The sequence below is a fragment of the Amblyomma maculatum genome, chromosome 9 (assembly GCF_055883805.1).
Source record: "Amblyomma maculatum isolate TAMU_Amacu chromosome 9, ASM5588380v1, whole genome shotgun sequence".
NCBI classification, from domain to species: Eukaryota; Metazoa; Arthropoda; class Arachnida; order Ixodida; family Ixodidae; genus Amblyomma; species Amblyomma maculatum.
This window is the reverse complement of record NC_139352.1, coordinates 47,446,737-47,554,245: the sequence shown is the minus strand read 5'-3', so window position 1 is coordinate 47,554,245 and position 107,509 is coordinate 47,446,737. Positions and strand designations below refer to the sequence as shown.

Genomic DNA, 107,509 nt, shown 5'->3' with positions numbered 1-107,509 from the left:
AAAAAATCCCGTGAAATAAGAGCAACGTTAAGTTAAAATGGAACGACGAAAACAGCGCTAACGGATGGGGCGGTAAAGAGAGGACAAACGCATGCTCTCCAACGTGAACAGATCAGCCCGGCTCAGTCATCGCCATACCCTTCTGAAAAACAAAAAAGGTCTACGGGGCAACAACACAGTCTCATCAAATCACATAGGCTTTCATACGGCGTACATCATTATCATAAAAATATCTTCCATAATTTGTGTTAATGTACAAGAAACCGGGTAAGTGGAGAAATATGGGAGAGGCCTTCGCCCTGCAGTGGGTATAGTCAGGCTGATGATGATGATGACAACAAACTTGAATTGTGTGAAACTGCGTGAGAAAATGTGAGGTTATTGCCTCATATAATTTTTGCAGTAGGGTAATCATGCAATGAAAAAGTGCTTTTGAGTAACCAGCGTGCATAATACAACAGGCCATTTCGCTACGCATTTCTCTATCTCTGTTTAGCTCTTCGCTCAGTGGCTGGACAGGTTTTTTCGATAATTATAACAATTCGATCTGCTCGTAATAGTATAAGCAAGCTTGTATCAGGTGTATCACCGTTAATGGAACGTAGCACAAGAAACTATGAGATCTTGCGCAATTATATGCGACTTGTATATGATTTCTTACGTGAATTGAGTGAAACTGCGTGATAAAATGTGAGGTTATTGCCTCATATAATTTTTGCAGTAGGGTAATCATGCAATGAAAAAGTGCTTTTGAGTAACCAGCGTGCATAATACAACAGGCCATTTCGCTACGCATTTCTCTATCTCTGTTTAGCTCTTCGCTCAGTGGCTGGACAGGTTTTTTCGATAATTATAACAATTCGATCTGCTCGTAATAGTATAAGCAAGCTTGTATCAGGTGTATCACCGTTAATGGAACGTAGCACAAGAAACTATGAGATCTTGCGCAATTATGTGCGACTTGTATATGATTTCTTACGTGAATTGAGTGAAACTGCGTGAGAAAATGTGAGGTTATTGCCTCATATAATTTTTGCGGTAGGGTAATCATGCAATGAAAAAGTGATTTTGAGTAACCAGCGTGCATAATACAACAGGCCATTTCGCTACGCATTTCTCTATCTCTGTTTAGCTCTTCGCTCAGTGGCTGGACAGGTTTTTTCGATAATTATAACAATTCGATCTGCTCGTAATAGTATAAGCAAGCTTGTATCAGGTGTATCACCGTTAATGGAACGTAGCACAAGAAACTATGAGATCTTGCGCAATTATATGCGACTTGTATATGTTTCTTACGTGAATTGAGTGAAACTGCGTGAGAAAATGTGAGGTTATTGCCTCATATAATTTTTGCAGTAGGGTAATCATGCAATGAAAAAGTGCTTTTGAGTAACCAGCGTGCACAATACAACAGGCCATTTCGCTACGCATTTCTCTATCTCTGTTTAGCTCTTCGCTCAGTGGCTGGACAGGTTTTTTCGATAATTATAACAATTCGATCTGCTCGTAATAGTATATGCAAGCTTGTATCAGGTGTATCACCGTTAATGGAACGTAGCACATCTCTTTCAGCTACTATATTCTTTTTTTTCTTTTCAGTATTCTCGGTTTCCACTGACAACGAGCCAGTCCGCGTGTACTCCCAGCCTAACATTAGTGCTGCTCTGTGCCATTTAGGAACCCCTTCAAGCGACAAGGCCCGGTTTCCTGGGCGAGCTCTGTTTCGCAGTGTTTCTGTTATTACCTGAGAAATTTTATCAGTATTTCACAGCAGCAAACAATCATTTAATTTCTCGAAGTGTACCGTGAAGGGCAGGAGCATGAACTCTTGGTGTCACTTAGCGCAGGACTCCGACCGTTAGTAAAACTCAGCGACCAGAACAGGGCTCAGGCGTGAGGACACGCTTCTCGAACTTGAACGCAATGACGCGAGGTACTACGGTGTGGGGCACTCGCGCAAGAGCGCATAAGTGCTCCGGTTCCGCTGGGTTACTTCCAGGTTCCCACTTCACGACAAGCGCCAATTATAGCTTACAAAACTGAACTACGTCTACTACTAATTTTACAGACACAAAGCAATGGTCATGGTCTATATGCTTGTAAATAAGGGATAAATTGTTAACGTACTTTTTTTAAGGCGTAAGCCTATCTTGGCTCGTGTGTGGTGTAGACATACGCGTTGAACAAACGTATCGGCAGCGTTTAATGCCAGAACTGTCTGCACGAACTGATACTTAAGAAAAAAATAAATCATCTATCGACTGGTAACCAAACCACAATCCTCCCATCCCCAGCCAGCGCGCAAACCACTACTTCTCGCCGGGCTTGGGGGAAACAAATCTTAATTCTCCTTGTCAAGCGTAAGTTAATAATGATATTGACGATAGTAGCGATAATGATTATGATGACAGTGGCGATGACAATGATGATGTCGGTAGTGATGGTAATAATATTGATAATAGCGACGACAATGATGGTGTACTTAGTTGATACTGATGATAGTATTGATGACAATGACGATGTAGTTAGTGAAAACAGCCCTGTAAAGCAGCCTTAAGCGCAGTCCTGTAATAGTATTCCGGTTGCTTTCATGTAAATTACAAGCAACAGTTTCTTCCCCGGCCAACAAGGCACATTGGTTAGTATTGTTACACCTCGCACGCACGCCGATGTTGGAAGCTGCAGTTCTGGGAAGCATTCCGCTCTCCGCACATGTATTATCGCTACACTTATACTATATATGCAATGGTTAGCTCGTATGCAATAGTATTAATTTCTGGAGCCCATGGAAGTCGAAGAGGAGAACAGAAATTTTTTTACAGAGGAAACAAAATTTCTGTGTGGATTTCATTAGCGAACTTGTAAGAACATAAAATTCTTTATCAAGAGCAGAATTTTCAAGAGATACTACCGAAAAAAGTGCCACAAATATACAGGCTATTGTGCAAAATCGCTGCATAAAAGAAACAACTAAACTGTCGAAAAGTGCTACACTACTTAAGAAAATTGGGATGTTACGACATAACTAAAAATTCTTTGTCTCACTTCCGGCCTGGTTCAGGTGTCTTCTTCTTTCCTTTTTTCTTTTTATTGACGGTGTAAAAGCATAAAAAGCGAACATGGGGAAGAACATTTGCTCAATCCCATGTACTAATCTCAAACTCTTATTCCAGTTATCATTTGAGAAATGTGGATGAATTTTGCTAACAAATAAGAAGCCTCTGTAATATAAACCCCTTCTTCACGGTGCGTACAACTTGCCTGCAAAATAAGGAAAGCGGGGACGAGTAAGACATGTATTCAGACAAAACCCTAAATTTGACTTCCGCGTTGCGACTTGCAAAGAACAAACTGAGTACAGAAAAAAAGAAAACTGCCTAGTCACAAACTAACATTCTTGTCCAAGTCTGTATGCTTTAACTAGAAACAACAAGAAGTAAAGCAAGTGCATATATAACAACGCGTGTTACCATGTCGGCCATTGTTGCAAACCAGTAGACCATCTTTTGAGTGGCGGCGAAGCTGTAATGTGATACCCCCTATACGCATGATAAGCGCTTTGCTCGTCCACTCGTCGCCTCCATTTCAGCCAAGATGGCGTGTATCTACGCCGGCGCTTTACTGACCGCGACTCGGTCTTGTTTTTTGTTTTCTCTGCTACAGCAATCAGTGAAATGATCAAATCCACTCCGCACAATCTTAATTTCCGCATCGTCGAGCGCACCGGGGGAAATTAAATGGCCTTGCTCTTCCGCTTCACTGAAGCAACAACACTGTAAAGCACTCTACGAAATCTCTATATGCTTTCCTGGCCTCCTATTTTTGTGTGTGTGCGAATTTGCGACGAAAAAAAAAAAAAAACATGGATCAAAACTACAAAAGAACGGTCTCCGCGTCCACTGACCAATTCAGATGCGATTAAATTCGGACAGTGTCCCCATCTCTGCACCAAAACACAGAAGCGCGCATCCTCTCCATATTCCTCTCCTATCTCAATGGGACGATGTTTACTACCGTGAAGTGGTCCATTCGACCACGCCCTGTTGTACACGCTGTTCGCCGCTGCTAAATGTAAGCCTCGCCTTGTTCTTGGCAGAGTTTAAAGAGAGCGACATGCCGTAGAAGTGCCGATACGTGCGGTAGAACAGCGTGATGGGGAGCGAGTGAAAAAAAAAAAAAAAAATGGGTTGAGAGGAAGGGGGGGGGGGGGGGTTCGTCGACCTATATATAGCCCTGTGTGTTCTGCCGCGTACAATAGACGCACGCAACGAGAGGCTACTCCGAAGCGCTCGACCACCATCGCTAGCTCCACCACGCCTGTCCAGTCACGATGCCCTAAAAGCGCCGCTTTGAACTCCGCTCGTTGAAGGGGCCCTCTCGTTCAGACACAGCAGGAGCGGACCGGGCCCAAAATCCCGTTCTTTCGTTCGTTAACGACGGGCCCAAGCGTATGCGCCTTGGGGCGGTACGACTTTAACGAGCTAATAAAGCAGGCCAAGTTGACAAGCAGCGAATCCGCGCGGTTGTGTGCTGAGAGGGAAGAGGAACTTGTATGCACCGTATTCGACTATATCCCGATTTTGAGATATCCACGCAAATGGACGGCGTTTTAACGTTATTCTTTATATATTTCCTTTCTTCTAAATCTCGGCTCTAGGGTACTTAGAGCGCTGAAAATTAATCTTTATTTTTTTAATTCTCAAGCGGGAACTGACAAGGAGCAAGAGGCAAAAAAAAAAAAAAAAATACTGTTTATTGCGGTTGGACACAAAAAAGTTAAGTGATTTTGACGTTACATGAGCGGCTCGCAGAGCAACGGAAGACGAAAGTCATTCGGTAGTTGTTCAAAAACCTAAATTTACACCGTAGAAAGCCTCCTACATTAATCCTTCAGTGGACATGCACTTTAGAAGGGAAACCACACAAAGGACAAAACACAAGGAAGAAGTGAACAGGACGGACGCGGGCTTGCAACTGTTTCTTGCATCACAGCCTAAATCCTCCATTCAGAACACTGCGCATGCAGACTATAGGCATTGCTATGCTCTATCGAATTTAAGAACTTCAATTATTTCTTATACAGAAGAATCGAAGCCTCGCCGACACACTTTTCTGGCCCATAACTGCAGATAGATTGATACGGGCCACAAAAGGGTGTCAGCGAGGCTTCGATCCTTTTATATAAGAAAGAGCTGAAGTTTTTAAATTCGATGAAGTAACATTGCTTTGCGCGCATACGCAGTATTCTCGGTAAAAAAATTTAAGCTGTAATTCAATAAAGAGTTACAAGTTCGCGTCCGTCTTATCCACTTTTTACCTGTGTTTCGTTCTTTGTGCGGTTTTCGTTCTAAGTTCATGAATTACCAACCAGCCCTCCATCGTACACTTCTCGGTTTCAGAGGCCAGGATAATTTCAACAATATAAGTGGGGGTGACCACTTTTAGGGCTCCGGTTGAAATTAAAATTGACCCGCATGTAGCACTCATACACTAGGCAGACAAACTATTTTTAGGCATCACGATACACAGCGGCAACGACATAGGCTAAAAGCTAAAAAAAAACGTCAGGGGGCCAAAGTGCTAACGCAGAGAATCTTCGCTAATTAAATCATTATTCAGTTTATTTAATCATTTTACCAGTAATTTTGTTACCGATAGCACGAAACGCAGCAGTGCGTAAAAGTTATATTCGTTTATACTCACAGATAACGTCGTTAACGTTCGCCAACGCCGCCAAAATAAGCAACAAATTGCGCGCGCGATGAACCTCAATAAATGCGAATTATTTTTATTGCTTTCGCGCTCAGCGCCGCTCTGTAAGGCTTTTTGTTTTTACTTCAATCAACAGAGTGTCGTCAGGCAACTTGTCTTCGCTTGCGCAACTCACCTGCCAACTTGAAACTGCTTATATACGGTCCCGCTTCTGTGCAGTTTGCACGCCTCCCCCCCCCCCTTTTCCTCTCGCTCGCTTATCAGCGTTGCATGCGTCGTGGGCCGAGCAAACAACGGCAGGCTCTCCATTTGATCACAGTGGCCCCGCGCGCATCGATTCCAGTCCAGCCGTGTTTGCACGCTTCGGGATGGATGAACGCAAGAACAAAAGGCGACACGCATTGGGACGATGAAGTCGCATTACGCAGATACTGTGTACAAGTATTCGCGCCGTGTGACTGTGTACAGAAGTGGGGGGTGAGCAGACGCGAGAACGGGCTGTATCCAAGGGCAGGTACGAAATAGTGCGGGCTGTCGCCATCGCATAATTTTTGCCGACGATGTGCCGACGATGTGCCGACGAACATTGTGACGTGGCCTGGAACATTGTTCTAAATAGAGACGTTGACCCAGCCGAGATAGACCAACACGAAAAAAACAACAAAAACAACTAAGCATACTTGAGAACTGATATCCAGTATATATTGTTCAGACTTATCTAAATTATCGTGCTGCCGGCAAGTATTTTTCCAGTCCGCCTCTCACGTTTTCTCACACAATTTTACTCAATTCACATAAGAAATCACATACAAATCGCATATAATTGCATAAGGTCTCATAATTACTTGTACATTATCATAAATTATGTACAATATTTTATCACAATGATGTGCGCCGTATGAGAGTCTATGCGATTAGATGAGATTTTATGAGGTTATTGCCCCTTAGAACTTTGGTTTTTCAGTAGGGTTGGATGCGACTTTAAATTTTCATATACGGCTAAGAAAGTTTTCGGACGTCATGAAAGTGATCAAACGAAGGCGATTTGGTTTTAAAAAAAAAAACAATAATGCCACGTGACAACGGGCTCCATGCTCTGAAATATGCCGCGATTACAGCGCTCTCATCCGCGCCTCGGCAAAGCGCAGCTGACGACACAGCTTCGCTTTTATGCTGCTTGTGAGATAAGCGTCTGCAGCTGATAACAGCGTGCTTTTCAGGAGCGTCAGTTTCAGCCGCTGGCACCTTTCTCGCAACAAGGTTACAAGCAGCCAGCAGTAAAGCAAACCTTTGTCGTGGATAGTGCAGAATGCGTGGATCTAGGAGCCCTTTACCAACTCCCTGATCAGAGTGCGGTAATCGCGGAGCACTCGAGTGCACGGTGTATTTTGTCACGTGGATGTTTTTTTAGCTTCGCCGCGTTTTATTTGTACTCAATAAAAAACGCCACAATAAGCCTAGCTCCTCCATCGCCGCCCTTATTGCTGCGTTCGACAAATTTCTTATCAACACCTGGAAGTCATACTCGAAGATATAATTATGTATTGGTGAGGAAAATTTCAATAGGCGGAATAAAAAGAAAACTAGCCGGTAGTTTAGATAAATCCTAATATACATTTTATTTAATTCCAAAGGAACGCTTAAGTTTTTTATATATATTGGAAATTGTATCTGGGACATTGTGTATGCCATGCTTTTACTATGACCACGTTAAAATAAACCAAAGTTTGAAAGACAAAAGAAGGATGGTAGCTATAGAGGTTTTTTATTATTATTATTTCTGCGCATTTCTCCTAATCTATGCCAACAATTCATTCAGCATCATTGCTCTATAGTTGTGCCAGAAGTCTGTGAACAAGATTATCTTTGAAGATTTTTAGCTATTATATCTTTGTGGTGATTGCTGGGCTATGATATAAAGCTTTGTTTCACCGCCTCGTGGTGTAGTTTTCGTGGAGAAGATTGTAACTGGCGAGATTTAACGCTGAGCTCTAGTCTACTAAGTTTCTCGCAGTACGTGTACAACTTCCGAACGGTAAACCCTGTATATATCTTCTCAGCGCCTTCACAGCATGGTGGTCAGAAAGGGATAAACTGTTTCGCTTTGGTCATTGCTGCGAATGCACTTGCTAACATATCTAGCCAATGCCCTATCGAAACGAGAGCTGCTTTCTTCTTTCAGCTCTGTAAAAATGTCATGCACTGACGTACGGGAAACAAGCAGGTAACCCAGCACAGGGCAGATGCATACATAATCACCATAGGGATCGGTCGATTTGAGCCCAAATGGTTCCCTAACTCATCATATCTACTCTGATCGCTTCTCTACGCAATACGAGCGACAAACGTTCGATCAGGTCTGCCTCAGAATTCGTCCATCGGCTGTGTATCCTCGGTGTTTACAGAATGGGCGGGTAGTGTTTAAACATGCCGTTCTGTGGGTCCTAAAGCAATGGTCCGGTTGCACGGAAATAGGTCCACACGGCGAAGGTCTTCGCCTAAATAGAGCGTGAACAACAAAAGAAGAAACAAAGGGAACAGACAGGTTCCTCGCATAAGCTGGTGGCACATAGGAAGCGGAGGACTGCACAGGCTTATATACAGTATGGTTGCGTACGGGTTAGCGTTTTAAGGCTGCTTTCCGCGCAAGCACCATGGCAAAGTTATGTGGGAGTTTTACGTGCAGCACATAAAGCCTTCTCTTTTGTTCGACGGTTGTTTGTTTTTGCGTACTTACGCTTCCGCGAATTCTCACGTGGAGGAGCAGTTTTACGACGCTTCAGGTCGCATTCGCAAATGTATAACAAAGCAGCAACTGCACAAGAAATCAGTCAAAAAGGCAAAACAACGGGAGTAGCGACGACAACCGAGAAGAAAGATGCGGTGCTCAGGAAAACTGGAGCGAGCCACAACGTTCGTGGTGCAGAGCTTCCTTCGCACGTTTCTCTCGCCTAATCTCCTCTGTGAAGTCGAAAATACGAGTTTCGGGCAACCGGAACAGCCAGAAAGAAAGAAAAATGCGCGAACAAAACGGAGGAACGCGTTGACAGAAATTCTTTTTACGGACAAGCCTGGCGGGTTACCGCGTGCCATTCAAAGAATAAGAAATAAAACAACAGAGATGTGGAGCGAGGGAGGGAAAAAGAGAGAGGAACGAGGAAATGCGCTCAACATACGCTCTGAAACTAACACCAGCGAGGTGCTACAGTGCGCGCTTTAAAACCGCTGCTTGTCACTCGTCGAGCTGAAGGAATGTGACGAGGTATTTTTTTTTTTTTTGAAATGTATTCTAATCAAGCCAACAAAATGGAGAACGAAGGAGTTGAAATGAATATTGCAAGCATTTACACAGTGGCGTTGAGTATGTATCAAAATTTAAATACACGGAAATTACTGCATTACTTTAGCCCTCTAATCAACACTAGCAGAAAAAGATACATTGGAATTCATTTCCTTTCCTTGGTTTTAATAACTGACGGTTTCATTTGTACGTGGTTGTCACGAATGCTATTCCTGGGCGCTGACGCTGGGTTCTTAGCTTAGAGTTGATGTTTAGGCACATATCTCAAGCGTCAAATGAAACGTGAACTGACATAGTTGCACGCGATCACGGGAGCATAAAGAGATTAGGAGTTGGAGAGACATTACATGCAGGCGAGCTATATTAATTAAATTGCCCATAAAAAGATATTTTCTTAAACCACAAAACGCGCAATAGGTATCTCATCAGTCATCTCTGCAACGCGAAAATTTTTAATCTAGCTTCATTAGCACCGATCAAATTGGTGATCGAAAATGAAGCTTTTCCTCTCCCCCCTCAACTCAGTGCACGTCGGTGCGCAATAAAAAAAAAAGGGGGGGGGGGGGGGGGTGGAGGCGGACAGCCTCGCCCGTCCCACTCACGTCACTTTGGGACATAAACGACCTGTGGCTGCACGTGATGGTCGGCTTCCGACCACACTTGTGCACGCAGGACGTAATGCTCCGACTAAAACATGATATCACTGTCTCGCGATCGAGAGACGCCAAAGTGATCCGGGGCCTAGAACTCACCAAGGCCTTCGACATTGTCAGGCACGAGGCTATCCTCGAAGGGCTCGAAATGCTAGTAGGGGAGCGAACGTGCAACTACGTAAACGACTTCTTATCGGGCATTAAAGCCTGATGATATTTCAAATTTTAGAATCTCTCACGATAAAGTTAGGAAGCAAAGGCACGCTGCAGGGCTCAGTGCTATCGCATTTCCTATTCAACGTGGCGATGAGAGGCTTCCCGGGTAAACTTAACCAAGGGGCTAAATTTTAGCATGTATGCGGGCGATATTAACCTCTGGATTAACCATGGGAGCGATGCGGGTGCGGAGGAACGCCTGCAGGCAGCGACTGACGTCATTGTCGATTACGCGGCTGAAAGGGGACTTTCGTGCTCCCCACAAAAATCAGAGTTAATTGTTAGTATATAACCCAAAGTACCTCCGCTGCAAGAATAGCGGGGAGTTTCATATTGAGGTAGAGGGTAAACCGGTGCCAAAAGTAGATCAGATCAGGATTTTGGGAATGGTAATCCAATCTTACGGCCATAACAGAGGTCCTGAAGAAATTAGAAAATTACGCGATGCAAACCCTCGAGCTCTTGAGGAGGGTCGTCGCTAAAGGAAGAGGCCTCAAGGAGAGAAATTTACTAAACCTAATCCAGGCGTACGTAATAAACAGAATCAGTTACGCCTCGCCCTAGCTGGACATCAAGGCCGGAGAAAAAAAGAAATTAGACTGCCTGATCCGAAGATGCGTTAAGAAGGCGCTAGGACTGTCCATTGGTACCTCGAGCGAACGACTGCTCGAGTTCGAGGGGCATAACACGTGGACAGAATTGGCGGAGGCAGTGCGAATCTCCCAGTTAGAGAGACTAAGTGCGACCGAGACGGGCAGGGGGATCCTTGCAAAAGTAGCCCTCAACCCAGACAGAGGAGTTCAAAAAAAAAAAAAAGTCACAATTAGTAGGGAAAGCAGGAACGCCTTGTTAGTCGAGGCATAAATCTTTCCCTAATTTTTGTAGTTTGCGTTGCCTTTGTACTGATATAGCTTCATTTCGCGCTGATTGTCCATGTACATTGCCGCTCACACGTAATTTTCTAATAGGCCTCCCAAGGCTCACTGTACCAGGATTCCCAAGCCATTTAGAAAGATAGGGAAGCGTCCTGAACATCCGCTTCAACGGCTGCTCGTCTTTATCGTTCGGGCCTCCCGGTTTATTTAACCTTATAGCGTGCGCGTGTCATTTCACTTCAAGAAAAATGGAGCGATGTTTACTATGCAGCATGCCCTAAATTTTAGAAAACACGTGCGATAGGGTTATTTATCGCGATGTTTATATGTATGTCGACAAGCGATCGAATGGCAACAAGCTGCTAGCTTGTAATGAACCAAAGTCTCCACATGGTACGCGAACTAGACGATAATATGTCGTTCACAGTAATTTACCGCATTTTGGACGAGATGGTGACTTCACGGTTGCCAGAAGTAGCTAGCATGGTTTCTTCAGCGTTTTTAAGCGCGACTTTTTAGTGCTTCCTCAAACAGGCCTCTTGCTCACCCATGTAGCATGGTCAGCAAGCAAGTGTAAGAATAACGAGGGGCTCATCATGGGGTACATGGGAGTCAATAACCACTGACACCAAGGAGAGCATGGAAAACTTTTTTTCTTTGTTTGGTGGAGATCAGTGTGAAATATCAGTGCTTTGTGTGGGACTCATAGCACATCAGATACTAAGACTATCATGCGCTAAACACGGAGTTAGAAAAGTACTCTTTTTAATCATCTGTTCAAGACATTTTCTGCATTTAATAAAGTTAAATATACAGGAGAAGTCAACCAGGAAATTCGCATCTAAAACAATAATTGGATGAAAAGGGGCGTGTTCGCGATAAAATAATGTGGACAGTTTTTCCTCAGTGCTTCGAATATTCTACATACGCTTTGAAATGCTAATGTAATGACGGAAAGAGTTCATTAGAATTCGGATAACCATATAGACCAACACCGATCTGTGACGTAAGCACGATGCGGTGGCGCTTCTACCGCCAGCGTGGTCCAACTGGGGGTGCAAAATAGGCTTAGCGCCCATAGAAATACATGGAAGCGAAATATTCCAAAGCAGTTTTCTAATTTCACGGGCCATCTGTGATGTCGTTATTTGGTACAGAGCAACCATGAACGCCCTGGAATAGATCGTGCAAGTGTGAAATCTCATTACCGAGGCGAAGTATTTTTAAAACACCGAGAAACAGATCGGGGTGCGAGTTGAGAGGGCGACCCATAGAAATACATGTAAACACAGCTTACCGCAACATTTTGCTCGGTTCAGCAGCGTTGAACCCTTCTCACTTTTGGTGAACGTCTTGTACGGCGCCCCGACGTCATGTTGCATGACACACTACATTCTCTTGCAAGTAATGCAAGTCTGACGACTTGCGGGATCGCTCACAGCACTATAAACTGACCGCGAACAGTTGCAGACGACCATGCACCACCCGCTGTCGCTAGCAAACGCTCCGGAGCTGGAGGCGGCCGCGGTGGGTATCGCCAGCTACGCTGTCGTCTGCCTGCTGCAATGCGCGAATCTCGTATGGCGTTTGACAACTGCTTTTTAAATGTAATTCTGTCTAGCACGTATCACTGGAGCAGCAGTATTATCAAGCTTATTTACCATATGCGGCAGCATATCAGACTGTAAGCAAAGCTGCGCGATTCGCTACACCCAGCTTGCCTTTTGGCGGTGTCTGGATTCATAACACAGGTTATTCGGGGAGTTTTAAAAGTAGACTGCCTCCGTAATGACGCACCATAATTTATCACACACTTCTTCAAAGCGCTGGTCGACGTTTAACGACCGGCCACTACTTCTAATGCTCTGCGAAATAAGAAAAATGTTCCGGTAAGTTGCGTTTACATTTCTACGGGTCGCCCTCCCAACTCGCACCCCAACATGTTTCGCGGCTTTTTAAAAAAACTTCGCCTCGGTAATGAGATTTCATATTTTGACGATCTGTTCTAGGATGCTCATAGTTGCTTTGTACCGAATAACGACATCATAGGTGCCCCGTGAAATGAGAAAACTGCTTTGGAATATTTTGATACCATGTATTCCTATGGACGCTAACCCTATTTTTCACCCCCAGTCGGCTGCGGCACCGCGAGCCTTTGTTTGTAAACACGGTGTTGGTTTATACAACCAATGGTGTACGAAACCAACAGCTCCGAATTTCGCGCCAGGGGCTTTATCTACCATCTAAACTACGACAACGCCTGTTCATTCTTCCCCTTTCTCAGTTATCTTATGTTGAATGTAAGCTGTCCTTGAGAGTGTACACCAGCGCCACTCCCGTCCGTAGCGGTGAACACGAAACGTCCTGTGTTCCCGCGAGTGCCACGTGGAACGTGACATGACGGGAAGGGCGAGGCTGTGTGAGAACTCTCTTAGCTACCTTCGACATCAAGAATGCCAGATTCGAGGTCGTCCCCGTTAGGGCTAATCAGCAAACAAGTGTAACGAAAATGAGGGGTTCGCTATGAGATACAAACAAGGGAGCCAACATCCAGCGACGCCGTAAAAAGCATAGGGAATTTTTTTGAGGTTGTCAAAGTGAATAATAATGTAATCATGAGATAAATTATTAGATTGTTTAAAAAACAGTCACATGTCTCCAGTGCAGTCCGAATTTTTCATTCAATTACCTTCATTACTATATTATTTCTTTTACATCGATCAACACCGAAAACGATTCCTATAAAATTTCCTTGGTGTAAATGGCTGTTGTCTCCCTTTAGTATTTTATAACCTATTTTATGCCGCAAAAAGGAGGCCATCCAAGTATGCTTATGTGCTATGAAAGTAAAGACCTGGCATATATTAAGATAGGATTAAGGTGGATTAAGCTGTGCAGCACTGTTGAATAAGGTAGATTGAGTGTACATAAGATTTCCTTGATATAAGTGGCTGTTGGCTCCCTGTCAGTATTTTACTACCTCCTTTATTCCGCAAAAAGGAGGCCACCTAACGCTGCTGATGTGCTATGAAGGTAAAGACCTGACATGTGTTAAATTTGATTAAGGTGGATCATTTGTAGCCATGTGTATATACTATAACCACTACATAGGACCACTGCGACTGCATGACTACCCCAGTGAAGTGCATTTATTTTTTTCGAGAAGCTTTTTATGGCCGCCGCTGTTACCTACGGTTCCGTTAAAAACGGGGGACGTAAAGCTTGAAAAAAAAAAATTCTTCTCGCTGGACTGGGACGGCCCCGCAGTAATTATCGCCGCTTCAGTTAAAAACAAATCTACTCTGTCTTCTAAGACAAACATACGCCGACGTAATATCGTATCTGTAAACCTTCGTTGAGCCGTTGTAGGTCAGCCAGCCATCATTGCTCACCGATTTTTCATGTCACACCGTATCGCCATCTGGCGGGAGAACAAGCGTGAAAACGCGTGCATGCATTGTATGCGTAATGATGACGAAGTAAGGCACGGCCACTGCTTTCGGGCCGGAGCCTCGTGTGTGCACGGACGAATTCGTGATGGGCGCCAGATGCATGCATACAAAAAAATGTTGACGAAATAATTGTACTGATCCGCTTGCTTATGGATAATTTCTATGTAATATCGTTCAGCTTCAGCTGCACGCAACTTCGAGTCCCTTTATCGATCACCATGTATGCATAAAGTATAACCACGAATTCTATGAAAAGAACATTAGCTACGAAGCGCCATGCATATCCCGTACGATAAGAAGCATGGGTAAGTTTTATTTACTCTTACAGATGGTTATCTGCTTCTTGCATAATCGCAGAAAGGTCTCTGACGTATTTACGAGAAGGGGAAAGCTCCAACCACCAGCTGTGCCAGACGCGTGCTGGATAATAATTTACTGCAAAAACTAACCCTATATTACGGCAGAGCATCGTAAAATTTGTTCTATTCCTGCATAGGCCAGTGGTGTTACAGGTGTCAATGTTTACAACGATTTAATGTATGCGCCTGACTATTTTTGTACACATTTCTACCTGTCTTAGTCCCTCAAAAGCTATCCCATTGCGGTAATTTCAAATATGCAGCAATCTCATTTGTTAAAACGTCAGGGTGTTTATGCATATATATTACGTTTATGTAAGACACAGAAACCTAGTCAGCCCATAATGAAAGGTTCTGACTTTTATTGCACATTTTCGTTGCTTAGGGCCGCGCATGGTCGAGTGTAAAAAATAAGAGTAAACAAGAAGTCTTGATGTTTCTTTTTTTATTCGGGATGACACAGACAGCAGAAAGAATAACATATCGCGCTGAAAGTTATGTACAAGCTATGAACAATTCATTACGGCACATGTCACTGAAATTGGAAGCTTAACAGGAGGAATCGTTCAAGTTAGTTACAGGAAGATAATTTGCCCAAGCATGCTTTATAATACAAATGATAAAGTCCAGTGGTAGACGACGGTAGTCTTGTGAATGTCTGAGCTCTGGTTCAGCTCGCTGGAAAGGAGAGATGTCGGAAAAGCATCCTAGATGGGACTTCATTGCTGCGACCTTCGATGGATGTGTGAGGCGTTCCGCCTTCTTGTTTAATACAGATCATAAACTACCCGTAAGGAATCATTTGTAATATATAATATAGCTGCGATAGATTTAATTCTGTGCTTTGCCTAATTATTTCCCAACTAAACTTGCAAGGCATTCAAGATTGAGAGCAGTGGACAGTGCCTGGCTTAGTCTTTCATGTAATCTCATCTATGTTATCAGGAATTGACAGTGTAAAGTTTTGCATTAACTTGTGAAACCCAGAGGCCGGCTGCGAAGCTGTTTATGTGATGTGATAACAACTTTATTCTTCCACCAGATAAGGAGCCCCCCCCCCCCCCCCCCCTTCCTAGTCCCTGCCCCCGGCACGCAGGCCTAAGGGTCGGGAGCCAGGACCTCCGCGATCAGAAGCAGGCAAAGAGGTCTTGGTTCTTCGCGGCTTCTTCCGCCGGGCGGATGGCTTTCGACGTTGTAGGCTGGTCACGTGGGCCCACAAAGTGTTTATGAAGGTTTGGTTAGGTTGCAAATCTGCTAACATTCTGGCGGGCAGCACACTGGCCAGTAACTCTGGTCCTCAGCTAAAAGGGGGTCAGCTGGATGATATTTTCGCCGCGTTCTGCCGTTTAAACGACACACAATTCACAAATATAAAGACGATAAAGTAACCCCTTCTTGTTAGCGAGGATTCAGTAGGAAAAGTTTTAACATCTCTGGCGTTGGTAGTGACGTTACGGCGACGGTGGCTTTAGCAGCACTAGAGCATTGTCGTAGTAAGAAACTTAATTACCAGAAACAAAAGTAAAAAAGCGCTTATCAATGTCAAAGAGAGATCGTGTCCTCTACACACCTGGGACATTCGTGTCACAATTGTTTTTTGCAGACCGCTACCCCATTAAAACAATGTATACCTTCCTAACTATCTGAATTAGTTCGTTCATACAGTCGCACTCAAGACCATTCCCAGAACAGTCTGTATTAAGCAGACACCAACACTGCTAGCCACAATACAGATATTCGACACCTGAATGATGGCGAACGTATGAAACGATTGTGAGCCGGCGGAAAGCACTACCATATAGGTTTCGGGGAACTGATAAAAGATCGATTGCACAGGGAATGATTTATGTTGTTTAAGAAACTGTATGCCACCAATGTGCTATTGTCCATATATTCTAAGGACTTGCTGTGACGTTCTGCCCATAGCCGAAGCTCTCAAATTTTTCCGTTGTGTACACATCTACACTACAGTCCAAAGTGGACTTAATTTGCCCCAGCAACAAGATTTTACCTCCTCAACACGAATCTTAGCTCGCGGGCTAGCCCGTAACAAGGGAATAATTACTCACTGACATCCACCCAAGCGCAGCCATGCGGTTACAATGAAAATTCGTCCTGGTCCGGGGATCCAACCCGAGACCACCGCCTCTCCGAGGCAGTCGCTCTACCGACTGAGCTAGCCAGGACGGTCAGCAGAACAGATGGTAGGGCTAGAGCGAATTGATCAATAACTCGAAGTGGGAACGGTGCTGATCGAATATTTTTAGAGGAATCCCCCAAGGTGGAGTAATAAGGGAGTTATGAGAAATTACTCTCTTATTACGAATCTACTCCATCTTGGGGATTCCCCTAAATATTCGCTCAACTAGCCCGTAACACGTTATGTACGCAGCAGCGACCAAAGTTTCCCTACGCACATAATATTCGTGCGGCACCGTTCTGGCGCGAGGCTCCGTCTTTTTGCTTTGATCGATTTTTCTCTGGAACTTTAAAGCCACCGCACCAAGCACAACCTGGCGCCGCAATCGACTGACACGGTCAATGCAAGCGCTGTGCCACTTGCAGCCCTTTCTGAAAAATTGAACCTGCTTGACAAAAAGCTGTTTCTTATAGACGCCTCTGACAGTCGGACATGCGCTTAGATTAAGGATGAAATTTTAAAAACAAACTTAGCTGTCATGTTTTTTGTTTTTTTCAGTCGTATGTTCAGATCAGCCCTAACGGTTACAGGCCGGGTTTGCGTCAAAGCGGAAGCACGTATGATAACGCTACATCAGCACGCATGTTATTCATGGTCCTGGCCATTGAGCGGTCACAGTATCGATCCCGCCAGCGTTCATTCGTTAACTTAACTATGGGCCCTGTACATGTACTGGAAGTAATGCTAATGTCAACGGAAAGCAGATGCTTAATTAAGAAAGTGGAAGTCCATTACTTTGCTTGTTTTATGAGTCCTGACGTACATCAGAATATTAAAATTTTGAACCCAACATTGCAAAGCGGTGACCATTCCCAGTTTTATGGGGTGTTCAGCCCTGCCACTAAAACCTGCAACTTTCCAAATTTAACATACGAAGGCGCCTGTATACGCTTCCTATCACTATCACGCGCAAATAAAAAAGTGAATCGTTTAAATTTTCATTGTACAATGGATGATTCATTCTGCGAAAATTTTGTTATTTCGTACTGACGAGCAGTTTGACAGCAGTATGCAGTGCAATACCTAAAGAATAGGAGCTGGATGGAGAATGCATGTATTCAACTGTTTGTGTATCTTATTCTCCCACGTTTTTAAGTGCACCAACTGAATAACTGAAGTCTGCACACATTTGTGACCCTTCTGCTGTTGTCTGATAATTTTGCTCGGGAAACGACCTGAATTGTAGCGCCCGCTACAGGTCACGTTAATATAGTTTATATTTTTACCTTATAGTTCATGCATCCCATGCATGTTACCTTCACTGAAAAAAAAAAAAAAAAAGCTTGGTTCGGGACCCCTCTTATCAAGTGCCTTCAAACGCCTGTCATACATGACCGTATTCGCAAGTTCCTCACTCAGATGAGATGCGGCATGAAGCTGTAGCTTTTCGAAAGTTGAATTCTTCGTCGGCCACGGCACGTGTGCTAGTGCATCACCATGGTAACAAGATGACAGCCAAGTCGCCTACAACTTATGTTGATCACTTACGTGTCACAAATTTTGTAAGCCCGGGAACCACCCTCTGTCACCCTGTCTTATCGTAAGAGCCGCCAACATCCCACCTGTAAAGTGTATGTTCCGAGAACAAAGCACTCCAGTAACTACTGGCTCTTACCCTGTTAATGTCCCTACTCCCCGACGGCCGTAAATGAGTTTTGGTGATCCAAGCAAAGTTAAGTCTGTCTCCGAGAAGAAATAATGCGGCACGTGCTTCTAGGTATGGACGCAGTGCACACACCGCGCTTAAAAAGCAAATGCTTGTCAGCAGAGGTCGCATAGGATTTGGGGAAACAACAAGAGCTCCTCAAAGCTGCCGGCAGCTGTGGTACTCGTTGAAAGATGTCATAAAATTGACAGGTACGATGAAAAGATCTGTAAAACCTTGAAGTCCTTGACTACTCACAGAGCGAAATGAGGCCTACGCTACGTCAATGTGAATCTGTGGAAGCTAAGCCCGAGTACATTCACATACTTCTTAATCTTAATGTCTCGCCACAAAAAGTCACCCAAGCAAGGAAAGACCAAGATTAATAGTCGTCTTGAAAACAGGGAATAATTAACTGACAAAACGCTCTCCCGCAAAAAGCAACCGCTGGAAGTTGAGCTGCAGGGCGCCGCGTCGCCTCATATTAACTGTACACTGATGGCCAGCCACACAGTCGACGTGAACTTCCGAACGTCCAGAGAGTTAGGATCTACGTCACATCACTCCAGGCAGCAGTGCACTTGATTTGTCGCACTATCGAATGCTTGCCCCCAAACGTCACAGACCATGTTCAAGGTGTATCTGGAAGATATTTTTGATCCGCTTGGAACCATCACTTCCTAAAGAGTCACATTCGTTTTCTCGAACTCTAGAAAACTTGTTCCCAAAGTCAGTGATTGCTTTCAAGTAGCTTCTGGAAGCAAGTTTAGATCCATCTGGAACCACGGCTTCCACATAGTGGCACACTCGTCTTCTCCGAGCGCTCTCTCAAATACTTGTTCAACACCAAAGGTAGCAGATCTTCGAGAAACTTCTGGAAGATTTGTTCCCAAAGGTCGCAGGCCTTCGAGAAACTTCTGGAAGATTTCATTCCGCCCCGACCAGCGGCGAGGTTCGACGAACTGCGTCCAGTCCAGCAGGACAGGTAGCTGTCGTGGTAGCTGTCGCGCTGCTACCTGGCGATGGCCGAGGCCATGATGTTGATTCCCCGAAAGTTCTTCTCCCTGGACGTGGAAGCACCATTGGCGAGTGTGCCGTTCTGCTTCTGCAGAGGCACACCTCGATGGCTCACCGAAGCCGCATTCTCGCTCACGGCATCGTGCAGCACTTCCATGAACTCGGTCGCCCTCGAGGCGGTGCCTTGACGCATCTTGGCCCATCCGGCCAGTGCGGGCCGTTGGATGCCGTCGATTGAAAGGGTCTGGTGGCAGAGAGCGCTGGTCAGTCGCCGTATGACGTTGCGCCGCTCGGCGAGGGTCGGTAAGTTCAGGCGTGCCACGAACCTCACCAGGTACTCGGTCGTGAACCGGGTTGCCTGCGACAAAGACAAGGACGAGGTCAGTCGTGTTTGCGAATGTACCTTCGCGCCGGGTACACAGTCACACTCGAGTAATGGGTGTACGGTTTTAAGCACATTTAGCCCCGTCCACCGAGTGACCTTGCCTTGAGTATACGGACGCAATTGTAACGTTTCCCGAATGTCGCTCGGTAGGTTAGCAGCTTCAATCGGCGGTGCCCAGACTCCGCTGTCTCAGCTCTTTCTTTAGTTAAACGCGGGAATATTACCGCTCATGGCAGTGAAACCTTAACTAGGGTTCCATGTGGCGGGCAAACAGCCTATTCTCCAATGACAGCAGCCATTTTTTCATTGTAGAATCAAACGTTCCAGTACAAATACCGTACCTTGCAATCTCACACTTAAGCAAGGGAACCAAGTTTTGCAAGTTCCAACCTCTGGTCACCACAGTCTTGTTAGAGGCTGATTACCGGCCATTAATGTTTCAGTCCTTTGTCTTCGGCCAATACATGAAAGCGGTGATAGCAAGGGAAGAATGGGAGATGGGTAGTGGGGAAGCGCGTGTACTGTACGGTTAGTGGGCAAATGCAGTTTTAACATTCGTTGCCTTTGGATACAGCAGAGGTTTCGTGGGCGCAATAGATATGCTACTGTACAGATATCGAAGTATTTTTCGTGCTGCAATGTATACAACATGACTGTATTTGTTGCTGTTAGAAACGACATCGTGCGAGATTTTCTGTACTTTTGGCATACCGTTTTGAAAACAGACTAAATTAACAAGAATGCTAGAAACTTACATTTGCGACTCCCTAAACCATGTTTGACCTCAAATACCGGGTTAAGTGGAGAAATATGGGAGAGGCCTTCTCCCTGCAGTGGGTATAGTGAGGCTGATGATGATGATGATGATGATGATGATGATGATGATGATGATGATGATGATGATGATGATGATGATGATGATGATGATGATGATGATGATGGCTTAACTTCACGGCGCACTTTTTATGGCAAATAAATATGGTTGCTTATACGATAGACTTGAATGACTAGTACTCGTAGTTCAGTAAAAGCGTAGTTCACGTTGGTACGTGAAACTTTACCTACCTTGTTCAATTTTAGCAGAACGGCGACGGGATTTGTGGGTCGAACGACGACCGCTGTCAGATCTTGTTTGCTGAGTACTGGTTCCTTAAGCTCATCCAGCCAGAACCAGAGGAGGCCAGCTAGTATGGCTGGGTCTTCTTCGACATTAAGTTTGTCCCACGCAGCGCCCCTCGAGTTGAGCTCGCGCTGATACTTCCGCAGGCGGGCCAGGAACGCGGGTCCCAAAAGCATGTGTTCCATAAGCAGTGCCGAGGCTACGTCGGAAGGAGAGAGGGCCACGGACGAGCAGGCAGCTTCTTCCTGGGATTTAATGCAATGAGGCAAAAAATTGAAGTAAATTCTAAATGCTCTCAGAAGAAAGCGTAATTAGATATTCAGGTAGATAACACATACAAGACCATTGCTATCACGACCAACACGTTACTTTACAGATAGAACGAGTAGACACATTACTAGAAAAACCAACAAAGGGAAAAATTAAAAAAGACCTCGGCATGACACAAACTCATACAGAGGAAAATAATGACGACAGAGAGCGTTGACTATTACTCCTTCCTTCGGTGGATAAACTAGGTGTAAAAACTATAGTACTACAAAAACGTGAAGTCACAACACTACGTCAATTCAAGGGAGTGTATTTGGCAGTCTTGGTGCCCTGTACAAAGTATGCATGCCTGATAACTTGAGAATTGTGCCATACAGTTGTCAGCATACATATCTGCAAATAGCATGAAAAGCTGAATTATGCAGAAAGTTATAAAACTGTTTAAAGGCATAAGAAAAAATTATTTCTGGTGTGAAAACCTCACGAATGAGAGTCGCTGTCAAGGTTCTCAAAATACAATGCTTACTTAATATTTATTGTCACATTTATTTTAATAACCTCGTTTAGCAACTGCGCATGAAGTCGCCATGTGGTACGTCAGTAACACAAGAGGACGTCCACAGGTATAGCAAGTGAACTCCTGTAAGTATCTGAAGAAAAGAAAAGTGACGTGGTTGGGTATATAAATTATGCAACATAAGTAAGGTCCACGAACCTAAATGCGTAGAAGAGTCGCATAAATCTCATAGACTCCAGTCAGCGGCCACACCAACAAGGTAATAGGAGTGCAAGAGCACACAAAATAGGTCCGACTACTTTGTACAATTCCACTACGAATGCCGCAATACTCATTTCTCGTTTGTGACGACGTCGGTTAGTCCGTAAACCTCCCACATCTTGACTGGGCTGCTTTCCACATAGGGGAAGCGGTGAATGGAAAAGGAATGAGAGCGAGCGCCGAAGAAAACGTAATGATCTTGACTACAGTTCCTTTACGCTTGCTTACAGTTGTCCTGTTGCCTGATCTCTTGGGGTTCTCCGGCAACCTTACTACATATCCACCCGCTAGCAACTCTACTGTGCAAGAGTAATTTCCGGCAACATACCTCATTAAATGTCAATTCGCTACTCCACATGTCGCCAAATTTAACTTTGAAATGCCTTAACAGAGCTTACAGTTCATTCTTAAAAAAGAAACTTATTCTGGTGGTCATGAGAGTAAATAAACCCGCCCAGAATATGTGAAGCAGTGTTCCAATTGCACAAGTGATCCACTAAAAACCTTCTAAATTTAATGAAAACATTATTCCGCATACAGTTTCTTTTTAGCTGGAACACTGTCTTATTTATACAAAAAAAATCGAAAAAGTTCCGCTAACTAACAGGAACTTACGTGAAACCACAATAAGAGCTATGCGGTTTTTCAATTAAATTATTGTTTCATATAAAACATTTAAAATTTAACGAGAGAATTGTTCCCACATAAAAGTTTATTTTTAGCTGGAACACTGCCCTATGTATATAAAAACCTGCTCAAAAAAGTTCCGCTTACTAACGTGTGACCAGAATAACAGCGTACCTGATGCCGAGTGCGCAGCTCCTTCTGAGAGGACAACTCCTTGTAGCAGGCGTTCTCGGTCAGGGTCTCTTCTTCCTGACTGCTGCCACCGGCTTCGCTCGCCTCGAACTCTTCTTCCTCGTAGCTGCTGAACTCAGGGCTGTTCGGCGTAGACGCAAAGAGGCCGGCGAGTCCGGCGATGAGCAGGGAGTCCAATACGGCGTCCGTATCCGACGGTTCCTCGTCCTCGGGTGACGGGGAGAGCATGTCCTCGACGCTGGTCGTTATCGAGGAGCTGGTGGCCGCCGAGTCGCCGCGTTCGCTCTGGGTCGTCGGACGCCAGCGTTCGTGGCTAACGGAGGAGCAGAGGAAGTAATTCCAGAAGGGGTACAAGTCCGTCAGCTCGAAACTGGGGTACCGTAACGAGCTTCCCGTGCTGGAGGTGGAGCCAGCCGTGGTGCTGGAATGACGACATGGCCGCATCAAGTTAGAAGTTTCCGGGCGTCAAGGACATGGAAGAAACTACCACAGGAAGATAACCAGCATAAAACATATCAAAATTGACTTTTCTTCGCTTTAACTGCCCCCCCCCCCCCCCCCAAACCTAATGTTCAATTATAGCACATCATATTTATTGTGCAGTGTAGTATAATTCGTGCGAAATTGAGGTGCCGAGGGTGCAGCAGGCTATGCAAAAAAGAAAACAAAAATAACAGTACCATCAAGAGGATGGAAGAGGCTAGAGTAAGTTTTACAACTGAGATGAAATAAAGAAGATTAAATTGACAGTGGTGGGACCTGCAATAAGGAGAATAAAGAAATAATGCCCCCTAAAAACGGAATGATTGAAGTTGCGGATTGCGGTTACTTTCCATGCTTTGTAAAGGAAATTTAGCATTTGGCTCTTCATCTTATCTGTCTCTTTCAACATCCAGGCTTACTCGACACCATCATCCGAATTCACTAACACCTTATTTTGCAAGGACGGATGTCTTTAAATTTTCGTTTTTCCCCGAGCAATTGCAGATTGAAATGACTCACTGTTGCCTGTTTCCATTGATTGATGTATTGTTCATTTGTAATATTGTTGTATTTTACCACCCTGCTTGGACCTGAGCAAGGTCTGCAGTATCTAATAAATATTAAATAAAAATAAATAATAATAACGGAATAATGGCCTTATAACCAAGTCGATTCGTAACTAAAACGAGCGCAGCAGGGAGTAGTGCAGACTTGGGAGATAAAATGAGGTCTGCAATTTTCAGGGCAGATAGGCGCAATACAAGGTTAACCGCTGATTAATATAGCTACAGTCTTTGTCCTGCAGATGACAGATTGCGGCCATCATTTTTATCGTCCAACGGGGGCTTTATGTCATTACCCTAGTTTCAAAAATTACGCTCCATTTAAAACGATTAAGTCAAATTCTAATTACGTGCTATAGCCTTTAAGTTTTTCTTTCGCTTTCGGGTTGCCCATACTCATTAGTGCACAGTCTTAATCTGCCGCCTTATGTGGAAGGCCACCAGACATAGATATGACGTCATGCTAAGCCTATGAACGTGCGTGCGTGGACTATATAGTAGGGTATATCTGACTTTAGATCCAAGGGTCCCGATAGGTTTGATTCCAATCTACTAAATTTTGCCCAAAACGGCAGCTCCTACAAACGGCTTAATCACTCGAGACAAGCAGACAGACATCAGCGAAATCAGTGACTGAAGGCTTTAGTTACAGCACACAGAAAGCTGCCCATCAGGTTTTCACGTCACTACTTCCACATGACGAAAAAAGACAGTTGTGCCGATACTTGAATCACTCCTTCGTCCATAGTTCAGTGATATGACCCTAGCCTAAGTTACCACCAACCAACCATTTTTTTGTTGTTGTTAAAAGCATCAACGAATAGCCTTTTATGTGCAGTTGAAATTCCGGTTTACTAGGAGGGCAAGCAGCTGTTTCAATTGATTCAATAACCCCTTATAAAAAGCATGAGGATCTTCTGAGCTGATCGCAAGCGTTGAAACGTTGACTGTACCTGCTCCGACTGCTGATGCTGCTGCTCGATGAGCTCTTGATGCTGCTGGTACCCAACGTACCCTTGGATTGGCTCAACCTGAGCAGCCTTTCGCATAGGACATACAGGATCTGCGGGATTGAAATGCGGATATAATTTAGTAAACATGTGCGCTGCAATTTGAGACTTGTCCTGAATACTGGCGCGGTATGTACCAGGACAGACTGATGTGTACATCAAAATGAATTTGGCTTGGCGTAGATACACACCGCGACTGCACTGCACCGTACCCGAGTCTGCATGTGCGGAACATCATTAATCCCACGGTATGTATACGGCTGTATGCCCGTAATATGGGAGAAGAGTGACGATGTATCACATAAAATGGGCGCGTCAAAATATTGACGTGGTACGTCATACGAAACCCCTGTGCGGAACAATGGCATGCATGCTGTCCAGCGACCGCTGTGAGAACCAACGAGGTAAAATACAGCGCGAACTGCGGGTGGCGGAAGCGAGTGAAGCCCTGGAATAGGGGCACCAACCAGCGCTGAAGTATCCATGAAAAGAACGAGCAATCGCTAATAATGCTTTCTGAGAACCATAGAGTTATTCAATCAATCAATATGCAGCTCAGTGCCTTCAGCTTCCGCAGCGTATATGTGTCACAGTTCATAATCAATGTGGTGCTTACCTTTGGAATGTATCTGAGATGCCGAGCCTCTGTGCCATGCATAACTTTTCGTTGTTTGGTTAGATATTGTATGAGAGTGAAGTCGGTAGCCTTGGCAGGTCTGCGAAAGGATCGTAGAAAAACTTTTAATACGTTGTTGTACGCTGAGACGAACCCTCTATTCGATATATACATGAATAATAATATTATAGCCCACTTCTTTTCCGTGGGAACTATTCGGCTCATGCAATTAATTGTATCCATTACTTTAATGCTTATTCCTTCTTTTTTTATAGTGCGTCATTCCTAATACACATTTTTCTCTGGCGATTACTGATATCACTGCGGGCAACTGAGACAGGTCGACAGGCTAAGTATTCGCTGTCGCTTTTCTTAAGCAATGAGACTACAGCGTTGTGCATGGAATGAAAACTCTAAAGCACAGTTCGAGCACCAACCAACCTGTACTTGTCAGCTTTACTTGGCTTTCTGCTTGTAAACCTGCGCAAAAAAAAAAAAAAAATGAAGGGAGTGGGGGAGAACCGCATGAGTCGGTTTGCAAATTAGCATAGACATACACATAAGCATGAATGACCCGAAGCGATGTTCGTTTGGGTGCGCCTGCATAACGCTGGCAGATATAGCCGATATGGATTAATGTCTATAAAAGGAAATGGAGAGTATCAGCACGTTGTATAGCGGTCATTTATCTCGAATTAATAGAGTGGGCGTGACTCAAGCTGCACTGAAAGACCATTATGGTCTGAGGGACTTGTTCCAGAGCCACACGCATAAAAACACTATAAGACCAGAATTGAAAACGTCCTGCGCCTTTAAATAGTACACAATATTTGTGTTTGTTGCTTTCTACTGCGGCATCCAGCAAGCTAAAATCGTCATTCCTGTTCCTGCTGAATGGGCTATGCGAAGAAGCATATCATGGTACGTGTTCCTCATTGATGTCTGAGCACACAGCCGAGAACTAATGCGTGCACACCGCTTGTGTTTTCAGTGGGCACTCTATTAGCATACATTCATTAATTACACCCCCCGTACGAATAAGAAGCACATCTTTTTCTCCGCATATTTACAGAGGACGAACAGTGTAGCCCGTTTAATGCCTATTCGAGTTCTATGCAGGTGTCACAACATGTATGGAACATGAGATTATGTTGTATGTCCTCTTTATAGGAACACCGGAGATGGTTGGAACACGTTTTCGCATTTCGTAATATACGTATGTTTAGCTTTTTTCAGCTTTTTTGGAACCACTCGCTAAGTGGCTAGATATTTATTTGAATTTGGAATACTAACCCCGAGCGTGGACTGAAATGTTTGACGTCATAATGATGTCGAAAGTATTACGGACTCCTTGAATCTTAGCTGTACATGCAGGGCGATATGGTAAGACTCAGAATTTCGCAATGCCCTTGCCCTGGGATCATCCAAATTTGCTTGCAGAAATCGTCTTTGGCAGCTGCATCTATTTATCTTTATCTTTGCCTTCTGTAGCTTACCAGGGCTCCACTTTCAGCAAATGCAGTCTCTGTGTTATTGCAACGCCGAACATAATTGATGAAGACCCACAACAATTTTTATTTAGTGTTCCCTTTAATGTTCCGTTCTCCTGTATGCAACACAACTGTCTGTCAGCCTCTTCTCGGTCGTCTATTTTGTTTAATGTATAGCTAGCTCCTGCACACAACTCAAATATATGTCACCTTTACCTCAGCCGCCTGTAACTGCAAGGGCTTTGGACTACTCTCTGTACCGCTAGTATTCAGCGGAGGGGGGGGGGGGGGGGGGGAGGGGGTCTCCCACTCACACGATGGGGTAGACGACCAGCAGCGGGAGCACGAACTGGGCGAACTTCTGGACGCAGTCTATCTGGCTCTGCGTCTGCACCGATCCTCGCCGCTTGAGTCGCACGAATCGTACCGCGTCGTTTGGTCGACAGCGCAGCGCGAACACCAGGTAACTGGCCACCAGCACTCCAGTGCGGCCCAGGCCAGCGTGGCAGTGCACGGCCACCTTGCCCTGGCCCAGGGCGAAAGACATCACCTTCACCATGTCCAGCAGGGTCGGGATGCTAGGGGTTCCGTAGTCGGGACTGGACATGCGCGTAGGGGGCATACACTTTTAGTGTACTCCTTCGAGCTATTTCACTTGGGCACCTACGAAGTACTGCTCACTGTCCTGTAGCAAATGACGTGATAACACTAGGCAAAGCTACAAGGTAGTCAAGAGGAACGTGCTTGTCCGTCAGTTCCTGTCAAAGAACGTAAGCATGCTACAAGACACGCATGAATGGACTTCCGTTTTTGAGTGCCAGACTAATAAATTCCTCTGTTCTAGCCGATGGCCTGCATTCGAGAGCAAACATCCCTCGCAAAGTAGAATATTATGGTCTACCGACTTCTTGACTCGGCGGATAAGCTGTGCGGTCGCTTGAAGATGCAGTTTCATATGCTTGTTAAAAAATGGGTCAACGGATAGAACCATCGTTCCTATAGCTAACAGTGCGCAAAAATACGCGAAAAGGCCAAACTCGCTTACCAAGCGAGTCGGGTGTTAGGATGTTTGTTCGTCCAATAGGTGACGTCAACCTTTCGGATCAGCAACTGGGATAGCATCTGTGACAACTACACGACGACTCTACTCGCAGTCGGCTGGAGTTTATCCTCGATTCCAAAAGAAAGAGTGGAAGGAGGATATAAAGACGTTAAATTATATCTCAAAAAAACGTAAATCATACCATACTACCCTGTGAAGGATGTGACTTCTTCATTGGGTCATTAGGCCAACAGTAGTCCATCGCCGAAATACAGAAGCTATTGTAGTTAGAAAAAGACCATCATATATGTTTGAGGGACCTACTTTAAGTGGCACTTGGCACTTCCTTCTTGAGCTGAATATCCGACTATAATAAAACGCGACTTCATGTTGACTGGTTATTGTCATGAAAAGTACACCTGCGCAGCTAAGAAATACGTACAGGCACGCTTAACGCGAATGGTTGGGCGCCTGGCATCAACGAATACTAGCGCCGATCAGTGCTGGCTGCTAGATTCGACACCATACTTAGGTGACTACAGGCCACTCACTACCACCACAAGACCCGGACACATCGTACAGCACTGTCTCGAACCCAGCGGAAGGCACTGGGCGTTAATGTCCGTCCAGGCCACGCGCTCGGGCGTTCATGTTAAACGTGCTGAGGGTGGTATAGATGCAGACATGGCCCAAAATGAGCGCCATTGATTTTGCACGTGCCCATCATTTCCTAACAAGGCGCTCACAAACGGCAGCCATTTGTTTGTTGTTTTAATGTGGCATGATCACACAAGAGCTATTCCGTCTCTAACCGTATCAATCATTTTTTCATAATCGAAGAAGCGAACAAAAACACGAAACTAGCAACATCACACACAACTCGGCGTAGTTGCAGGACGCAGCGGACAATACAATTCAATATAATGCTAACAAAGAGTGTCAAATGTGGCACAAGTATGGAAAGGTTCGTCCTATTATACACGACCAGTGGTTTTAATAAAGAAACCCATTATAATCCTCATATGACAGTATGCAACAGAAGTAGTCATGAGAGGGTGACGTTATAGTTATAGCAAGTAAATCTTACCACGCGAGTAGTTTGTATTAAGCAGTGTCGGGGCAGCAATAATAAACTCGGGTTTACAGAGGTGCCATAACCTCTAATCGAGTACATCATTTTGCCCTTCTTTTGCGATTAGCTAAGATGGATGGCAATCAATACGTATAACTATGTCATGTCACTGCTATTTACTCACCAGCCATAATTGTAGAAGAAGACTGGGGCATTCCATTATGCGGTTGCGTGTTGGGGAAGGAGACAAAAACAAACGACACACAAATGAGCGCCAAGTAAGAATAGGTGACGTCACCTGAATTTCTTTCTACTGTAAGCTTCAATACGCACGCAAAAATTAACTTCATATAACACCGATACGTTGAATCGCAATAAATTAGATAAAATAGAGTGCATCAAAGTCAGTTACGCCTCTGATGTGACTCAAGTGATGTAAAGTTCTAGGCCTATGGCAAACCACAGCAATACCAATAACGTTTGAAAAACACAGTGCAAGACGAGTATCGGTGTTTCGGTGTCTTTCTTGAACCAGCCCTACGACTCAACACTCGCTAAACAAGAACCTGGAACTATTCCCTCTAAAAGCGGCGATGTTCCTCAGGTCTGTAAGCACCTCTATAGACAATTATGCGTTTAGTCAATTTTCTATGCAGCTATCAAAAACCCTATGTACACAATATCAGCGAAACCTTTGGGGATAAGCCTTGAGGGTATGACGAGATGGCGTTAATTCACTAGCCCCAGGTTCTCGTTAGATAAATTATTTTGCATTATTACAACCTATAATGACGCCTTGAGTCTGCCTTTCCATGTGACATCAGGGCCCTGTTAACGGATGAGCGAGTGTGTATAACGTCATTACCATTGTACTGTGTGATCATTGAGGTATTTATTAAACTGCACGAAATCATGCAGTTGTGCCATCAGGACCACCTCGAACAACTCGGATTTCTGTCACTGGATATCGATATTTTCTCCGAACATTCGATCTAACGCCGTCGCGTGAAAATGCTTCCGGGGCTACGGTACAAAGAATAGGACGCCTGTTTAAATGACAGAAATTAGTTTCCTACCTGCATTCAGGTTTGGTTTAGTTTGCCTCATTGGGTTTGGCGTCCTGAATCATGTAACAGACGAAGGCGGGCTAGTTAGTGGTTGACTATGGAATCAGTTTAGCCTATGAGGTGCGCCGTAGTGGAAGGCTCCGGATAATCACCCCCACCTGAGCATAGCCTCAGGTGGGAGTGACCTGGGGTTCCTTAGCTTGCGATTATCTCGCACAGTGAATGGTCGCCATGGATTCCATTTCAATTTAATCAAATTTTACTTCCTTGAGGCAATTGCAACATAATGTAGTCTACAATTCAAACTCTTCATAGCTGCACAATCACAATATTACGACCTAATTAAAAAGCAAGAATCCCGACCCACAAGTCCTATCTTTAACCTTTCCTGTTTTTCACTCCCCTCATTTGGTATTTGGCAAAGTTAAGACACTGCTTATTGAATGTACGCGCAAGTTACAGAGCACTCTCCACCCGTTTCGTTGCGCGCATAGTATTTCTGTGCCTTTTCACTCGAAATGCAGGCATGAATTCCTAGCATTAGTTTAAGCCCTCACTCATTAAGCCGCACGAAGTGGTTCCCTGGACGCAGCCTTCTTTAAACCATTCGCTCTTCTATGCACCGACCCGCAAAGTCAAGACGTGTTCTCCAACGAAGTATTGTGCTCTCCTGCAGAGAGGGGCCGTATATAATACCGACTCCATTAGGGTCGCATATCCTTTCGGGCTTATAACGACCGCCTCTCGACGAGAGATCTCCGCTCGCAAAGTCGTGCCCGACCGAAAGAGGGGTGCTCTGTCCGCCCGCCTTCTCCGCGCAGATGAATCGAGTGCGCGGCCAGAAGCAGCTGCCTTTGTTGTCGATCGTCGGGTCGACACTAATTCCTCGTTCGTCCCTTGCGGTATACTGCGCGCCATAGGAGCAGCTGTACGGCTGTTTTCACCCACCCCAGAAACAGTGAAACTGCTTCGACCGGCCGAATTATTTCCACGAGTTTGTGGTAGGGATTCGTGTGATTCTTCCTTCGGCTGCACCCCGTCTGTGTCCCCTTCCGTCCTCCCCACACAGTGCGGTTACGGCCTTCACTAGATCGAGGCAGTCTCCGCGCATTGCCTTTCTTCACAACCTCCACCTTATCTCGATTTAACTTACTGCCTGATTGTTTGCCCTGAGACATTCGTTGGCCTCTTCTCGTCAGCTATGGTCCTCCTAGTGCAAATATAGCGTGTCTCCATGATAGGAACTTTTTTAATTATTGTGCTCTCTTAACTACTGCGGTGGAAAATATAGTGATTTAGTAAAGCGATTTGGGACATCAAGCAAACGAAGAAATGCAAAAAATGTTTGTCCTCAGCCTCAGCGGGGAGTGCCGCTTGTTTCTTGACCCACTAATCTGCAATAGCCTATAGGGACGGCACGGACACAGGTGGAACGAAATGAACACCAGGGTAGTAATAGCTAGTTTAACTAGGTTTTAGTTGTGCACTTTAACATTTTGGTGTAGTTTGAGTTCCTGGAGCTTAATACTCATTAGCAGACACATGTCTGCCCACTAGATAAAGCGGACACATTCGCCACAAAACTCTTCATCAATATTAGAATGAATTAACTGCATATATTCTGTGTGCTTGTCTTATTTGCATTTGTTATTTGCGTCCGAGCAATAGTCAGTCCTTAGACACGTTTTGTAGTGAAATAAAAAACCGTATTAGTCACAATAACCTCATACAAAATTATCATACAAATGTCATACAATCTCATACTTCTCATACGTTGAATAATATTTGTATGAGAGGAGATTTGTACCAGTTTCGTATGAGTTTAGTATGGCAAATCTGTGTGAGGTTATTGTGGCTAATAGGGTTTTTTTCACTAGGGATATATGGCAGTTTATGTCATTCAGCCCGCTACAGGTTTCCACAGTTAAGCGTCATCTTCCTAATAACCACGAGCTCGCATAGCGACGTTTCTGACACATTCTGCGTAGAAATATCCGCCTTGACTGAAGTAATTAGCGTTCACTTTCGTAGACCTGCCGAGGTTAATTAAGCCAAACGATCACACAGCTAACTCCATTGTAAAAGAGAACATCATATTTAAAAACCATTGCTCCATAGGTTTCATTTAAAGTCGGTTAACACTCCTCGTAGAAAAAAAATTGATTGCTGCATTTTGTAGCTCTTGAAAAAAGCGATATAGCACGCTTAGCCATTCAAAATTTAAAAACGCTTCGCTGATGTTTTTTTGTGGTGACATAAAGCAGTAAATTGGTAGTACTTAGACATTTTGTTCCCATTTTTTCTTGTTTATAGAAGACAACCGATTTTCGGATTTTGCAACCTTCTATAGTGCATTTCTCTACCTTTCAGGAATTATAACACCTGGGCATTGGCGTCTCCAAACATGCAGTTTTGAGCCTTTCTAGAGTAAACTCAAGCAGAAATAAAAAAGAAGCTTTCAGGCACTTTATGTGCATTTTTCTCAAACGCTTCACTCAGCGCTCCACAATGACTTTTTTGTTAGCCTTCTTCCATTTTCGAGCGACGCGGTCATGCTTTCAAAGTTAAGTGCTTGTCATATATCGTGCATTGAACTAAACCCGTTCAATCATACCCCATACTATAACTAACTGGAACGCTCTGCGTTTAGACGGCGCTGCTGCAATCGACCCCGATAAATTTTACAAACATGTGTCTGCCATAACCACTTCTCATAGTTTCCTTGCTTTCACTGTTGTAAATTTATTGGGCCTCCCTGCTTGGTATTTCTGTGCATTTGTGCTGTACTATTTTTTATCTTGTTTCCATGAAGTTGTTTAGTTGGTATTAAATTTTGCTCCTGTCTGCTTCTCCATTCAAATATTGTTCATTTTGTTTTTGTTAACCTTATGCTTGAAAGTTGATTATAACTATTATTTCCCTTCCAATGCCATATTCAGCCTTAAGGGCTTTTAGGAGAATTTTGTAAAATAAATAAATATAAAATTAGTCTAAGGTATATGGCATTTTTATGACTAAAGAACACCATTTGCCAGTGAGATTTCTATTGCTCCTAAGAGATTTATAATAATACATTTTTTTTCTTAAGGTGATTGTGAATCGCAGTGTGATTGTGTACATAGTCTTTCATACCGTCATGCAAAGTTTGAACGCTCTGCATATAGTACGCGTATGCAGCGTTTTGAGCAAAAGGTGCTGAGTGTAAAAAGAGCAGATGTAAAAACCTAAGAAACGAAAACAGAATCCACACAGGCTCAAATGCAAAATGCAGATTGGTGCCAAATTTTCTAACTATAGCTTTTATCACAAGTATTCTACAACCAACTATCAAAAATCCCTCTCGAAGCCTGACGTCACATTAAAAACAGAATTTTTTATTTATTTTCCATGGCTCTCCTTTGGACGCCTAACACCTGCAAGAAACACTTGGCACATACCAGTGTCAAAGAAGCAACGAAGCTTGTTATTGCGTGAAAACTAACTGTTCACATTCGCGTTGGAGTTGGCTGCAGCAAACACCCTCTCCTCCTTGGTTATAATCGGGATAGTTCGGCTTCATGTGAAGGCTTACAAAGAACTATTAATGCTAAAGTAGTCGTGAGGTACGATGGCAAAGTTTATGCGTGCTCACATAGGTAAATAACTCTGCACAACGTGAGGGCGCCCAAATAAAAAACAAAAACACGAAGAGTAGCTCCAACGCAATCAGTGTTGGAAAAACAACAATGTAGCATTAATTTTATAACACCGCGCTTACTTATTCTAAAATCAGACAATGCATCTTATTTTAAACTGATAATCAGGAAAGGGCAATTGTGAAAGTAGAACCATGTACTCAATGTATTATTCCATTTATTTCCATCAACGATGGAGAAGGCGAGGCAAAAAACTGCAGCAGCAACTTGACGAGTCCTCGTCCCCTACAAAGCAGCAGCAGTACACGCCACACAACCCTACATACATTACTTAAAGCAAATAAAAAAGTAGATGTGCAGCTCGTGCAAAAATTATATTATACGTACATACAGATTCATGATAATACAGGTATGTACAGAAAATTCATTTCTTTCCACGTGTAAAAGAAAAAAGTGAATAAAAGTCTCTAAGTTGAAAATAAAATGGTTATGCATAGATAATCAAACAATCAGGACTGTAAATGCACTGCAATAAACAAATGCGAAGGAAGAAGGAGCACACAAGGGTATTACAACAAGCGGAGGCCATGTTCTTAGATAGTGCAGATATAACAAAGATCTCACAGAAGTATGTATATATGTATATTAAAACAAAAAACGAATCAGGCAGTGCTTAACTACCGGCCAAGAATCCAAACAGCAAGCGAAAAACGACGAACTACAGGAACAAAGGTTTCAGTACATTTGGATTAAGATCAAGGATATCAACATTACCAGGTGTGCCCACAAAAGCAGAGGCTTTTAAGGGCACACCGGCAGAAGAAAATAATAAAAGAAACGGAGAGGATTGTGAGCATGACGGATATAAAGGCGCAGTCTCCAAGAGCTTTTTAATGCCAAAATAGCTGCGCGGACTATACTGAGCGCGTAGTCGCGCACTGCCGCTACGTACACCTGCTCAGCACATACGGAGCTGCTCAGATCGGCTCACCGGTCAACCTAAACCCACGCCTGCTGCCGAACAAGGCACAATCGCTGTTCCCGGCAGGTTTCGTTGTGTACGAACGGATGCGACCCGGTGAAGTACCTTGCATAGAGCATTACGCGAATAACGCTTGTGCGCGGGGACTCGTGCGCATGATACGCAAGCGAGCGCGTATGCGCCTGTGTGTGTGTGTGCATATACCTCCGTTGTCCATGAAGTCCTGTGGGTCGTAGGAGAATCCGCCGCTCTCCAGCGGATTACCGCAGTGGGCGTGCTCTCCGGGCAGCTGTAGGTTGAAGACGGACCGAATGCCGTGGCTGCATTGAGACCGAGCACCACGTGGAACCATGATGTCCGTGCAGGACAGGGAACGTGGATGCGATGCAATTAAAAGAAAAGAAGATTGATATTTAGAGAAAGAGAGAGAGAGATGAAAGCAAGATGCATCTTTCAGAAACTAGATTATTTTTACAAAAAAACTTCAGCAAGATGCATCTTTCAGAAACTAGATTATTTTTACAAAAAAACTTCACAACAGTCGGCTCTGCACTCTATCTGTATAAGAGCGTTGCGAACATCAGGTTCCCGAGCTCGTACTGCAATTTTTTTTGTGTGTGTATTCGACTGCCACGCTCAAGGTCGCGGGATCGAATCCCGACTAAGACGACCCTGTGTCATTGCAGCCGAATATAGGAAAAATGCCAATGCGACGTCAGTACATGTTAATGTCACATTAAAGGGAATCATATCTATTTATTGTCCTGAGTCGAAGTCGATCCTTTTCTTCTTTTTAAGCATGCGTTCACGTTTTGAAAAAAGCGAGGTGACGACGCGTTAGACTGATATGATATTTAGCCGAAACCACCAAGATGGAGTACATTTGTAATAAGCGAGTAATTACTCATTGATATCCACCCAAGATCAGCTATATGGCTACAAAGAAAAGCTATAGATAGCTTTCTTAGAAATTTCGCAGTTAAAGAAAATTCGTCCTAGTCCGGGGACCAGGACGAAGCTTTCCTTTGTAGCCGTATGGCTGCGCTTGGATGGATGTCAGTGAGTGATTACTCCCTTATTAAGCGCTGGGTTGAATAGGCTCGCAGCGTAGAGTTCGAGATGCGCGCTGAAAAATTGATTTCGACGCAGGCGTTTTACTCGCGAAATTCGCCGATGATGGCAGCAACAGTATTACTTTTTCCACTCCTTTCCAGCTATACACAAGCTCCGTTTCCGGCGAGAGTGGTCCCTTTGTCGTTAAGATGTCTCAGTGTGTTGATGAACGCCAACTTGAAATACGACCGAAATCAGTACACGAAGTCCTCCACTGCAGCATTCCCCATAATCCAAGTGGATCTGTATGACGTCAATCCGCACGTATCATACTATCAACCTAGTTTCCCCATTATATGTGCATACGCCTCAGTGCCTTGCATTTAGAGGCGATAGCGCCGTTGGGCATGGTTCAGTAAATGCGACCACGTTGTACGGTTTAGTTAGCGTGGAATAACGTCCCGCTTGATGATGTCTAGTTGGTGAAACTTTTGAACGCTGCGCTGCCCTGCGGAGTCCTATCCGTCTCCAGACGGAGGAGAGGAGCTTTAAAAGCAGCGGCCTACTTGTGGCCCCCCTCAATGTGCACTTGGATGAATGCGCATAGGCGACAAATTAGCCGCAATTTTCTGCAAGCGCTCATATCGAGACCACCACCTAAGGGAAGAAAGCGAAACTTAGCAGTTGTTGTTGCTACTGTAGGAAGAAGAAAAAGAAAATGTACGGGCCTGCTGCTCGCTCTGTAGCTTAGCCACCTCCGCTGCCTCGTGCAGATAGAGGAGAAAATAGAGAAGAAAGAAAAAATAAAAAGAGGGAGAGAGAAAGACGCACGTTGCAGCAGCCGTCGTCGGCCACCGAAACGGTGGTGGGTGCACTAACGGCCTATAACAGGTACAGCAGCCGGTGGCAGGCGAACCCCCACCGCAAACGGCGGGGGCCTACCATTTCCAGCCCCGTAGGGCCAGGAGCAGCTACCCTCCATCCTCTTTAGCAGGTCAGAGCGTTGTGCATGACGTCCGGCATGCTATAGTAATAATAATGAAATGAAATCTTCTTGACGCGGCTTCATAGCTTTGTAACTCTATGCTCCCGCACTTTTCTTTAGCATTCATTCATCCATTCGTGCATAGCTGACATCGAAACGGAAGTAAAGAAGACGTGTGAGTGCATAGTGGGTGCTTGTAGTGGTTTATTAAATATCAATATTGATTCATCAAAAAGGAAGAGAAAGGATGTTGCCAGTCGCAGAGATTGTTAACTGATATCTTAAGCACCCGAGCTGCGGCCGGCGGAAAGCAAATCGACAGGGGGAGCAGCAATAACGGACAGGGGTAGCTTTATACATTATTTACAAAATACAAAGGGTGAACAAGTCGCGTCGCTCACACTCAAGTCTCTAAGCATTGCCCAAAAAACGACTGCGCATAAGCTGCAGGTGAAGGGTGGCTGTTCCTCGCCCTACGGGGCTGGGACGGTAGGTCAACGCCGCTTGCAACGGGGGCTAGCCAGCCACCGAATTTTTATCTGTTGTAGGCCGTCATTGCACCCGCCACCGCTTAGGTGGTGGACGGCTGTTGTTGCGGCGCGCGTCTTTCTCTCCCGCTTCTTTTTCTTTCTTCTCTAATTTCTTCTGTCCGTACGAGGCAGCGGAGGTGGCTCAGCTACGGAGCCAGTAGCAGGCCCGTGCATTTTCTTTTCCTTCTTCCTACAGCCACAACAACAAGAACAACTGCATGAGCTGCCATTGCCATTATTTACGCAGTACATCTAGTAGCAATAGGCTGCCACGCGCAAGTATAGCGTCTTCTCGCAAACTGATCGCGCCCGCGACCCACTGCACAAGCTGCCGGATTGGGGACTCCCAGCAGCAAGTATGCGCGAACAAATCAACAAGTAAATGTTGTACATTTGCATTACATACACGAGCTAATTAATAAGTGGTCATTACACTACATTTGCATTCGCAAAACACGCACACAAATCCCGAGAAAGAAAACAATACATCTGCCCTCTTTGTTGTTTTCTAGTCAGGGAACATAATCACAAGATCAGCTTAATAATAAACAACCCGCTTAAATAAAGCTTTCAATCAGATTTGTGCATTATGCGCACGACTCTCACAGAGAAATATATTTGAACCTATATATTAAATCTACCGAAATCAGCAAACACGTCTTTCACTGCCGAGGAACTGTTACCAATATGGCGAGCGAAGCCAGCAGCTCTTAGCTATATTGCCGCTGCATATGAAACGAGCTCTTCCGGGGCTGATTAAGCCGCTCCTCTGAATGCTAAGCACTAGTCTGGCCAAAGACTTACACGCTTTCGTATTCTCCGCTGACTGCGCATATGTGGAAACCGACGTTTCCCTACGCCTTCCGGCAAGTAGTGTCGCCATTGAGTGCTCAGCGGCCCGTGAAACTGTTCGCGATCGTCGTCGTTTCCTCGTTGAGCCGCTGTATGCAAACCGGTCAACCCGCTACGAGTTACGCCCCGTTCAGACAGCCCCAAGCCGGGCCCGAAGACAGCTGCAAGCAACTGGGGCGCGTTCAGAAAAACACACACGCCAACAGCACAGTTGAAAAATATTGACTCTAGAGCGCAAGTGGCAGCAGCGCTCTAGAGCTCCCTCTCCACATTTTTCTTGCCCGTGGTGTGGCGCCCAGTAAGATAACGCCTTTTGAAACCTGTCTCTACTCTGTGGAGCACTTACTGGAAGAAATCGACTTTGTCAGTATCGGATTTAAACCGTTACGATTACGATCACTACAACCTTGAGAATCCCTGTAACATCCTTAATATGCCCTTAACGCTAATTTAAAGCTATGGTAATAGTTAACAGTCACGTGACAACAAATATAAAATTTTTTATTGATAACATAGCTTTAATAAGCCCACAAGCTCCTAAAAAAGGGAAGTGCCCGTGACAAAACATGTCGCACCTGGTTACGTGAATTCGTCTCCAGTCATAATTGACTTCTCCGCATAACGTTATTTCGCTGGGTAAGAATCTTCGAAACACCAGACAGGCAGTGTGACGAGAGCAGCATATATGGTGCGAAGAGACTGCTAAATAAAAAGTCTAAAGCGGACGACGTGCAGAAAAGCGCGAAACTAGAGCACTATATAGGCTCACATTCCGCGCACTCAGTAACTGTAAAGTTTGTAAATTTGTTTATAGGAAAGGAAGGTACCGTACCTGTGCCCCGCCGGGGTGGTACAGTGGTAAGACGCCCGTCTACTAGCTGTGCGGGAGTTCCCGGGTTCGAACCCGACCGCGACGGCTGCGTTTCGATGGAGGCGAAACGAAGTGGCGTCCATGTACTGTGCGATGTCAGCGCACGTTAAAGATCCCCAGGTGGTCGAAATTACTCCGTAGCCCTCAACTACGGCTCCTCTTCTTTCTTTTCACTTTCACTCCCACCTTCCTTCCTTCCCTTACGGCGCGGTTGCGGTGTCCACAGAAAACAAGTGAGACAGTTACCGCGCCTTTCCCTTCCTGTAAACCAATTCAATTCAGAACGCTAGGCTCACATTCCGCGCAGTTAGTAATTGTAAAATTTGTAAATATGTTTATAGGAAAGGCAGGTACCGTACCTGTTACACTTGTCGGCGGACACCTGAACCACGCCTTAAGAAAGAGAGAAAGGTGGTAGGTACCGTAATGGAGGCCTACGGAATAACTTCGACTACCTGGGGTTATTTAACGTGCACTGACATCGCACAGCACACAGGCGCCTTTGCATTTCGTCTCCATCGAAACACGGCATCCGCGGAGCTATTGAACCCAGGTACTCCGGTTCAATAGCTTAACTACCAATAAATACCTTAACCACTGAGACACAACTGCAAGCGTACTCATTTCACCAGCTGGCCGTTTCGACACTGCGAGGTCGCAGCGTTGTGTTCGCTAATGGTAGATGCAGACGACAGACGTGTAATCTGTCGTCTAACGTGCGCTGTATAGGAAAATGTTAGTGCAAGTGCACACAGACCCTTCATGGAGCGTTCTTAAACGCCTTTTTTCTGCGTGCCCGAAATCGAGAGATAGAGAAAGGGAAAGAGAGAGAGATAGTAGAATGGAAAGGCAGGGAGGTTAACTATAGCGATGCCCGGTAGGCTACTCTACACGTGGGGAGCGGAACAAAGGGAGAAAAATGAAAGAAAGAGCGCCCAGGTAAGGAGTTTGTCTCATGTCCCCATTTTACTATAAACCTCAAAATCAATAAAATGTCCACAAATCATTTGAACTGAAGTTTTCTGCGAGGTACAGATAATCTAAACAAATGACACTTCCTAATTGGGTACCGTGGCCTTAGTAAGCGGCTGCTGTCAGCAATTTGACGAAGTGACTGCCGTTTCTTTCGAGGCACAGGAAATGCAAATTTGGCGTAGGTATATTTCACAGGAGAAGTGTGCGCTTATTTATTTACGTAAAAATGGAGCCTACAAAGCAGCATGAAGAGAAAGAAAAAGCATCACAGTGACTCTGAAGCATCGCCAACATTGCCCGGATGTAATGGCCGCATAGTAAACAGTGTCCTTGAAATTGTTTTAATGGCGATACCATGAACTTTATTGACATAATTGCTTAGGACAATTCGATGTGCGTTACTCAATTCGTTGGAAATACCGGTGTAGCTCGTAGGCTCTGTATGCGTCCACCTCGAGACTGTTCCTGTTAAATGGAAAAATATTCACTCCGGAGCTAAATGTTATTCTAAAAGCGAAGCGATGAAATTATGTCAGATTGTTCACAAGGCGCGCCCAGTCATGCGAAAATATTTTACAAAGTGTTGAAATTGCCGGAAACTGTAATTTAGAACACACCGATCTATGTAATCAATGCCTTACGGATTGCGAAATCATTTTCCTGATTCAGAAATGCACACCCCTGGGAACAGGTGGCCAGACAACGTGAACTGACAGCACTGTGTGACAGCGCTTCCTCACGGTGTCGCGCCCTGTTTTCAAGTTTTCACACACACACACACACACACACACACACACACACACACACACACACACACACACACACACACACACACACACACACACACACACACACACACACACACACACACACACACACACACACACACACACACACACACACACACACACACACACACACACACACACACACACACACACACACACACACACACACACACACGCACGCACGCACGCACGCACGCACGCACAAATATCGCAATCATTACTACTCGCGTCTTTCGCGGCAAGCTGGCCCTGCGCTACCAAGGAATGCTTGTTTAGTAAGTAACGATAAGCTGAGGTACCAACCTCACACAGTGTCACAATAAGAGTAAAGTAAGAGGTGTAAGACAACAAAGCAGGCTATCTAACGTTGGTACGGAACACTCTTCAGGTGAACTCAAGTATAGCCACAACCTGTCAAAGAAAATTGCTAGTATAAGTCGCCTCGACATTTAACTAACGTTTAATTGACCTTGACAGAGTTTGCTACGTCTTCTATGAGCTCCAAGTCCTGAAGTTTGCTATGAACTATCCAAATTTTCTTTATATTTATTTCCACCAGTCCCCGTCTTCATTGTCATTTTGCAGCGATGTCACAGCGGTATGAAGAGATAAATGGCCATGTAGGTCGACAGTATTAATACCGGCTCTTGCTGATAAGGAGATATTATGGTTACAAAGAGCTCTGGAATTAGTTATCACTATCAGGACTTTTTGTCTTTTTGTTTTTGTAGCTGTGAAAATAATTCTGGCAGCGTGTACATCAGTGATGCAAGTTAGCATTTTCGATATTGAGGCAAAATCGAGCACACTAACATATAATGTCATGGACATGTGAATGAGCCTGTGAAATATGAAATGTATTGAAAAGAGCACGGAGTTTTCAGCATGGCCATTTTTTTATTTTATCTTGCACTTTCTTTTTTTCGCGCTAAGTATAATCTTATGTGATTAAATCATTAGGGCAATACCTCACGTTTATTATATGGTACTGTAGGCAGATTCTTCACTGAATAATTAAGACTGTAGAGCGAAATTAAATGAACCCGCAAATAAAGCCATTTAAGAGGGGCATGCTCTTCTATGAAATTCAGCAAGAAGCGGTTTTATTTATTTATTTTATTTACATATACTGCAGCCCCATCAGGGGTATTGCAGGAGTGGGGAAATGTACAGCCTAATCAACTGTCAACAGCAAGCAAACTACAATGAGTTAGTGGTAGAGTCAGGAGTTAGCAGCAATCAAACGATCAACAGCCAAACAGCCAAAGTCATACAGCATAACAATAAACAACATAATCGGGAATTTCCAACAATGCTCAGAAAGTTTTCTGATGACAACGAGCGTACATCACCGGGCAGAGAAATCCAGCTCTCAATGACACGAGGGAAGAAGCTAAATTTTAAAGCGTCTGTGCGTGCATGAATAGGCGACAAATTCAATGAAGGGTAGTTCCTTGTAGATGAAGGCTTCGAAAACCTGTAGGTATTCATTCAGTAGTACAAAACGGGATGAATGAACAATATTGTAGAAATACTTTAAACACTCCTTGTGGCGACGAGTATTCAACAAAGAAAGATTCAGGTCAGGATTAGCAGATGATGGGAGAGAAGTTCCTATCATACCTTCGGCATATAAACCACACTGATTTCCTTTGTACCGACTCAAGCTTATTGATGTTGATTTGTTTATGAGGATTACAAATTATTGACCCATATTCTAAAAGTGGACGGATTAGAGCTTTGTAAGTAACCAGTTTAGTTTCTTGAGGGGCAACAGAAAGAGACCGTTTCAGGTAGCCCAGCCTCCGCAATGCATTGTTGCATATTGTGTTAATGTGTTTTGACCACAACAAATAAGGTGTAAAAAGAACACCTCAGACACCCGTTTCAAAGAGTAAGTTAATGTGGCTGCTCTGTTACTGAATGATATGCAGACAGATTTACGAGAATTTGTTTGCATTTGCCATGTTTCGCACCATGAGCAGAATGGCGAAAATGAAGCATTCAGTCGCTCGTGATCATCAGGTGAGTTAATTGATTCTTACACTACACAATCATCTGCATACAAGCGTATTTTCGCGTTTCTATTGCCGTTTCTAGTAAGTAGCTTGTGCTTGTGGTGAATAAATTTCATTGAAGTGTCCATTTAATACCGACAGCAGGAGTTATATGGAGAGAACCTCCGATATCGTAGCAACAGACTGCAAAGTGAGAGCGAAGGCAGTTCTTAAAAAAAAAAAAAAAAAGGAAGGAAAAAAGCTATTGGCTAGATGAACGCACAATAAAGAAAAACAACTAAATAGCTAGAAATTTCAGAACAGACGCAGTTACCAACCTTAACACCTGTTCTTGTCTACCCTCCTAGTTATTTGCATTACCCAATGGTACAAATAAAACACAACACTATACATTTACAAGATGACCATGCAGTATGTCGGTCAACAGAAAAGAATAACTAATGCTCGTTCGTCTCGCAAAGCCGCCATTATAAAATTTTAATCTTAAGCGTGAAGCGTCTGATAGAAATTAAATAAAACATTGTACGTTCTTCCAGTCGGCTACACCAGAACGATTGAGCCGTTATTGAAACACACTCTGCGATTGTTTTGAGAATCCGAAACCGCCAAAAGAAAAATCAAAACAAAATAGTCCGGAAAAGCACCTGGGTCAAAACACTGTTGTGGAGGAAAAAGCAACATCGTGCTAAGATATGCGAAGGAAGAAACAAAAACGTGCTTACATCGACCTGCTGACCTTCGCCCTAAAACCGCGGCCTCCACCAACGTATACGTCGGCTGGCCGCTACCGCCGCATTGATCGGCAAAAGCCAAGAGCGGCCAACAAGGTGAAGCGCACGCTTTTTTCATCATAAGCAGCGCACAAACACAACCTCACGCACACGCAAGAAAGGGCGGGAAAGAGGAGGGGGTGAGCTCTTCGGCTTGGGAATCGACCGGCGGTGAGTCGTTTCCGACTGCTCCGTTTCCTCCGACTCCGCTACCACGCAAGCGTCTTTTCACACAAGCCGCAATTTTTCTTTAGCAGCTCCTCCGTCTACCTGCCAATTTTCCAGCGACTAGCGAAGAGGGCTCCCTGTTTTGATACTACTTTTGCTGTTTCTGTTGTCGTGACAGTTCTCAACGGCGTTCTTACGACCCTCAATCAACGCGGCAACCGATTCGGGTTGCCGAATCGAACACGCGCGGCCAAGTCACGAACGAGTCGCATCGATTCATCGCGATTACCCTGTAGCAAGCTCTATTTTCCTTATAGTACTTAGAAGTTATGTTGCAAGCCGTGAATGTGGCATCTACTGCTGTTACGCCATTCCCTAATGGCCGTGCGTTTTACTCGAATGAAGCATACTTCTTTGTGTGGTACCTCTATAGGGCTTCAAACCTAACTGTATGCAATATTGTATATCTAGCTTGAACTCCAACTTTCTGTAACTTATGTCTCCAATGCGTCAACTTTATGGTTACAGCAACGCCCAATAAGAGTACATAAACTTGGAAAGACTTGAACACTTTGGATGCGCACGAAATAATATACAGAGAGGCTCTGTCAAGTTTTGGCCGCGGCAAGTTTCCTTCATCACTGTTGCTATTAGATAATATGATGGTTAAGTAATAGAGTGGGCTCAGAAAAGTGGAGGTCAGAAGATTTCGGATCATAGTTGTTTATTTTAATAGTGTCAGCGAGGGGTCGACTTTATGCGGAAAGAGAGACACAGTTATACTGAACTTGAGCGGAGTCAGTCGGGAGGGAATGGGGGAGGGGGGGGGGGAATCATGATTTTCAATATTGCTACTACTGACGTTACACATTGCGATGCTCCTTTAGTTGCAATCGTTTCTGCTTGCCAAAGTTTAAATTTTATTACAGTATTTAAGCTTATCACAAGATCACGGCCAACCAATTTTTGATAGCTGAGGGGTTCCGCAGACCAGTATGTATATACTTTCTGGGAAAACAATCTTTTCCAGTTTGATCTGGAATGATACATTTATATTAGGTAAATTCGCATGGCATATTTTACAAGTGCATGTACAATAGCTTGCACGTCCTTTATCCACTTTCTCATTTTCCAAAAGAAATTATATTGCCTATGAGGGAAACGGCACACAGCAGACGCAAGAGCTGTCAGTAGAAGTGCTGTTTGCCAATAACAGCCGGTCCATTCAGTCAATGTAAATATAATCATTTGTGACATCTTCAGGTGAACTGAATTTCATCCGCAAACGATGCAAATTACCTTGTACATACACTAAGACATTTTTCTGCTAGGGTCTCGGCAGATTGTGTATTCTTCAGGCGGCTGCAAAACACTCTCAAGGTACAGGTTGATCGTGTCCAAGCCATCAGACATGAGCGAGCTTCCAGATATACTATACAATGAAAAGACTGCTTGGTCGACATTGATTGGTCGCCATCTTTTTATGGCGCTGTGTTATTACTCCTCAGATGGAGCGCGCTTCCAGTGAAGCCATGCTCGACCCTAATTCATCTTCCGCAGGTCGAAAGCTCTACGTCCTAACATGCCTCGTGCAGTAAGCGACATCCGGCTTTCAACTGTTAGCAGGAAATGGGTACGGTTGCTTGAGCCAAACCGGATGGTGTCATTTCCTACCGGTGAGCCGGCTTGAGTTAAGGAATGAGAGAATGAACAAGAATGAGAGATAGAGTGAGTGCGTGATACAAAAAGCACCAGAGAGCAAGTAACAGGAAGCCAGATATTGATTGATTGATTGATTGATTGATTGATTGATTGATTGATTGATTGATTGATTGATTGATTGATTGATTGATTGATTGATTGATTGATTGATTGATTGATTGCGTGAGTGAGTGAGTGAGTGGGTGAGTAAACGAGCGAGCAATTGAGCGAGTGTGCGAGTGAGGGAGGGAGGGAGTGAATGAGTAATTACTTGAGTGAGCAAGAGAATGAATGAATGAATGAATGAATGAATGAATGAATGAATGAATGAATGAATGAATGAATGAATGAATGAATGAATGAATGAATGAATGAATGATGGGTTGGTTTATGGGGTTTAACGCCCCAAAGTGACTCAGGCTATGCCGTAATGGAGTGCTCCGGAAATTTCGACCACCTGTGGTCACAGTGCCGTGCCTAACGTGCACTGAAGCACAACACACAGGCGCCTAGCTTTCCGCCTCCGCCAAAAAGCGGCCGTCGCGGCCGGGATGCTATCTCGCATCCTCGGGCACAGCAGTCGATCGCCCTAACCACTGCGCCACCGCGGCAGGTGAATGAGTGAGTGAGTTAATGAGTGAGCATTTGAGTGCTTGATTGAGGGAGGAGTGAGTGATGAGTCATTGAATGAGTCAGTACGTGAGCAACTGAGTGAGTGAGCGAGGGCGGCAGTGACCTCCGGGCAGGCTTGTTGCTATCGCCATCCGCGACTTTAGTTCTTCGCGAGCGCGTCAGCCCAATAAAGTGTTTCGATTAAAAGCGCTTTGGTGCAACATCTTGGAATAAGGCAGCAGAGCAGGCAACAAAACAGAAAAAGCACGCACAGACACATGGACAACGCAATGTTGTCCTTGTGTCTGTGTGCGCTTTTTCTGTTTTGTTGCCTGCTCTGCTGCCTTATTCCAAGACGTTACACCAACTAGCTCGACGTTCTACTCTACTATTGTTTGTTTTGATGCATTTCCTTACTTTTGAACTTCCATTACCACTTCTTGACTATCTTTGTTCTGAGTAGAAGCACTTTATTCTTAAATCTGGCGTTATTCATTATTCCAGGCTCAAAAAAAAAGTCCGCGAAATACAAATAAAATCACTTGACTAGTGCGTTTGAACGCCATGATTGTGGTGCTCTCAGTCGTGCGTGCGTGCGTGCGTGCGTGTGTGTGTGTGTGTGTGTGTGTGTGTGCGTGTGTGCGTGTGTGTGTGTGTGTGTGTGTGTGCGTGCGTGCGTGCGTGCGTGTGTGTGTGTGCGTGTGTGTGTGTGTGTGTGTGTGTGTGTGTGTGTGTGTGTGTGTGTGTGTGTGTGTGTGTGTGTGTGTGTGTGTGTGTGTGTGTGTGTGTGTGTGTGTGTGTGTGTGTGTGTGTGTGTGTGTGTGTGTGTGTGTGTGTGTGTGTGTGTGTGTGTGTGTGTGTGTGTGTGTGTGTGTGTGTGTGTGTGTGTGTGTGTGTGTGTGTGTGTGTGTGTGTGTGTGTGTGTGTGTGTGTGTGTGTGTGTGTGTGTGTGTGTGTGTGTGTGTGTGTGTGTGTGTGTGTGTGTGTGTGTGTGTGTGTGTGTGTGTGTGTGTGTGTGTGTGTGTGTGTGTGTGTGTGTGTGTGTGTGTGTGTGTGTGTGTGTGTGTGTGTGTGCACGCACGCACGCGCGCACACACACACACACACACACACAGACACACAGAGTTGCATAAGTTTTTCTTTTCTAATAGCCTCATCTATCGTTCACGTAGCCCTGTATTGTTACACGCTTTAGCAAGCTTTAGCAAGCGAGGGCTAGACCGAAAAAACAACTCGCAGTTCCGGCCTCGCACAGCTGGTGATCGTGTCTTGTACCGCCGCCCTGGTGCCAGGTCATCTTCTATACACTCAGCCCCGGGAGAAAGAGGGCTTCATCTTGGTGACTTAAGGAGACAACAACGCGTGTGAGTCGTAGTACGCTTTCCTTCAAACGGTACATATGGGCAGTCTCACGCATCTTGATGGGGCGTGATGGCTTCAAAGATTTATTTGACGGGAGAAGTGCATTATAAGACGCGATAGGGTTCCTGGTACTTCGAGAGCAGCTTGAAAGAGAGACCAGATGATGCAGAAGGCACATGGAGCCGGTCAAGGGCTTGCGGAAGAAAGCTTTCGGTGGTGTGGGCGGTGTCGTAACGATGTTTCTGTTGCCCATGGTCGGCAGACGTGAACAATAGGGTGAGCTACCGGCACTCCTCAGCATTTACTCAGCACTTGTAGCAAGAACGTAACGAGTTTTATTGCAGTGGAGCTCTTACACGAGGGCTAGGTCGAGAAAACAACTCGCAAGTGCAGGCTCGCACAGATGGTGCTCGCGTCCTGTGTAGGCGCCACGTCATCTTCCTTAAGCCCTTAACGTTTGGCCTCTCGAACTCTTCGTGTATGACTTCATGTCAGCCACTTCTGGTGTGATGCTTCACGGGCAGAAAAATAGCAATCACAGCTCTTTAAATCGCAGTTATGACTGTTGCCATGTTGTTTCTTACCATGCAAACCAGTGCGCAACACGAATTGCCTCACGAAAGCCTTCGAGAGGACATTCTACCAGTCGTTCGCTCCAGCAGTGTAATGTCACTGCATTGGGAGCTTTTAAAAAAAACACCCCGCCAGATCTCTCGCCTTAGCACCCACCCTTGAAAAGCGATCCGGACTCGAGGCGAATTATAAAGTTATATTTAGCTCTTTCACAAACGTACAGAGCATTGTAGGCTGCGGAAGCACAAGACATCTCTCTCTTCTATCAGCCTCTGAAAACCCCGTCCGACTGGAGCTAGGGTTTGAGCGCGTATGGAAGGATATATAAACCTCACTAACTCACTCATTGAACTGCTGGATAATGTTGTAGCGTAGAATGCCCTCCGTGTTCGGTCTCGCCATTGCCAGGATGTCCTCCGTGATCCTGAAAGATGAAAGGCAACCCAAAGGTCATTCAGAAGTTGACTCCTGTATGTTGCTTTATTGTGCCCGTATGTACAACTACGCATGTCTGGGCGCATAGGTATACCTCTGGATTCAATGAGCGATGGTTTGATATGTTTTATTTTATGTACTGAAATCTTTAGGTGATCCACACAATTAGGTTTTTCATCTTTATGACACCAATCTCACGAACACAAACAAGTTCTCGTGGACTCCAGGCTCTAATTAAATTTATCCCAGCTTCAAAACATGGACAATACAGAAAATCACGATAAGCATGATCCCCGGTTTTAACCTGTCGGAAATGGCGAACCTAAATGAAATCTTTCACGTTAATTTTAAGGCGAAAGTCTTTCTAGGCTCATAAAACGAAGTCCCACGCGCGGGATTTGTGCGCAAGATCTGCTCGGGATCTCTGCATTAATGTGTCCCTTTTCAATTATCCTTACATCATTATCAGAAACATAAATACCCTGTTTCCACCAGGAAGCGAACCGCCATTCCTCGGATCCCCAGTCGAGCGCTTTAACCGACTACGCCACGCCCGGGGTCGGGAAACGCACACCAAAATTCTGTTTGGTTACCGTGAGGATGATAGAAGTGATAATGACAATTATGACAGTAGTAATGATAATGACGGTACATTTAGTTGACAAATATAATGAGAGCAAACGTGATGCACCGTGTGCAGCATTTCTGCAGTGTAGGTTCCACAGTTCTCTCGTAATTTTTAACCCCGGTTTTTAAATGCTTGTCCTTACATTTTTCCCTCCTTGGCTCGTTCCTGCGCATTTATCTGAAGATATTACCCCTCCCTCGTGGTTTCAGTCTTTCGATGTTGCAGATTACCCGCCTTCAGATGTTGATGCCAAAGCTTGTGACTGAAATGGTGCTTTCCCTTGCGTTTTATGCAACGTTTGCAGCTCATTATATTCGCAACGCACTGAGGAAAAAAAAATCGCTTAGTTTAGCCGCTTAGTTATAACGATCCACTTGCATCGCGTTATGTTGCAGTTGTGAGCTTCACGAGTTCGTGTGCTTGCTGTCTGTACAACTCAGTGGATCGAATGCGCTTTCGGCCTCGGCCTTTACTCTGTGATCACCGTGGTCCTCAGAACTTAGTCCTTATTTCAGTATTCATTTAGCGTCTGTTCTTGTCTATCCCGAACCGTCCTCGGCTGTGATCACGAGCTATGTACACAGCACGTGGCCCATCACCCATTTTTGTTTCTTACAAGGTACGATTAGCACACCGATTCCCGTGCACTTATCATTGTGTTTTGTGGTCTGTAATGAACATTCGCTCTTATTTCAGACAAGTAGTGTCTCGCCGACGTAGGACGTCTCATTATGGTCGGCACGTGTACAGACCTTAAACAAAGCATTACCAGCTGTTTGTGTCGAGTCTACAATGGCCTTTCAAAAGGACATGATTACTTAAACCATGTAGACGCCCAAACTCAATGGCCACGGACACGGGGCCCTCATCGTTCATGCATTATTTAGTCACTGAGCTTTCTGGCGCACCGGAGCGATCGATCCCTTTGTAATTGCTCGACGTCGAACGTTCCTGCGATTTGGTTCTGTACTTCACGCACTTCCTTTTGAGGAATTGATGTCTACTTTGGGTTTTTCAAGGTTATCGAGGTTTTCAAGGTTGAGTGTTTCGGTAGCACCGAGTTCATTCACGATCTACCTTGTCCGAAAGCTCACTATAAGCCTATTAGCATTGCGAAATGAATACATAATAAATTGCGGAGAACTGAATGCCCAGCTGAAGAATTCTTGTGCGAACTTTTACATTTAAGCAGGCTGAGCAGTTCAGTTTCTGCGCATGCGTAAACGCCCTCAACGAGCTCTTAGTGATGAAAGCATATTACGACATTTCGTGTCCTAAAGTGAAAAAAATGTCTATTAAAATGCGCTGTTCACTCAGTACTCTTCAGGTCCTATTCAGGATCTCAGGCATATTGGGCACGTGTTTATGCAATCGGGGCTTAATCCGGAGTGATCATTTAAGAGGATCAGCTAAAACCAAGGCATTCCACAGGCCCTTCGACCCTGAACACAGTGGTCGTGATGAATGATGAAATGATAAACTGTTATAGCCTCGCGCTTAAGCTGATTAGTTTTCATAATTAGTTTTGCAGCGTGCAAAGCTGCATTTTAGCAGAAACAAAAAAAAAAAGGGTTTTGACCTTCATAATTCAGGATCAGTCGATCGTCTGGTCGCCCACATTCCACATAATTTACTAGGACAAATCCCAGCGTCAAATTTCCATGCCTACGGTACACGCCCAGAGGCTGGCTCTGATCCTGTCGTATTGTATCCCCTCAGTAGCCCTGTTTACATGGACCCGACAGCGGGTGTCGAGTTGAGGAGTTGAATTGAGTGGACTCGACCTTACCGAGTTTACCTGAACTCGACCCGACAAGCGCAGACAAGGCTCTGGACGAGCGGCGATTAACAAGCAATTGGCACCCGATTCCAATTGTTTTTTCCACCGCACATCTCTAGCGTTTCCCATACAGTTCTCCTCACCCATTGCACCCCGACTCAACCCGACAGCATTTACATGAACCCTGTAACCGGTTTTCGACCCGACAACTCAACTCAACCCGCTCCTGTCGGACCCATGTAAATGCCGCTAGAGGGGATTGCGGAACATAATTGCCTTCCCTCGCCAGGAGCCTTTTTGAACTCACCAATGGGAGTAGAGCCCTTTGATGGCACAGTCCTCGGCCGGCCAATGGGCGCCTGCCTCGTACTTGCACTGGGAGCCGCCGCAGAACACCTGACACTGGAACTCCCCGGGTGCGCTGCGTCGAATGCGCTCCGAGATCTTCGTGTAGCTGGGAACGCAAGGACGAGGAAGGCAAAAAAAAAAGCAAAAGTTAAGAAAAGTTATTATTGGAGAGCGAAGGCCCTTTGGTTTGGTGGCACTGCCACGGGTGCTCGCTGCCATTCAGCAGCTTTTTCTTCTTCTTTTTTTTTTTGCGGTAAAAATGTGGATAAGAAAATGTACTGCGCCCTTTACAGTTTATTCGTTTACACTCAAGACTAAAAGGCATTATATGGTGGCATGGGTTTGCCAAATACACGGAAAAAAATTCAAAACTGGTAATTTAAAATAGACATTTTAATAAAGAAAAAGACAATCGCGCCTTGCGATGGAATTAGTATCATGAAACTCAGAAATATCAATAACATGCTTTCAAACCGAACTGCAAGAAAAAAACTAGTGAAAATTAACTTCACATAAATAATACGTGTAATCACGGCTGTCATGACAGCATCAAGTCAGTTAGCGGCTCCACGAAAGCAGATTAACGCATTAAAAATTAAAGCGAAAAAAAAAAGGAGCAACGCATATTGACAGAAGCACTACACTGTCGAAGACTTGCAAAAACAATGTTACAGCACTCAAGAAAGAAAATGGTGAAAGCCCCTTTACAGGACTGTTCTCACTAACTGCATCGTCACTGTCATCCCTACTATCATCATCATTACCACTAACTACAGCGTAATTATAATCCTAATATCATCAATATCGTAATCACTAACTGCATGGGTACTGTCCTCACTACTATCATCCTCTCGCTGGAAAAAGAGAATTACGATTGGTTTCTCAGGAGTCTTCTGCCCTCACTAACGCTCGATAAAAGACGTCCGCAGGCTCGTGAGAAACCAATTGCAATTCTCCTTACAGATGACATGGCAGTAGTGGAGACGCCATCCAAGCGAGCACTTGGGTTGGAAAAAGCAAACGCTGAACGAAACCTTGTCGACAAAATAGAATGGAGCGAGATGTCAACGGCAGACATCAACCACATCAAAGGAGCTTTCACCGAACATTATCAAGAGCTTTATGCGTCGCAACAGTAGATACTGTCACATTTAAATATAAGTTTCTGAAGGTGATGCCCACGCCTGGACAACGAAATAAGTAAAAGAGCGATTAAACCTGAACATAAGTGAGACTGAAATGAAGAAGGCAACCGACAGCTTAAACCCCGGTAATTTACCAGGATCAAATGGGTTCAGCGCAGGTTTTTACAAACATTTCAAGCACGAAATTGTCCCTATTTTGAACGTGATCTTTAACGAAGCTTACTAGGTAAATGCACTCCCTCCGTCATATGCGTCATCTCACACGATACTAGTTCCTAAAAATGATCAAAAAGATAAATTATCCGGATAATTTAGTTATGCGAACGTAAGCTCTGTTACGCATGGATAGATTTCTACCTGACACTTGCACCGAAGTATTGACGCACTTGGGACAGCACGCGAGGCTAAAACCAAGCGCGGGAGAAGCACTTAAACCTGTCAGGTTTCTTGAGGCGATAATATGGTGTAATAAATACGATGCGGCTGATGAGAAATGCCTGTATAAGGCGAATGGTGTCTATTTCTTGCATGCTATGTTTTTGGGCTGTAATCAAAGAAATCATTAGAGCAACCTGTTCGCGAATGTCACGAAGCTTATGTAGTGTAAGTGAACCCTGTTTATGTGAGGCCCAAAAATGTTGGGCGCTTCCACCTCATGTACTGGGATGTATAGTTGACCTGGATTTCTATGGTACTTTGGTTTTTTCGTTGTCGAATGACAAGAAACTGATTTTTGTGGAGAACATGTGAGTCCACAGCCTTGCGCATAGGTCTGGACAATCGATGTCCCTTTCTGGAGGAAACCTTCCATTTTGCCCACGTTGCCCTTCGGGGTCCATATTGTAATATCATCTGCGTACAACGCACAGTTTGTGCCCGGAATCTGATTTCGTTGGGAGTGAAGATGAATCATGACTTAGTTGAAAAGAAAGAGAAGTAACACCGCTTCTTGAAGTGTCCTTTTTGTTCCTTGCTACACTTTATGGATGTGTTGCGTTCCAGTGTATTTAATTCTTACCTCCCATTCGCGGAGGAAACTACTTATGTAAGCATATTTCCGTGAACCACAGTTTATGGTTTGGAGATTGTCCACTATTGCGGAATGTTTCACATCATCAAATGTGGCTCCAGGTCTAATGTCAGAATAGCTCTTTTGCTGTTTGCTTTTTTTTTTTTTTCTTGGTGAATCGACACTTTCTTTAACGCGTTGGAGAAGCCCGAAAATCGAACATGATGTGTGGTAGGAGCCCGTTATCGAACAACGTTATCTTTTAGGAAGATTATTAGGGGGTTATGTACCACCTTTTTCATATGCCTTTGTGCGCCTGTACTTTCTTCAAAGCACAGTTTTTTCTTAAAAAATTACTCCCATACGAGTTGTCGTTCGTGCCTTTTGCACGTTGGTTATTAGCCCTCTTTAGCTGTAGACCGACATAAATTTCCACAGACAATGCATTTCTTTATCCAAAAAAGTAATCAAAAACGAAATCGCGTTGTGGCGTCATCTGTGCCAATTAAAGGAATTGTCCAAAACTTGCAGGTGTTCTCTGTTGCCCTACTGCAAAACTCGCAAAGGGCGCCCGGGTTCGCCAATGCCAATTAAGAGCATTAAACAACAGCTGAAGAACACAGAGGGTAAAAACCGGAATAACTGAATGAAAAAGAAGGCTACTCTAGACCTGTACAAGGAAATAACAATTGGTTCACAGGAAGGGAAGGCGCAGTATCTGCCATACTTGTTTCTGTGGACCTCTGAACCGCGCTATAAGGGAAAAGAAATGGAAAAAGCAGATTAAGAACAAAACGTTCTATGACAACTCACGACGCAACGTCCTTCACTTTAGAGCTGGATCATGTTCTTAGAATGTGAAGCTACAAAAAAAAAAATAGAAGTTGAATCAAAAAGGTGAAGCCTGTGCTACGTGTGGTAGATGAGCAGCATCAATGGAACACCTTATACTGGAGTGTGGCAGTATTAATCTAGTTGTCGGTGCGAACACAGCCACTTTCGCCAAAACCCTGGGTAGGGTGGCTAGAATTGTTCCCTGGGGTTTAGAGATAGCAAAGAAAACGTAAAAAAGAAAAGGCTACCAAGAAACGTTCGAAACATTGGTGGCTAAATACCAGGGCGGAGACACAAGGGTGTCAGAATTAAAAAAGGGTGTTTAAAAATATGGCGAGTCTAAAGTTCGTCTTTAAAGTAGGATTTCATACATACATACATACATACATACATACATACATACATACATACATACATACATACATACATACATACATACATACATACATACATACATACATACATACATACATACGTACATACATACATACATACATACATACATACATACATACATACATACATACATACATACATACATACATACATACATACATACATACATACATACATACATACATACATACATACAACATACATACATACATACATACATACATACATACATACATACATACATACATACATACATACATACATACATACATACATACATACATACATACATACATACATACATACATACATACATACATACATACATACATACATACATACATACATACATACATACATACATACATACATACATACATACATACATACATACATACATACGTAGTACGTACGTACATGGTCTGGATACTGACCACGTGGAGGCGTAGTAGTTTCGTAACTGGGGTACGTAAAAAAAAAACTTCGCACAAGCAGCTACTGACGTCAACGCTGCTAAGCTAGTTAAACCCTAATAATGAGCACGTTTATTGCGCACGTTGCGGCGCATTCGTAGGCTGCTCGGTGTTATACGAAACTGGGGGGAGCAAATGACAGGCAAGACTGCTGGCCGGACGAGAACCAGAACAAAAAGAATAATAACACGCGTACAACTCGCTTGTCGTTACGGCTGGCTGCCTCTCCAGTGCTGCGGTATGCATGTTGAGGTGACCGCAGTTACGAAAACGCGGTCGTTTAATATAAGCAGGCGCTTTGTCCTCAACTCTCGAGGCAACTAAACATGCAGGCAGGCACGCAGAAACTGTCTCGACCACGCCCCCTAATTGTGGCGCGTTTTTGTTGTTCCTAGCATCGCTGTCGTGCGGAGAAGGCGAACTTGGAAGAGGGAGAAAGTAGATTGCATAGAACGGACACAGCATGCACCACCGACCACCCACTAATTAAAAACGTCTGCGGTAAAGCGAGGGAAGCTGAGATGGTAAGGGTGCGGATGAGGTGGAGCGCGCGGGGGTGTCGCATATCGCGTAATCACGATTATAAGCGGCCCTACGTTCCCAGCCGCCTCCATCTCTTTCTTGAAACCACCTCATCTGGATAAGAGAAATGGAGACCTGTGCAGCCTAAAGCGACTCTGGCCCTGGGCCTGGGCCAATATCTTGGCCTGGGCCAATAGCTTACTGTGCTCCAGAGATTAAGGCTAAATTTCACTCGACAATGAAAACGGAGCTTTTAGTGGCCTTTTATAAAAGCTATAAAATTGATACGCTGGACTCGTCACTCATGACCGCTTTTTATCACGCAAGCTTCGGTGCGTCAGCGCTCATAATGTAAGAATAAAAATTATTTTGCAAATTGTTGCACTGTGGTAAAGGCAAATTTTTGTGCGCGAATCCTGATACTGTTCTTTCTGAGATGTCCTTTTTACTATAGATGTCAAGAGCTTAAATTTAGTTAAAGGAAAAGTTTCTATTCAATTGCCTCGAAAATAAATTTGGTTGGCGGACAAGCATTAGTAAAGTCAGAAAGAGCCACATATACTTTTACTCAGAACAAAAGTTGCGTATATATATATATATATATATATATATATATATATATATATATATATATATATATATATATATAGACATGGTTTGCTAATGGGCCTGGGTTAAATCCAAACAGGATGTCAAACAACTTTCCCGATTATCTATTTTATTACCAGTCATTAATCAACAGGAGCTTTGCGCCCTTTCTATCTATTCAGTGATGTGTGTTTCTCCGAAGACAGAGAGCGAGAATTCCTTCTCCCTCTCTTAACAGTGGCGCACTGTGCGGACTTATTCTCCATTCTCAATTCTACCCTGAAGAAGGACGATCCGCTTTCCAAAACTGTTGTTAGAATAAAATAAATCGGGAAAGTTGTGTGACATCCTGTTATATATAGAATAAATCGGGAAAGTTTTGCGACATCCTGTTTTATATATATATATATATATATATATATATATATATATATATATATATATATATATATATATATATATATATATATATATATATCCACATATATATTCCCCGCGATTTTTCCCAAGTGATCGCAGTGAAGCATACAACGAAGCTGATTACTTTTGCACTTTCCTTTAGTTAGAACGCCATTGTGTTGCTTGAATATTATTTTGCGGACGCAAGCCAGCTCAATAATTATTTTCAGTGCAACGCTAGTCTCTTCGTGTCTCACCTGCGGCATTGTCACTACCACGTGACTATATTATTTATATAAATTCATTCTTAAAGACAAATGTTTTGTCGAGTTTCAGTCTCTAAGAATTGCCTACTCTCTTACTCTCTGCCGCTTAATATATATATATATATATATGCATCATAACTTGACACACGACCGATCAGTTTTGACTGGCCAGCGGTTTCCGGTCAAATATTATGGCCACAAAAATGGAGCACTAAACCAGGATGGGTTTGTTCTCGAATCTGAGCAAGACCCAGCATTGAACTGAAACCCGCAACTTGTGTCAGCCACCTGTCGACATTTGTACCATCAGAAAAATATTCCATGTCTATCGGCCTCGCACCGCGAGCTCATGACAAGCAGATTGAGTGCAATATGATGTATGTGGTGGTGCATAAGTACATATGAGCACAATGCTCTCTCGTTATGCTGCGTAATACACGATTGAAACTGAAGAAATCAATGCACATAAGAAAGCTTGTGAAGACCCATGCAGTGGCGACAAGCCATGCTACCCTGTAGTCTCCGAAAAAAGGTTGCCTCTTGATTTGGCACCAGCGATCAATTAGAGACCAATCACAAATCAACCGTCAATTAGTCACTGGTTATAAATACCTAAACTAATAAAAAGGGAAATTCGCTTATCGCCAGTCGCCCAACACCAGTCAATCGCTGATAAACAACCTACTTATCACCGATCATTCGGCACTCACCAACCGACCACCAAGACCAACCGATCCCCGCATTAACATTTTTGCATTATCAACAATAAAATAACATAGATTTTATTTTATTTTTATTTCAACCCTCAATATGCTTTACGTACCGCACGGCTATGCATAGCGTCAAAAGGCGAGTGTGACACTGGAGAGTAAGAATGCCAGACGCAATGCTTTTTCTTTTGTTTTTGTGAACTCCAGATTATAGCTGCGCCACTTTATACCTAGCACGCCAACGGTTCACACAAAGAGGCTGCATTTCTTTGCGGCCGTTTCAGGAGCTCAGAAACATGTAATTCGTGACAGCAACCCGTAGTGTATTGGAGGTTTGCTAGCAAAAGCGGCACTGACATTCGGCGTCTGTCTGAGGGCGCTATTTCTGTCTCTGGCCGCGTCCTGGAGGTGAAATTTCCAGCCGGCAGACTCTGGGAATGGGCGCCTGGAGAACAGTGCACGACTGACCGCTCCAAGAGAAGCTTCTGGGTCGAAGAGTACGTAAATAGGTTCCTTGTTCATCCTTCCTTTAGTTTTACTTTCTTTTTTCTCCGTTTCAAAGATGTGTGATGGATGTGAGTGACACCGTAGAGTGGTACGTGCAACTTGGGTTATTTACGACTGTTGTGCCTTTTTGCCTTGAGTGCGCCAAATTTTTAGTATACAGGCTATCGAGACACGGTGACCGCTGCTGGGTTTCAAAACCTGAGGCATTGTAGAAGTAGGTAGAGTTGGGCCAGTTGTTAACCATCCATTATGAAAAAGAACGAGAAAAACACAGGGAACAAAATTGAGACACACTTTATGCGCGGTTATAAGGCTCTTTAGCCGCTATGTTCACACCGCTGCTTAATATGTGTTGCTATCTGACTAAACAAACGCGACTCCCATGAAGGGGCTGGGACAGGTAGGTCACCGCCGCTTGCGGCGGGGGCTGGCCTCCACAGAATATCTGTTGTAGACCGTCATTGCGCCCTCCACCGTTTCGGTGGTCTCTCCCTCTTCCTTTTCTTTCTTCTCTATTTACCTTTCTATAACGATCAGTTCTGTCTGCACGAAGGGCAAATAGAGATAAATCATATGTCTGCACGAGGCAGCGGAGGTGGCTCAGCTACAGAGCCAGTAGCAGGCCCATGCATTTTCTTTTCCTTCTTCCTACAGCCAAAACAACAACTAATCAAACACTACACGTCAAGTTTTGTGTCCTTTATTTGTGTCAAAGTGCTGCGTGGGAGTTGGGGTACCGTCGCTAGTGGGCCGTCAGTGGCAGGAAGGATTTTAAAGGAAGGCAGGTGTATTGGGGAAGAGACATATAGCTACCCACTTCCGCCAGCCGCCTTCCTCTCCCCCCAATTCTTTGAGGATGAAATGTTAACGAGAATTCGAGGTGGGCTATATTTGAAATGAGGGAGAAATTACCTATTGATGTCCACCGCATCCCAGCCGTACGGCTACGTAAAAAAAGAAAAGCTTAAACTGGCACATAAATAACCTAAACTTCTTAGTTACTACAGCTGTGCAAGTTTTGCATGTTATTGCGCAGTCTGAATCGTACGAATTCGTTACGAAGGTTCAGTAGGTATTTATTCAATGCGGGACTTCCCTTCTTAACTTCAGTGCATGGCAGGCACCACGCGTCCAACACCGAAGCTGTAACAAATACGTTCTGTTTTCTTGGGCATCTTTTTCATTTGTGAGAGAATCAGAATGTAGTAAGACTCATTTATTAACACACTGATAGTAATACACACTGATGAGGGAGTTTGTCCTGCTCTAGTATATAGTAGTTAAGACTACCATAAAAAATCTATAGGCTGTGTATTTTTAAGTGAATAGAGGAACACTGCGCTGCGAGCCTCCAGAGCAATTATCTGCGAATATACTGATTGCTATGAAGTAATCTGATAATGTGCGAATAAACTGTGTTGAACTATTGTAAGTTGAAAAAGTCGCTTGTCTAGAATTTTGGCTCCGAATACAGCAAATTGCAAAGGCACGACAACAGAGGCAGCCACCGGCTTTAATTGGCCCGATTGCGACGCGTGTGAAGGCTGGCTCTGTTTCTTCAACTCGACTGTGAATCGGGAAGCGAACAGCAAACTCATTGGACGCTACCATCAACGCGTCACATTCGCACTCATTCTTCAAGTGTATCACCATTCGTCGCAGGTACACGCAGAAAGGCGGCGTCTCTCCTGCAGGAAAAACAGACAAACTCGCTTAACAACACTTGGCATCTCACTTTCAGAATCCCTTCGTTATTTTTGCTCGTTCGTATCAGGCGCAGTTTTGCCAACATTTCCGCAGAACGCACTATGCTACAGGCAAGCACAAAAATGTAGAAAATTCGAGAAGAAAGCTTGAGAACCCTGTTACCAATGTTACGAGGAGACTTATCTTGGTCTGGCGACTTGTCTAGGGGAACAAGAGGACTAGCCTTCAGACTCGCCACTTCTCAATTAAGCGGGGTCTGATTTCTGGCAGATGTATGTTGGCAAGTAAGTCCGGGAACTTATCTTTTCCTTCTTAACATACTGCTACTTTACACGAGTAAAGGGAAACACTGGAGATCGTTTAGGTACATCTTTCGGGACCGAAATAGTTTGCTGATATGGTTGACTTGTAAGGCTAACGTCCCAAAGCGACTCAGGCTATGACACCACAATGGAGGGCGTTCGTGAAAATTTTCATGTTTCTGTAATGTCCGGTGCGTTTACCGGTACAGTGTGTAGCGCACTGCACTCACTTTGTCCACTCTCATGTCGCGAAGAATGAGCGATCGCCATTCACCCGGTATGAGATCAGTTAGCCATTCACGTTCCTAAGCCTAACGAGATGGGTATTCGTTTTGTCATGGTAATAACAAGGCCTACGCAAATGCACTCTCCTTGCTTGAATCATGTGCGACGAAAACGTTTCTGACATATATCACGCATCAGTCGCATTATAAAATTGCGTCGCGTCAGGAAACCACAGCCTGCAAATCTAATTTTGCTTGTAATCGGTACTTTGGCTTGATTGATTGAACGTCCTTTATTAAATAGGAAGGCTCATGGCTTTGGATGGGGGTAAAGGGGAGCAGGCAGAATCTTCATTGTTTGCACAGGTCGTCACTCAAATCATATTGCTCTGACCAGGCCCCTAAGGGAGCCATACTTGGCAAATTTCATCTGTGTACTCAGCATCAGTTTATAGAAGCGAACGGTAGTTCAGGCGGTAGGGTTCGATCTCAGAGCGTCCAGAAGAAAGAGCAGAACAATCGAAGAGTAGATGAGATATGCCGCCGCGCGTTAGAGTCGTACTGCAAGTGTCAACAGCGCGCGTTCTCCGAGGCACTCACTAAACTTAGCACCGATACTTTCGCTGCCTGGGTCTTCTTGAGGTGGAGAACACGGCTCGTATTTGATACGATTTTCATTTCTTAGCCTAAAATATACGTGCTACGTTCTAAATTATAGGCCATGAAGAACTGTGACCCGCGACCGTTTGTGTTTGCAACATGCAAGCTCAAGACCGGTACCAAAAATGGGAGGCTGCAATAATTAAAGATAACATTAAACAGTCCGATAAGGCGCATTTACGACATGGATGCTCTTTTTGGCGGGTCGTACGTTTTATGAGCACTTTTATTCATTACCGGTAGCAAAATATCCACCGCAGTAATGGTGGCCTGAATATGGAACGATATAGCTAAACACAACTTGTATGGTTTTTATCGCCTTGTCAAGATAAAAAAATACAGCTGCGTCCGTTAATCTCATCGAAAACATGCCATATAATTTACAAATGCTGATGTATTGTATAAGCGTTGACTGTGCTTATACGCGAAGAAGACCCATAGAAAGAGTACCTTCGGACCAACGATACGATTCAGTTCATAAGAAAATGGCTTCAACCGAGGTAAACAAATAAAGGTGACCATGCATGCGCGAGAAGAAACCAAATAAAGGGAAAGGGGTACAAAACGATCTGAAACCCAAAACCGCAAACCTGTTCCAAACACTCATCTCGTCGACAGCAAGGTCGACAATACGTTCTCTCCACTCGGCAGACCAGCTTAGAGCCAGTGTTTCAAAGCGACACAGGATAAAGCCAATTGTTAGTCCGGCAGTGTGCACCTTTCCTACTTCCGCATCTCGGTCTTTGCACACTTGCTTGTTCTACGCAAGCCCCAGTGACTGCGTTTTACCATTCGCCTAACGCAAACGCCAGTTCGAGGCCACTAATTTAGTTGTGTGCGCCGGAGGCAGCCACCTGGCGTACACAAAGTAGTGGTGAAGGTAACGGCGCAGTCACGAACGCAACTAAGCCGGGACGAAGCAGCGTGAGCTGCTTTTAAAAGATGGCGGGATATTCCGCACAAATTCCGCCATTTCTTGCCTTTTGACATACGACGAGAGTGGATATGCGTGTCGACACGCAATGGAAGGAAATCGGGGTTCAACTCTTTATTGCAAAAGCAATACTATGCCAGGTCTAACCGCTCGTCGCGTGGTCCGTGGCCCGTGGAACCCCCTCAGTTCAGTTCAGTCGTTCAGTCGTGTCCGACTCTTCGTGACCCTATTGACCATGTCACGCCACGCTTTCCGGTCTCTCACTATCTACCTAACATCACATAACTTCATCTGCAGTGCCTCGAGGATGCCATCTAACCATCGCGTTCGCTGCCTACCCCTTCTCCGGCTACCCTCAACCTTTCCCAACATCAATCTTTCTCCAGCGACTCCTCTCTTCTCATCAGATGACCAAAGTAGCTGAGCTTTAACTTTAGAATTTGACCCTCCAATGAGCAGTCAGCTGTAATGGAACCCCCTACTCCTCGAGAATAAGACGACGACGAAGAAGAAGAAGAAGAAGAAGAAGAAGAAGAAGAAGAAGAAGAAGAAGAAGAAGAAGAAGAAGAAGAAGAAGAAGAAGAAGAAGAAGAAGAAGAAGAAGAAGAAGAAGAAGAAGAAGAAGAAGAAGAAGAAGAAGAAGAAGAAGAAGAAGAAGAAGAAGAAGAAGAAGAAGAAGAAGAAGAAGAAGAAGAAGAAGAAGAAGAAGAAGACATTAAGAACGCTCGGTCACCCGCATCTATTTCTTTCGCTCCATATTCGGTTCAGCAACGTTGGGCCCTTCTCATTTTATTACCTCTTCGATCTGAAGTAGAAGGATCTTCTCCTGGATCTCCGTCGGAGAAGTATGCAACGCCGCTGCCGGTTACGTGGGCTCCGAAGTTCCTGTTAAACAAGATCTTAGCGGATTGTGCAGAAGTCTGTATAGTAGACTGAAGACCAATTCGAGCGGAATAATAGTTATCGCTACATTTACCCGAGAAAGAGCACGCGTGGTGAAATGTTCAGAAACGAGACACAAGCGTTTTCCGAATATGCCAAAAGTATCACTAAAGCTGCCCACTTAATTGAGAGGGATGTATCTCGCAGCCGTGATCATGTAGCTTAGAGCACTATTTGCAACGCTACTAGAAGGCTGAATTGAGTAGTTTTACATCAACAGTAACGAGTGTACTTTATGAAACGGTTTGTTGTAGTGTTCATGCTGGTAAGCACTACCTAAGGATACAACACAAACCTCATTATCCGACACAACAGGCCGAACGCTCATGCAATGCGAGAAGTTTCTCAGAAGTTGTTTTTTTAACAACGCTTTGAAATATGCCGACATGATGTCCTGCAATAAAGAACTCGCGCTTTTGTTTCGTGTTCATGTGTCCTACATATGCTTCTTCCTTGGTCACCGGCTAAGAGGAATCGCGGAGAAGTTAGGTTTAGGTTTGGTATATGCGGTTTAACGTGCCAACGCGGCTCGGACCCCGGAAATTGTGACCTGCTGGTGTTCTTTAACACTGACATCGCACACAATACGGGTGCCTTGCTTTTCGCCTCCATCTAAAAGCTGCCGCCATGGCCTCGATACGATTCCGCATCCTTGGTTCCTTACCACTGCACCACCGCGGCGCGGCGGAGAAGTTCGATTGGCGTGTTGTATATAAACAGATGTGGTTTGGGTTAACAGGTTTGACGTTCCAAAGCGACTCAGTCAGTGATGAACGCCCTATAGCTTAGGGCTCGGGAAATTTCGACCACCTGAGGGTCTTCCACGTGCACGCACATTGAAGAGCACACGGGGGACATCAATAAGTGACCACCGCAGCCAGAATTTGATCACGCGTCTTTTAGGAATCGGTAGTCGAGAGCACTAACGCGGCGGGATTATAAAAAAAAGGGGAGTAAATTATATAACACATGATGAACTTTAGACATTGGGATATATGTTGCAATCTAATCAATATTTTCGCAGCGAAAACAAGATAAAGTAGGAAAGCAGGGTTGCCTAACGTGAGTGCCCCGGGAAAAATTGAAAGCAAATCAAACTTGGATTACGAAATGCGCCGCAACAATAATAGAATAAGTGCGGAATTCGACAGCTGCTGCCAAGGTTACACAGGTTTGGCAGAAAGATGTTTGATGTGCACGTCATAGCTGCATGCCTTTCGGCTGTACCTTCCGTTATTACACCCTTTGCAAACGTTTCATTATGGTTCTTTACGACTCACTCAAACCGCCGCAACTCAGTGCTCATGCTGCCGAGTATGAGATCACGACAGAACGTATCCCAGTCATGGTTGTCGCATTCGGATGAGCACAAAATGCGAAAACGTACGTCAGTTGTGTTACCCCGCCGGGGTGGTGCAGTGGTAAGACGCCCGACTACTGTATCGGAGTTCCCGGGCTCGAACCCGACCGCGGCGGCTGCGTTTCGATGGAGGCAAAAAGAAGTGGCGTCCATGTGCTGTGCGATGTCAGTGCACGTTAAAGATCCCCAGGTGGTCGAAATTACGCCGGAGCCCACCACTACGGCACCTCTTTCTTTCCGCTTTCACTCCCACTATAGCGCCTAGGCACTATACTCCCACCTTCCTCCCGTCCCTTACGATGCGGTTCAGGTGTCCACAGAAAAAGTGTGACAGATACTGCGCCTTCCTTTTCATGTGAACCAGTTATTATTACGTCAGTTGTGTTATGAGACTGCGTGTTGTGAGTGTATGGTCGGAATTAATGCGGGACTCTGAACTGCTTCGTCCCTTTCTCTCTTCCTTCTTTCACTCTACCGTCATATATCACACATACCTCACATACCACCATAACATAATCTGTTATCCTGTTTTTGTTCTACATTGATTTGCTTCCACATCCCCACCTATGTAGTGCCCTACTGGGCCTTTAGGGTATTTCAAATAAATAGATAAATATGTTCCCTCGCGGCGCGGTTTAGGCGCCCACATAAAGTGATACAGTTACTGCGTCTTTCATGTCCCCCTCAACAATTCACGTCTCGAAAGCTAGACTAAATATGGAAGGTTATAAACGCGTCATTACGGTATTTGATTTCGCGAGGCCGTCGTCCACGCTCGCGTGTGCGTGCGTGCGTGCGTGCGTGTCCGTACCTTTCTATCTATGACGTGTACGCGTGCGGCGCGCGAGCCGCAGACGTGCGACGCGTGCCGGATGTTTTGCGGGGAAGCCGAGCGCGGCGGCCACGGCAGCGCAGAGGACACCAGAGAAGCCTTGCTCAACTGGGCGGCTCGCAGTCCGGGCCGGTGTTGTCGCCGGCTTGGCCGACCTTGGGCGCAACGTACGATAAAAAGAAGAAAAACAACTGCACGTTGATATTGAGCGCATTCGTTTGAGGTGCGCGCCTCTTCTTCGCTACATTTTCTGCGTGCTGAAGCATGTCAAAATAATGCTTACCATCAGCGCGGTGTTGTAGGACAACATAACACACGTTTACGGATGCTTATAAACAGATAGTAGCTCAAAGCGCGGTATTAGCTTCGTTATTGGCTGCAGAAAACTGGGAATGTAAGACACGTCATTCATTAAAAACAGAAGCTAGAGAACTGACCAGTAAAGCGCCGGCAACGGCTCGCTGCATGCGGATGTATTGCCTGCAATGTTTTTTTTTTTCTTTTTGTTTTCTTTTTTGTTTTTGTTTTTTTTTTTAGAGAGAGCTGCATTGGCCACAGTCTCGCCATTTCGCCGTGCCTATCCAAAGAGCCTGAATACTGTGCCAGAGTACCCGGGTTCGAACCCGACCTCAGCGGCTGCGTTTCGATGGAGGCGAAACGAAGAGGCGTCCGTGTGCTGTGCGATGTCAGCGCACGGTAAAGATCCCCAGGTGGTCGAAATTACTCCGTAGCCCTCCACTACGGCTCCCCTTTCTCTCTTTCCACTTTCACTCCCGCCTTCCTCCCTTCCCTTACGGCGCGGTTGAGGTGTCCATAGAAAACAAGTGAGACAGTTACCGCGCCTTTCCCTTCCTATAAATCAATAAATCAATCAAAGAGCGAAGAAAGAATATGAAGTCGTGGGAGGCGGTAGCTGGCAGCTGGCATGGTCGAGCATTACGGTGGACGTAGGGTTTCCAGACGTTACGTTTAGCAGGAGCTACCAACTCTGGTCTGTCCTTTCATATGGGAGGGTGATATCAAAATCAGCCTGCCAAAACTCTTGCGTTCACGTTATTCCTAGGCCACGCAGTCCCGTTCATACGGCTCCGTTAGAGCGGGGCTTTATATGTTGGCTGGTAGCTTACGCTATCGCGTTATCGCGAAGGTGGGAGTGAAAATAGAGAGAAGGAGGTGCCGTAGTGGAGGGTTTCGGACCGCCGCGCGATTGAGGTTTTCGCCTCATCGCACTTTAGTTGTCAAAAGTGCCCCCGACGGCATAAATAAAGCTGAAACCATAGAATTAACTTTACTATGTTCAAAAGCTATATCTTTACTTTCAAGCTGAACCAAAGCGTAGCCTTGCAGATAGCTCTCGCGTAACTCCAGGTTTAACCACAAGCTAAACCACAGCTAATTTTTTTTTAGACGTACAGCACTTTAAGTTAAAAAGCTAGGCTCTAGTGCTTGTGTAGTGTATAGTTGCATCGTCTAAACAATGTACGATTTCATGCTGTGTTTATATCAATTTATTCGTGCTGAATGTTTAAAAACATTTGTTGTAAGCTTTGTCAGACGGGACAAATTCTGAATCATCACGAGGCACATTTCTGGGTTTTCAGCCGCTCGCAGACACGAAAATATCGAACCCTATATGAATATTTCCACAGTGCAAAACTTCGTGAAGAGACAGTGCCAAGTAGAATATAATATAATACTTGCTCTCCTTTCGATCTTGTCGTTTGCCAAGTGTAGCGTAAAACATGAATTTCCGGACTGAGCGCGACCTGTCTCAATGCAAAAAACGACACACTCAAAAGAACATACATTCATTTTGTCTTCAGGAGAAAACAAAATGTTTAAAACGCCACGATAGATAATGGGGCCTACCGAAGACCTTCGTGGCGAGCCACTCTTTTATTGTGCATACTAAGCTGGAAACTAGCTTCAACTTTACAAAATAAAGCAGCAGAGTCTAAATCTGAGATTAAGTTTTCGACGCCGCATCATCGGCAGGTTAAAGATGTCAGACTAGATAGGAAGCACGGCCAGCGAATGATACGTTATTAGCCAGTAATCTACAATAATGGCTGGCATTCCTGGGTATGCAGTGATTACGAAGCAAATAGCTTCCCTCAAGATACAAACATAAAAAAAAATCTTACGTCAGCAGTTGAATACAGAACATATGCAACAGGAGAGTCAGTCCTTTAATCGATCAAAAATTCATAACGCTCTGCAGTGCATGTAGCTTATTTTTCTAAGGACATCTTAAACAGTTAACTTTTAGTGAGACATAGGTACGGAGTGACTATCTGAACGATGTCGTGCAGTACGTCGTCCCCTAGCTGGCGAAAAAAAAACGCCAAGTTCGAAATTAAAAAAGGATCTATTCGCATGGTTTATGCATTCAAAGACTGCTCAGATTTCATCAACGTTTCTTTACTTTTTTTTTATCTCTTTGACGGTTTCGAAGCGAAGCAAACAAAGGACAAGACCAGACGTTCCTGAAATACAGGAAAGATAGCGTCAGCGGCGTTAACGGCATGGCTTACGTAATTGTCGGCAAAGATCTCCTCTTCACTCCAGGTCACGTCTCTACAGCTCCGAAAACGCCATTCGTACCGACCGACGATTCATTCTCTCAATGCTACCATCCCGACCTTTCCCCTTTTCTCCTCTTTATTCCTCTCTTTGCGGCGGAAGCACCTCCTATACTCGTCGTCATGTCATCCTTTATTTCTGTTTTCTTTCTTTTTCACCTTGAGCACATCTTTATCTTTCAATCTCCGCAGCGCAGAAATGTGGGGCTTGCGAGGTCAAAGAAACAGTGTCACACTAGAACAATAAAAATATTTGCTTTGTGAAATACTTCCGTTTAACCACATTGCTATGGCTGGCGTATCAGGTACATAAAGACTGTAAAAAGGAATGGTTTTCACTTATGAGCTCACAAACATGTAAACAGTGGCCATTACCGCATAAAAAAGGCTAAAAGGCCATTCGTGTCTAGAATTAACCTTAGCGACAAAACAGTCTGAAATCTTCACTGCCGCAATGCTGCACTGACCATTATTCTCGCAGTTTTGCATATCTCGATTGGCTTATTACATCTCTGAGTGTCTGCGCCTTGAAATTCGAGACTCGTCAGGAATGTAGTTAGCACCTACGACGCAGGACAAAGCCGAAAACTTACCGAAGAACCCAAGCTGTAAGCTCGGGGTCGTGGTAAAAGTTTTTGAGTTGTGACAGTCTTTTTAGTTGCCTGGACATTACAAAATGAAAACGTTCATAAAAGCGTGCTATATATTTTGTGGCACCTTTACTTTAACATCGCAAATATTTCTGTCCTAAAGAAAAGTTGTCAACATGAGATTCTGCTGGCTGTTGCCATAAGAGCACCTGAACGGGATTTGTAAGGGACAAAGGATGTGCTTCGTTACTAGTGCGGAACCATCCTGCACGATGACCGGAATGGGCACGTACAGCATCCTGGGTGCTCAGTATATGAATGTTTTGTATACTTTGTTGGCACTGTGTTTAAAGCTACCATGCGTACCCGAGAAAAGATGTGAAAGCAATACTCATGCGGATTTTCAACAATGGGAACCGTACGCGGCTTTTCCCTCTCAAATATACTGTTAATGCTCAGGGCTAAGGAGCAAAGCACCATGTGCCATGGAAACAAATCGTTTGAAGGATTTTCAGCCTCAAATAGGGAGAAGGAAATATACATGTGCAGAACGTCGTATGCGTAAAGATTCAGAATCAGATAAAATATAAACAAGTGAGTAAGTGTGCATGTAAAGGTAACTAGGTTGAATATTATTTGAATTCAAACTACACGTATGAAAACGCTCAAAACGAGATGGAGGGATGACATAAGCGCACTCAGGGGAACATAGAAATGGACGAAATCGGTAAAAGAGAGAGTCAGTCACAAGCTAAATTAGGTCTTCGATATGTATGTCAATATACGGCTGTCAGTTACCACAGTGGTGACGGCCAAGTCACATATGACTTCTTTAGCAAAGAGGTTTGGTATATATATATATATATATATGTAGCCTTGGGACCACTGGTTCTGAAGGACCTTGTCTCGCGGAAGTCTAGAGTCATGAGCTCTGCCCAAATGAACCACAAAAATATTCGAATGCTGGTGAAGACCACAATCTAACCTTTCCTATTGAGAGTATTGTAAGGGAGTTGCGCAACGTGAGGAATGAATAGGGTGCGGGTCTTCAACTGCTGCCAGTCCAGCACCGCCAGTTGGAGTTGGTGTCAGATTTGCAGACTTTCTGAAAAATTTGAGCACTATAAAAAAGACAAAAGAAGTGAGGAACATTTTAAAAAATACCTGAAGCAATGGAGAACTACTGGAAACAGGAACACGTACAGTGTTTGTTGCCTGGTGTATCTGCCTGGTACCTGGTGATGTGTGGTGTTACTTTTCGTTCAAATTTATTCTGTACAGCCTGGTATTTGGCTTCCCGAAGGGTGAAGCTTTCTGGTGTGGGCAGTAGAAGGGTTATGATACATTTTTCTCCACTAGCAGCTGTTGTGAAGCAAAGTATGCGCATGCTAATTAACACTGCAAGGTGTGATAAGTACCCATTGGACAGACTTCATTTTTGACAACTAGCTTCTATAGATCACCGTCCAAAGAGGCATGCTGTACTTTTATATTGTACATTGCAAAATCACGCAATAAAATCATATCCCCTTTTTTTGCACCTACGAGTCTTGAAATGGCGTATAACATATAAATGAATAAAATAGAGCATCTGCTCAGTCTACAGGAAGTATAATTTGTGGAGTTTATGCAGATTCTCTCCGCGAGCCTCTTTCATGGTGCCGCAGTGTAAGATCTGTGAGCTCATTGCAGAAATCTGACAGCATAAAAAATGAGAAGGAAGCTGTTAAATAATCCGACCAGTATAATTCCGGAGAAAAAAAAAAGAAAACGCCTATTGATTAAGTTGCATCAGAGTGATGGAACGAGACTAATTATGTGGTGTCACAAACGCCATACACCATGCGACAGCATTTTTGTTTGGAACATAGTTTGGAGTCTTCACGTTTCGAAGGCTTTCATTGCATCCAACTGCATTTTGTGCATCTTTGCTTAATGGAGAGCGGCTGCAGGAGCGACTTGCGCAGGAAGAGGACAGGGGACTTTCTGTTGGCGAGGTCCGAGCTACGTCATCTACGCGTCCACGAAAACTGACGATCATGGGCAAACATGATAGTATCAGTTCAGTTCAGTCGTTCAGTCGTGTCCGACTCTTCGTGACCCTATGGACCATGTCACGCCACGCTTTCCGGTCTCTCACTATCTTCCTAACATCACATAGCTTCATCTGCAATGCCTCGAGAATGCCATCTAACCATCGCGTTCGCTGCCTACCCCTTCTCCGGCGACCCTCAACCTTTCCCAACATCAAATCTTTCTCCAGCGACTCCTCTCTTCTCATCAGATGACCAAAGTAGCTGAGCTTTAACTTTAGAATTTGACCCTCCAATGAGCCTTCAGGGTTTATGGTCGACAATATCGACTGATTTGATCTTCTGGCAGTCCAAGGAACTCTCAAGAGTCTTCGCCAGCACCACAATATACAGCACAATGATAGTATATATGCAGACATTTCAAATCTTATTTGAGAACCTGGCAGTAAGAAATACTCTGTCGTGTATAGAATGCGGACAAATTTAAACCAGCCAATGAGTGATCACAGACCAATATTATACCGCATAAAATGGAAAGTATCCTTTTACACGCACATTTCACTTGATTTTATTAGAGGTTAACTTTAAACCAGCCTGTGGCTGGTCAAGGCCAAGATAATTCATATAAAATGCTATTTTGCGCTCACATAAACATTTCGCTTGATGCAAACAATTAAGCTAACGACGCCGAAAAAATTAGAGAAATCGAAATGTTTGGCGTCTCACTATCAGAGAGTCCTGTCTGAGGGAATCGCTCTTTTTTTCTTTATCATCACCCGTTCAGCAATGTATTTTCACGGAAATGAAAAACAAAGTGCCGCAAATAACTGCGAAGATTTTCTGCTGAAGAAGCAAACGCTTTATGCACAAGCAACTGGTAGTAACAAAAAGAAGGGGATTTAAGAATGCACTTATAAAACTTTCACCACGTGTATTCACTTGTCCGCATTATCATATTATACTATTAAAGTCCAGCTGTCTTCGGTACAACTTTTACGTTCAGTTCAAGGCAGCTGTGGATCATTGCGAGATCGTCTTACGAATGAGCATATTGGTAGAGGTGGTCTAACCCTTCCGACGCGTAATTTCATCTTGGGCTCGCGCCTGTTAAGATAATCACAGAAAACCTCTTGGCGTGCATTTTGAACCATAGCAGAAAACTCAAAGCACCCCGACAGAGGCCACGGAGTAAAAAGGAGGCAATAACTTTTTAGCGTACACCTCAGAGCAGACAAATGACTAAAAAGATGGATCTGCGGATATACTAGTTTTTATGGCTCAGTCATAAATATAATGAATGGAAAAATGGGGCGGCGGCGGGGGGAGGTATCATGCGAATACAGCGTTTAATGGGTCCCGTTTGCCTGTTTGCCATTCTGGATCCTCGCTCGCGCACCTGCTACTCGCTTAATTACTAATTTTTCAATTTGTACCTCTAATAACCAACATATACTCATTAGCATACAGTCCTCAGTTGCCATATTACATCAAATATTGTTTGAAATAATATAAAATTTCTTAACCAAGCCTTACGAACTTGCCTGCGTAGCCTCGAAATCGAAGGAAAGCTCTATTCCAATCTCTCGCCTATATTTCAAATGCGAACCCCTAGATGGCAGCACCTACCAACTCAGTTATGTCACGTGGTCTCATGACGTCACGCCTTGTCACCTGCCGGCTAGAACCTACCGGAGCCACGCCACCTCTGATTTTTCGCTGACAACGTTGTAGCCAACAAAGCCACGACGGGGCCATATTTTCTACAGTACTTGAAGAAAATCAGTCAAAAGACAAAGAACAAAGAGGAATACGAGGCACACACATCGACTGGAGTACGGAGCATATAATGATATCGCGCTAAAACTTGTTTTTACACACCATCTCTTTAAAAAAGAATGCGCGTGTCTATAACTCCTGCTCAGGTCAGTAATTAATGTTCTTTCTTCTACATGGGGTGATCTCGGTAGACAATGTTTTGTAAATTATTATAAAAATTTCGGCTCAATCTCGGTAGAAACGATGAGCAGGACGCAAAATGCTAAAATACAGCAATGTAGTACTTCGTGGCGCAGTTTTTTAAACCTGGCTGACCGACAAGTTAGTATGACATTATGGTTATATAAACACCCAATTCATTTTGACTCTGACCATAATATATTACTATAAATGGCATTTTTTCGCAGTGTTCTTGTTCAACACAGTAGTTCATCGACTTTCGATGTTGAACGAAATAAGTGTTTAAATTTGCGAGAGGGCACTACACCGAGTCCTAATTTTGTGCAACCATCTATGCCTTGAGAAAAAAAAAGTTACTTTTTTTCAAAAGTGTTGTTTTCTTCCGAGCCTTTTCATTAATAGTTTGAGTACATCCCACCATCTTGTGAACTCGAGAGGCTTATGAAATAACACGAGTAACTGGATAGTTGATCAAGCCTTAGCTGTGTATATTTAAAAAAAAAAAAAACATGAGCATTGGGGATGTAAACCGCATAGTTTCCCTAGCAGGAAGCGAATAAGTCGCCATTTCACTTGCATGAATTGAACTTGTCTATAGGGAACGTTCCCGTTCCTTATAGGGAATGATGACAAATCAGCGTTCGTAATATCTGCGTCAATAAACACACAGATAACTACGGCCTGAGTGCACACTGCGGAAGCTACAAGATGTCAAGCTTTACTTGACCATCAAAAAAAAAAAAATAAGATGCACTGGATGGGGCCAGTTTCGGGGGCTCATTGACGCACTAGGCTAATACTAATGTCGCTGGTCCGATCCCGGATGCAACGCCATGTTTCAAGTTAGGGGAATACAAAAACGCCCGTGTTCTGTGCGAGGTCAGTGTGCATTAAATAATTTCGGGTAATAATAAAATTATCCTAAGCCCTCCAGTACGGCAGTCACCATTGTGTGATTCACATTGGGATGTTGACAACCCACAATCTATAACTCATGAGGTGGTATATTTCCAGACGGCCATACCCAGACCTGCAAATTTCATGACGCTGGGTATACCGCCTAACCCGACCTCGGCGGCTGCGTTTCGATGGAGACGAAACGAAGAGGCGTTCGTGTGCTGTGCGATGTCAGCGCACGTTAAAGATCCCCAGGTGGTCGAAATTACTCCGTAGCCCTCCACTACGGCTCCTCTTTCTCTCCTTTCACTTTCACTCCCACCTTGAGGTGTCGACAGACTCGTGTGACAGATACTGCGCCTTTCCCTTCCTGTGAACCAATTATTATTATTATTATTATTATTATTATTATTATTATTATTATTATTATTATTATTATTATTATTATTATTATTATTATTATTATTATTATTATTATTATTATTATTATTATTATTATTATTATTATTATTATTATTATACCGCCTTTTTGAAGGTTGCGCTTATAAAAAGAGATCTGTACACTCACGGCTTCACTTGGGATCATACTCTTACTATAGACTCCTCTCTTAATTTGTTAAGTTGGTTTTCTCTTATTGCATGCTGCCTCAAACATGGCGTCCCTGGCCACAAACACACACACAAAAAATAAGAAGGATAAAGCGGTAAGATTGCTTGTTACTGCACCACAGGAACGTGTAGTGCTGTTAGGGAAGCTGTGTGAACATATTCTACTGCATAAAGCAGACAAATTATGGATATAATATAAATAAGGATCCAGAAAAGCGCTGTTCCGCCTTTGGTGGGGCATTCAGCATCGAGCTGAAGCCGACTTGACATTTATGAAAGAGGGTTTTGTCTTTTACCCAAACTATTTAATGGCGTCTTTCTTTTTCGCATCTTTCTTTATGCTCGGTGAAGATGACATCACAGAGCACGCCATCCTTGCTTTTGTGTTTTGACACCTGCGTATGTATTATGCGATTGGTGGGGTGGGCGTTCATTTCATAAATATTAGATGTTTTTCTAAGGATGTCCTGTGCCCTCTTTCCTCTTGTGATTTTCTCTCTTTCTCAAAGTGCATATGTTCTTGCTCAGCGCAATGCATAAACGTTATTTAAACTTCCTTCGGACAGTGAAGCTATCGGAATCTCTGATTAGTAATACGAATGAAATACGTGGCCTCTGCCTTGCCGAATATGCCTACGTTCACGGTCCTACCATCCGGGCATGAGGTATTACAGAGAACTGACGCAGCAATATAACCCGCTACACCTGTACACACCGTATTCCCATGCGTGACTAAAAGGACCTTCGACGCTGCGTTATCTCGTTAAAAAACACAGCGACGGAGTCCGGGCGAGCGATCGCACGCGAAAGGCCGCTCCGGAATTACCGAGCTCGCAGGCGGTCAAGCGCACTGTCCTCTACCTCCCACCTTCATCACGGCACGTAATAATGACCCCCCGTTCTCGCCCTCTCGTCTTCTTCCCCTCCCTCCCTCTCTCTCTCCTCTTCTTTTTTCCACCTAGATGACAGACATTGCCACCTCTACCGTCACGGCCACCTCCGTGGTTGCCCTCTCCACTGCCCAATCCAACCGCACTCAGAGGAGCCTCGCGAAAGTGTCTGCTCCCAGTGTTGGTACACGTCGGTGTTTGTGCGCGTATCTGTGTTTGCCTGAGTTGGTGCAAGCGGCGGCGAGTCGTCCGGCATTGGTATTCCGGCTTCGCGAGCGGCTCCGCGAGCTGGGAGTTCAACCGTGACCGCTGCTGCTGCCGCTAGAGAGAGGCGCCGCGGCTAGCTGGACCGGCTTGCTTGGAGGGCGACCGCGAAAGCCCACCCCACGCCGCCGCCGCCGCCGCCGCTTTCAGCCGGTTCTCTACTGCGTTGCGCAGTCGGCTTTGGGCCTTCCGCCCCCAGTGCTGCTGCCGGACAGTAGCTAGCAGCGAGCTCCAATAGGTGATCGTGCGCCCGCTAAAGGAACTAAGGCTGGGAATGCGCATGCGCGTACTACCACTGCACGAGCTCAGTCAATATTTCAGCTACTCGAAGTGGTTGAGCTTGCTGTAAGCTACGACGGGTTACGATAAAGTAATGCCCGTCATTTTATCGAACTCAGAATTTACGAAATTCACAATTATTACAGCCGCATATCTGCCAGGCCTATATTACTTTCAACTTGATCTCGATAAACTTGTATGCCCTTGCTGCATGTGAACAAGGACATTCACGTCTTCGTTGTATCAGTTTTTAACACAATATAGTTCAGCGTAAAAATGGTGTCAGTGTCACAGTAAGATTATGATTGGGCTAAATAGGTCGTGACGCAGTCCTGGAGCTACACGTACTGACGTCACTTAAAACAAGAAAGGGGTAGTCACGTAGCGGAATCGACCCTCTGACCCTTCGGACGGGTTACACATGCTGTCGAACGCAGAAGTTTGGGCAAGGTGGTATGAATTAATAACTTCTAAGAGTGCAGCGACACGGACAAACATAAAGATGTGTCTCACCTAGCAGACACGCTACCTTTACTCCACCGAGGCACTTTTTTCACCTTGAGCTGCATCTCTTGGAATGAGGCAATGAAGCCCCCATAATATTCGCCGGTGAATTGTATTGTGTTCTGCGCATGCGCGATTATACAGTACATCAACTTCCGGTTCTTTCCTCCAGACTCGTCTGCATTCTGAACCCGAAACAAACACCGGAGGAAATTCAAAACGGAGTAACGGAAACGGTTTGTTTTATTATGCTCCAATCCGTCCACGCAAATATTCTCGTTTTGGCACATGCGCTTAACGAAATATTGTGCGCCGCTGAATGTCCCGTATGAGCCCCACAGGCACTGAAGGCACTGTGCCGTCATTATAATGTGACGCCATGCACGGCGTTATGGGCACATACTATATAAACCATATCAGAAAAAAGATGACCGCCTATAGAGCAATCGAGAATAGATGTAGGCGTTAACGGGTTTATTGCCGGCGCTGTCCTGTCGTCCGGCTCCATTACTTGATTTAAGCAGTTGTAACGGCGACGCCATTAGTTACACTCGATCGATGCTTTGCGGCTTGCTGGAACCAGCTCTGACGTCACAATGACACGTCTGCTCGTGCTGACGGGAGGGCGAAGGGGGCAGGGGGGGTGGGGCTAGATGAACAGTGATGTTTGCAGGCTCATTGGCCCCACTCACAATGGCGTACTGAAGCTATAAAGCGCCATTATTGGAGGCGTGTGATGTATGCGCACAGCCCTGCTGGTCTGGTTGCACGTTATTTCTGATGGCGGGGTCACAACACTGGAGTACGCGCACTGCCGATGCGGTGAGTGCGGCAGGAAAAGCAGCGCCAACTATTGGCGTACACTGCGATCAAGAGTGTTTCAATTCTGCAACGGCGCGTGTCTCTTCTCAAGGCGCGTTTGAGGTGTCCACTGAGAAATGCGTCTTTACGCATTGAGCCTCGAAACCGGAACGCAGTGAGGTAGTAACTCGTTTGGGCAGCGCTTAGATTTTATTGCGGTAGCAATACTGCACCAGGTTTCGAGCCGTCGCGTATCCCCAGCAGACGCCACGCTTGACCTAGAACAGCCGAGGAGGAGAGCAGAGGAAGAAAGCCGGTAACTTACGCTCTCACGTCATACTCTTAAAGGATGAGCTCAAGTATCCTCAATAATGTAGCACCTTACACTGATAGGGCGTAGTAGGGGAATACTGTAGCAGGTAAAAGAAGCTTCCGTCATTGCTATCGCAATTCAACTAGGTATACCGGGGTTAAAATGCAACTATTTTTTCATGTTGGTCCTTTATACTCGCCTCGCTACATCTCGTTCGGTGCCCGGATGTTCTTTTTTCGGTGCCCGGATGACTGGAAATCTATGTCCGTATATTGACTCGCAGTTCTATTCCGATGTTGACTCAAGGTCGCTGACAACGGGAGCTAAAAGCATTTCTGGCTTAAAATAACATACGGCTGCGAACGTGATTCGAACTCACGTCAAAGCGCGCAGGTCCGCTTCCCTGGATGCTGATTAGGCAACCAAGCCATCGCAGCAGCCGGTCAAAGCACGTGTTGTCACGACGCCGCCATGCTTAAGGCTTATTAAACGGCGGTGCGTGGACTCCCTAGGAATTCAATTCGAGCTCAAGTCAGTCTCTAAGCAAGACCAGGCAAGCCAAAGTTTGAACATGTGCCGCATCCACTTGGGCAGCTGTACCGCGTCGCAGGCGCTAACTGCTTTTTGGTTTGCTCTACGTTGTTGCTGTGGGAAACAACAGGACATAAAACGAATCCAGCCGTCCGCACTACCAATCTAAGTCCGAAGCCTTCTACCACTCCAGGCAATTCGGCGGCAAATGCCAATAAGCTCACGCTGACTGATGCACTACGCCACTAAGCTTGTTAGCTCGATTTTTTAACATGTTATTAAATTCAAAAATGTTATATTTAGATTAACTATTTGTAGAGGTTTTACGAACCGTAATGAAGGACATCTCAAAAAGACAGAGTTACAGATCGCTAGACGAGAGCTATAAACTTGAGCATTTCACCAAGAAAAAGTGCCGCTCCGGGTCAAAGTCGGTCCGTTCAAACACTTCTCTCAGTTGAACAGTCATTTAGCACGAATGAGATTTCGTCTAAATAACTGATTCATAGCGCCGATTCCTCATTCTATTTTTGTATACGCCATGTAGTTCAGTTATAAAAAATATGCATATAAATTCATCAACATATTGAACTGTGATGAGGTATGTAACGGTATGGGAAGCAAAATAATTTCACTTCCTTAGGGAGCTTACAAGACATCCCAAAATAGAACTGTGTCATTAAAAATGATGAAGCAATGCTCAATTTTTGTTTTGTTCGGACGTATCGCAGATGACAGTTCACAGATGACACAAAAATGCCCTTTTTTCTAAACCAAGCCTTCACGGGCAATGTTTACGTATGTAATTTCTAGAATAAAGACTCAGTGTAAGGTGAAATACAACCCTGGGGCACGTTCGTTAGGACTGTAAGGAAGATATGGGAGTGCAGTTCAGATGAACTTGACGATTCTTTTTTTTTTTTTTTTTTGACGCGATAGCTTTGAAGGGCACGTTACTCAAAACATAGGGCGCCGGCGTTGTGAGTGAAAAATCAAGGGAATGGCGCTAGCAAGTGGTAGCTGGCAGCTGACATGGCTGAATCTTCGAACCACGAGACATCGCATTTGGGAGCAGTTTCCAACTCGGGTTGCTCATGCAATGTGGGAAGTTGGAATAAGAATCAACCTTCCAGTACTCTTGGATGCCGAGTCAGGCACGGCCCACCTAGGCTGCGCTCTTAATTTCCGTTCCACATAAACATCAACGGTTCCACGTATGTTTCAGGTAAATCTCTTGTTCCAGATACATTATGTGGAACCAGATTAAAGGCACGTCAGTAAGGCTTGCTTAAAGTGGGGATTTTTAATGTCGGGATCCGCTATTGTGTCATGCCCTTAAAGGTGGAGTCGAAGTGTCCCCCATAGTTTCAGTTTTCAAGCTTGCAACCGCGCTCGCCCTGGTGGGCACGCACGCCCTTGTTCAATTGTGGCGCAAAGTCATGCATGTATGCCGAGATTCTACATTAATAAATAATATAGGTTTAGAAGATATGCCAATATAAAAATGGTGAATTTCAAGTTTTCAGTGGAAGGTGTTCGAGAAAAAAAAATCATCAGAGACACTTTAGACTGCTTACATGTCGAAATGCGAAATCCTTATCTCACAGAACGTTTTCGAGAGAAGTTCTCGGCACGTATTAATTAATGATTATTCTGCCGATATTGTATTCGGTGTGTGTTTGCATATTGGACATTGACTGTCATGATCATTCTGCCGATATTGTATTCGGTGTGTGTTTGCAACTTCGACGTTGAATGTCATACTTCACGCGTCATGTTGAAGCCATAAGAGCCGAAATCTCAGGCATACGATTGGAAGTACAGAGTCGTGCACTCTTAGCTTGAACATAGCCGCTGTGTTCAAAAGTGCTATTTCGCCCGACTCGAACATATATCGAAGCGAATTTACACAAGCACAGAGGGTCCTGGATGCGGTGCTTCGCAAGGCCTGCTTCATTGCGCGGCCAGGCCGAACACAATGGCACTTCGAAGACAACGACCATGTTTAAGCTAAGAGTGGACGACCCTGTACATATTCCATAGGTTCGAATATCTGTCGCGAGTTGGCCTTCAAACGTTACTAGCAGCTGCGTTGTAAATGCAACGAGGAACCTTTACGACGGAGCCATAGAAAATTGACAGCGAATATAGAAAGCCTTGAAGGCCTATTAATTCTGGAGCTATGAACATGAGTGTTCCTCTTTGGTTCGAGAGTTTTTAAGTGCTGCCAATTGAAGCCCTGGGCAAGTAAGCCCAGTGGCATATGCAGTTTTGACAGTCTGCGACACTTCTTTTGCGACACCATGCGGTATAATATTGCATTCACTGGAAATGAGTTTTAATTAAATAGATTTTAGCGCAATAAGACATTTAATTCCGCGAACATATTAAGCGTTGAAACGTTGTCTCTGGACCAGAAAGCCTTTTCGACGGACTTGCAGGGATTTTTCACTCCTTGAAGCTGCTGACGATGCTAAAATACGGCCCAGTACACTGCACATAATATCATGAAGGATTAGGTCGCCGCGCAATATGAATACCCCTGAAGTAGAATTGTGGCCTCCCCCACTGGGTGCCACACCATGGGGGCGCAATCACGTCGTCAACTTGTCCACATAGCCCGTACCTAGCGCTAAGTGTACCAGAACACAAACGTAGTTGTCACATGCTTATGCATGGCAAATGTAAAAATTGCAAAATCACAAGTAGGCCCACCTAGTTCTGATCAGCCAGTTGCCACGGGTATCGTGTTATTTTTTTTTTTTTTTACATATACATGCATATCAGAAGGTAGGCTTTCGACGTTTCTAGGCACATTATTGTCTCCATTTTTAAAATTCTCCTATCAGCTTCTTCAAACAAAAATAAAAATAATTCTTCAATTTCTCTCAGAGACTGAAAGAGAGGCAAGCCCGTCTAGCCAACATATTCGCCTATAGATATATGATTCACTGCACAGTTACAGCACACAAAATCACGCCTGCAAAAACTAGGTTTTGCTAGTAAAAGTATGGCACCGGATTAATTAATTATAAACCTGATTAATTGTCTTACTACATTGGTATTACTCATCCCTTAACGTTTTGTTCGCCGGAACATTACCGAGCTAACTATATGAAGCGATAGAATTAGGCACCCTTCCCTTGACCAGAAGGGGAAGATAGGCGTCCTGTACCGTCCACTCAGCACGCTCCCCAAAAATAATTGCACGCCTGACCTCTCCCGTGGTCATTAAAGCCCTCCCTTTCCTCCTGAAAATAGACCGGTGGGGAAGCAAAAGGCCCAAATAAATAAAGACTCAGACAGGGCCAGCATCGCTGGCAAACCTCTCCTGTGCCATGTCAAGGTCGATTAGGGAGAGCACCAGGGCTGTAGAACAAGCTGACGGGTTCCATACGCCGCCCAGCACTACTACTCCGTAGCAGTGACGTCATCGTCATCATCATCATCGTTTATGTACGGTGGCGCGTTATCGCGGTTATGGCGAACACTATCTTATAGCACGCGTGCAACGAGTACCCATGCATGCCGGAAATAACCCCTGAAGGACATCAAGACGGCGCGCGACCGTGATGCGTTGTCTATATGGGCACAATGAGGAAGTGCGTTCGGTTGTTAGCCTTGCGGTTGGCGAGGGATGAGTGTGCAGCCAGGACAGGATGCCTATAGACGCGACTCCGCGGCACATGTCGCTTATTTTGATCACACGAGCCGCTTCGGGTCTGTGCCGCTGTCGTTGGCCTTCCTTTAGATTGCCCCCCCCCCCCCCCCTTCCTTTTTTTTTTTTTTTCATTTAATCACCACCACACTTCTCACTCCATTCTCGGATCTGGGTCTTTTTTTTTCTGTTTTCTTTTTTTTTTTTCTTTTTTTTTTTGTAGGAAAGGCGAAGTAACTGTCTCGCTCAAGGTGGAGACGTGAATCGTGCCGTGTTGGAGAGGATGATGGGCAGGGAAGGAAAGGTGAAAAAGATAATAAGGTCATTGTAGAGGAGGCTGCAGATTAATTTAGACCACCTGATATTACAAAAAAGTGTGCGTATTCAGTGGTATAGGGTAGCAACGCTAAAAGAAAGAAACAGTACCTGCAGGGCAGCTCAAAGCACGGAGGTATCTCCCCCGCTGAAACCTCTACTTCCAATGCCATATGGACCGCGTGACCACACCTGCCCAGGAAGCCGCAGCTCGGTCCAGTAGAGGGCACAAGTGACCATTCTATCTGCTTATAAAAATATAGCAGCGTCAGGGGCCGGCGTAGAAAGCGGAAAATCGTAATATCAGCAGCGTGGCCGCTACATGACAACAGAAATTTTAAAGTATTGATGTGACCTTATTCCTGCAGTTTACTAAATACACGGACTAGAAGAGACAACATGAACGCGTTCATGTTGTCTCTTCTACCTTCGTCCGTGTGTTTTTCTTGCGCTGGAAGAATGTCTCACAATTGTACTAGAAACCAACTAGCCCAGCTTTCTACGCTTAGTTTATATAATTTTGCTTAGTGTAGGATGACCATGACTGATTAATGTGGTTTAATGCTTTCGTATTGTTGCGTCAAGTAATACTAAATTCACTGATTACGTACTGATCTCAGTATAGCGTCCTTGTATGCGGAAGTCATCTTTTGTGGGCTTGCTTTACGTGAGGGATGTTTCTGGTACTGGACGCTACCTCCGCTAACCGAAGGACAATGCCGATTGTCCTTCGTAAGCCCCATAAGTATGTCTTCCCTGTGAGGTATAAGGACTCCTCCAGCGTGACCGCGCAAGGGGGATTTACACCGACCTGAGACGAACTCGTAGAAGGCAAGGGCTTAAGGCAAGCTATGCCTTCTTTGTTATTTCTTTTTTGCAGCGTCTGACCAGCGAAGACAGATGTATACGAACGGTGAGTGAGACTATACAGCGTCAAACAGGACTGTGCCAGATTTTTCTTCTTTCTTGTTTTGGTTTGATCTCTTTTCTTTTTGCCTAGCGCTACTCGTCACAGTTGTAAAACCAACTGCCGTGGCCCTTACCCCAAATCAACAACCTGTAGTTTTCGTCTAGGGCACCTATACAGCGTAGCGTACCAACGTTCGCAAGCCGAACAAGCAAGTCCCACTTGCAGCAAGGCACTATGGTCCATAAATATATAGACGTAAAAATGGCGGCAAAGCCGTGCCCGCTGAGCCGTGAAGAAAACAGGGGCGCAAGAACAGTTCGGCTGGGCGACTATTTGCCGGTCACATCTTCCAAAATATAGCGAGCGTTGAAAACCTGCTTCTGTGCCTCTCTTTCTTCTTCCCTTCACCTATCGCTGACTCAGGAAAGTACAGCGCCTCCCTGATGGGCCCCTTCCATTAAGACAAGCCGAAAGCCCATTTGACGATGGGGGCGTCTCTCGAGAGACGCTCATCTTCTCGACATTTCTCACCTTCTCCTGAGACGCTATTCTTGCTGTTGTTGCATCCCTTCATTCTTTTCCTCATCTTCTTTGTGTGTTTTCTTCTTTTGCTCTCTAGTCTGTAACTTCGTACGCGGTCGTTAGCCTATCAAGTTGCGTGAAGAAAGAAGTCAAAATCCAACAGGTACAAAAGCTTCACCTCCACGTCGCAGGGAGTGCGCGAAAGCCTCGATAGAGCGAAATTCGTATAAACGAAAGCGGGCTGAATGGGGCGGAAGCAAAGAACAATAGAGCCCGTGTGTACACAGCGTTCTGGGCTTAACGACGCGCAAACGGTCCTTTCGCTGGGCTTTCCTGGACTGGACTTGATGGCGTTGTTACCGGAGCCGTCTGCCGAAATGAGATCTGATGACTTTCCAGCAACATTGCGGAAAGAGTATAGGGGGAAAGTGCCAGTCTCTATCATGCCTTTCTCTCTTTTTTTATTGGTGAATTACGGCGATGAGATAAAAAAGAAACATGGTGGATCTAATGCGCAATGCAATGCTTTTAGTTACAGGGATGGACTTCTCCCTCGTTAAATGTCAAGGCAGTAATCTCGTCAGAATACGCAAAAACTCTTTTTTTTTTTTTTTTTGACAGTGAGAACCGCATGGCTTAGTGAGCACTTCACGTAGATTCGACATAAACTGCTTTATTTGGCTCGGGTCAGAAACCTGGTTACACGTTTTCTGTTAAAGTCAGAAAGCTAACTGCACGTGTCCGACTTCAATCCGACTTCACTCCGACTTCACAGTTTCCTCTCTTCTTTTCCATCTTAATTAACTATATGGCCGTTATATTTAAGAATTTTCGGTACTGCAAGTCTTCAACTAATTTCATTTTTCATGTCGGTTGTGCATCCTCAATATCATCATCATCATCCTCCTCAGCCTGACTATACCCACTGCAGGGCGAAGGCCTCTCCCATATTTCTCCACTTAACCCGATTCTGTGCTAGCTGCATCCACTTGACCCCTGCGAACTTCTTAATCTCATCCGCCCACCTAACTTTCTGCCGCCCCCTGCTACGCTTTCCTTCCCTTGGAATCCAGTTTGTTACCCTAAGAGGCCATCAGTTATCCTCTGTTCACACTACATGTCGTGCCCATGCCCATTTCTTCTTGATTTCCACTACAATGTCAGTAACTTGAGTTATTTCTCTGACCCACTCTGCACGCTTCCTATCCCTTAATGTTACCCCTACCATTTTTCATTCCATGGCCTTCTGCGTTATCCTCAACTTAAGTAGAACCCTCTTGGTTAGCCTCCACGTTTCAGCCCCATAGGTGAGTACAGGCAAGATACAACTGTTGTATACTTTCCTCTTGGAGCGCTCTGCCCTGCCTCTCTTCTCTGATTGTGGTGTCTCTGTTGCGTTTTACATAAGTTTACGACATGAACCAACTAGCCCCGCAACGCATTTTACTGAAATTCCTCTTGAGCATTTGCGCATTTATCAACAATCTGAAAGTTTGCAATTTGGACGCAGTTTTCTTTAATGGCCGCCACTATTTGTATAAACTCGAGTTTTGACCAATCAAAACCGACGTTTTTTGATACATTGTCCTATATGGGAAGTTTCGCAACTGGTAGTATTGAAGAGCTCTGGATACCCTTAGGTCACGCAGGTACCGGAATATTCCCATGGTTAGGTTAAGCGGAGCTTTATATATATATATGTCGGTTAGCCTTTCACATAATTTGAGTCGGATCCAGTTTGTCACAGAGCGACATGTAGTCTACAGAGGAGTGGATCCAAAACCGTGATAACATACAGCGACAAAAGCAAGGCTCATTTCAGGCAACATCTTTCGGCCGAATCAGTGTCACAGCGACATTTGCAAAATATCCTGCGCCATCTTTGGAAGTTGAAAAGGCGAATAAAAGTATATAGATCCCCAGAACAACTATTCGGATCATGTGAAGAATACCACGTCTTACCTACTGTAAATTGCTGTTCCTTTCTAGGAACGTTGTAATAATTAAGCTTTTGTTCGTATTAATTTTTGGAACACCTGATTTGTTTAGCAAGGCAATGCATCCGTGAATCGCAGGCTACTAAGGTGACCATTGATGAAAAATTGTCAAAGGTAAAAAAACATTTGAAGCTAAGCTGATAATGCAGAGAGCTACAGAAAGGAAACTTATAGGTTCAACGTTACGAGACGGGGAGCTTTCAGAAGGGCTCAAGGAGCAAACGTTCGTTATTGACGTCCTTGTCGAAATCAAGAATAATAAATTAGCATGGACAGGTAATGTCATGCAGAAGTAAGATAACAGATGGTCGAAAAGGGTAACAGACTGAATTCCAAGAAAATGCATGCATAGCAGGGGGATTCAGAAACTTAGTTGGATGGACGAGATTAGGAAGTTCGCGGGGATCAAACTGATCTAGCTAGCACAAGGCCGGGTTATTTGAATGGATATAAGAGATACATTTGGCCTGAAGCGGGTGTAGTGAGGCTGATGGTGATTATAATGACTTCAGAGTAGTGAATAAAGATGGGTAAATGGCACTCTGGAGCAAACATTTAGTTGGCTGTTTTTGAAGACGATCTACAACTTCTTTATTGACACCTTTTGAAGCCAATACATCAAAATAGCTGATTGGTGTTTACAGCCTAATTGGTAATTGTCTTTATGGAATGACATAGATACCGTAGGCTATCTTATGGGACTCACTACACTTCTCTGTTGGTTTCAATGGGCTAGATTATCCCGTCTTTTCAAAAACATTTCTTACATTTGGCTGACACACCTGGTATAAAGAAGTTCGCAACTTCAAGTACGACAGCGTTACCTTCGGCGGAAAACCGGCCATCGGCATGGTTGGGATATCCTTACTTGTCTAGTTGCAATTTGGGGAGTCATTAATAGTCCCACCATGATGGCTCAGTGATCAGGGCGCTCGGCTGCCCAACCTAAGGAAGCGGAACAAGATACCGGCTCGTTGAAGAACCACAAGTGGACGATATTTCCGAAGCACTCCACTACGGCGTCCCTCATAGCCTGTGTCGCTTTGGGGTGTTAAACTCCATAAACCTAAACATAAAAGTCATTATTATATTGTGCAGCTTCCATTATGAGATCATTACATGTTACAAACATCACTATAATGTAAAATTAAGCGAATAAAATCAATTAAACTTAGCAAAAAGTTGGATTATCAAGCAGCAGAATCGAAGGTCAGACATGCCGCGCCTCCTCCACCGAAGTACTTACTGTACGTTGGCTATTCTAGGTACAGAAGCAGAATGGTCGTAACTAGTAAGTAAATCTCCGAAAGGGTGCTGCACGGTACCTCCATGCGACCGTAGGGACGTTTTAAAGCTGCCATGTCATATTTTCAAAGTAAAGTGAAATGTAATCCAGGTTTTCTTTTTTTCACGAGTATTTATTGCTCGCTATTATGTAAACCGTATTAAGAAGTTTCACGTTAAATATTACTATCATTTTAGCTCAGTAACACAGGGCTGAAAGCACACAGAAACGTTTTTTTTTTTTTTTGGGCGCAGTTGTAATGACCCCTGAGTAGCATATACCCAGCACCAACGCATTCTATTACTTCAAATACGCGATCCTCGGCTTTAGACATTATCGACCTAAACTTTTCGTGTCGACAAACGCTTCTCTCCTTCAAGCAAAATGGTTCAGTTTGGCATATGGTGTTCAGTTCAGTTCAGTCGTTCAGTCGTGTCCGACCCTTCGTGACCCTATGACCCACGCTTTCCGGTCTCTCACTATCTTCCTAACATCACATAACTTCATCTCCAGCGCCTCGAGGATGCCATCTAACCATCGCGTTCGCTGCCTACCCCTTCTCTGGCGACCCTCAACCTTTCCCAACATCAAATCTTTCTCCAGCGACTCCTCTCTTCTCATCAGATGACCAGCGTAGCTGAGCTTTAACTTTAGAATTTGACCCTCCAATGAGCAGTCAGGGTTTATGGTCGACAATATCGACTGATTTGATCTTCTGGCAGTCCAAGGAACTCTCAAGAAGCTCCGCCAGCACCACAATTCAAACGTGTCAATTCTTCGGCGGACAGCCTTCTTCACAGTCCAACTCTCGCATCCATACATCACAACTGGAAAGACCATAGCACGAGTTATACGGATCTTGGTTGGCAGACTAATGTCTCTGCTCTTTACTAGGCGATCAAGGCTAAACATTGCTCTCTTTCCCAGAAGCAGGCGTCTCCTAATTTCATGGCTGCAGTCTCCTTCTGGGGTAATCTTGGAGCCCAAGAAGAGAAAATCTGTCACAGCTTCCACTTGTTGTCCCTTGATGCTCCAGGACTTGATATACAACGTCCCAAAGCTACTCAAGCTATAAGAGACGCCGTAGTGGATGGCTCAGCAAATTTCGACCACCGGATGTTCTTTAACGTGCACTGACATCGCACAGCACACGGGAGTCTTGCTTTTCGCTTCCATCGAAAAGCAGCAGCCGCAGCCGGGATTCGAACCCACAACGTTGGGCACAGGAGTCGAGCGCCCTTACCACTGCGCCACTGCAGCGCGGACACAAATGCAAATGAACAAACCAGAACAGATATACATCTTAAGCAGTATGCTGTCTTTTTCTTTGATGGTTATCGTTTCGTGAACGAAAGATCTCCTTCCTGTTGAACCGAAACCGCTCGCTGCTCTGCATCACTTGACTGAGCTAAGTTCTCACAGGACATCTAGTCTCGCAATGCCACGTCTGCGGAACGGTGGCGCTCAAGTCAACCACACGCTGAGAACGCCGATGTCGTCCGCGTTAGCTCGTCGCTGTTAAAATTAAAGGCCACCCCGCTCACTACCCGAAGCCCCACAAGTTACGTCTCCTCCACAGCCCACATCGCAATGTCTGGCGCGCACGCCTGCAAAACAAATGCAAAGGCAAAACCCAAACAGAGTATAGAAACGACGCTGGAGTCGAGGGAATTGTCGCGACGATTATCGCGACTTTCGCACGCCCTTGAGGCCTTTCATCATCTTTCGGCGTTTCGCGAGGCGTGGGAAATCAATTACACAACAGCCCCACCCCCTCCCTCCCTCCTCTAGCTTTTCGTCTCTAAGCCTTGGAAGAACACATACAATGACCGCGCGGGCGGCACGTCGAGAGCTCATTTAAACGGAACGGCGGTCTGTCATCACGTACCAGGTCCCCTATCGGGTCTAGCACGGTGCTTACCGCGTTCTTTATCGTCGGTCGTAGCAGCCGTGACGTTGACGGTGAGCGAGCTTTAGCCGCCGTGTGTTTCGATTGCACACTGCCGGCTCGCTCGTTCCAAATGATGGTGTCGCCACGTCGCGACTGTTTTTCTGGAAGAGGGCTCGTCATCTTTCTCTCTCTCTCTATCTCTCTCTTTCGCTCTCTCTATCTCTCCTCTCTCTCTCTCTTGTGTCGGTTTCGACTCGGACGATGTTCCTACGTCGGAATTTTGCTCAAAGCCCTTACTACGACGAAGCTTCCGAACTTTTGTGTACAACAAAACAAGGTGTTTTCTGAGTGAGAAAAATTGCACACCAGACGGCGAAAGTGACTTCGATGGTCGGTTCGATCGTTCTGTTGTTCTCCTCAAACCGATTGCTGTCGAGTTTGTGAAGACATCGTCAAAAACTTCTTTTCTGTCTTGTCAGCCGACCTTTCAAATTTTTAAATAATAGCTGTTTCGAATATACGAATCGCATGTAAAATAATTCCTGTCGATTCTCTGAAACTCTTCCCCTCAATGTACCCTTGCATTTGAGCGCACAAGCTAAAACCGAAAAGGGTCTTCAAAATGAAATCTCAGTTTCGGAACTATTGTTTAAGCGAGCGAGACTGGTTCCCTGGTGCTAATAAGCTCTTAGTCACTGCGTGCGTAGCAAGCCGCCAGTCTGTCGATAGAGCGGCGAACACCAAGGTAATCTGAATAGAACCTTAAGTTAGCCCAAGAATGCGGGATCAAGCTTTTCGATGGAGGCGAAAAGCAAGGCGCTCGTGTGCAGTGCGATGTCAGTGCACGTTAAAGAACCCCAGATGGTCGAAATTTCCGGAGTCCTCCACTACGGCGTCTCTCATAGCCTGAGTCGCTTTGGGACATTAAAGCCCATAAACCAGCCAAATCAAACCAACCTACAGTTAGCAAAAGAGGGTTCGTACATGCCCGGCCTACTAAGCGATTTAAATATTACGCCACTACCTTTTACAATCAGTACAAACTGACGAATTAGACTTTGACCCTTGCGTCCTGTATTCGTGTTCCACTCTAGCGTTCATCATAGCACACGTATAGTACAAACTGACGAATTAGACTTTGACCCTTGCGTCCTGTATTCGTGTTCCACTCTAGCGTTCATCATAGCACACGTATAGTACGTACATATCTCTACGTTGCAAAACATGGAAACTTAAATATTCTTACATCACCGCACTCTGGAGCACTGTTTCTGCTTCTTGTCTGACTCGTATGCCAACCTCATTCATATATTAAATTCCCCTCGTACTCACCGCAGTTGACAGATGCCTCTAGGCGAACGACAAATTTAAGCTTGAGGCAATGTTTCTCGATGTGCTCAGACTGCTACCAGTACATTTTCTGCTGACAGACTTTGTACCTCAAAGGTCATGAACCACGCGACAGATAAGTGGTTTAGTGTCCAGAATAGCTCGCAGCAGGGAATCGATTGAACACGCGTGATGTAAATGTGGAATAGGGCGATAGCTTCCTTGCCGTGCCGAATAAAAAGCACCGAACGTTGTATAACCGATCGGACTAAAATATATGCAGCCAGCAAGAACAGTGACCTCCGAAACATGTCCAGTTAGGCGATCACTACATGTACGCTGTACCATAGCCACTGGTTGTAACATCTAACTAGCATGCACCAGAAGCGGTCGTATTTGCTATAAGCGACGGGGATCTTAACTTTTTAGGCAGAATTGGTGTGTATGAAAAAAAGTGGAAGGGTGAGTCGAGCTGAATGAGTCGAACTGGTTAGGGCACGTACGAACCCCCTTTTGCTAACTGAAGGTTGGTTTGGTTTGTGGGGTTTAATGTCCCAAAGCGACTCAGGCTATGAGAGACCCCGCAGTGGAGGACTCAGGAAATTTCGACCACCTGGGGTTCTTTAACGTGCACTGACATCGCACAGCACACGGACGCCTTAATTTTCCCTTTCATGAAAAGCGACCGCTGCGGCCTGGATTCGATCCTGCATTCTTGGGCTAACTGAAAAAAAAATTTTTTTAGGTGACCTTGGGTACTCGCGGCTCGACAGACTGGCGGCTTGCTACGCACGTAGCGAATGAGCGCTTATAGCAAGTTTGTAAAATAAAATAAAAAGAAAGCGGCGCTGGTAACGTGATGATCCGTTTCGTTCGATCCGCAGCCTCGAAGGATCGCAAGTATGCCTCTAGCAGGTGGTAGCTAGCAGGTGACATGGCTATGCAGTGACTAGTCGGTTGATTGCGTGACGCCATTAAACCAGATGACATGATCAGTTTAAAAGGAGCTGTCTGTTCAGGCGCTCCTTTCATGTGAAAGAACGTGAAATGTGGCTATAATGAAGAGGGACCCCTGCAACCCCCGTTTAAAGCATCGCAGTATGGAATAATCACGAGCAAGCGTCTAGCAGGTGGGAACTGCTACAACACAATAAATTATACACGAACTAGAATTATTGACGCTATCATTTGTACACCTAGGGGAGAACATAACATAAGGTTGTACAAAGTTAACTCCCACGCGTATGGGCTGCATGAAACCCATTGATCGTCTGCACATGTCTTTTGAATATCTGCGGCGTTGAACAGGAACGTTTTCGCGATTAGTATATGGCGTGCACACTTCTGCTCAAGATTTTGCGTGACTTTTAGAACGAAGCTCTCATGTGCCCTTTCGATGTGACCCGCTTTGCTGTTCCTGCCGTTGCCCGTGTAAACAAACAAGAGAGCCACGAAGGAGTCATGAGCTAAAGAGAATTTCTCAGGAGAAGAGAAAGAAGAGCCATGGGAGCACTGCGCCGCTCGCTCGTGACTCTTCTCTCTTTTCTTCTGAGAAATTGTCTTTGAAAACGTGGAAAACAATAGTCCCTGTAACAGCATACATACATACATACATACATACATACATACATACATACATACATACATACATACATACATACATACATACATACATACATACATACATACATACATACATACATACATACATACATACATACATACATACATACATACATACATGCATGCATGCATGCATGCATGCATACATACATACATACATACATACATACATACATACATACATACATACATACATACATACATACATACATACATACATACATACATACATACATACATACATACATACATACATACATACATACATACATACATACATACATACATACATACATACATACATACATACATACATACATACATACATACATACATACATACATACATACATACATGCAAGCATCCCTTAATTTGTTTGCCTCAATACATCGCAAAAACGCTTGGATACAGCCCCGCTCAAAGTTCACATTAGGGAGCATCGTAATCGTCCTTGAAATTATTCGCTTCCTTTAGGCATATGAGGTGCTCTTGAGGAGCGATGCTTGTTTCCTGGTCTGCGCTTATTCCATGAGCGCCTCCTCAAAGGTTGGGACAAAATCGCAGCCGCGCCTCGAAAGCGATGCAATGCTTAAAAACACGCTGAAGGCTCTGTGTCGCATTTGGTTCTTTAAAAAGATGCAACCAGACGTAATTGAAGCTGTTGCTCAAGCTGATTCTCCTGCTGACGCGTAGTTCTTTGTAGCTTGCGGCACCTGACTTCCGCGTAATGTGTTATAGTTCAAAGAACGAATATTAAAACTTGCATTTTATTCATGTCGAAGTGCTACTTGAGCTACTTCGCTTTCTATTCGTCCGAAACTCGCACACGCCTTCCTCCTACACAGGTGACTTCTTTGCGGCAAATACGTCTTCATCACCTTCTGGTCACTTAAGTGTCGCGTTGAATCCCAAACTACTTGTCTGCTATATACTTTGGACTTGGATGTGTTTACTAGTGCTTTTTCAACGCGTGGCCACAAGCATGCAGATGATAGCTCGTGCCTCATGATTTCTGGTTATTGTAATTTCCGCCCTACCATCATCTTCTCGAGGTGTCCACCAAATGCAAGCCTACTCAACTCCGCATTGAAAGACAACGAAATCGAATTCAAAGAAGCTCTGTAAAAGCCGGCCAACAAAGAAAGACGACGAAATCGAATTCAAAGAAGCTCTGTAAAAGCCGGCCACCCTTCTCCCTGCGCCCCTTCCGCAGGCCCGGTCATACGCATTCATTTTGGTGAAAATAATAATAATAATAATAATCAATCAATCAATCAATCAATCTTTATTTAATGTGCGCAGGAACAACCATGTGGTCTTTGTGCTGCAGCACAAAAAAAAAATGAAAAAGCACAAACATGTTTACACACACAGAGAGAACACAAAAAAAAAAAGAAATAAATAATACATGAAATGAAACTGAGACGAAAAGTATCACGGAAATTAAGCAAACAATGAGTATCATCACTTATATACACAGTGAGAGAATTTTTTAGCACACCAGGAAATAAAGAAAAAAAAAAAAAAGAACGGTAGGTAGAAGAGGAAAAAAAAAAAAACAGATGACTGACATTGATTATAGTAATATAGAAATATACATAAAATAAACAACCATTCCAGGCGCAACAAGTGCATGGTACTTAAAACACAGGCTAGAAATACAGAATAATACAATAAAGAAGTAAAATTGAACAAGGGACAGTAAGATTCGAATATAAAGTTTAAAGTTGAAATATAAGCAAGAAACGGATAAAAAGTAGTTCAAGATACAGACAGCATTGAACAGGAGAAAAAGCAAAAAGTGAAGTAAATACAATTTAAGGCTAGAAAGTGGGAGTTATATGTGATAAAGTACTATTTAGAATACAACGCTACGAACATCCAATGTAAATGAACAGAGCGAGTTTTGGAAGATGTCAAGGTGAGGACAAAAAGAGTTAAATAACCACTGCATCCTGTCCAGAGGGGAGTGGGAATGAAGAGGAGAAACCTGAAATGGTCTGAATTCCCTCATGCTCTTTCGCGGAACGCGCAGTAGGATGTACTCTAAGAGCTGAGGGCACATAATGTGGCCATGAAGGAGTTTGTACAGAAATATGATATCAAGTCTGATACGACGGCAGTGAAGGGAAGGAAGATTCAGTTGGGCGCTCCTGGTGGAGCGAGAGGGGGAAGTTGCGAAAGGAAAGCGATAATGAAATATCCGTAAAAATTTTTTTTGTACTCTGTCAACCTTGTCCAAGTTCGATTTGCAAGTGCCATTCCAAACAACCGACGCATACTCCAAGACCGGGAGGCATATGGACAGGTACAGTTTTAGGAACGGAAGTGGAGTATGGAACTCTCTCGAAAGTCTGCAAACGAATCCGAGTGTGCGCATAGCCCGCTGAGCAATGCGTTTAGTGTGAGAGGAGAAGCTGAGGGTGCGGTCAAAAAGTACACCAAGGTCATTAATTTCATCAACCCTATCCAACAGCACAGAATTGACAGAATAATGGTAGAGAAAGCTATGTGTTTTACGAGTAAAGGACACAACCCTAGTTTTGGAAGAATTGAGGGTAAGTCGATTCATCGCACACCAATCAGAAAAAGCAGATATGTCCGATTGCAACAACACGCAATCTTGAAAAGAATGTATTACCTTGAATATTTTTATATCATCAGCATAAAGAAGAAACGAGGAGTTCTTTATCGCCGAGGAAACATCATTAATAAAAACGGAGAAGAGAAGCGGGCCTAGTACTGAACCTTGAGGAACTCCACTCGTTGCAGGGTAAACGAAAGAAGTCTGTCCATTGACACTGACAAAGCAGAAGCGATCAAGGAGATAGTTGCGTAGGAGCGCTACGAGAGAGACTTCAACGCCAGAGAGTAGAAGTTTTTCAAGAAGTAGTGAGTGAGTAACAACGTCGAAAGCTTTGCTCATATCACAGTACACAGTGTCAACCTGACCCCTCTGAAGGACTGCTGCAGAGGCATACGTCATAAACGTGACTAGGTTGGTGGAAGTAGAGCGACCCGACATGAAGCCATGTTGATTCGGTACTATGATATGTTTGAGATGGAAGGAAAGTACGCTGTGCAAAGCTAATTCGAAAAGCTTAGAGGTTGCACATAGAAGAGAAATCGGACGATAATTGGAAACATCAGTTTTGTTTCCAGACTTGAAGACAGGAAACACGCGTGCCATTTTCCACACGCGAGGAAAGGCAGCATTTTTTAAACAGTTATTAAATATGGCAGTCAGTACTGGTACGAAGATATAACTGAAGGCTTTTATTATGGCAGCTGGAATGCCATCAGGTCCAGGAGACAAAGATGGTCTCAGACGCTTAAGACACTCAGTTATCAACTCCTCGTCAAAGAGAATGGAATTAGATAGTGCACCAGATGGGAGGCAAACGGAATCACAAGGTGGATGTTTGTAAACGGAGGAAAAATGTTGTGCAAAACTGTCGGCAACATCCCGAATTTCCGAACCCTGAGAGTCAACTAAGCTGATACTTAAATCTGATTTATTGGAACGCTTGCGAACGTAACGCCAGAACTGACTAGGATGATTTGAGGCATACCTCTCTAAAGACTCAAGATAGGAGTCGTAGTCCCGCTTGTATAAGCGTTTGCAAAGAGAACGCACACGGCGAAACTCATCTGTCCAATTGTGAAACCCAGGGCGTTTCGCTTTACGATGGGCCCGTTCCTTGAGCTTTAACGCCGTTATTAGTTCCCTTGAAAACCAGGAAGGGAACTTCCTACGCGTAGGAGTATGCAAAGGTATGTACCGACGCATACCATCAAGAACTATTTCTGTAAAGCGACTGACTTGTCCATCTGAATCATTAATGTCATTTAAAAGGGACCAGTCGACGGAAGAGAAGAAATTGAAAAGACCGACATAATCACCACGTGCATACGCGAAACGGGGCGAATTCCCCACCCGATCTGAGTTAGTAGAAGGTGAGGCAGAGACAGCAGTAGTAACTAGAAGCGGAGGGTGAAATTTGTCACAGCGAGTCAGCGGTATGTCCGAACTCGAGACTCGAACACTTTCAAAATTCGATAGACAGATGTCAAGAATATTACCGCAACAGTTTTCAATGAAATTGTGTTGCTGCAAAGAGTTAAAGGCTATGAAATCAAGTAGAGCGTTACACTTACTTAATATGTAATGATTGTTGTGAGAAGAAATAAGTGAGTTCCAGTTGATACCAGGAGTATTAAAATCACCTAAAATAAGAAGTTTGTGTTTGCTATGACGGGTTATAACATGTTCGATTGAGAGCAGAACATCATCATAGGCTGAAGGAGGTAGATTCGGAGGAATGTAGAAAGCTGCAAGTAAAAGTTTTTCATGTCGATTTAAAGTGAGCTCGAGCCACACACATTCTTCAACAGTTTCCAGATCGGAACGTCGAACACACTTCACAAAACTGTCAATAGCAATGAGCACTCCACCTCCTCTTGATTTGGGACCTGTTTCAGGGCGGTCGCTACGAAAAACAGTGTAATTATTTGGAAAGAAATCATTGGAAGGAATATCACTTGACAGCCAGGTTTCGGTAACCACAACAGCGGTATAACAAGAGGACAAGACGCTAGAAAAAAATTCTGATCCCTTAGTCCGAAGACCTCGGGCGTTTTGATAATAGATATCCAAATTAGGGGCCACTGCAATTTTGCGTCAGTTCAGAGGGATGAAGCATATCGTCGTAAAGCTTCCCACGAAAGTCCTTGTATATGCAACCCATCGGCCACATCGAAGGCTCAACAAGCTTACTGTAGGATTCTTCATCAACTTCAATATGGAAGGACGAGTAGGAGTCGTACCTTGTTTTCAGCTGCCGGCAGGAAATGGGAGTAATATTCACTGATTTTAGATGGTTGGTAAGGTCTACCGATGTAGTATCGGGACTGAGTTTAGAGACGAAAATAGTCTTCGGACGCTTCTTTTGGTAAATGGCAACGTTCAGGACAGATGAGCTCGATGCGCCAGTAATGGCTCGACTTCGGTGCTTCTTCATCTCACTGGGTAAGTCAACCGCACGGCGAGGAGCAGAGGCAGAAGATGAACAGGGAATATCTCCAGGAGTCATCCCTCGATGAAGAGCGGCGGAGTAGTCCACAGATGGCTGCTCCTCACGGGTAGGATTGCCCACGGAGACAACGAGAGGACGCTCGACGAGAGGACGCTCACACTGAGAAGCAGCGCACCGCACAAGCTCCTGGCGTAGGCCGCGAACATCGGCACGTAAAGAGGCGATAACCTCGGCTTGTTGTACGAAAGCCCGCGAGTTCTCTACACGAAGGCGCTCGTTCTCTTCCCGTAGCTGGGCAACCTCATCGCTCAGAAAAGAGATTCCCTCAAGCGCGTCGAGGAGGAGAGCCCGTAGCGAGGCAAACTCACCGCCATGTTCGGCGGTCGCGGCTGAAGGGGGAAAACCGGTCGGGTGGCTGGGCAGGAGCGGGGCACCAGGGACTCTAGCACCACCGTCGCTAAGACTAACACCGTCAGACGACGACGACGCACACAAATTACACAAGAATGGCCGAGAGCCGGACTTCAGAAGTTGCAGCTCGTCATCCGCCCAGGTGACGCACTTCGTGTGAACACGTTTCGCACAGTCGGCACATCGTAAAAACTGCTGCTTGCCAAAAAACGGGCGGGAGCACAGCGCACATGCGTCCTTACTGGGCGCCATCTTGGAAAAAAAAAATAATAATAATAATAATAACAATAATAATAATAATAATAATAATAATAATAATAATAATAATAATAATAATAATAATAATAATAATAATAATAATAATAATAATAATAATAATAATAATAATAATAATAATAATAATAATAATAATAATAATAATAATAATAATAATAATAATAATAAAGAGCAAGCCCAACTTACTATTGAAGCTTTCTCGCATCAAGTTTCATGATGGCCGCGTCAGTTTCTTTTACTACCTTCCCGACATATCAGTTGAGTTTCCCGTTCAGAGAAAACCCTGAGCCATAAAAGAAAATATCTTCGTGATGATGAAATCGAAATTCGTGATGTCTTGATGATTGAAAATTCGCGCTCATTCCCATTACTCGAGGACTGGCAGTGTTAACTATTTATAGCGCTTACTTTCGAGCACTTCGAACTCAGCGGGGACCGCAGCCAATAAAGTAACTGGCGATATTCCTCGCTAATAAATTGTTAGGGAAGGAAAAATATTCTTTGTCTCTATTAACAAAGAATAGGGAAAAAGAACCTACTAATCAGTGGTTGTGGTATAGATCATCAATTTTTCTGCGATCCCCTCAACAAATCAAATATATCTGGAAAAGAAAGACCGGAATTCCTAACGAGACATCCAAGCAGCGTCATGCATGGCGCCACGAAACTTTCAGGAAACTTCACAACGTCGTTCAATATTTTTTTTTTTCGTCCTCTGTTATGTGGGAAAATGCAACGAGTGCACGGAAATAGATGCCAAATAACGTGTAGTATGTGCTCCTGGCTTACGATCCTCAATTTCGACAAGATGCGCGGATGTTACGCTATCACTACGCTTTGTTTTGATTTTTTTCTGCAAATGACATACCTGGTTGAGTGCCCATGCAGTTGCTGTTTTCTACCATTTTTCTTTCACTTTCGTGGCATCTGTCATCTTTCCTCTCCAGCAGAAAACGGGCGTGTATTGCTTCTTGGGCGCTTCGCCGAACGAATGGCGTGAATCAAAGATACAACTGGAAATGCAAAGAGCCTCCCACACGTATTAAATATTAGGAGGACACTTAAGCTTCGTCTAGGAGTAGAAACGATAAAGAAAAGTGAATGTACGCGGACGAAGAATCGCAAGGGGAACTGGCAAACGAGTCATTAACACTCCCCTCCTCCAATACACCTAAAAATAGGGTGGACACTTAAACTACGCGGCGGAGTAGAAGTGTTCAAAAGCGTCCGAGGGCCACTTTTCGGACAAACAAACTGCGCTGTCGGGTAAAACAACCATCTCAATTTTTGATGGCGACGTTGTTCCGGTTTTGGTGAAGTCGGACACTCGGCGATGAAGTCTCTGGCAGGCAGCGACCGGTTGCAACATAGCTATTCACGGTGAACGCTGATCGCGCCATCATTCGGAGGATTGATTACATATCCTGTCACATCCACCTCGCAACGCCGACCCTGCGCTTGTGTTTCCAGAAGTATCCGTAAGAAGATCAAAACTTCGAAGTACTATCGAGATAGAGCAGCTTTGGTAGATATGTGAATATTTTGAACTGCAGGCACTGGAAAAAAGGTGTCATCAACCTTCGACTTATTCTGCAATTTTCTAGAATGTATGAACTTATATTGCGCTAAGTTCGTCAATATTTATCTGAAGTCAGAGTGAACACAAAACCCTGCTTGTATTCTTTTATTTGAATAGATATGAAGTATACTGTAGCCATGGTGAAATTGCGCAACAAACACGACACAAAAGTAAGAGGGACACGTAGCACGGGACGAGCGCAATCCCGTACTACGTTTCCCTCTTACTTTTGTGTCGTATTTATTGCGCAATTTCACCATGACTACAGTAGACATTCACCAACTAGCCCGCCAACAGCTCCTGTTAAAGATATGAAGTATGCGCAAAATATACTTCCGACTCCAGTTATCGCTCATTTTATCAGTTTCCAAGCGGGAACATGGTTCGCACATTATTATAAAAAGCTAGTTGCCTTTTTATTGCAAGTTATAAATTCCATCAAAAACAAATGCTAATACTGATCGCACTAGGCACCTCGTCAATATCATTCAGGTTAAATGGGACTTACTTGAATGAAATTTCTAGCGATTAACCCGGTACACGGCACCTAGCGTGAACCCGATCATTACAACCACTACATCTGGCACCCCTCAATAACACGACACCCTGCGTGGAGATTTTACATTGGCTCTAACCGTTCCCGCGTGACGAGACTACCGGGCCCGTTTTCCTGCGCGCGTTTTTTTCTCTCTTGCCCCTTTTCGGATCGTGTAGCTCGCTGTGGCTAGTAATTGCGTGCTGTTTCAAGGTGAAAATATAAACTAGCGTGTTTAAATAGTTGTCTTGACAGCTGTTTGTTTTGCCGCCTTCACTGCACTAATTTTTCGCGACACTGCAGTGTTGATTACTAAACTATACTTTTTAAATTCTGACTGCTCATTGGAGGGTCAAATTCTAAAGTTAAAGCTCAGCTACTTTGGTCATCTGATGAGAAGAGATGAGTCGCTGGAGAAAGATTTGGTGTTGGGAAAGGTTGAGGGTCGCCGGAGAAGGGGTAGGCAGCGAACGCGATGGTTAGATGGCATCCTCGAGGCGCTGCAGATGAAGTTATGTTAGGAAGATAGTGAGAGACCGGAAAGCCTAGCGTGACATGGTCCATAGGGTCACGAAGAGTCGGACAGGACTGAACGACTGAACTGAACTGACTTTGCGCATGAAAGGAATGTCATGATCTGTCAACCCTGCTTCACTGAAGAGAGTGCATTCGCATAACCCTTTAAAAAAAAAATGCATCGCGGAGCATGATTGTTGAGCCCAGAGCGTCGACGTGTTTGCGGAGCTGGGCTATCTCCTTTACCCATTCGCAATTGTTGCATAGGAATTTGAGCGCCAAACTCAATCCCCTAAAATTTCGGAAGGTGTGGGGTTAGAATCCCAGCACCGTAAGATAACATTTTCCAATGATTACAAACTTTTTCCGTCGACCTAGTTCTCGCTTTTCTGGCAAATTCTTCCGAAAGTAGGCTCTTGCATTACTAATTTTGAAGAATTTCATCCTATATAAATCGTACGCCAGGCCTGGGGAAGTCTTGTACCGACTGAAAAACTGATCGCTACCCGACAGACAGCAATGCGAATCGACCCCAGCACATCCCGCAAGTGACACAAAGGCTGCGGCGACATAACAAAGCTTTCTACTTCAGGTATGTTGCCGCCTCAATCGGTTCGCCGTGTGCTATTATTTCTGTATATAACGTATTGTTTGCGACAACGTTCTTATTCCCCTTTTTTATGCAGACCGGCCACTGCGCGCTCAGAGAGGAGGAGCGAGCCATTAGGAAAAGCTGACAGTGAATGTTTCAGTTAGTGTAGGACGCTCATCACATTCCTACCCTAGCAAAAAAAACGCTATGAGTCACAATAACCTCATACAGATTTCTCATACTAAAGTCATATAAATCCCATATAATCTCATACAAATATCATTCAACGTATGACAAATATATGAGATTGTATGAGATATGTATGTATTTAGTAAGAGGTTATTGTGACTCATACGGTTTTTTCACTAGGGTACGCTTTCACGCATAAAAATACGAGCCATCCTGGCCACCAAAATCATATTACACAACCCCTGCGGCAGTTGCAAAAATTATAGCAACCCCTGCGGAAGCTTGTAGGTTTAGCATTTGCAGTGCCTCTCTAAATACAGTGCGAATCCTAATAATTTGGGACCAAGCATCAAAGTCCTCTGCTCATTCGTAACACTTTTTGTGAAAAATGTCTCAATCTTGCTGTCCACCCGGCGCCCATGATCGAAAGGTTATGATCTCTGCTCGTATATAGACCAAAGCAGCATAATAGAACTGCTGCTATTGTGACAACAAAGAAATTTCGGCAGGGCGCCAAAAAGCAAAACGAAAGTTACGAAAGTTCAGATGCAGGGGTTGGCGTAGCATTGGTAAGCCCTTTCCCAACACCTTGGCGGCTTTGCGTTACTAGGTGTACGTCGTTTAAGTCGTGAGTTTTTAACCTCCCTTTTCTTTTCATATATTCGCGCATATACATGCTCTAAAGTGAGAACTAAGTCTGCAATTACAGTGCAGAGGTGTCAAAATCAACCATCACGTCATAGTTGAAAGATACAGCGTAATGTTGCTGAGAGATTGGTTTGGTTTGGTTTGGTCTATGGGGGTTAACGCCCCAAAGGGGCTCAGGCTATGAGCGAGCTGCTGAAAGAAAGAGTACGAAAGAACGGTTGTTGCTGTTCTAGACGCCAGTATTATTTCTTCATAAAAGCCTCTTTGAGATCATGACCCGTTGACAAAACGTTTTCTAAGAGAGCTTTATAGGATCAGGTGAGTGACCTGACCCAGGAAATGATCGACAGCCCAATGAAGAAAACAGCAGTGTGCCATTGAAGTTGCTTCACGCGAAGGTAAAGCCACAATTTAACCTCGTGCGTCGTAGCTGTCAACGCGCTGTATGTCATGTCGGAATTAAATTGCATCCTTTTAAATTCAGGCTGTGATTTTTCTTTGTTTCACAACTTTTTCCTAACACGTAGCATGAAGATGGTAAGGTGCAAATGAGTCATGTCGGGCTTCGCCAACTAGCTTAGGCCGAGAATTCTCGATGTCATCACCAAAAAATGCTGCTCATGTCCGCCCTGACTGTTGCGCCATTTTCGAACAATAACTGTTCGTTGTGTACATCTGTCGGTGCCATAAGAATGTCTTGCAGGTATGCGTTCAGGCGTCCATGGTGATACACCTGCTCCGACGTTTTAACAGAAATAATGCTATTCTCATACTCTTCTTATGCCACCATCTTAAGCGTAGCACAGCGGGAAAGAGTTAAAGATGACACCGTACTGTGAATGCGAAAAGCTGCGTACATTTCTTATAAGGGCTAGCTTTAACTGCGTGACACAGCGCTTCATGAAAATACCAAGCTAACTACAGTGAGGCATTGCACACTTTGTTCTAACTGTAGCCGCATTCCGTCACTGACTGTGCGGTGTCACTCACCGTGATGGTAACGGGTTTCCGTAACTGATACAGGTCTGACCCTCTGTGCTTGTAGGCGGCAGGGAAGCCTCCAAGTCCTCGCTCATGGCATACTACCGCTGTCCCGGTCTCTGTCGGCGGTTCCGCACCGGCCGCATAAGGCCGGCATGACGACCACTTCGCCTACGAGGACATCGTCCGTGTCACTTGTCGACTTCCGCCGGCGGAATAGCCCTTTAGACTATTGGGGTCCAGGACTGGCACTGTCTTCAGACGTTCGCGAATATGGGTGACCAAGGCCGTACGACTTATTTACCGTCCTCTCACTATAAATGACCAGCGTCTGCCTCCCAAGACACTTTCAATCAAGTTGTATCGGCGACAAGAGACACCTTGTTGGACTTTGGAGATCCGTAGGCTGAAGTATCGTGAACGAGTGGTTGGGGTTACCTGAACATCGATAATAATTGACGTGTATAAAGAGGTAAGGAACACCCACAAAGCGGGAAGTCTGCCACCACTGAGCGTTCACTGTCCGGGTGTTGACGTCAGCTCACCGCCAAGAAGTCCAGCGGTGTGCCTACCGGGCGCGTCTCTTCCTCAGTCAAAAATCTCGTCGAAGGAACCCGTCCTGAAGCTGTCACCTGTCAAAAGTGTCTCGGAAGTTGAAATCGACTGAAACCCATCCTTGTCCTCGACACAGTGAAAAGCGTGTAGACTGCTTAGATTACAAAGGAAACCCGGCTGCTAAAACCGACCGCAACGAAGCTTGCCTCCCGACGCACGCGCCTACAGCGGCAGTGACTGCAGCATGTTCAAGCCCAGCGCACACACATGTACACCCCTTCTTCATTCTCTCTCGCTCTCCGGACGCTACCCTTCTTTTCCCCATCTTTTCCTCCCTTCCTCTCATGGCGACGAGGGAAGTGAAACCAGCAGAACCACGTGGTCTGTTGACGCCACTGCACAGGCCCCCCACTGCGGTTACCAAGGGCAACCCTCCTTTGTATATAGTGTCGCAACGTTAGACTCGCAGGTATCGACGGGGGCCTACCTACTGTCTTCCCCTCAAACGCCGCTCTCCCCACTGTCTTTCCCCTTACACCTCACAACCACGTACTCCCTTTTCGCGGCCACATCGTGTACACTTTCACTCGTACGCCTGGACTCTCCCCTTCCTACCCCATCCATTCTTTTTCGTCAAGTTCTAAGCTTGGCCGCAGGTGAATGAAACAAGAGTGCTAGCTGTGAATTCCGGCAGATGCGCAGGGCACGCCATGACCGACGACTGTAGTTGCGTACTTTGACCTTGGTGGGAGCCGACAAGTAACACTATTTCATTAGCGCTTGGTAGAAGACCTCAGCAAGAGATGATCGGGGCACGCGGCCAATTTGGGGCATGTTTCCTCTCTCTCCCACCGACCTTGACTCAGTTGCTTGCTTGAAAGGATTTCTGTGTCCCGGTTTTCCCTTTCGAATCTCTTTCCAGCCATCAGCAGTATACAAAAAGAATAGCAAACAACAAGGAAAGTTGTTTAATAAATTGTGTTGCACAACCATAGTACACAGGGGCGGTGATTCTCTTAAACATTTGTGCTGGCTCATTCTTTGCTTTTTTGTTCTTTGTTCGCAATGTCAGTTTAGGATCGTAGGCATTCAAGGCATTGTGAAAAGGGCTTTTAAAGAAGGCCCGTCACTTTTTGTGCTGCTCAATCAGTGTGCCTTTTTCACCTCTGCTCCGTTGACGTGCCGCTCTGAAGCGCGCCGTTTCGTCATCGCACCATCGTGCCTTGTGCGTACCCCTAACTCTGTCAATAAAGTAACATACGAGCTCTTCTATGTTCGTGTTTTTAGTCGATCCCTTGCATGTGTATGGGACACGCACGTCGATCACTGCGGAGGGCGAAAGGGAAAGTAACAAAAGAAGGAACTTCTCAAGAACCGACGCCCTCCGCTTGCGTCACTATGACGTCGCATTGGTGTCCTTTTATAAGTTGGCGAGGAGATTAATAAATTTGCTTTGATAGGACAGCCGCCGGCTGGATTTGAGCAGGACTAATAGGAGAGGCATTTTCCCTGCGGAGGTGGATATGACGATGACTACTGTGATTGCAGTGCCGCTGCTGGTGGCGATAGCGGCGACAGTCTCTCGAAGTTGCTTTCGCACAGGCCGAAAAATAGGAACGAAGAAAGGGTTTTCTTTCGAAATTTTGTATCTCAGATATCCGAAAGACCCTAGTTAAGGGGGCCGTGATTAAACTGCCTAGAAAGACAGGCCACATGGAAAGAATCCCGAGGCTCGTCAAATTTCTTCTGTGCTTACCTCCAGGACCGCGCCCTTTCTTGGGCCTATGCCGGTCATGTGACCATGAGGGCTTATTGCAAATCTGCAGCGCCCAGGCCTACATTGGCTGTGTAGCCCGGACCTGCCAGTATACCAGCCATTTTATCCATGCAGCAGGTGGCAGTCTAGACTCAACACGAGTGTGCTTAATATGAGAATCGAAGATGCAAGAGGTACGCAAGAAAAAATATTGAAGCCTACTTAGTAGCTCAAAGCAAGGAATTATAAGTTGGAAAGAATTAAGTGTGCTTGGTTATAACTTTGCGGTAATGAGGGCGCAGGAAGGCTATTGATCAAGGAAAAAATGGCGTTTGGTAAACGCTTCAATATAAGGAAGTAATTAATCATTAGATTTTACCTAGTAGAGTCATATGGCTACATAAAAAAGCTGCACAGCTGTTGTGAAAACTACACAGTTAAAGGAAAACTCCTCCTGGTCTGGGATTCGAAACCGGTACCGCCTTCTTTTAGGGGCGGTCACTACCAACGGTGCTAAAGAGGACAACGAGCAGATGTGCTACAGTGAAGTTGAATTCATCGACGATTCGAAATGGCTCGGTGCAGTATGGCTTGTTTAGATTTTTGTTCCTCTAGATAAATGTATTTTACGTCCAGCAGTGAAACTGACATGGAAGTTTTGTCGCGGAAAAAAAAATGTGGCAATAGTGGAGAGTTTCTATAAAGCTCCTATTTTCCTCAATTTCTTCCTCATAAATAGCACCCGAATCCTTCACCCACAGTAAACACATTGAATTTAATTACGGAACGTATAAAATCAGAAAGAAGCGTGGTATATACCAGGTGTTTCATTTTATTTCATATTTTACATGCAAAAGGTTCCTTTAAAAGAAATTTTTTAGTATGTGCAGAGCACAGCATTCGAAGTTTCAGGTCCAGGATTATGTGAGAATCTCTTACGAACACATTGATGGGAATAGCCTATGTTTCCAACGTCTGGCAAAAAAAAAAAATAAGCGTTTTTAACGTCTCTCCTACGCTTCCTCGCAGTGATTTGTTAAAGCTACCAAAGAAGACTGACAGGCTGCGGCTTTTAATTTGATTAAGGCAGCTGTGGAATACTGCAGATACTTTTTATCGACATATTGTGAACCAAAACATTCGCTTCTGAACTTTGTCCTGCGCTCATAAAAATTAAGTAATACTTCCATAGAAACCAATGGGGTAAATTTTTGAAATTAATCGCAAAACATTTATAAGCATGTTAAGGGAGGGTCTGCGAATACATTGATTGCATCGTTGCGTTTAACAATATGTGAAAATATTACGTTCAAGAACTGTCCCAAAATGTGAACAAAATGTATGGGTATGGGTAATCCAGGTGGATACTTCGTTCAGTCATATTTGTGAGAACTTATTATTTACCATGGCGCATACTAATTAATACACACTGAATAAAATGAAGCAACCCTCTCATAAGCTTTTCTGGGCTACTTTATCTGAGATCACTTCCGAACTGGTCTCAGATACGTCGCATTTAGAGGCAGCCCATCCAATATAAATGAGCGACCTGTGTTAATTTAAGCAGAGCCTTATATATAGTCTAACTCGCCGTGTTTCCTTTTAGTAATACTCCTTGCTGGCGGAACTCTCGAAACTATTACACCCCCCCCCCCCCCCCCTTCTCTCTCTCTTCCCATAAGCAGCAGCAGGAACTACGGGACCAACCATGGGAAACTCCTCCGAACGATTTTCTTTACAGCGCGCCGTTCCGCATCATTAACTTTGCCTGCTTTGTGCACCGGTTCACTGGTCTAATCTTTGTGTGTGTGTCCCAGTTACGAGTGTCTGACGCGTATGCTTCCTCGAAATACAGGCTTATACACACAAACACGCATGCTCCTTAGGTAAACTTAAGCCATGGGTTTGTTCTGACGCCGCACACCCAGAGATTTCTTTGAGAGGGTATACACGGCAGGTCGACATTATCCGGAAGCCGACAGATGTCTAACTTCGTAATCAACTTCAATTAATTAAAGTTCTAAAGAACTTTTCAGTATTAAGAAGCGCTTGTCCCGTCTGCGCCCTATTTTACGTCCTGTCCACACTGGCGCTTCCCGCACAGATGTCAGGGCTTTCGGCTGCTGATCCCGGGGGCAAAAGGAGAAGTTTATTCTCAACTCTTCCCCTTGATGTCTCTCTTCTTCTTTGTTTCCCTCCTTCATGAATATTTCCCTCATAGCAGCCGGAGTACACGGGTGTTTAAGCCTGGCCACCAAGCAAAAACGGTGGCCCTTTTCTGTGCGATGTGCAGATCCACAGGTGGTCAAAGTCATTATGTTGTCATCCACTATGGCATCTATTTCTCTCTTCCTTCTTTCTCTTCTGCATTCCCCCACGGCGTGGTTCCGGGGTCCATCCACAAGTGAAACAGTTACTGCCCCTTTAACGCCAATTTTTAATTTTCTAGAAACCAAAAACCAAACATAATGGCGTGATTCAAGTCTGCACTGATAAGTAAGATCATTACTGTGCCCTATCCTTTCCTAAAAAGTAATTTTCATTTGCAGCTGATAACCCAGGTACACAATAACATGTTTTTTTTTTGTTGTTGTTGTTTTTTTTCACGCGTTCGTGTTTCAGTGAAAAACACCATATGAGTCACAATAACCTCATGCAGATTTCTCATACTAAACTCATACAAACTTCATTCATTCTCATATATTTCTCGTATGATGAATGAGTTTAGTATGAGATTATATGAGCTCTGTATGAGATTAGCATGAGTTAAGGATGAGAATTTTTATGAGGTTATTCTGACTCATAGGGTTTTTTCACTAGGATATATTTGCTACAACTCGTGATCAAAACCCATTGCTAGACCGTTTGCACACCGCTCATCTAAATGCAAGTGACTGCATGTTACGAACAACTTTGCTCTTAGGGATATCCAAACAACGTGCATCATCTTCACAATTGTGCGCTATTCCGTAGAAGCACAACAAGGCAATGGAACATGACAAAGCGGCGGATCGACAAACTTAGCCTTTTTCTTTCTTCTTCGTAGTGTTTCTTTCCCTACAGTGCTTATTAGGCGCACAAGCACATAGATCACTTATTAGAACGCATATCAGTCTTGCCGTAGCTGTAAATATGTTGCGCTGTTAAAGAACGCATATCGCACCTTTTGTCCCACTATACCCAAAGCCTTTTCCCGAAGATGGTGCTATGGTATACCTCGAAGTAGATTTATGTATCCGCTTCCTTTTGCGGTACTTGCCAGGAGGTTTAGTAGAGAAGCATTTTCCTTTTCAACGCCCTGGACACAAGACGAGAAGGCAGCACGCGCCGAACTTGTCGCATATGGTTTGTATAGCGTTGGAGGTATAATTGAGATATTTTGATGTGGCCCTCAGGGGTCTCACGCAGGGGCTGGAATATTTCCCGCGTTTCCTGCAAGACACATATGCGTCCCGCAAGAGGTTGTCCTGGTACTCCCCTGATGGGGCTGGGACAGGTAGGTCACCGCCGCTTGCGGCGGGGGCTAGCCTGCCACCGAATTTTTATCTGTTATAGGCCGTCATTGCACCCGCCACCGCTTAGGTGGTGGACGACGGCTGTTGTTGCGGCGCGCGTCTTTCTCTCCCTCTTCTTTT

The 107,509-nt window shown here is 44.6% G+C and overlaps 1 protein-coding gene across 1 annotated transcript; it reads right to left on the bottom strand.

The window, feature by feature from the left end:
- Nucleotides 1-19,425: 19,425 nt before the first annotated feature.
- On the bottom strand, nucleotides 19,426-101,658 carry LOC146179003 (protein tyrosine phosphatase domain-containing protein 1-like). The gene is made up of 12 exons (XM_084579824.1): nucleotides 101,573-101,658; nucleotides 51,171-51,317; nucleotides 48,364-48,444; nucleotides 34,967-35,082; nucleotides 29,263-29,284; nucleotides 27,279-27,563; nucleotides 25,916-25,954; nucleotides 25,475-25,574; nucleotides 24,802-24,911; nucleotides 22,785-23,223; nucleotides 20,881-21,180; nucleotides 19,426-19,788 (listed from the first exon to the last, which is right to left on the bottom strand). Exons 1-12 carry the CDS (start codon nucleotides 101,656-101,658, stop codon nucleotides 19,426-19,428), a joined length of 2,088 nt encoding a protein of 695 aa, XP_084435950.1.
- Nucleotides 101,659-107,509: the final 5,851 nt, after the last annotated feature.

Coding starts and splice junctions, on each gene's coding strand:
- LOC146179003 (XM_084579824.1), bottom strand. CDS start 101,658: ATGAGCGAGGACTTGGAGGCTTCCCTGCCGCCTACAAGCACAGAGGGT. Junction 35,083..48,363: donor ATTATCCAGCAGTTCAATGA/GTGAGTTAGTGA, acceptor GTCTCAATGCAG/CCACGGCATTCGGTCCGTCT. Junction 19,789..20,880: donor TTCTGCTAAAATTGAACAAG/GTAGGTAAAGTT, acceptor TCTTTGTCGCAG/GCAACCCGGTTCACGACCGA.